This window comes from Nansenia antarctica (assembly GCF_963989245.1).
Source record: "Nansenia antarctica genome assembly, chromosome: 7".
Classification (NCBI taxonomy): domain Eukaryota; kingdom Metazoa; phylum Chordata; class Actinopteri; order Argentiniformes; family Microstomatidae; genus Nansenia; species Nansenia antarctica.
In genome coordinates this window covers 22,840,820-22,984,998 of record NC_137677.1, presented here as the reverse complement: position 1 = coordinate 22,984,998, position 144,179 = coordinate 22,840,820, and the positions used below count along the sequence as shown (strand labels likewise).

At 43.9% G+C, this 144,179-nt stretch overlaps 2 protein-coding genes across 2 annotated transcripts; both read left to right on the top strand.

The window, feature by feature from the left end:
* Window positions 1-37,833: 37,833 nt before the first annotated feature.
* LOC308162490 (leucine-rich repeat and guanylate kinase domain-containing protein-like) lies at window positions 37,834-45,410 on the top strand (the record flags this gene model as incomplete). The annotated part of the gene is made up of 7 exons (XM_080536639.1): window positions 37,834-37,902; window positions 38,006-38,092; window positions 40,905-41,011; window positions 41,285-41,404; window positions 42,396-42,492; window positions 44,903-45,016; window positions 45,201-45,410. The coding sequence occupies 7 exons, from the start codon at window positions 37,834-37,836 to the stop codon at window positions 45,408-45,410; spliced, it is 804 nt and encodes a 267-aa protein (XP_080392765.1).
* Window positions 45,411-47,984: 2,574 nt separating this feature from the next.
* On the top strand, window positions 47,985-114,074 carry LOC308162489 (leucine-rich repeat and guanylate kinase domain-containing protein-like; the record flags this gene model as incomplete). The annotated part of the gene is given in 14 exon segments (XM_080536638.1): window positions 47,985-47,999; window positions 90,353-90,438; window positions 97,813-97,921; window positions 98,208-98,289; window positions 98,608-98,732; window positions 102,508-102,606; window positions 102,610-102,651; window positions 103,507-103,587; window positions 104,600-104,686; window positions 107,525-107,631; window positions 107,905-108,024; window positions 109,018-109,114; window positions 113,740-113,848; window positions 113,851-114,074. Coding segments are annotated over 14 exon segments (1,383 nt in total).
* Window positions 114,075-144,179: the final 30,105 nt, after the last annotated feature.

Below are 144,179 nucleotides of genomic sequence, written 5' to 3'. Positions count from 1 at the left end.
GGAGAGTGTGGGAATAGGGAGAAAGCACATTGGGTTATAGGTCTGTAGAGGGGAAGAGGGCTAATGAACCAACAGAAGTAGGGGTAGCTAAGTGCACTCAGTAGACTGATGTGCCAAGAGAAGACAGCAACACTACAAACAACTGGAAGAGAAGGTACTAAGTACCCTGGCTTCCTCTCAGGCCTTCCTCGATGGACTCCCACAGATAGACTCCCACAGATAGACTCCCTTGTCTTGTTGTCACGAGTCTTAGTGTCATAGACTTGTATTAGCATATCCACTGGGAGTATAACATATGTGAGCAGAGCCCTCTCTATGACATCAGAGCCCTCTCTATGACATCAGAGAGGACTTCTGTAACCTGTATGGAACTTTTTACTTGTGATCTATTTGGACTTAAATAGCGCCTTTATCCAAAGCGCTTTACAACGGCCTCTCATTCACCCATTCACACACACATTCACACACCAATGGCGGCCTGCGGCCTCGTACCTATGACTGAATCTGTCTTGTTATTAGTAATAGAGTAAATAGCTGTCTGTTTTAAGGCTATCTAGTTAAAATTGGACTACTGATACCTGTCTGTTCATAGGGAGAGTGTGGGAATAGGGAGAAAGCACATTGGGATATAGGTCCGTAGAAGGGAAGAGGGCTAATGAACCAACAGAAGTAGGGGTAGCTAAGTGCACTCAGTAGACTGATGTGCCAAGAGAAGACAGCAACACTACAAACAACTGGAAGAGAAGGTACTAAGTACCCTGGCTTCCTCTCAGGCCTTCCTCGATGGACTCCCACAGATAGACTCCCTTGTCTTGTTGTCACGAGTCTTAGTGTCGTAGACTTGTATTAGCATATCCACTGGGAGTATAACATATGTGAGCAGAGCCCTCTCTATGACATCAGAGCCCTCTCTATGACATCAGAGAGGACTGCTGTAACCTGTATGGAACTTTTTACTTGTGATCTATTTGGACTTATATAGCGCCTTTATCCAAAGCGCTTTACAACGGCCTCTCATTCACCCATTCACACACACATTCACACACCAATGGCGGCCTGCGGCCTCGTACCTATGACTGAATCTGTCTTGTTATTAGTAATAGAGTAAATAGCTGTCTGTTTTAAGGCTATCTAGTTAAAATTTGACTACTGATACCTGTCTGTTCATAGGGAGAGTGTGGGAATAGGGAGAAAGCACATTGGGATATAGGTCCGTAGAGGGGAAGAGGGCTAATGAACCAACAGAAGTAGGGGTAGCTAAGTGCACTCAGTAGACTGATGTGCCAAGAGAAGACAGCAACACTACAAACAACTGGAAGAGAAGGTACTAAGTACCCTGGCTTCCTCTCAGGCCTTCCTCGATGGACTCCCACAGATAGACTCCCTTGTCTTGTTGTCACGAGTCTTAGTGTCATAGACTTGTATTAGCATATCCACTGGGAGTATAACATATGTGAGCAGAGCCCTCTCTATGACATCAGAGCCCTCTCTATGACATCAGAGAGGACTGCTGTAACCTGTATGGAACTTTTTACTTGTGATCTATTTGGACTTATATAGCGCCTTTATCCAAAGCGCTTTACAACGGCCTCTCATTCACCCATTCACACACCCATTCACACACCAATGGCGGCCTGCGGCCTCGTACCTATGACTGAATCTGTCTTGTTATTAGTAATAGAGTAAATAGCTGTCTGTTTTAAGGCTATCTAGTTAAAATTGGACTACTGATACCTGTCTGTTCATAGGGAGAGTGTGGGAATAGGGAGAAAGCACATTGGGATATAGGTCCGTAGAGGGGAAGAGGGCTAATGAACCAACAGAAGTAGGGGTAGCTAAGTGCACTCAGTAGACTGATGTGCCAAGAGAAGACAGCAACACTACAAACAACTGGAAGAGAAGGTACTAAGTACCCTGGCTTCCTCTCAGGCCTTCCTCGATGGACTCCCACAGATAGACTCCCTTGTCTTGTTGTCACGAGTCTTAGTGTCGTAGACTTGTATTAGCATATCCACCTGGAGTATAACATATGTGAGCAGAGCCCTCTCTATGACATCAGAGCCCTCTCTATGACATCAGAGAGGACTGCTGTAACCTGTATGGAACTTTTTACTTGTGATCTATTTGGACTTATATAGCGCCTTTATCCAAAGCGCTTTACAACGGCCTCTCATTCACCCATTCACACACACATTCACACACCAATGGCGGCCTGCGGCCTCGTACCTATGACTGAATCGGTCTTGTTATTAGTAATAGAGTAAATAGCTGTCTGTTTTAAGGCTATCTAGTTAAAATTGGACTACTGATACCTGTCTGTTCATAGGGAGAGTGTGGGAATAGGGAGAAAGCACATTGGGTTATAGGTCTGTAGAGGGGAAGAGGGCTAATGAACCAACAGAAGTAGGGGTAGCTAAGTGCACTCAGTAGACTGATGTGCCAAGAGAAGACAGCAACACTACAAACAACTGGAAGAGAAGGTACTAAGTACCCTGGCTTCCTCTCAGGCCTTCCTCGATGGACTCCCACAGATAGACTCCCTTGTCTTGTTGTCACGAGTCTTAGTGTCGTAGACTTGTATTAGCATATCCACTGGGAGTATAACATATGTGAGCAGAGCCCTCTCTATGACATCAGAGCCCTCTCTATGACATCAGAGAGGACTGCTGTAACCTGTATGGAACTTTTTACTTGTGATCTATTTGGACTTATATAGCGCCTTTATCCAAAGCGCTTTACAACGGCCTCTCATTCACCCATTCACACACACGTTCACACACCAATGGCGGCCTGCGGCCTCGTACCTATGACTGAATCTGTCTTGTTATTAGTAATAGAGTAAATAGCTGTCTGTTTTAAGGCTATCTAGTTAAAATTGGACTACTGATACCTGTCTGTTCATAGGGAGAGTGTGGGAATAGGGAGAAAGCACATTGGGATATAGGTCCGTAGAAGGGAAGAGGGCTAATGAACCAACAGAAGTAGGGGTAGCTAAGTGCACTCAGTAGACTGATGTGCCAAGAGAAGACAGCAACACTACAAACAACTGGAAGATAAGGTACTAAGTACCCTGGCTTCCTCTCAGGCCTTCCTCGATGGACTCCCACAGATAGACTCCCTTGTCTTGTTGTCACGAGTCTTAGTATCATAGACTTGTATTAGCATATCCACTGGGAGTATAACATATGTGAGCAGAGCCCTCTCTATTACATCAGAGCCCTCTCTATGACATCAGAGAGGACTGCTGTAACCTGTATGGAACTTTTTACTTGTGATCTATTTGGACTTATATAGCGCCTTTATCCAAAGCGCTTTACAACGGCCTCTCATTCACCCATTCACACACACATTCACACACCAATGGCGGCCTGCGGCCTCGTACCTATGACTGAATCTGTCTTGTTATTAGTAATAGAGTAAATAGCTGTCTGTTTTAAGGCTATCTAGTTAAAATTGGACTACTGATACCTGTCTGTTCATAGGGAGAGTGTGGGAATAGGGAGAAAGCACATTGGGATATAGGTCCGTAGAGGGGAAGAGGGCTAATGAACCAACAGAAGTAGGGGTAGCTAAGTGCACTCAGTAGACTGATGTGCCAAGAGAAGACAGCAACACTACAAACAACTGGAAGAGAAGGTACTAAGTACCCTGGCTTCCTCTCAGGCCTTCCTCGATGGACTCCCACAGATAGACTCCCTTGTCTTGTTGTCACGAGTCTTAGTGTCATAGACTTGTATTAGCATATCCACTGGGAGTATAACATATGTGAGCAGAGCCCTCTCTATGACATCAGAGAGGACTGCTGTAACCTGTATGGAACTTTTTACTTGTGATCTATTTGGACTTATATAGCGCCTTTATCCAAAGCGCTTTACAACGGCCTCTCATTCACCCATTCACACACACATTCACACACCAATGGCGGCCTGCGGCCTCGTACCTATGACTGAATCTGTCTTGTTATTAGTAATAGAGTAAATAGCTGTCTGTTTTAAGGCTATCTAGTTAAAATTGGACTACTGATACCTGTCTGTTCATAGGGAGAGTGTGGGAATAGGGAGAAAGCACATTGGGTTATAGGTCTGTAGAGGGGAAGAGGGCTAATGAACCAACAGAAGTAGGTGTAGCTAAGTGCACTCAGTAGACTGATGTGCCAAGAGAAGACAGCAACACTACAAACAACTGGAAGAGAAGGTACTAAGTACCCTGGCTTCCTCTCAGGCCTTCCTCGATGGACTCCCACAGATAGACTCCCACAGATAGACTCCCTTGTCTTGTTGTCACGAGTCTTAGTGTCATAGACTTGTATTAGCATATCCACTGGGAGTATAACATATGTGAGCAGAGCCCTCTCTATGACATCAGAGCCCTCTCTATGACATCAGAGAGGACTGCTGTAACCTGTATGGAACTTTTTACTTGTGATCTATTTGGACTTATATAGCGCCTTTATCCAAAGCGCTTTACAACGGCCTCTCATTCACCCATTCACACACACATTCACACACCAATGGCGGCCTGCGGCCTCGTACCTATGACTGAATCGGTCTTGTTATTAGTAATAGAGTAAATAGCTGTCTGTTTTAAGGCTATCTAGTTAAAATTGGACTACTGATACCTGTCTGTTCATAGGGAGAGTGTGGGAATAGGGAGAAAGCACTTTGGGATGTAGGTCCGTAGAGGGGAAGAGGGCTAATGAACCAACAGAAGTAGGGGTAGCTAAGTGCACTCAGTAGACTGATGTGCCAAGAGAAGACAGCAACACTACAAACAACTGGAAGAGAAGGTACTAAGTACCCTGGCTTCCTCTCAGGCCATCCTCGATGGACTCCCACAGATAGACTCCCTTGTCTTGTTGTCACGAGTCTTAGTGTCGTAGACTTGTATTAGCATATCCACTGGGAGTATAACATATGTGAGCAGAGCCCTCTCTATGACATCAGAGCCCTCTCTATGACATCAGAGAGGACTGCTGTAACCTGTATGGAACTTTTTACTTGTGATCTATTTGGACTTATATAGCGCCTTTATCCAAAGTGCTTTACAACAGCCTCTCATTCACCCATTCACACACCCATTCACACACCAATGGCGGCCTGCGGCCTCGTACCTATGACTGAATCTGTCTTGTTATTAGTAATAGAGTAAATAGCTGTCTGTTTTAAGGCTATCTAGTTAAAATTGGACTACTGATACCTGTCTGTTCATAGGGAGAGTGTGGGAATAGGGAGAAAGCACATTGGGATATAGGTCCGTAGAGGGGAAGAGGGCTAATGAACCAACAGAAGTAGGGGTAGCTAAGTGCACTCAGTAGACTGATGTGCCAAGAGAAGACAGCAACACTATAAACAACTGGAAGAGAAGGTACTAAGTACCCTAGCTTCCTCTCAGGCCTTCCTCGATGGACTCCCACAGATAGACTCCCTTGTCTTGTTGTCACGAGTCTTAGTGTCGTAGACTTGTATTAGCATATCCACTGGGAGTAAAACATATGTGAGCAGAGCCCTCTCTATGACATCAGAGCCCTCTCTATGACATCAGAGAGGACTGCTGTAACCTGTATGGAACTTTTTACTTGTGATCCATTTGGACTTATATAGCGCCTTTATCCAAAGCGCTTTACAACGGCCTCTCATTCACCCATTCACACACATATTCACACACCAATGGCGGCCTGCGGCCTCGTACCTATGACTGAATCTGTCTTGTTATTAGTAATAGAGTAAATAGCTGTCTGTTTTAAGGCTTTCTAGTTAAAATTGGACTACTGATACCTGTCTGTTCATAGGGAGAGTGTGGGAATAGGGAGAAAGCACATTGGGTTATAGGTCTGTAGAGGGGAAGAGGGCTAAAGAACCAACAGAAGTAGGGGTAGCTAAGTGCACTCAGTAGACTGATGTGCCAAGAGAAGACAGCAACACTACAAACAACTGGAAGAGAAGGTACTAAGTACCCTGGCTTCATCTCAGGCCTTCCTCGATGGACTCCCACAGATAGACTCCCACAGATAGACTCCCTTGTCTTGTTGTCACGAGTCTTAGTGTCATAGACTTGTATTAGCATATCCACTGGGAGTATAACATATGTGAGCAAAGCCCTCTCTATGACATCAGAGCCCTCTCTATGACATCAGAGAGGACTGCTGTAACCTGTATGGAACTTTTTACTTGTGATCTATTTGGACTTATATAGCGCCTTTATCCAAAGCGCTTTACAACGGCCTCTCATTCACCCATTCACACACACATTCACACACCAATGGCGGCCTGCGGCCTCGTACCTATGACTGAATCTGTCTTGTTATTAGTAATAGAGTAAATAGCTGTCTGTTTTAAGGCTATCTAGTTAAAATTGGACTACTGATACCTGTCTGTTCATAGGGAGAGTGTGGGAATAGGGAGAAAGCACATTGGGATATAGGTCCGTAGAGGGGAAGAGGGCTAATGAACCAACAGAAGTAGGGGTAGCTAAGTGCACTCAGTAGACTGATGTGCCAAGAGAAGACAGCAACACTACAAACAACTGGAAGAGAAGGTACTAAGTACCCTGGCTTCCTCTCAGGCCTTCCTCGATGGACTCCCACAGATAGACTCCCTTGTCTTGTTGTCACGAGTCTTAGTGTCATAGACTTGTATTAGCATATCCACTGGGAGTATAACATATGTGAGCAGAGCCCTCTATATGACATCGAGCCCTCTCTATGACATCAGAGAGGACTGCTGTAACCTGTATGGAACTTTTTACTTGTGATCTATTTGGACTTATATAGCGCCTTTATCCAAAGTGCTTTACAACAGCCTCTCATTCACCCATTCACACACACATTCACACACCAATGGCGGCCTGCGGCCTCGTACCTATGACTGAATCTGTCTTGTTATTAGTAATAGAGTAAATAGCTGTCTGTTTTAAGGCTATCTAGTTAAAATTGGACTACTGATACCTGTCTGTTCATAGGGAGAGTGTGGGAATAGGGAGAAAGCGCATTGGGATATAGGTCCGTAGAGGGGAAGAGGGCTAATGAACCAACAGAAGTAGGGGTAGCTAAGTGCACTCAGTAGACTGATGTGCCAAGAGAAGACAGCAACACTACAAACAACTGGAAGAGAAGGTACTAAGTACCCTAGCTTCCTCTCAGGCCTTCCTCGATGGACTCCCACAGATAGACTCCCTTGTCTTGTTGTCACGAGTCTTAGTGTCGTAGACTTGTATTAGCATATCCACTGGGAGTAAAACATATGTGAGCAGAGCCCTCTCTATGACATCAGAGCCCTCTCTATGACATCAGAGAGGACTGCTGTAACCTGTATGGACCTTTTTACTTGTGATCTATTTGGACTTATATAGCGCCTTTATCCAAAGCGCTTTACAACGGCCTCTCATTCACCCATTCACACACCAATGGCGGCCTGCGGCCTCGTACCTATGACTGAATCTGTCTTGTTATTAGTAATAGAGTAAATAGCTGTCTGTTTTAAGGCTATCTAGTTAAAATTGGACTACTGATACCTGTCTGTTCATAGGGAGAGTGTGGGAATAGGGAGAAAGCACATTGGGATATAGGTCCGTAGAGGGGAAGAGGGCTAATGAACCAACAGAAGTAGGGGTAGCTAAGTGCACTCAGTAGACTGATGTGCCAAGAGAAGACAGCAACACTACAAACAACTGGAAGAAAAGGTACTAAGTACCCTGGCTTCCTCTCAGGCCTTCCTCGATGGACTCCCACAGATAGACTCCCACAGATAGACTCCCTTGTCTTGTTGTCACGAGTAGTGATGCTCCGATCTGATCGGCGCTGATCGGTATCGGCCGATATGGCCTTGATCGGTTTTGATCGGAGTTCTCAAAACGGCCGATCAAACCCGACCGATCAGTTTATAAAATGGCGTCGCCAGTCTGGAAATATTACACCGTGTCGGAAAGAGACAACAAATATGCCGTTTGTAATGCCTGTTCAAAAGAAATACCTCGGGGAGGAACGCACGCAAGGTCTTTCAATACAACGAATATAATACGGCATTTGAAGGCTTGTCACACGAAGGAATATAACGAGTACGAGTAAGGAATATGGCGAGCACTAAGGCCAGAGAGAAAGAGTCGTCGAAAGAACGTTCGACACCACTCACTCAGCTTACTGTTACCGAGACATTGCAACGACAGCAACCATACGGCAACGACCACAAGAAACTAAAGGAAATAAATGCGAAAGTAATAGAATTCATATGCCTTGATCAGCAGCCCCTGTCTGTTGTGGAAGACGCCGGGTTCAAACGCCTTGTTTCCTGCCTGGATCCACGCTATACGCTGCCGGGGCGAAAATATTTCACTGATGTTTGCCTGCCGGAATTATATAACACTGTCTACACATACATCGGGAACTGACTGGCTGTCTACACATACATCGGGAACTGACTGGAAACAGTATTTATTTTATATTTGGCTATAGCCTGTTTATGTTGCACTTTAGTTTGGGTATGTTTATTGTTCCTCAGGAAATGTTTATTGTTTATTGTTCCTCAGGAAAGCTACAGTATAAGCTCCAAGTTCTCTAAGAGCCCCTAGTTCCTCTCATTCGAGTGGAATGGTGCACATTTGATGTGACAGTGTACATTTTATTTATTATGATTTTTATTTTCACATTTTATTTATTATGATTTGTATGTTCCTGAAGTAAGCTACAGGTGGTTGTGAATTCAATAAAACAGATGGTTGTCAATTCATGATACTTTCTCATCTCCTAATTTCATTTGAATACTTAATATACAATATCAATGGTGTTAAGAATAATTAAAAACATAATTAATGCTACACAATAAATAGAATAAATGAATGGTCTTTATTGTCATTGCTATAGTACAGGTACCAAACAACGAAATTTAGGAGGGGTGGCTCCCCTGGTGCTAGGAAAGAAGAAAAAAAAAAAAAAAAGCTTCAATTGCCATTTTCGACGCTGTGATCGGTGATCGGTGATATCGGATCGGCAGATCACTGGTTCCAGTGATCGGTGATCGGTGATCGGCACCAAAAACCCTGATCGGAGCATCTCTAGTCACGAGTCTTAGTGTCATAGACTTGTATTAGCATATCCACTGGGAGTATAACATATGTGAGCAGAGCCCTCTCTATGACATCAGAGCCCTCTCTATGACATCAGAGAGGACTGCTGTAACCTGTATGGAACTTTTTACTTGTGATCTATTTGGACTTATATAGCGCCTTTATCCAAAGCGCTTTACAACGGCCTCTCATTCACCCATTCACACACACATTCACACACCAATGGCGGCCTGCGGCCTCGTACCTATGACTGAATCGGTCTTGTTATTAGTAATAGAGTAAATAGCTGTCTGTTTTAAGGCTATCTAGTTAAAATTGGACTACTGATACCTGTCTGTTCATAGGGAGAGTGTGGGAATAGGGAGAAAGCACTTTGGGATGTAGGTCCGTAGAGGGGAAGAGGGCTAATGAACCAACAGAAGTAGGGGTAGCTAAGTGCACTCAGTAGACTGATGTGCCAAGAGAAGACAGCAGCACTACAAACAACTGGAAGAGAAGGTACTAAGTACCCTGGCTTCCTCTCAGGCCTTCCTCGATGGACTCCCACAGATAGACTCCCTTGTCTTGTTGTCACGAGTCTTAGTGTCGTAGACTTGTATTAGCATATCCACTGGGAGTATAACATATGTGAGCAGAGCCCTCTCTATGACATCAGAGCCCTCTCTATGACATCAGAGAGGACTGCTGTAACCTGTATGGAACTTTTTACTTGTGATCTATTTGGACTTATATAGCGCCTTTATCCAAAGTGCTTTACAACAGCCTCTCATTCACCCATTCACACACCCATTCACACACCAATGGCGGCCTGCGGCCTCGTACCTATGACTGAATCTGTCTTGTTATTAGTAATAGAGTAAATAGCTGTCTGTTTTAAGGCTATATAGTTAAAATTGGACTACTGATACCTGTCTGTTCATAGGGAGAGTGTGGGAATAGGGAGAAAGCACATTGGGATATAGGTCCGTAGAGGGGAAGAGGGCTAATGAACCAACAGAAGTAGGGGTAGCTAAGTGCACTCAGTAGACTGATGTGCCAAGAGAAGACAGCAACACTACAAACAACTGGAAGAGAAGGTACTAAGTACCCTAGCTTCCTCTCAGGCCTTCCTCGATGGACTCCCACAGATAGACTCCCTTGTCTTGTTGTCACGAGTCTTAGTGTCGTAGACTTGTATTAGCATATCCACTGGGAGTAAAACATATGTGAGCAGAGCCCTCTCTATGACATCAGAGCCCTCTCTATGACATCAGAGAGGACTGCTGTAACCTGTATGGAACTTTTTACTTGTGATCTATTTGGACTTATATAGCGCCTTTATCCAAAGCGCTTTACAACGGCCTCTCATTCACCCATTCACACACACATTCACACACCAATGGCGGCCTGCGGCCTCGTACCTATGACTGAATCGGTCTTGTTATTAGTAATAGAGTAAATAGCTGTCTGTTTTAAGGCTATCTAGTTAAAATTGGACTACTGATACCTGTCTGTTCATAGGGAGAGTGTGGGAATAGGGAGAAAGCACTTTGGGATGTAGGTCCGTAGAGGGGAAGAGGGCTAATGAACCAACAGAAGTAGGGGTAGCTAAGTGCACTCAGTAGACTGATGTGCCAAGAGAAGACAGCAACACTACAAACAACTGGAAGAGAAGGTACTAAGTACCCTGGCTTCCTCTCAGGCCTTCCTCGATGGACTCCCACAGATAGACTCCCTTGTCTTGTTGTCACGAGTCTTAGTGTCGTAGACTTGTATTAGCATATCCACTGGGAGTATAACATATGTGAGCAGAGCCCTCTCTATGACATCAGAGCCCTCTCTATGACATCAGAGAGGACTGCTGTAACCTGTATGGAACTTTTTACTTGTGATCTATTTGGACTTATATAGCGCCTTTATCCAAAGTGCTTTACAACAGCCTCTCATTCACCCATTCACACACCCATTCACACACCAATGGCGGCCTGCGGCCTCGTACCTATGACTGAATCTGTCTTGTTATTAGTAATAGAGTAAATAGCTGTCTGTTTTAAGGCTATCTAGTTAAAATTGGACTACTGATACCTGTCTGTTCATAGGGAGAGTGTGGGAATAGAGAGAAAGCACATTGGGATATAGGTCCGTAGAGGGGAAGAGGGCTAATGAACCAACAGAAGTAGGGGTAGCTAAGTGCACTCAGTAGACTGATGTGCCAAGAGAAGACAGCAACACTACAAACAACTGGAAGAGAAGGTACTAAGTACCCTAGCTTCCTCTCAGGCCTTCCTCGATGGACTCCCACAGATAGACTCCCTTGTCTTGTTGTCACGAGTCTTAGTGTCGTAGACTTGTATTAGCATATCCACTGGGAGTAAAACATATGTGAGCAGAGCCCTCTCTATGACATCAGAGCCCTCTCTATGACATCAGAGAGGACTGCTGTAACCTGTATGGAACTTTTTACTTGTGATCCATTTGGACTTATATAGCGCCTTTATCCAAAGCGCTTTACAACGGCCTCTCATTCACCCATTCACACACATATTCACACACCAATGGCGGCCTGCGGCCTCGTACCTATGACTGAATCTGTCTTGTTATTAGTAATAGAGTAAATAGCTGTCTGTTTTAAGGCTTTCTAGTTAAAATTGGACTACTGATACCTGTCTGTTCATAGGGAGAGTGTGGGAATAGGGAGAAAGCACATTGGGTTATAGGTCTGTAGAGGGGAAGAGGGCTAAAGAACCAACAGAAGTAGGGGTAGCTAAGTGCACTCAGTAGACTGATGTGCCAAGAGAAGACAGCAACACTACAAACAACTGGAAGAGAAGGTACTAAGTACCCTGGCTTCATCTCAGGCCTTCCTCGATGGACTCCCACAGATAGACTCCCACAGATAGACTCCCTTGTCTTGTTGTCACGAGTCTTAGTGTCATAGACTTGTATTAGCATATCCACTGGGAGTATAACATATGTGAGCAGAGCCCTCTCTATGACATCGAGCCCTCTCTATGACATCAGAGAGGACTGCTGTAACCTGTATGGAACTTTTTACTTGTGATCTATTTGGACTTATATAGCGCCTTTATCCAAAGTGCTTTACAACAGCCTCTCATTCACCCATTCACACACACATTCACACACCAATGGCGGCCTGCGGCCTCGTACCTATGACTGAATCTGTCTTGTTATTAGTAATAGAGTAAATAGCTGTCTGTTTTAAGGCTATCTAGGTAAAATTGGACTACTGATACCTGTCTGTTCATAGGGAGAGTGTGGGAATAGGGAGAAAGCACATTGGGATATAGGTCCGTAGAGGGGAAGAGGGCTAATGAACCAACAGAAGTAGGGGTAGCTAAGTGCACTCAGTAGACTGATGTGCCAAGAGAAGACAGCAACACTACAAACAACTGGAAGAGAAGGTACTAAGTACCCTGGCTTCCTCTCAGGCCTTCCTCGATGGACTCCCACAGATAGACTCCCTTGTCTTGTTGTCACGAGTCTTAGTGTCGTAGACTTGTATTAGCATATCCACTGGGAGTATAACATATGTGAGCAGAGCCCTCTCTATGACATCAGAGCCCTCTCTATGACATCAGAGAGGACTGCTGTAACCTGTATGGAACTTTTTACTTGTGATCTATTTGGACTTATATAGCGCCTTTATCCAAAGTGCTTTACAACAGCCTCTCATTCACCCATTCACACACCCATTCACACACCAATGGCGGCCTGCGGCCTCGTACCTATGACTGAATCTGTCTTGTTATTAGTAATAGAGTAAATAGCTGTCTGTTTTAAGGCTATCTAGTTAAAATTGGACTACTGATACCTGTCTGTTCATAGGGAGAGTGTGGGAATAGGGAGAAAGCGCATTGGGATATAGGTCCGTAGAGGGGAAGAGGGCTAATGAACCAACAGAAGTAGGGGTAGCTAAGTGCACTCAGTAGACTGATGTGCCAAGAGAAGACAGCAACACTACAAACAACTGGAAGAGAAGGTACTAAGTACCCTAGCTTCCTCTCAGGCCTTCCTCGATGGACTCCCACAGATAGACTCCCTTGTCTTGTTGTCACGAGTCTTAGTGTCGTAGACTTGTATTAGCATATCCACTGGGAGTAAAACATATGTGAGCAGAGCCCTCTCTATGACATCAGAGCCCTCTCTATGACATCAGAGAGGACTGCTGTAACCTGTATGGACCTTTTTACTTGTGATCTATTTGGACTTATATAGCGCCTTTATCCAAAGCGCTTTACAACGGCCTCTCATTCACCCATTCACACACCAATGGCGGCCTGCGGCCTCGTACCTATGACTGAATCTGTCTTGTTATTAGTAATAGAGTAAATAGCTGTCTGTTTTAAGGCTATCTAGTTAAAATTGGACTACTGATACCTGTCTGTTCATAGGGAGAGTGTGGGAATAGGGAGAAAGCACATTGGGATATAGGTCCGTAGAGGGGAAGAGGGCTAATGAACCAACAGAAGTAGGGGTAGCTAAGTGCACTCAGTAGACTGATGTGCCAAGAGAAGACAGCAACACTACAAACAACTGGAAGAGAAGGTACTAAGTACCCTGGCTTCCTCTCAGGCCTTCCTCGATGGACTCCCACAGATAGACTCCCTTGTCTTGTTGTCACGAGTCTTAGTGTCATAGACTTGTATTAGCATATCCACTGGGAGTATAACATATGTGAGCAGAGGCCTCTCTATGACATCAGAGCCCTCTCTATGACATCAGAGAGGACTGCTGTAACCTGTATGGAACTTTTTACTTGTGATCCATTTGGACTTATATAGCGCCTTTATCCAAAGCGCTTTACAACGGCCTCTCATTCACCCATTCACACACATATTCACACACCAATGGCGGCCTGCGGCCTCGTACCTATGACTGAATCTGTCTTGTTATTAGTAATAGAGTAAATAGCTGTCTGTTTTAAGGCTTTCTAGTTAAAATTGGACTACTGATACCTGTCTGTTCATAGGGAGAGTGTGGGAATAGGGAGAAAGCACATTGGGTTATAGGTCTGTAGAGGGGAAGAGGGCTAAAGAACCAACAGAAGTAGGGGTAGCTAAGTGCACTCAGTAGACTGATGTGCCAAGAGAAGACAGCAACACTACAAACAACTGGAAGAGAAGGTACTAAGTACCCTGGCTTCATCTCAGGCCTTCCTCGATGGACTCCCACAGATAGACTCCCACAGATAGACTCCCTTGTCTTGTTGTCACGAGTCTTAGTGTCATAGACTTGTATTAGCATATCCACTGGGAGTATAACATATGTGAGCAAAGCCCTCTCTATGACATCAGAGCCCTCTCTATGACATCAGAGAGGACTGCTGTAACCTGTATGGAACTTTTTACTTGTGATCTATTTGGACTTATATAGCGCCTTTATCCAAAGCGCTTTACAACGGCCTCTCATTCACCCATTCACACACACATTCACACACCAATGGCGGCCTGCGGCCTCGTACCTATGACTGAATCTGTCTTGTTATTAGTAATAGAGTAAATAGCTGTCTGTTTTAAGGCTATCTAGTTAAAATTGGACTACTGATACCTGTCTGTTCATAGGGAGAGTGTGGGAATAGGGAGAAAGCACATTGGGATATAGGTCCGTAGAGGGGAAGAGGGCTAATGAACCAACAGAAGTAGGGGTAGCTAAGTGCACTCAGTAGACTGATGTGCCAAGAGAAGACAGCAACACTACAAACAACTGGAAGAGAAGGTACTAAGTACCCTGGCTTCCTCTCAGGCCTTCCTCGATGGACTCCCACAGATAGACTCCCTTGTCTTGTTGTCACGAGTCTTAGTGTCGTAGACTTGTATTAGCATATCCACTGGGAGTAAAACATATGTGAGCAGAGCCCTCTCTATGACATCAGAGCCCTCTCTATGACATCAGAGAGGACTGCTGTAACCTGTATGGACCTTTTTACTTGTGATCTATTTGGACGTATATAGCGCCTTTATCCAAAGCGCTTTACAACGGCCTCTCATTCACCCATTCACACACCAATGGCGGCCTGCGGCCTCGTACCTATGACTGAATCTGTCTTGTTATTAGTAATAGAGTAAATAGCTGTCTGTTTTAAGGCTATCTAGTTAAAATTGGACTACTGATACCTGTCTGTTCATAGGGAGAGTGTGGGAATAGGGAGAAAGCACATTGGGATATAGGTCCGTAGAGGGGAAGAGGGCTAATGAACCAACAGAAGTAGGGGTAGCTAAGTGCACTCAGTAGACTGATGTGCCAAGAGAAGACAGCAACACTACAAACAACTGGAAGAGAAGGTACTAAGTACCCTGGCTTCCTCTCAGGCCTTCCTCGATGGACTCCCACAGATAGACTCCCTTGTCTTGTTGTCACGAGTCTTAGTGTCATAGACTTGTATTAGCATATCCACTGGGAGTATAACATATGTGAGCAGAGGCCTCTCTATGACATCAGAGCCCTCTCTATGACATCAGAGAGGACTGCTGTAACCTGTATGGAACTTTTTACTTGTGATCCATTTGGACTTATATAGCGCCTTTATCCAAAGCGCTTTACAACGGCCTCTCATTCACTCATTCACACACATATTCACACACCAATGGCGGCCTGCGGCCTCGTACCTATGACTGAATCTGTCTTGTTATTAGTAATAGAGTAAATAGCTGTCTGTTTTAAGGCTTTCTAGTTAAAATTGGACTACTGATACCTGTCTGTTCATAGGGAGAGTGTGGGAATAGGGAGAAAGCACATTGGGTTATAGGTCTGTAGAGGGGAAGAGGGCTAAAGAACCAACAGAAGTAGGGGTAGCTAAGTGCACTCAGTAGACTGATGTGCCAAGAGAAGACAGCAACACTACAAACAACTGGAAGAGAAGGTACTAAGTACCCTGGCTTCATCTCAGGCCTTCCTCGATGGACTCCCACAGATAGACTCCCACAGATAGACTCCCTTGTCTTGTTGTCACGAGTCTTAGTGTCATAGACTTGTATTAGCATATCCACTGGGAGTATAACATATGTGAGCAAAGCCCTCTCTATGACATCAGAGCCCTCTCTATGACATCAGAGAGGACTGCTGTAACCTGTATGGAACTTTTTACTTGTGATCTATTTGGACTTATATAGCGCCTTTATCCAAAGCGCTTTACAACGGCCTCTCATTCACCCATTCACACACACATTCACACACCAATGGCGGCCTGCGGCCTCGTACCTATGACTGAATCTGTCTTGTTATTAGTAATAGAGTAAATAGCTGTCTGTTTTAAGGCTATCTAGTTAAAATTGGACTACTGATACCTGTCTGTTCATAGGGAGAGTGTGGGAATAGGGAGAAAGCACATTGGGATATAGGTCCGTAGAGGGGAAGAGGGCTAATGAACCAACAGAAGTAGGGGTAGCTAAGTGCACTCAGTAGACTGATGTGCCAAGAGAAGACAGCAACACTACAAACAACTGGAAGAGAAGGTACTAAGTACCCTGGCTTCCTCTCAGGCCTTCCTCGATGGACTCCCACAGATAGACTCCCTTGTCTTGTTGTCACGAGTCTTAGTGTCGTAGACTTGTATTAGCATATCCACTGGGAGTATAACATATGTGAGCAGAGCCCTCTCTATGACATCAGAGCCCTCTCTATGACATCAGAGAGGACTGCTGTAACCTGTATGGAACTTTTTACTTGTGATCTATTTGGACTTATATAGCGCCTTTATCCAAAGTGCTTTACAACGGCCTCTCATTCACCCATTCACACACACATTCACACACCAATGGCGGCCTGCGGCCTCGTACCTATGACTGAATCTGTCTTGTTATTAGTAATAGAGTAAATAGCTGTCTGTTTTAAGGCTATCTAGTTAAAATTGGACTACTGATACCTGTCTGTTCATAGGGAGAGTGTGGGAATAGGGAGAAAGCACATTGGGAAATAGGTCCGTAGAGGGGAAGAGGGCTAATGAACCAACAGAAGTAGGGGTAGCTAAGTGCACTCAGTAGACTGATGTGCCAAGAGAAGACAGCAACACTACAAACAACTGGAAGAGAAGGTACTAAGTACCCTGGCTTCCTCTCAGGCCTTCCTCGATGGACTCCCACAGATAGACTCCCTTGTCTTGTTGTCACGAGTCTTAGTGTCGTAGACTTGTATTAGCATATCCACTGGGAGTATAACATATGTGAGCAGAGCCCTCTCTATGACATCAGAGCCCTCTCTATGACATCAGAGAGGACTGCTGTAACCTGTATGGAACTTTTTACTTGTGATCTATTTGGACTTATATAGCGCCTTTATCCAAAGCGCTTTACAACGGCCTCTCATTCACCCATTCACACACACATTCACACACCAATGGCGGCCTGCGGCCTCGTACCTATGACTGAATCTGTCTTGTTATTAGTATTAGAGTAAATAGCTGTCTGTTTTAAGGCTATCTAGTTAAAATTGGACTACTGATACCTGTCTGTTCATAGGGAGAGTGTGGGAATAGGGAAAAAGCACATTGGGATATAGGTCCGTAGAGGGGAAGAGGGCTGATGAACCAACAGAAGTAGGGGTAGCTAAGCTCAGGCCTTCCTCGATGGACTCCCACAGATAGACTCCCTTGTCTTGTTGTCACGAGTCTTAGTGTCATAGACTTGTATTAGCATATCCACTGGGAGTATAACATATGTGAGCAGAGCCCTCTCTATGACATCAGAGCCCTCTCTATGACATCAGAGAGGACTGCTGTAACCTGTATGGAACTTTTTACTTGTGATCTATTTGGACTTATATAGCGCCTTTATCCAAAGCGCTTTACAACGGCCTCTCATTCACCCATTCACACACACATTCACAAACCAATGACGGCCTGCGGCCTCGTACCTATGACTGAATCTGTCTTGTTATTAGTAATAGAGTAAATAGCTGTCTGTTTTACGGCTATCTAGTTAAAATTGGACTACTGATACCTGTCTGTTCATAGGGAGAGTGTGGGAATAGGGAGAAAGCACATTGGGATATAGGTCCGTAGAGGGGAAGAGGGCTAATGAACCAACAGAAGTAGGGGTAGCTAAGTGCACTCAGTAGACTGATGTGCCAAGAGAAGACAGCAACACTACAAACAACTGGAAGAGAAGGTACTAAGTACCCTGGCTTCCTCTCAGGCCTTCCTCGATGGACTCCCACAGATAGACTCCCTTGTCTTGTTGTCACGAGTCTTAGTGTCATAGACTTGTATTAGCATATCCACTGGGAGTATAACATATGTGAGCAGAGCCCTCTCTATGACATCAGAGCCCTCTCTATGACATCAGAGAGGACTGCTGTAACCTGTATGGAACTTTTTACTTGTGGTCTATTTGGACTTATATAGCGCCTTTATCCAAAGCGCTTTACAACGGCCTCTCATTCACCCATTCACACACACATTCACACACCAATGGCGGCCTGCGGCCTCGTACCTATGACTGAATCTGTCTTGTTATTAGTAATAGAGTAAATAGCTGTCTGTTTTAAGGCTATCTAGTTAAAATTGGACTACTGATACCTGTCTGTTCATAGGGAGAGTGTGGGAATAGGGAGAAAGCACATTGGGATATAGGTCCGTAGAGGGGAAGAGGGCTAATGAACCAACAGAAGTAGGGGTAGCTAAGTGCACTCAGTAGACTGATGTGCCAAGAGAAGACAGCAACACTACAAACAACTGGAAGAGAAGGTACTAAGTACCCTGGCTTCCTCTCAGGCCTTCCTCGATGGACTCCCACAGATAGACTCCCTTGTCTTGTTGTCACGAGTCTTAGTGTCGTAGACTTGTATTAGCATATCCACTGGGAGTATACCATATGTGAGCAGAGCCCTCTCTATGACATCAGAGCCCTCTCTATGACATCAGAGAGGACTGCTGTAACCTGTATGGAACTTTTTACTTGTGATCTATTTGGACTTATATAGCGCCTTTATCCAAAGCGCTTTACAACGGCCTCTCATTCACCCATTCACACACACATTCACACACCAATGGCGGCCTGCGGCCTCGTACCTATGACTGAATCTGTCTTGTTATTAGTAATAGAGTAAATAGCTGTCTGTTTTAAGGCTATCTAGTTAAAATTGGACTACTGATACCTGTCTGTTCATAGGGAGAGTGTGGGAATAGGGAGAAAGCACATTGGGATATAGGTCCGTAGAGGGGAAGAGGGCTAATGAACCAACAGAAGTAGGGGTAGCTAAGTGCACTCAGTAGACTGATGTGCCAAGAGAAGACAGCAACACTACAAACAACTGGAAGAGAAGGTACTAAGTACCCTGGCTTCCTCTCAGGCCTTCCTCGATGGACTCCCACAGATAGACTCCCTTGTCTTGTTGTCACGAGTCTTAGTGTCGTAGACTTGTATTAGCATATCCACTGGGAGTATAACATATGTGAGCAGAGCCCTCTCTATGACATCAGAGCCCTCTCTATGACATCAGAGAGGACTGCTGTAACCTGTATGGAACTTTTTACTTGTGATCTATTTGGACTTATATAGCGCCTTTATCCAAAGTGCTTTACAACGGCCTCTCATTCACCCATTCACACACACATTCACACACCAATGGCGGCCTGCGGCCTCGTACCTATGACTGAATCTGTCTTGTTATTAGTAATAGAGTAAATAGCTGTCTGTTTTAAGGCTATCTAGTTAAAATTGGACTACTGATACCTGTCTGTTCATAGGGAGAGTGTGGGAATAGGGAGAAAGCACATTGGGATATAGGTCCGTAGAGGGGAAGAGGGCTAATGAACCAACAGAAGTAGGGGTAGCTAAGTGCACTCAGTAGACTGATGTGCCAAGAGAAGACAGCAACACTACAAACAACTGGAAGAGAAGGTACTAAGTACCCTGGCTTCCTCTCAGGCCTTCCTCGATGGACTCCCACAGATAGACTCCCTTGTCTTGTTGTCACGAGTCTTAGTGTCATAGACTTGTATTAGCATATCCACTGGGAGTATAACATATGTGAGCAGAGCCCTCTCTATGACATCAGAGCCCTCTCTATGACATCAGAGAGGACTGCTGTAACCTGTATGGAACGTTTTACTTGTGATCTATTTGGACTTATATAGCGCCTTTATCCAAAGCGCTTTACAACGGCCTCTCATTCACCCATTCACACACACATTCACACACCAATGGCGGCCTGCGGCCTTGTACCTATGACTGAATCTGTCTTGTTATTAGTAATAGAGTAAATAGCTGTCTGTTTTAAGGCTATCTAGTTAAAATTGGACTACTGATACCTGTCTGTTCATAGGGAGAGTGTGGGAATAGGGAGAAAGCACATTGGGATATAGGTCCGTAGAGGGGAAGAGGGCTAATGAACCAACAGAAGTAGGGGTAGCTAAGTGCACTCAGTAGACTGATGTGCCAAGAGAAGACAGCAACACTACAAACAACTGGAAGAGAAGGTACTAAGTACACTGGCTTCCTCTCAGGCCTTCCTCGATGGACTCCCACAGATAGACTCCCTTGTCTTGTTGTCACGAGTCTTAGTGTCGTAGACTTGTATTAGCATATCCACTGGGAGTATACCATATGTGAGCAGAGCCCTCTCTATGACATCAGAGCCCTCTCTATGACATCAGAGAGGACTGCTGTAACCTGTATGGAACTTTTTACTTGTGATCTATTTGGACTTATATAGCGCCTTTATCCAAAGCGCTTTACAACGGCCTCTCATTCACCCATTCACACACACATTCACACACCAATGAAGGCCTGCGGCCTCGTACCTATGACTGAATCTGTCTTGTTATTAGTAATAGAGTAAATAGCTGTCTGTTTTAAGGCTATCTAGTTAAAATTGGACTACTGATACCTGTCTGTTCATAGGGAGAGTGTGGGAATAGGGAGAAAGCACATTGGGATATAGGTCCGTAGAGGGGAAGAGGGCTAATGAACCAACAGAAGTAGGGGTAGCTAAGTGCACTCAGTAGACTGATGTGCCAAGAGAAGACAGCAACACTACAAACAACTGGAAGAGAAGGTACTAAGTACCCTGGCTTCCTCTCAGGCCTTCCTCGATGGACTCCCACAGATAGACTCCCTTGTCTTGTTGTCACGAGTCTTAGTGTCATAGACTTGTATTAGCATATCCACTGGGAGTATAACATATGTGAGCAGAGCCCTCTCTATGACATCAGAGCCCTCTCTATGACATCAGAGAGGACTGCTGTAACCTGTATGGAACGTTTTACTTGTGATCTATTTGGACTTATATAGCGCCTTTATCCAAAGCGCTTTACAACGGCCTCTCATTCACCCATTCACACACACATTCACACACCAATGGCGGCCTGCGGCCTTCTACCTATGACTGAATCTGTCTTGTTATTAGTAATAGAGTAAATAGCTGTCTGTTTTAAGGCTATCTAGTTAAAATTGGACTACTGATACCTGTCTGTTCATAGGGAGAGTGTGGGAATAGGGAGAAAGCACATTGGGATATAGGTCCGTAGAGGGGAAGAGGGCTAATGAACCAACAGAAGTAGGGGTAGCTAAGTGCACTCAGTAGACTGATGTGCCAAGAGAAGACAGCAACACTACAAACAACTGGAAGAGAAGGTACTAAGTACCCTGGCTTCCTCTCAGGCCTTCCTCGATGGACTCCCACAGATAGACTCCCTTGTCTTGTTGTCACGAGTCTTAGTGTCGTAGACTTGTATTAGCATATCCACCTGGAGTATAACATATGTGAGCAGAGCCCTCTCTATGACATCAGAGCCCTCTCTATGACATCAGAGAGGACTGCTGTAACCTGTATGGAACTTTTTACTTGTGATCTATTTGGACTTATATAGCGCCTTTATCCAAAGCGCTTTACAACGGCCTCTCATTCACCCATTCACACACACATTCACACACCAATGGCGGCCTGCGGCCTCGTACCTATGACTGAATCTGTCTTGTTATTAGTAATAGAGTAAATAGCTGTCTGTTTTAAGGCTATCTAGTTAAAATTGGACTACTGATACCTGTCTGTTCATAGGGAGAGTGTGGGAATAGGGAGAAAGCACATTGGGTTATAGGTCTGTAGAGGGGAAGAGGGCTAATGAACCAACAGAAGTAGGGGTAGCTAAGTGCACTCAGTAGACTGATGTGCCAAGAGAAGACAGCAACACTACAAACAACTGGAAGAGAAGGTACTAAGTACCCTGGCTTCCTCTCAGGCCTTCCTCGATGGACTCCCACAGATAGACTCCCTTGTCTTGTTGTCACGAGTCTTAGTGTCGTAGACTTGTATTAGCATATCCACTGGGAGTATAACATATGTGAGCAGAGCCCTCTCTATGACATCAGAGCCCTCTCTATGACATCAGAGAGGACTGCTGTAACCTGTATGGAACTTTTTACTTGTGATCTATTTGGACTTATATAGCGCCTTTATCCAAAGCGCTTTACAACGGCCTCTCATTCACCCATTCACACACACGTTCACACACCAATGGCGGCCTGCGGCCTCGTACCTATGACTGAATCTGTCTTGTTATTAGTAATAGAGTAAATAGCTGTCTGTTTTAAGGCTATCTAGTTAAAATTGGACTACTGATACCTGTCTGTTCATAGGGAGAGTGTGGGAATAGGGAGAAAGCACATTGGGATATAGGTCCGTAGAGGGGAAGAGGGCTAATGAACCAACAGAAGTAGGGGTAGCTAAGTGCACTCAGTAGACTGATGTGCCAAGAGAAGACAGCAACACTACAAACAACTGGAAGAGAAGGTACTAAGTACCCTGGCTTCCTCTCAGGCCTTCCTCGATGGACTCCCACAGATAGACTCCCTTGTCTTGTTGTCACGAGTCTTAGTGTCGTAGACTTGTATTAGCATATCCACTGGGAGTAAAACATATGTGAGCAGAGCCCTCTCTATGACATCAGAGCCCTCTCTATGACATCAGAGAGGACTGCTGTAACCTGTATGGACCTTTTTACTTGTGATCTATTTGGACTTATATAGCGCCTTTATCCAAAGCGCTTTACAACGGCCTCTCATTCACCCATTCACACACCAATGGCGGCCTGCGGCCTCGTACCTATGACTGAATCTGTCTTGTTATTAGTAATAGAGTAAATAGCTGTCTGTTTTAAGGCTATCTAGTTAAAATTGGACTACTGATACCTGTCTGTTCATAGGGAGAGTGTGGGAATAGGGAGAAAGCACATTGGGATATAGGTCCGTAGAGGGGAAGAGGGCTAATGAACCAACAGAAGTAGGGGTAGCTAAGTGCACTCAGTAGACTGATGTGCCAAGAGAAGACAGCAACACTACAAACAACTGGAAGAGAAGGTACTAAGTACCCTGGCTTCCTCTCAGGCCTTCCTCGATGGACTCCCACAGATAGACTCCCTTGTCTTGTTGTCACGAGTCTTAGTGTCATAGACTTGTATTAGCATATCCACTGGGAGTATAACATATGTGAGCAGAGCCCTCTCTATGACATCAGAGCCCTCTCTATGACATCAGAGAGGACTGCTGTAACCTGTATGGAACGTTTTACTTGTGATCTATTTGGACTTATATAGCGCCTTTATCCAAAGCGCTTTACAACGGCCTCTCATTCACCCATTCACACACACATTCACACACCAATGGCGGCCTGCGGCCTTCTACCTATGACTGAATCTGTCTTGTTATTAGTAATAGAGTAAATAGCTGTCTGTTTTAAGGCTATCTAGTTAAAATTGGACTACTGATACCTGTCTGTTCATAGGGAGAGTGTGGGAATAGGGAGAAAGCACATTGGGATATAGGTCCGTAGAGGGGAAGAGGGCTAATGAACCAACAGAAGTAGGGGTAGCTAAGTGCACTCAGTAGACTGATGTGCCAAGAGAAGACAGCAACACTACAAACAACTGGAAGAGAAGGTACTAAGTACCCTGGCTTCCTCTCAGGCCTTCCTCGATGGACTCCCACAGATAGACTCGCTTGTCTTGTTGTCACGAGTCTTAGTGTCATAGACTTGTATTAGCATATCCACTGGGAGTATAACATATGTGAGCAGAGCCCTCTCTATGACATCAGAGCCCTCTCTATGACATCAGAGAGGACTGCTGTAACCTGTATGGAACGTTTTACTTGTGATCTATTTGGACTTATATAGCGCCTTTATCCAAAGCGCTTTACAACGGCCTCTCATTCACCCATTCACACACACATTCACACACCAATGGCGGCCTGCGGCCTTGTACCTATGACTGAATCTGTCTTGTTATTAGTAATAGAGTAAATAGCTGTCTGTTTTAAGGCTATCTAGTTAAAATTGGACTACTGATACCTGTCTGTTCATAGGGAGAGTGTGGGAATAGGGAGAAAGCACATTGGGATATAGGTCCGTAGAGGGGAAGAGGGCTAATGAACCAACATAAGTAGGGGTAGCTAAGTGCACTCAGTAGACTTATTCTGTTCCCACTGCGCGTAACCAGGGCGCAACTTCAACAGATAGCGAACACACACTGACACATCAATGAATCCTCAGACACTGGAGTAAAGTTCAGTTCTTTACTAAATCCTCAGAAACATGAGTGGTCGTTTGGTTATTTTTGTAAAACTGCAAATAAACACAAGAGCACAATTACTGCAATGCTCAAAACTATACTGTTACACTTTCAACATCAACAGTATGTAGCCAACATACAATATCAACACAGCAACACAAATAGTTATACTCAAACAATATAAGCCATGTATTTATAAACATATACACCATACATTGTAGTTAAACAAGAAAAGAAAAGGCAACTTACAAGCAAAGCCTTTTCCAGGGCAAGAATGTAAACAAAGAGATTCTCCGGTGCTCTTTCTCTCAGCCAGCTGCTGCCACGAGCTATCACGTCTGAACAGTGTGCTAAACGTCATGTGACTAAACAAAAACCGATATACACTGAATAAAGGCAGTAACGAATGTAATGTCATAAAATGTCCACTAGATGTCTCCAAAATGAAAACCTAAGAAACCATGACACTCCCCGTCTGGTATGGAGGAAATACCACTATGAACTAACTCAGGGATACTCAGTCCTTTGGCGACATGAGAAGCACTGTCTCAGATATTGGTCTCAAGAACGTTTTAGCCGTCCCATGTTTGGTGATCTTCACTTCGATTCTTCTGATCTTCCCGTCCTTGTCAGGGAATGTCTGGCTGACTAGTCCTACGGGTCAGTCGTTGCGCTTAGCTTGAGCATCTTTGAGAAGGACCAAATCCCCTACTTTGAGGTTCGGACGTTCCTCTTGCCACTTGCTGTGACTCTGTAGTGTCGTGAGGTATTCATGTCTCCATCGGCTCCAGAAAGTATTTGCAAGGTGCTGAACCTGTTTCCACTGCTGTCTGTGGAGGTCCGTATCACTGAAATGTCCCGGAGGAGGAAGTGGAGTGCACATCTTCTGCGTAAGAAGCATAGCTGGTGTTAGAAGAAAAGGAGAGTCTGGATCCATTGAGATGGGGGTGAGAGGTCTGGCGTTGATTATGGCTGTAACCTCTGCCATCAGGGTGGAGAGAACTTCATGAGTCAGGCGAGAAGGGCAAGCCTTGAGCAGCATGGAGTCAAGTATGCGCCTTGATATCCCTATCATCCTTTCCCAGGAGCCTCCCATGTGGGATGAATGAGGTGGGTTGAAGACCCATGAGCAGCCCTCTTCTCCCAGGTACTTTCGAATGCTAGGCATGTTGGGGTCGGTCAGCAGAATGTTCAGCTCTCGGCATGCGCCTGTGAAATTTGTTCCACAATCTGATCTAATCTGTTTGGCAGGTCCTCTTAGACTAAAGAACCTGCGTAGCGCATTGATAAAGCATGATGTGTCCATTGACTCAATCAATTCGATGTGGACAGCGCGCGTACTTAGACATGTGAAAAGAACAGCCCATCTTTTACTGTTTGCCTGTCCTCCTCTTGTGCGTCTTGTGCTTACATGCCAGGGGCCGAAGACGTCCAGTCCCACGTAGGTGAATGGGGGTTCAGTACTCAGGCGATCAACAGGTAGGTCGGCCATCCTCTGTTCCGTCACTCTGCCTCTGAGCTTCTTGCAGGTTACACAGTCGTGAAGGATGCCTTTGATCAGTCTTGCTCCCATGATCCAGTACCCTGCAGTGCGGACAGCGCCTTCGGTAAAGACTCGGCCTTGGTGCATCACCCTTTGGTGATGGTGTTCCACAAGTAGCTTTGCGATGTGTTTCCGTCCCGGAATAACAAGAGGGTGTTTTTCCTTGTAGGCGAGATCTGAATGTCTGAGCCGTCCCCCTATTCTCAGGAGGCCTTCTTCGTCGCAATAGGGATTGAGTTTCTTCAGAGGACTACTTCTTGAGATGTCCTTTCCACTTGCTATGCACGCAAGTTCGTCCTTGTAAGCCTCTCCTTGCACGCATTTGATGATGATGAGTTCAGCTTTTGTCAGTTCTTCAGCTGTGCGAGGCTGCTTGCAGTGATGCCATGAACTGCAAGTTTGATCCTGATCTTTGCTGGTAGCCTTACAGGATTCCACGATGTGGATGAGTGAACTTGTTGCTCTCACAAGTCGCTTCCATGAGGAAAAACGCTCGAATCTGTGAGATCCAAGGTGTGTTCTGTCGTTGGGCAGGTTGGTGATGTGTGCCCGCACCTCTATGTCTGAGTCCGGGTTGATGAGGTCAAAGACTTCAGGTGATGATGGTTCCTCTACTTGTAGCAGAAACGTTGGTCCTCTAAGCCAGGTTGTCTCACCTAGCATAGCTGCAGGCACAGAACGTGTGCCAAGGTCAGCTGGGTTATGGCTTGTGGAGATGTAGTGCCACTGGGTTGGTTCAGAAGACCGCCGTATACGCTGCACTCTGTTGCTCACATATACATAGAACCTTCTTGTCTGATTGCTGATGTATCCTAGGACAACTCGGCTATCTGTATAGAACTTGACAGCATCCAGAGCTATATCTAGCTCGCTTGTGACTAGCTCCGCGACTTCCACACCCAACACGGCAGCTCCCAACTCCAATCTTGGGATCGTGTGAGCCGACTGTGGAGTTAACTTAGCTTTTCCAAGGACAAATCCTACTTGACATTTTTGCTCAACATCAATTACTTGGAGATAGGCGACTGCTGCAATAGCCTTCACTGAAGCGTCTGAGAACACGTGTAGCTCCTTTCTTATGGCTGTTGAGATTGTAGAAGCAGAATAGGTTCTTGGGATCTCCAACTGCCTGAGGTCTTGAAGAGAGCTTCTCCAAGCGTTCCACTCATCTTCCCTTTCTGGAGGAAGAGGAGAGTCCCAGTCAGAGGCTTCGTTTGTGAGCTCTCGTAACAGGATCTTTCCCTGTATGGTAACTGGTGCAACGAATCCAAGTGGATCGAAGAGGCCGTTGACAGTAGCTAGAACACCCCTACGTGTGAAAGGCTTTGTGGATTCTGCTACTTGAAACGTGAAGACATCTTTCTTCAGATCCCAACTCACTCCAAGGCTCCGTTGAATAGGAGTGGAATCGACATCCAAGTTTAGGTCTTTGAGTCCCTTTGCTCGGTCCTCAGCAGAGAATGCTTCCATAACCTCCTGGCTGTTGGAAGCAACTTTGTGAAGTCGCAGGTTCGACACAGCAAGCATCTCCTGTGTCCGCTTCAGTAGGTCGATGGCTTCACGTGCTGTGGGCCTTGACAGGAGTCCGTCGTCAACGTAGAACTCTCTTTCGATGAATTGTTTGGCGTCAGACCCAAATTCTTCTTCACCATGAGCTGCAGCACGTCTGAGACCATAGATTGCCACCGCAGGAGAGGGACTGTTCCCGAATACGTGAACCTTCATGTGGTACTCACATATGTTGTTCCTAGGATCGTTGTCCTCGTACCACAGAGAGCGGAGAAAGTTCCTGTGGTCTTCTTTCACAACAAAGCTGTGAAACATTTGTTCTATGTCCACAGTGACAGCGATCGGTTCTCGTCTGAATCGCACCAGTACTCCTAAGAGGCTGTTATTTAAGTCCGGACCAGAAAGGAGAACATCGTTCAGTGACACGCCTTTCCATTTTGCACTGGAATCGAAGACGACTCGAATCTGGCCTGGCTTCTGAGGGTGATAAACCCCGAAGATAGGTAAGTACCAACATTCTTGTCCGTTCTCCAATGTAGGAGCCAGCTCAGCATGATCACGGTCGAAGATGTTCTGCATGAATGCGATGAAGTGCCTCTTCATCTCGGGCCTTTTCTCCAGTGTGTTTTGAAGAGAGGTAAGTCGTGTGAGGGCCTGGCCTCGGCTGTGAGGGAGTTGCTGACGTGGTGTTCTGAATGGCAATGGTGCCACCCAGCTGTTGCAGTCATCCATATACATTTCTTTGTCCATGACCTTTAAGAACAGTCTGTCTTCAATAGAGAGTCCAATCTTGTTGTCATCCCCGGACGTGTTGAAGATGGTGCTCCCTAAGTTGCATTCCCGGATACTGTGGGTGCCTTGCGCTGGGGCAATCTGATGTGCTGGCTTCGGAACATATTGCTCCTTCACCTGGATCCTGTTCGGACATGGGCTGAAGAATGAAGGGCGTTGGTTCTCAAGCACATTGGTGCGGTAGCTTTGGATGTCTGAAGGCTTGTGGGCTGCCTCTAGGCAGACTTCTCCTATGATGACCCATCCCAGGTCGAGTCGTTGTGCGTAGGGGGCGTCATGTGGACCGTTCCGTTGCTCCCGCACTTTATGAACTCTAAGGATGTCTCGGCCTAGCAAGAGAAGGATCTGTGCTTTAGAATCCAAAGGTGGTATACCATATGCTATGGGCTTGAGGTGGGAATGATGCAACGCTGCTTCTGGCGTAGGTATCTCAGCTCTTTTGGTGGGAATGTTGTTACACTCTATTAGTGTAGGTAGTGTCACTGTTGTAGCTCCATCCACAAGTTCCACCACAAAGCCTGTGGCTCTCCTTCCTGTCATCTGAGTTGTACCTGCACATGTACGAAGTGTGAATGCTGAATCTGACCCCTTGATGTGGAACATATCAAAGAATTCAGACCGTGCAAGCGACCTGTTGCTTTGGTCATCCAGCACAACGTATGCTCTGGTTGCTCTCTCTGGGTGTGCTTCTGGGAATATATTCACCAGGCAAATCTTCGAGCAGGATCTTCCGCTTTGACCCTCTCCACAGACTTCTGTGCAATTTGAGGTGACTGCAGATTGGTCTGATCCTCCTTCTCCCTCCCCGCCATCCTCAGATGGGGCTGAAGGCGGAGGTCCTGGATGAAGAGCCGTGGTGTGGCTGTTACTCTCACATTCCATGCACTTGATGGCTGTGGTGCAGTTCTTGGCTAGATGAGTAGTTGTGGAACAACATCTGAAGCAGACACCGTTGTCTTTGAGGAAGGCCTTGCGCTCCTCGAGGGGCTTGCTTCTGAAACCTCTGCAGCGTGTTAGGGGGTGTGGCTTCTTATGGAGAGGGCATAGTTTTTTTATGTCCACTGCTGTTCGGCCTGAACCGTCTCGTGTGTCTTTCTCGTGAGAAACATCTGTCTTATGTGCAGAGACCATGCTCTTACTTTGTCTCTTGAATGGCTGCTCTGACTTCATCTGGGCTGTGTTACTCATCGATAGCCTGAAGCTTGGGTCATTGCGAGCTCGTGCCTCTTTGGTGATGAACTCGCAGAAGAATGTGAATGGGGGAAAAACTACCTGTCGCTCAGCTTTGTATCTGGAACCCTGTGATATCCATTTCTCTTGGATGTTGTAGGGCAACTTGTCTACGATGGGCAAAATGCCGCGTGAAGTGTCCAGATAGCTCAAACCAGGCAGGTAACCTTCGAACATGGCTGCTTCCAACTCTTGGAGAAGGTCACTTAGCTCTCTCAGCTTCACATGATCTTTATTGCTGATCTTTGGGAAGTTCTCCAGTCTGTCGAAGAGGGACTTTTCAATTACCTCTGGAGACCCGAAGCACTCTTCTAAGCGTTCCCAAGCTTTGCATAGACCTTGAGATGAATGACCTACATGTACTGCTCTTATTCGTTTCACGTGCTTTGCAGATTCACTCCCTAACCACTTAATCATGAGGTCCATCTCTTCATTAGCACTGAGTAGTAGTCCGTCAATGGCGTTCTTGAAGGACGACTTCCAAGCCCAGTAATTTTCTGGGTGATCATCGAACTTGGTGAGACCGGAGGTTACGAGGTCTCTGCGTGCTAGGTACCGAGCCACATCACTGATGTCGGTTGTGTCACCGCTTCCTGTTGGTTTGTATGGTGAACCCTTGGGCCTACTGCGTGTGGGCTGCTCTGATGTGGGCTGCCCTGATGTCTTTGGCCTACTAGGTCGCAGTGATGGAGAGCTGTGCTCATGCTTCACGGTGGAGGAGTGCTGTCTCTCGTATGAAACAGTCAGACGCTGTCTGGGTGGTGAGGAGGATCTCAGCCTATGGACTATCGGTTCCAGATTGGCTATAGAGTCCTTAACATCTTCGGCAGATAGTGGTAGCTGTGACTGTTGTTCTACGTACTGGCGTGTGCGGTCAACAGTGGCATGAATGACAGCTTCGATACCGTTGTTTTCTTCCTCCGCTGCTGCTTCAAGAACATTAGCTTCAACGATGGCTTCTGCCACTTCTTTCTCATGCAGCAAGTTCTTTAATTTTGCTTCCATTTGGGCTTTTTCGATCATAATCTCTGATTCCATTTTTGCATAGCCAGCACGTGTGCGTGCTACTTCCACTTTGACACGTGCATTGACAGCTGCCCTACTGGCTGTTGATTTAAAAGACCTAGATGTGCTAGAGGCCACTGACCTTGTCTCAACATTGCTCAACTCTTCCATCATGAATATTGCTGTGTGTTTGGCGTGAGCAAGGATGATGGGGAGCAGTGCTTGCGCTGAAGATCTCTCTCCTTGAGTCGATCCGCCCGCTGAGTGGTTGCTTTTTTACTATTCTGTTCCCACTGCGCGTAACCAGGGCGCAACTTCAACAGATAGCGAACACACACTGACACATCAATGAATCCTCAGACGCTGGAGTAAAGTTCAGTTCTTTACTAAATCCTCAGAAACATGAGTGGTCGTTTGGTTATTTTTTTAAAAAGCAAAGCCTTTTCCAGGGCAAGAATGTAAACAAAGAGATTCTCCGGAGCTCTTTCTCTCAGCCAGCTGCTGCCACGAGCTATCACGTCTGAACAGTGTGCTAAACGTCATGTGACTAAACGTCATGTGACTAAACAAAAACCGATATACACTGAATAAAGGCAGTAACGAATGTAATGTCATAAAATGTCCACTAGATGTCTCCAAAATGAAAACCTAAGAAACCATGACAAGACTGATGTGCCAAGAGAAGACAGCAACACTACAAACAACTGGAAGAGAAGGTACTAAGTACCCTGGCTTCCTCTCAGGCCTTCCTCGATGGACTCCCACAGATAGACTCCCTTGTCTTGTTGTCACGAGTCTTAGTGTCATAGACTTGTATTAGCATATCCACTGGGAGTATAACATATGTGAGCAGAGCCCTCTCTATGACATCAGAGCCCTCTCTATGACATCAGAGAGGACTGCTGTAACCTGTATGGAACTTTTTACTTGTGATCTATTTGGACTTATATAGCGCCTTTATCCAAAGCGCTTTACAACGGCCTCTCATTCACCCATTCACACACACATTCACACACCAATGGCGGCCTGCGGCCTCGTACCTATGACTGAATCTGTCTTGTTATTAGTAATAGAGTAAATAGCTGTCTGTTTTAAGGCTATCTAGTTAAAATTGGACTACTGATACCTGTCTGTTCATAGGGAGAGTGTGGGAATAGGGAGAAAGCACATTGGGATATAGGTCCGTAGAGGGGAAGAGGGCTAATGAACCAACAGAAGTAGGGGTAGCTAAGTGCACTCAGTAGACTGATGTGCCAAGAGAAGACAGCAACACTACAAATAACTGGAAGAGAAGGTACTAAGTACCCTGGCTTCCTCTCAGGCCTTCATCGATGGACTCCCACAGATAGACTCCCTTGTCTTGTTGTCACGAGTCTTAGTGTCGTAGACTTGTATTAGCATATCCACTGGGAGTATAACATATGTGAGCAGAGCCCTCTCTATGACATCAGAGCCCTCTCTATGACATCAGAGAGGACTGCTGTAACCTGTATGGAACTTTTTACTTGTGATCTATTTGGACTTATATAGCGCCTTTATCCAAAGCGCTTTACAACGGCCTCTCATTCACCCATTCACACACACATTCACACACCAATGGCGGCCTGCGGCCTCGTACCTATGACTGAATCTGTCTTGTTATTAGTAATAGAGTAAATAGCTGTCTGTTTTAAGGCTATCTAGTTAAAATGGGACTACTGATACCTGTCTGTTCATAGGGAGAGTGTGGAAATAGGGAGAAAGCACATTGGGATATAGGTAGTGTCATAGACTTGTATTAGCATATCCACTGGGAGTATAACATATGTGAGCAGAGCCCTCTCTATGACATCAGAGCCCTCTCTATGACATCAGAGAGGACTGCTGTAACCTGTATGGAACTTTTTATTTGTGATCTATTTGGACTTATATAGCACCTTTATCCAAAGCGCTTTACAACGGCCTCTCATTCACCCATTCACACACACATTCACACACCAATGGCGGCCTGCAGCCTTGTACCTATGACTGAATCTGTCTTGTTATTAGTAATAGAGTAAATAGCTGTCTGTTTTAAGGCTATCTAGTTAAAATTGGACTACTGATACCTGTCTGTTCATAGGGAGAGTGTGGGAATAGGGAGAAAGCACATTGGGATATAGGTCCGTAGAGGGGAAGAGGGCTAATGAACCAACAGAAGTAGGGGTAGCTAAGTGCACTCAGTAGACTGATGTGCCAAGAGAAGACAGCAACACTACAAACAACTGGAAGAGAAGGTACTAAGTACCCTGGCTTCCTCTCAGGCCTTCCTCGATGGACTCCCACAGATAGACTCCCTTGTCTTGTTGTCACGAGTCTTAGTGTCATAGACTTGTATTAGCATATCCACTGGGAGTATAACATATGTGAGCAGAGCCCTCTCTATGACATCAGAGCACTCTCTATGACATCAGAGAGGACTGCTGTAACCTGTATGGAACTTTTTACTTGTGATCTATTTGGACTTATATAGCGCCTTTATCCAAAGCGCTTTACAACGGCATCTCATTCACACATTCACACACACATTCACACACCAATGGCGGCCTGCGGCCTCGTACCTATGACTGAATCTGTCTCGTTATTAGTAATAGAGTAAATAGCTGTCTGTTTTAAGGCTATCTAGTTAAAATTGGACTACTGATACCTGTCTGTTCATAGGGAGAGTGTGGGAATAGGGAGAAAGCACATTGGGATATAGGTCCGTAGAGGGGAAGAGGGCTAATGAACCAACAGAAGTAGGGGTAGCTAAGTGCACTCAGTAGACTGATGTGCCAAGAGAAGACAGCAACACTACAAACAACTGGAAGAGAAGGTACTAAGTACCCTGGCTTCCTCTCAGGCCTTCCTCGATGGACTCCCACAGATAGACTCCCTTGTCTTGTTGTCACGAGTCTTAGTGTCATAGACTTGTATTAGCATATCCACTGGGAGTATAACATATGTGAGCAGAGCCCTCTCTATGACATCAGAGCCCTCTCTATGACATCAGAGAGGACTGCTGTAACCTGTATGGAACTTTTTACTTGTGATCTATTTGGACTTATATAGCGCCTTTATCCAAAGCGCTTTACAACGGCCTCTCATTCACACATTCACACACACATTCACACACCAATGGCGGCCTGCGGCCTCGTACCTATGACTGAATCTGTCTCGTTATTAGTAATAGAGTAAATAGCTGTCTGTTTTAAGGCTATCTAGTTAAAATTGGACTACTGATACCTGTCTGTTCATAGGGAGAGTGTGGGAATAGGGAGAAAGCACATTGGGATATAGGTCCGTAGAGGGGAAGAGGGCTAATGAACCAACAGAAGTAGGGGTAGCTAAGTGCACTCAGTAGACTGATGTGCCAAGAGAAGACAGCAACACTACAAACAACTGGAAGAGAAGGTACTAAGTACCCTGGCTTCCTCTCAGGCCTTCCTCGATGGACTCCCACAGATAGACTCCCTTGTCTTGTTGTCACGAGTCTTAGTGTCATAGACTTGTATTAGCATATCCACTGGGAGTATAACATATGTGAGCAGAGCCCTCTCTATGACATCAGAGCCCTCTCTATGACATCAGAGAGGACTGCTGTAACCTGTATGGAACGTTTTACTTGTGATCTATTTGGACTTATATAGCGCCTTTATCCAAAGCGCTTTACAACGGCCTCTCATTCACCCATTCACACACACATTCACACACCAATGGCGGCCTGCGGCCTCGTACCTATGACTGAATCTGTCTTGTTATTAGTAATAGAGTAAATAGCTGTCTGTTTTAAGGCTATCTAGTTAAAATGGGACTACTGATACCTGTCTGTTCATAGGGAGAGTGTGGAAATAGGGAGAAAGCACATTGGGATATAGGTAGTGTCATAGACTTGTATTAGCATATCCACTGGGAGTATAACATATGTGAGCAGAGCCCTCTCTATGACATCAGAGCCCTCTCTATGACATCAGAGAGGACTGCTGTAACCTGTATGGAACTTTTTATTTGTGATCTATTTGGACTTATATAGCACCTTTATCCAAAGCGCTTTACAACGGCCTCTCATTCACCCATTCACACACACATTCACACACCAATGGCGGCCTGCGGCCTCGTACCTATGACTGAATCTGTCTTGTTATTAGTAATAGAGTAAATAGCTGTCTGTTTTAACAAAAAAAAAAGTTTGTGGGTCATTGAAACCCGAGGGTATGTCCCTACCCGCTAATACCCCTCCCGATACTAGCGGGCTGCCCCGTTTCCCGAGGTCCCTGGACAGGCACTGTAGCGGTGACCCTTGCGACCGCAACGGAAGCAGCGCCGCTCGTCCAGCCGACGCCGCCTCTCTGTGCTGGAGAGGTGTGTTGCGCCCAGCTGCATGGCCTCCTCCTCCTCCGTGGTCTCCTCCGGGAACCGCCGAGTCGCCTCCCTAGCAGGAGGAGGTTGGAACGGAGCGCCCCTCGACGAGCCCCTCTCACGTGATCGCTCTCGGCGCCGATTGTCCACACGCACCGAGAGCTCCACTACGCCGTCTAGCCGCTCTGGGAGGTCCCGGAGGGCAAGTTGGTCTTTCATCGCCTCCGAGAGCCCCTGGGTATAGAGTACGACCAGGGCATTCTCCTCCCAACCCGCCTCCCTAGCTAGAGTGCGGAACTCGATGGAATAATCCGCCACCGAGCGATCCCCCTGTCGACACGCCGTGAGCCGCCGACCGGCTTCGTGCCCCGATATCACCCGGGAGGTGTCGAATATTTTGCGTAACTCCCGGGTGAATGCTGTAGCGTCAGAGCACGCCGGCGACTGACTCTCCCACTCGGCCGTGGCCCAGGAAAGGGCACGGCCCGTCAACAGGGTGATGATGTAGGCCACTCGGGACTGCTCGGTGGGGAAGGACAGGGGCTGCAGGCTGAAGATCAATGAACACTGAGTCAGGAACTCTCTGCAGCCCTCTGGACGTCCATCATAGCGTTCGGGAGGAGGTAGTCGGGGTTCCCGCGTGGTCACCGGCGGTAGAGGAGGCATAGCTGCTGCTGCTGCTGCTGCCGCTGGTGGAGTGGGGTTGGCCTGAGCGGCCACCAGGCTATTCACGGCGATGGTCAGCTTTTCGATCTCCGCAAACATCGCCAGCTGGTTCCGCTCCTGCTGGGCTACCATAGCCCCCTGGGTATTCAGCACCGTGCGAATCTGATCTACCTCTGCTGGGTCCATAATGGTCGGTTGTTCTGTTACGATGGGGTAATGTGTTTGGACCCAGGCGCAGAGTAGAACAGAGTAGACGGAAGCAGGAGTATAATGAATAATAAAGGTACTCTTTATTTTGAGTAAACGGGACAAATAATAACCGCACAGTAAGCGAATAAACAAAAGAGGAGAAATCAAGTCTCCGATAAACGTTTTAAATAATAATAGGAACAAGGCAGAGCAATCTACTTACAACAGTCAACGATACTTATTTCCTAATCCGGCGAGGAACGATAAGGCTAAGAAGACCCGTGTACACATAACAAACGCAACATAAAGTGAACAACCGACAACCAGAGGGGAAACAGAGGGATCTAAATAGCCACAGCCAAACAATACACACCAGTTACAAATCAGTTAATTAGGACAGACAAATGCATACATAAAACACCAGAGGGCGCCAAAGGGTCGCTCCACAATAAGGTCGCTTCCCCAACCCTTACAGCTCACTTGTCGGTTAAGGTTGAGCTCGGAGTCAAAGATGACACCGAGGATCTTGACATGTGGTCTGACAAGGGTGGACAGGCTTCCCATGTTGGTGCTGAGCTGAGTGATGGCGGTGGTGTTGCCGATGAGGAGGATTTCCCCCTTGCTCTCATTCAGCTGTAGGAAGTTCTGGGCCATCCACTCCTTCACATCGTGGAGGCAGTCCATCAGGCGCATCAGATCGGCGGGGTCGTCAGTGTTGATTGATAAGTAAAGCTGGGAGTCGTCCGCATAGCAGTGGAATGAGATCTGGTAGCGTTGAGGGATTAGACAGAGGGGGAGCATGTAGAGGGAGAACAAGATGGGACCGAGGATGGAGCCCTGAGGGACCCCACAGGTGAGGTTGGCTTGTCTGGAGGAGCTGTCTGCTATGTGGACGGCGTAGGTTCTATTGCTGAGGTAAGAGTTGAACCAGGACAAGGCGGTGTCGGTGATGCCAACCTCCTGCTGGAGTCGATTAAAGAGGATGGCATGGTCTATGGTGTCAAAAGCTGCGGTGAGGTCCAGGAGGACCAGGGCAGCACATTTCCTGGAGTCTGCGATGAGGAGGAGGTCGTTCCAAACCTTTAAAAGTGCCGACTCAGTGCTGTGGCCAGGTCTGAAGCCAGACTGAAACTTCTCCAGGATGTTGTTCTGTTGGAGGTAGGGCCATAGCTGGCTGAGGACAGCCTTTTCCAGGAGCTTGGCCACGACTGGGAGCTTGGAGATGGGTCTGTAGTTACTGAGGTTGGAAGGGTCCAGGTTGGGTTTCTTAAGGAGAGGCTGTACCACTGCTTGTTTGAGGGTGGGCGGAACAATGCCAGTGGCCAGCGAGCTGTTGATTATTGAGAGGATGTGTGGCCCTACTGTGTCGAACACCTCTTTGAGGAGGGGGGTAGGGATGGGGTCCAGAGGCGATGAGGCCGGCTTCAGTACAGAGGCCATCTTGGATAGGGCTGGTAGAGTGAAGGGACAGAAGCTGGAGAACATGGATGAACATCCCAGTGTGGTGGCTAAGTCCTTGGTGGAGTGCGGGATGTTTTTTCTGATATTGGTGACTTTATCAGAAAAAAAGGATAATAATTCCTCGCACTTAGCCGGGGATGGATCCTGGATGACGGTAGGGGGGGGGTGAACAACGGTGTTGATCGTCCTGAATAACACTCTGGGGTTGTGTGAGTTAATGGAGATGAGAGTGGCAAAGTACTTAGCCCTTTCAGTCTTTACAACCTTCTGATAGGTCCTCTGCTTTTCCCTCAAAATCTCGAGTGAGATGGTCAGCCCGTCCTTTTTCCACCTGCGTTCCGCCTGTCTCCACGCTCTTCTCTGAGATCTGATGGTGTCGTTGAGCCAAGCCGTGACCCTGGGTTTGGGCTTTTTCAGGGTAAGCGGGGCTATCGAGTCGAGGATGGAGCGACAGGAGGTGTTGAACATGGAAGTGAGTTCCTCTGGGTCAGATGGTGCCTCCCCTGCCCTGGTGTTTTGGGCGACCATGAAGGCAGAGGAATACCTTGGGGCTGTCTGGGCGTTAATGCATCGAGAGAGGCGAGCAGAGGATTGGGTAGAGGGAGGGATGGACAGAGATGAGGTGAACAGAACTGCCTTATGGTCAGTAGATACTGTTCTGAATCTACATAATTTCCCCATTGTTATTTCCATGGCAGGACCAGCCTGATTATAGACTCTCTGTGGTCTTCCTCCTTCAACACCTGACTGGCCTCGACCAGAAGAAAGTCACAGCAGAGGAGAAGGTAAGTGCACTGTGTGTGTGTGTGTGTGTGTGTGTGTGTGTGTGTGTCTGTCTGTGTGTCTGTGTCTGTGTGTGTGTAAAATTGATTGTGAATGCTCACCACTCTATTTGAAACAATAGAGGCGTTTGTCGAGGTGTATGTAGCAACACATTCTAGGACATGTAGGAATACTGTGCCTTTATGAAGGAAGGTTCATGAAATTGGCCATGTCCACATTAGTATACCAGCTATAATATAGGCATACAGTTAGGTCCATATATATTTGGACACAGACTGAATTTGTGTTATTTTAACTGTTTACCAAAACATCTTCAAGTTACAGTTATATAATGAATATGGGCTTAAAGTGCAGACTCTCAGCTTTAGGGTAAGGGTATTCACATCCAAATTGAAGGAAGGGTTTAGGAATTACAGCTCTTTAATATGTAGCTCCCTCTTTTTCAAGGGACCAAAAGTAATTGGACAATTGACTCAAAAGCTGTTTCATGGGCCAGTGTGGGCTATTCCTTCATTATTTCTTTATCAATTAAGCAGGTAAAAGGTCTGAGTTGATTCCAAGTGTGGCATTTGCATTTGGAAGCTGTTGCTGTATACGCACAACATGCAGTCAACGGAGCTCTCAATGCAAGTGAAACAGGCCATCCTTAAGTCCAATGCACACGCCCCCGATTTTGTCGCACCGCCGAATTCGATTCCATTGTTTTCAATGAGCCAATGCACACGGCGTGCGATGCGATTTTATCGCACGACAACATTCGATTCTCCATTCACACCAATTGAAATAATTCAAAGAATTGGGATTCGAATGTTATCGTGCGACAAAATCGCACGCCGTGTGCATTGGCCTTTAGGCTGCAAAAAAAAGAAGAAAATCCATCAGAGAGATAGCGGGAACATTAATAGTGGCCAAATTAACTGTTTGGTACATTCTGGGGGAAAAAGAACGCACTGGTGAGCTCGGCACCACAAAAACATCTGGACGTCCTTGGAAGACAAGAGTGGTGGATGATCACAGGATCCTTTACATGGTAAAGAAAAACCCCTTCACAACATCCAGCCAAGTGAATAACAGTCTCCAGGAGGTAGGCATATCATTATCCAAGTGTACCATAAAGGGAAGACTTCACACAAACAAATACAGAGGGTTCACCACAAGGTGCAAGCCATTCATAAGCCTCAAGAATAGAAAGGCCAGATTAGACTTTGCCAAAAAACATCTAAAAAAGCCCTGTTCTGGAACAGCATTCTTTGGACAGATGAAACTAAGATCAACCTGTACCAGAATGATGGGAAGAAAAAAGTATGGAGAAGGCTTGGAACGGCTCGTGATCCGACGCATACCACATCATCTGTAAAAAAATGTGGAGGCAGTGTGATGACATGGGCATGCATGGCTTTCAATGGCACTGGGTTACTAGTGTTTATTGATGATGTGACAGAAGACAGAAGCAGACGGATGAATTCTGAAGTGTTTAGGGATATTCTGTCTGCTCAGATTCAGACAAATTCAGCAAAGTTGATTGGATGGTGCTTCACAATACAGATGGACAATGACCCAAAACATACTGCGTAAGCAACCCAGGAGTCCTAACTCCTAACCCAGGAGGCAAAGAAGTGGAATATTCTGCAATGGCCAGAGTCACCTGATTTCAACCCGATCGAGCATGCATTTCACTTGCTGAAGACAAAACTAATGGGCAAAAGACCCAGGAACAAACAACAACTGAAGACAGCTGCAGTAAAGGCCTGGCAAAGCATCACAAAGGAGGAAACCCAGCATTTGGTGATGTCCATGTGTTCCAGACTTCAGGCAGTCATTGATTCTCGACAAAGTATTAAAAATGAAAATTGTATTTATGATTATGTAAATGTGTCCAATTACTTTTGACCTCCTGAAAATATTCCTAAACATTTCATACAATATTTCTGTTCAACCCCTTGAGTTAAAGCTGAAAGTCTGCACTTCAATTACATCTCGATTGTTTCATTTCAAATCCATTGTGGTGGCATAGACAGCCAAAATTATGGAAATTGTGTCACTGTCCAAATACTTCTGGACCTAACTGTATATTTGCTATCCATTCTTAGTTGTATGCACGTGAATTGTCTAATGACAGATGGCATCAATCCTCCTCCATGTGGAACCGATCTGAAAATTAAGAAAGCATTCACAGTACTCATGAGACTCATGCGCCCTCTCATTGCTTTCTCTAGGGCTGCTACTTTTGTTACAAAACCCCAAAAAATTGATATACAGTACTTTGTTGGTTGCAGTTGTTTGAAGTCACTTTTAGAATAATTTATATGCGCGCTGTTAGGTTCGCACAGCTGCGGGTAAAGCACCCGATTCGTTCGATGCGATGCTGCCCAGCTGTCTGGCTCACTGAACAATCTATGTTAGATGTTGTGTACGTTTCCAAACTAAATAACAGCTTCAACCACCAGAGTCCTTTTTGCTAGTTTCAAGGTCATGTAAACTAAGAAATTCGCTGGAGGATGCTGACTTGGGAGTAAGTAATAGTTTTGGGCTCCTGAACTTATATGAACTTATATTAACTTATATGAAGTTAAGTGTGTTACAATGGCCTCTCATTCACCCATTCACACACCAATGGCAGCAAGCTACCATGCAAGGCGCCCCCGGCCCGCTCATGTGGAGCAATTTGGGGTTCAGTGTCTTGCCCAAGGACACCTCGACACGTGGCCAGCCGGGGTTCGAACCGCCGACCTCACGATCATTAGAGGCCGGCTCTACCTCCTGAGCCACAGCCGCACCACAGATCTCCCATCTTCTCCCTCCTGTGTTCCCCAGGTGTCAGCTGTCAACAGGTACGACCCCCCTCTGGAGGTGGTGGCAGCCCGAGACCACATGACCCACATGGTGTACCAGCTGATGCAGCCTCAGGTCATCTACGACAGGTAAACTCCGGCCACCGATTGGACCAGGCTCACCGTCCGTCCCAAGACCTCTCAGCCAATCAAAGATTGATACGACGGAAATGATGAATAAAGCATAATGTTCCAAAACAACTTTGTCCTTGGGAATCTGTGGAATGAAATAAACATTTGAAATAGGTTTATGAGCTATTTATCTTGACAGGAATTCACAGGACTGTTAATATTGTCTGGCCTTATTTCTCTCTAAATGGTATCTCCCTCATGCCATATCTCCCTCCTTGTGTTGGTCCTCAGCACCCTGCTCAGTCTGGACTCTCCCTACCCCATGCTGGTTCTGACGGGACCCCAGGCGTGCGGGAAGAGAGAGCTGGCCCACAAACTCTGCCTGGAGTTCAGTGAATTCTTCGCCTATGGGTGAGTTGGGCCGAGCCCGCCTGTGCCCATTGGAATACGGTCCTAACATAAGGACGCAACAGACACAAGAATGTGAATCCTATTAACACTGTACAGGATAGGAGTTGTCACATTAACGGTTAAGTGTCAGGTTGTTTTCACTGCAGATCAGATCTCACAACGCCTGGAAACGTCTCCAACATGTCAGGAACCCTTATCGGCATGACACAGCCATCTGTGGATCTGTCCAGGCGCTATCACTTCATAAACAACCTTGAACGTTTAAGCCTTAGGTTTTAGCCATTTAGGCGTACTAAAATCATTCCATTCCACTCCAATAAACATCAATTATTATTAGCTTTAGCGTCTCTCTAAATCAGATGTTCAGTTCCTCCCACGTAAACACATCAGAAACCAACGCGTGAGTAATGTTGAGTCAGGACTAACGTGGGCCTCTCATGGGAGAGGAGAGATGGTTACATACAGTCGATAAAGTGGAAGCCGGGCACATGCCGTAGTGCTGAAATCAAACACACTGCTAGAGATGACACTTTCCTGGCTCTCACCTCTTGACTGGCTTTAATGGAGACTCCTGTCTGCATTCCCAACCCACAGGGGATACCCCCCGTCCCCCCCTAAAGGATACGCTCAAAATAGTTTGCATGCTTACCCTTCATAAATTGAGTTGAATTATGGAGTGTGTGTGTGCGTGTGTGTGTGTATGTGTGTGTGTGTGTGTGTGTGTGTGTGTGTGTATGTGTGTGTGTGTGTGTGTGTGTGTGTGTGTGTGTGTGTGAGTGTGAGTGTGAGTGAGTGAGTGAGTGAGTGTGAGTGTGTGAGTGAGTGACAGTGTGAGTGTGAGTGAGTGAGTGAGTGAGTGAGAGTGTGAGTGTGAGTGTGAGTGTGCGTGTGCGTGTGAGTGTGAGTGTGAGTGTGAGTGTGCGTGTGCGTGTGCGCGTCTGCGTCTGCGTGTGTGTTAAATCTATGTGGTACGTTTGTCCTTTCCACACAGAGCGTGTCATACCACCAGGGGAGCCTACTTTGGGGAAGAGGACGGGAGTGACTACCATTTTGTCGCCGAGGAAGACTTTCAGAACAGGGTCCACATGGTCAGTCTGATGAGAAGGCGTACCGAACAAATGTCATCCTTACGATACCGGAGAGTTTAGATTAGTCCTATACATCCAGCTATGGTACATCTGTACTGTGCATTATTACCTCTCCGTTCACGTAAGTGGTGCTCGCAGGGTCGTTTTGTTTTGCCGCTTTTCCACTACCGTACCGTACCGAACCGTGTGAGCCTGGTTTGTTTTGCTTTCTCCACTGCCAACCGCACCGTACCAGGCCATAGTACCCGTGCTGGTTTTAGCTACCCTTTCTGACGAGGAGCGAAAGGTACTATCCGTGCTAGGCTGTGTGTGACGTGTGACGCTGCACATCATTTTTGATTGAAGTGCAGCGGGGTCAATGGAGGGTCAATGGAAATCGTCACAACATCGTCATCCCATGTTCATAGAGTTCACCGCTAACCGCCATTTTTAAATACCACAACAGATTTCGCTCTCTGAAAATGTCATTTACTTTTTCTGTAATTACTTATTAATAAACATTAGAAAAATTATGATAACCATCTTATTATCTTAGTTTAATGTCATTTCAATGCATCATAGAACTTTTCTTATCGCATTTCCCCCCCGTTGAGCTGTATGGCGATGTGCTGTGCCTATGCTAGACCGTTCCACAGTCCAGCGCGTTTCATCATCCCCCTTCTAAAACTGCCACCCCCCTTTCCATCCCTTATCAGTGAACGTGGTATTACTGCTATTTCAACATTTAGTTTTGCCGTGTCGTTCCTCTGCAACGAACGCAGAGATTGTATGAGCGCCCCGGCGTCAGTCCAATGGAAGCGTCAAGCACAGCCTTTCCTGTATATATAACGTTACATGTTTTAAGGCTGATCTGTGCATGATAGTGCTGCATTTTGACATAATTCTTATCGCATTTCCCCCCCGTTGAGCTGTAAGTGCTCTTATGACACATAACTCCTATTACTGTCCCGGCTCGCTCTGGGGTCTGTTGTGTATGATGGAGAAGCGTTTCTGAATGTACCGTACGGGTAGGATACAAATGCGTGCCGTACCGGTCTGGTCAATGGAAAAGCGCCATTTGTGAACGACACACATACAGTATCACATCTATAAGACCCTTCAAAGCATACACACATTGTGAAATTCCAAAGGTAGAGAAGTATATGGAAGTTCTAGATCTTCTACACATGGTGCCTAAGGTGCTTCAGACTCTCCCTCAGCGTGGACTTCTTTTAACTCATGGTCCGTCACTTTCCTGAAGGTGATTATGTCAGCGCTATGGGCCTTACAGAGAGTCTGGCAGGAGGGAGGAGACCCTTTGATGTGCGATCCGAACCATCTTCAGATGGTAGATAGAGAGGAAATGTCTCAGGTGAAGTCTACAGACTGCCCCTCCCCCCCCTCGTCCTGTGCCAAACCATAATATATTATCAGCTCAGACATACTCCAGATGTGCACTCTCACCCTGTAATCATAGTGCTCTCCCCACCAACTACATTCCCTTTGAAGCAATTAACCTCAATCAGTAACGCTCGTGGTTGTTTTATTGTAACTTAACTTGGCCTGCAAACAGAAGGAAGATTAGGGGGGGGGTGTTGCTTTGCAATCTAGGCTGAATGGTTTAGAACCGAACTTCCGTGAAACGGGGGGCGGAAGTCTAAACAGCTGTAGCTTCACAGTTAGTTCCTGAGGGAACGGGCTAAGTCCCTGAATATGCGGTATGCCATGTTCAGGGACTTAGAAGATACGGTATGCCGTGTTCAGGGACTTAGAATATGCGGTATGCCGTGTTCAGGGACTTAGAATAGGCGGTATGAATAATACATAACACATGTATAGGATACAGAGATACACTTAATTTCTATCTGAATATTCAGCTATGCTGCTGAATATTCAGATAGAAATTAAGTGTATCTCTGTATCCTATATTCAGCTACGCTGCAGCTTCAGCTCATACCTAGCGAGCGGCTACACAGTCCGTAGGGTCGTAGTGGAGTGTAATGGATTGTAACTGAGCCAAAGCTGTCCCAGGTGTAAGGGAGGCAGGGGGGGTCAAGGGTCAGCCGTGTGAAGTAGCAGGAAGAGTGATCTTGGCAATGACAGCGAGGTCAGGAGTTCACCTCGCGGGTAGGGACGTTGCCCCGGTGTTAAGGCTGGGTCGAAGGGTCGTGGGTCGAAGGGTTGTGTACAGTAAGGCCGTTACAGAGATGAATGTGACTCATAACTCTCTGAAATGATGCACACAGAAGGGACCGCCAAGCCAAGCCGTTATCTTCAACAATCTGCTTTCTCTATCTCTTATCTGGTCCTCTGTGGCTCAGTTGGTAGAGCATGGTATTTATTTCTCTGATCTTCCTTCTTCCTCTCTCCCCATGTCCCCCCCCCCCTCTCTCTCTCTCTCTCTCTCTCTCTCTCTCTCTCTCTCTCTCAGGGTAAGTTCATCCAGACCATGCAGTATGGAGGACACTGGTACGGGCTGTCTCGTGAGGCCATAGAGGAGGTGGCCAGGGAGGGCCTGGCCTGCTGTGTGCACATGGAGCTGGAGGTACACACACACACACACACACACACACACAAAGTGTATGTGTGGAGCCATGACCTGACCTGAAAAGGGCCGTAGCTAACACCATGTCCAAGTTGAAAAGTTCTTGTTGTATTAAACGTGCGTGTGCGTGTGTGTGTGTGTGTGTGTGTGTGTGTGTGTGTGTGTGTGTGCTGCGTCCTCTCAGGGTGTGTTCAGTCTGAAGAACAGCTACTTTGAGCCGCGCTACGTCCTCCTGATCCCCACAGACCAGGAGCAGTACGCCCAGCGCCTGCGGAGCCGGGGCCTCTACACCCAGGCCCAGATAGACAGCGTCGCGGCCCGCATAGGCCTCTACGCCAGGGTCAACAGGGAGCGCCCGGGCTTCTTCGACAACGTCATCGGCTGTGGTACGTAGGCTACTCACTTCTGGATAATCCCAAACTCAACAGCTTCTGTAGTATTTTTACCTTCTGAAAAGGATGGCTAGGACTGGTGATATCAAGCGAAAGGTTCTTTATATACAGATTCTGCAGACAGACACTTCTGATCACTTTCTTTTCTATAAAACGAGCTATTAGATGTTCACTTTCAATTCAATGTACAATTCGCATTTCTCAAAAAACAAACTGTCAACTCATATGACGTCTTGCTGCAAGACATTCTAGAACCTGTTGTTCTACCCATTCTGAGCTAATACGACAGAAATGTAGGCTACTTCTTTTTAACTATCTTAACGATAAATAATAACTCTTAACTGTCAATCAATTATGTAACATATTAATCAATCTCTTCTAACAATCATGTAACATATTAATCAATCTATTTTAACTGTCAATCATGAAACCTATAAAGTTACAACAGCTTTGGTGTCCTATGCTGTGATGTCCATGTAGGGGAGAGCACACATTATGGAACCCTAACGAATTACTAAACGGAGGGAACTAATTACTAAACGGAGGGAACGAATTACTAAACCGAGGGAACAAATTACTAAACCGAGGGAACGGATTCACACATCAAATACATTTTTTCTACCATATGACCCCAGGGGGGCTCCGTACAGATGAATAGATCAGAACAGAGGAAGAAAATCAAAACACATAAACATAAGAAAGGAGGATGATATTCCAACAGTAAGAACAAGTGAGGACTGTAGAGGCTAACGGAAGGTAAGAAATCAAAATAGCTAAAATAAAATGTGATTGGATGATGAATAATTTACATTTTGTTATTTTAGCGGAAATAACATGAAGAAATATACTACGAGTCATCAATGGAGAATGGTACAATACTAAATGACGCATCACATACATGTAGCGTGTTCAAATAAATATGCTCTCATTAATCCAACATAACATTGCTCTAAATATTGTTCCTGCTTCTCCTCCTCCTCTGGACCCCATTGGCTGACAGTTCTGCTGCTGGTGCTGGAATTATGAGTAGAACAATATATGCTATTCTTCCACTGAATAAATACTCATGTTTTATGTATTGGACATTACCTGCGTTCTCTCTCTCCAGCGCCTCCACCTTGTGGAGCAGTTCTGTCTTGGTGACACTCAGCTCCTCCTCGCTGGCCATCGCTCTGGTCGCCATGGCTGACATCATGTTTCTCAGCGCCTGTAGCTCAGCCCAGATGTCCGGGTGGTGGTGGGGTCAGAGGGGTCACCTCCGCTCTCTCCCTGAGCCCATGCCCCAGACAGGCAGAACAGCAACACCAGCAGAGTTACAGACACCCTCATTCTGAAATTATGTGGTCTTTGAGGCTCTGTCCCCCTCCTTATATACACACTGACACACACACAAACAAGCACACACACACACACACACACACACACACACACACACACACACACACACACACACTCACACGTCTTGTGAGCCACTGCATGATAATTTAACATGTGTTTCTGACAGAATAACAGAAAAACACCAAGAACATCCTTATCAAAGTGGGAGAACTGCCAGTTATGAGCTAACGGCAGGTATCTAGTGGACTAGCAGGTGAACTCAGGTGAACTGACATTTGAAACTCAGGTGAACTGTATTTGGTATACGAGTGAATCAATGAATAGACATATACATAAGTTTAAAGCATCAAAATCCTGTTTAGTTTAGCTACACAGACCAACAGATCACACAATGTACCTAACCTAATGTTACACTAACCCTCCCCACCCTCCCCTACCCACCCAAATATCCGTGGTCAAAATAATAAACAGACCAACAGTTTAACATAAAGTCACAAGTGCCATCTAAAATGGTAACAATAAACCCATTGGTCTCAGGATACCTCTAAGCCTACTACTTCTTCTGCTTCTTCTCTTTCAGCCAGTTGCTGAGACAAACTAACCTGTTTACATGTTCAGAGCTCAAGGCTGCACTATGTTGCCTGCCAGGAGAAAAGTCTCTCACAAGGGACAGAAGTGGCAGGGCTGGCCAAATACAACAACAAAAAGTGAGATTAAAATGCTTTAAAAAAGTTAATGCGTTATTTTTTCTGTAATTAATTAATCGAAATTAACGCGTTAAAGTCCCAGCCCTAATAATAACATGAAACAATAAATGAATCATATGTATATGTATAATAAAATGAAACATACAATGAATAATATGTATATATATAATAACATGAAACAATAAATGTATAATATGTATATATATATATATATAACACTAAACAATAAATGAATAATATGTATATATATATATATATAATAACATTAAACAATAAATGAATAATATGTCTATATATAATAACATGAAACAATAAATGAATAATATGTATATATATAATATACTACAATAAATGAATAATATGTATATATATAATAACATTAAACAATAAATGAATAATATGTATATACAGTATATATATAATAACATTAAACAATAAATGAATAATATGTGTATATATAATAACATGAAACAAAGACAAACATAAAAAGGAACAGAGCAAGACGTTATAACTAGAACATTCTTATCAAACATGGACCAGAGCCAGGTATGACCTAACACACATACACATGCACACGCACACCCTTGTGATCCACTGCATGAGAATTTAACATGTGTTTCTGACAGAATAACACAATATGAATATAGAGTTAGTGTATAATGTCATTTAACTGACGGTTTCATCCAAAGCATGCATGTACAGTGGGGGAAATAAGTATCGAACACATCAACATTTTGTCTAGAAAATTTCCAATGAGCCTATTTAAGTGCAATTTACACCAGACTTTGGTATTAACTCAAACAATCCAGACAAAAAATCGAAACATTTAAGTCCATATGTAAAGTTATATATGTGTAATAAAGTGGAATGAAACAGGAAAAAAGTATTGAACACACTAACTGAAATTAATTCAATACTTAGTGGAGAAGCCTTTGTTTCTAATGACAGCTTCAGCTTCCTCTACACAGATTGTCTAAATCTTGAAGTGTAACCAGGGAGTAGCTGAAAAGGACTGTATAATTTAGGAAGGGGCTGGTTATCTAACTAAGGGAGCTAAATAGGCAGTATAGGAGGATACAGGCAGGGGGCGACAGCAAACCGTTAGACTGGCAGTTAATGTCGTTAGCATTAGCAAGGGAACTAGCATTAGCATTAGCCTTCAAACAACTAGCATTAGCATTAGCGCTACAAACAACTAGCATTAGCATTAGCGCTACAAACAACTAGCATTAGCATTGAAGCTACAAACAACTAGCATTAGCATTGAAGCTACAAACAACTAACACACGGTATTACAGATGAACAACACATTTATTACAGGACGGTTGTATACATCCCCATATATACATTCCCACCCGGCCGGCCACACACACTCTCAATCACTCACTGATAGTCTCTGGCCTGAACAGGCTTATAGTCCAGTGGCGTGGTGCGCGTTGAGGCCTGGTTGAATGGCCTGTGCGTCGATGAAGTGGTCCGCGTAGAAGCTCCGCTGGAGTCTGTGTTCGCTCGTGGAGGCGACGATTAATGTCCAGCTGGCGTCCCGCTTGGTCCAACGTTGAACACAACTAAAACGGGCTACCGTGGTACACTCGATGATCGCTTTCCTGGCGTCTTCAGTTGCTGCACGGGGTGCGCGCTGCTGAATCCGCCATCTTGGATCGGCTTCTCGTTATTCTCTCTCGTACTGCTTCTCTCTCGTTCTGCTGCTCACCACACACTGACTGACTCCGCCCTTCCGTCTCTTATATACCACCACCGAACGTAGCATCCGGGTCACAGACACACCCCGGATACTACGTCATCAAACATATGCATAAAACATTACAAGAATAATACATATACTTCACGAAACGTATATAATTGTATAGAAAATAACAAAGGAAATACTAGGGGCAAAAATAGGGCTGGTTTGGGGAAACTAAAACTGGCACTAAACTGTGGGCCTTCACAACATGAAGATTAAGGGGCCCTCTTATGAATCTGGATCTTCAGATGTGGTCTGTGAGGCTCTGTCCCCCTCCTTAAAAACATACTGACACACACACACACACACACACACACGCAGCTCTTGTCCTTGTAAGAGAGTTATGAGTTAAACAACCACTTAGTAACCAAACTAGTAATGAAACAACATGGTCAGAGATGTCTCTCTCTCTATCTCTCTCTCTCTCTCTCTCTCTCTCTCTCTCTCTCTCTCTCTCTCTCTCTCTCTGTCTCTCGTGTGTGGTATAACTGGTATAAAGTCCTGATGGATATTATTATTATTATTGTTGTTATTATTGTTTTTATTGTTATTGTTATTATTATTAATAATAAGAAGAATATTGTTCATGATGTGATCATCATTCCTCTTGTCAACATTTCCCTTTCAGAGTTTCAAACTCATTGAAACACTCTGGTAGAATATTAACATGGCAGTAACGTATTTACCCTGGTAGAATATTAACATGGCATTTCCATATGTACACAAGTACATCATTGTTAGACTAACTCTGTTCTGCAGTTTCCTATGAGGTTTTTTTTCTATAGAGAACAATCCATCAGTATACAGTATGTCTGTCTGTGGTGCTGTAAATATCAGAATAAAATGAATTCTAACAACAGTATGTTTCCATCCTTGAGAGAGAGAGAGGGAGGGAGGGAGGGAGGGAGAGAGAGAGAGAGAGAGGGAGGGAGGGAGGGAGGGAGAGAGGGAGAGAGAGAGAGGGGAGGGAACCGTAACACTACCCTTGACACTGGCCTTATATGACTATGAAAACCTTAAGCACACAGCCACTTTATTACTGAACTATCTATTATTACTAGTTGCACCACTAGTGTATCCTGTCTTACCTGTAATATTGTCACCTTTATCTTGTATTATGCCTATTGCCTTATTGTTGTGCTGCAATGTCAGGAACTGAAGCCACATTGTATTCTCTTACACGTGTAATGTAGCGTAACAATAAACTTGAAACATTCATGGCTTTTCTACTGGTTAGATGACGAACTGCGCTTAGTACTTGTCAATGACACTAAGGTTGAATCTAATCTAATCTAAAAGAAAAAACATGATTTAGGATAATAAATACAAAGGAGGATATCTGTTTTAAGGGGAGTAATCACATGTAACACAACCAATTGTGTGTATATGTTAAAATTCCCATGTTATAAAATCTACATTGGTAAAAACCAACCATAGGCTACACACACACACACACACACACACACACACACACACACACACACACACACACACACACATTTAAAAGCACTGCCCACTAGCTCTCCTCATATTCATTTCACTATTGGCCTATGAGAACAACTCAGAGAAAATTCATTTTCACCTAAACATGAAAATAGGCTGAAACATCCCTTTAAAGACCATAATATCTGTGAGCACTAAACATTCTGATACTCCAAAACTTCGAAAGAAGTCTAAATATGCACAGTTTGGGAACATAGCACAAAACTATATTGGTCTGCACTACAGTGACAAGGCTCAAATTTTTACAGATGGGTGAAAAGACCCAGAGACAGGCCGAACAGGAGCTGCAGTATATCTCCCTCAGTATAAGACAGGAATTAAAAAAAGAACCACCGATCATTTATCAGTATACACAGTGGAGCTGCTAGCAATTTTGACAGCATTGGAACGGTTGGTAGATAAATAGGGTAAATAATGCATTAATTGCTTCAGACAGCCGGGCAGCATTGTCTAGTATTAGATCTTTGAAATCTTGCAGACAGGATATTATTTTCAGGATTCATCAGTTAATGTATGGAATATATAGCACAGATATGTTGGCTCTGTTTGTGTTCCTGCTCATGTAGGGGTAGAAGGAAATGAAGATGCAGATATATATTAGCTAAGCAGTCACTTAAATCACAACAATAGAAATGGATATTCCAATGTGCAAAGTTGAGGTAAAATCAATCATTAAAACACACATGCAGGAATTATGGCAAGAAGACTGGAACAGAAATGAAACAGGAAGACATTTGTATAGCATTCAGAAGAAAGTTGGAATAGGAAGTAGGATGGGTAGGAACCGGAAAGAAGAGACAGTCATTTCCTGTCTCAGGATAGGTCACACTGGATTGAATGACACAGTTCATAGAAAAGGAAAACACCCAACTGGCATTTGTGCCACTGTAATAACCAGGAATCTGCTCAGCATATGTTGCTGAAATGTGAGAAATATGAGGAACAGAGAAAGCTACTGAAATCAGCAATTCAGAAAGTTTTACTGTAGGGAATTTACTTGGAAACACATTTAAAGTATACAACCAGATAATAAAGTATTTGAAAGAAACTGGATTAATAGATCAAATGTAACACCGCCCCTCCCCAATTTTGCTTATTATTTCCATTTTCTATAATTCTTTCCCCTGTCAATCTGACGTTCCACACAGTCCGGTAGGTGGCGGTAATGCGCCTTAAGTTAGTTGCCAACTGCCAATCCCCCCAAAAAAACGAAGAAGAAGACGCGGAAACAGGAAGTTCACATGTGTTGACCACCAGATCGCTTTTAGACTGTTATGATATCAGAATGGCAGAGATACAGCAGTTGAAAGTGTTTATCTCCGAGCGATTAACAGCGGCAGCTTTTGAGATATTCGGGGCGGTGGAAAGAACGATGTTAGAGTACCAAGGAGAAGTCTCCCGTTGCCAGGAGGAGAACCACCGTCTACGGACGTTGCTAAGCATCCGTTTTCAACCGGAGATAAAGCTTCATAGAACAGGTTCGTTTTTATTACAGTACTACACTCAAGGCTGCAACTAGCTGCTACTCCGTTTTAATGTGAAGACCAAGTGATCTTGATGACTGAGGCATATGGGATGCTAGCCGGGCTGAGCACCAAAATGCGTTTTGAACATGGAAACACCATGGATATGCTAGCTAGCTAGCTCTCAATGTCAAGCTATGGAGAGTGCTAAGCAGCTAGCGAACTACGTTTTACTTTACAACTGTAAGGAGGCGTTTCAATAGCTATTTTTATATCATGCGTGGAACCTTGTATTATTATATAAAGTGAGCAACCTTGTAATGTAGCTGTAGCTAGACACGCTGACTTTAATGTAGCTGTAGCTAGATCGTAGATGGTAAGGCCCAATCCCAACACACCCCTTGCCCCTACAGTTTTGCCCTACCCCTCCATTTTGCACATTCACAAGTAGGGGTAGAGTGTCCCGATTCTTGTTGGGATGGAGGGGTAGGGTAAAGTGTTAGGGCTACATGGCCCTCCAAACAGAGTTGTTTCAGAGGCACACTCCAAACAGAGTTGTTTCAGAGGCACACTCCAAATCTAGTGTTATGACAAACCTCCCAGAATGCCTTGCGAAAGATAGTGGCGAACTCACAAGCAACCACAAAGGTCATTATGTTCTTCTTTAATACATTTGTAAAAGTGATGATAATCATCATATTATCTTAGTTTAATGTCCTTTCAATGTATTATAGACCTCTTCTTTATCACAAGCATAACAAAAAATCGCTAGTATGCTGATGTAGAATTGCAAGCCTTCATGCTTTTCTATCAAATCAAATCAAAATCAAATTTTATTTGTATAGCGCATTTCTTACAAGATGCAACTCAATGCGCTTCACACAATGAAAATGTTCAGTCAATCAGTCAATCAATCAATCAATACTGACAGAGCCGCGAGCAGGCAAAAGTAAAAAACCTGTATACTATGTAGCCAGGAAAAAATTCCCTTGCAGCCCTCTACCAATAGAGCGACTACTAGCCAGTTTGCTTACCAGTACCAGTGTTTCCTCCAGGAATTTTTACAATGGTGGCGGGTGGCCGTGATTTTTTCGCGTGCACGCGCATGAAACGCGCACGCGCGCTCAAAACAGCGTTTTTTTTTTTTTTTTTTTTTTTTTTTTCTAATCACAGCCAAAACTAGAGGATGGCCCAAAAAAATAAATAATGAATATACAGAATATAAACTTGTGACTGACAGTCACATACACACACAAAGATCATCAGCTATAATATAATACGAAGTAGGCCTACATGAGCACAAAAGCGGCTAACGTTACTGATTAACTGTTTACTGTAGTGCAGAGAGATGGTAGTCGTAGGCGGCGTATCAAATGACAAAGCTAAACGTTTAATGAAGGACATGAACGATTGTCAACAACACACTCAAGCATGCCTGGATATTTGTAAGAACTCTCGCGAGATTTATCAGACTAAACCTGGATTTTCCCTTTAGCGATGTTGATGGAATACCCCCCGGATGTCACTACGGTGGCCTGTACACAATAACAATAATACCACAGTTCACATTTAGACCAATCAGGAGCCCTTGTGTCACGTCGTCAACTGAATGTCATTAATCTGATTTTGGATCAGCGGTTAGAGAGAGATGGGCGTGGATTTAGGTGCACTTTTAGTCAACATCCATTATAGCGCTGATCTAGGATCAGATATATTTTAATCAGCTAAAATGTTTTTTTTTTTTTTTTTTTTTTGGAGAACTTTTTTTTTTTTTTTTTTTGAGAAATCTGAATGGTGGCGGAGGAAATTCCATCGTGGCGGCCCGCCACGATGAAATGCATGTAGAGGAAACACTGAGTACCCAGCGGTCCCCCAGGGGAGGCCAGGACCACCGGCACAAAGCAAGCAAGCAAGGGCAAAAACCTGTACACCATGTATCCAGGAAAACTTCCTTGCATATTATCGGCGTACACACTGTCCATAAATTTTGTGTTGTATTTGCATCGTTCTGCATCCAGTATGGTCACAGGTCCTGCCAAAAGAGAAACTTAAGCACAGTTAAGATGCAACAACACAATAGAGACAATAAAGATGACAGCAATACAACCTGATGGTGGTCCTGATACACCCTTGTACCGGTTCCAGTACTGCTCTAGGTGCTATTTGGAGCTGACAGTGCCTCATCAGCACCCGGGTCCATTTTCCTGTCAACACAAATCTCAAAAACACGAGTATGGTGTAATGGCCTAGTGATCCTAGTTCTATAATGTCCAATGTCTCCCTTAGTATCAAAAGGCGACATTGAATAAGTAGGTTTTGAGGTCACGCTTAAAAATGTCCTGAGTTTTAGACAACCTCAGGCCCTCAGGTAGGGTGTTCCACAATCTAGGAGCATATATGCTAAAAGCTGATCCTCCAAATCTCTTTGTCCTAGCCTCTGGCACTATTAACAGTTCCGTGTCACTAGACCGTAGGGGTCTAGCTAGTGTGTATCTTATGAGCATGTCCACCATGTAATTGGGTGCATCACAGTGAAGTGATTTATAAACTAGTAAAAGGATCTTAAAGTCTATTCTATGACTGACAGGGAGCCAGTGTAGTGATCTCAAGACAGGTGTTATGTGCGCTCTCCGTTTGGTCCTAGTAAGGACACGAGCAGCAGCATTTTGAACCATTTGTAGTCTATTTATCATTTTTTTGGGGAGACCTGTCAGGAGAGCATTACAGTAATCTAGCCTACTAGTAACAAACGCATGCATTAATTTTTCAGTGTCTGCCTGGGAGAGAAATGATTGTACCTTAGTGATGTTTCTTAGATGGTAGAAGGATGTTTTAATAGTGTTATTAATATGAGTTTCAAAATTTAGATCTGGGTCAATTATGACACCAAGATTCCTGGCCTGACACTTATGGCGCTTTTCCACTACGTTGCAGACCTGGTACTGACCTGGTGCTGACCTAGGTCTGCCCGCTTCGGTCCCCTTTTCCATTCGTCGGTCCGGGTCGCTTCAGTCCTAGGTCCCAGGTACCACATCCGAGCAGGGACCCAGGGTCCCAGGTCCCAGGTCCCACACCGTTGATTGGTCAATGGACAATCGTCATCCCATGTCCCATCCCATATTATTTCTTCACAACCGCCATCTTGAAAATACCACATTCACTAGGAAAATGTCACTACATTTTCTGTAATAGCTTATTAATAAAGATTCGGAAAATTATGCTGACCATCGTATTATCTTAGTTTAATGTCATTTCAATGAATCATATAACTTTTATTTACAACAAGCACAACACAAAAATCGCTATTATGCACCGTGTTTGTCCGTGAATAACACCGGCTGTGGAGGTGGTAAAAAAAACACAATACTCCTTTGCTAACTTCACCATCTGTCTACGGTCATTTTGAGCCCTTAACCACCGCGCTGACACCCCGAGAAGTTATGCTTTTAACCGTAAACTCGATGAACCGGGAGTTCGCCAGCAGCCGTCCAGCCATTTTCACCATTCACTCATGAGTCAAATGCCGGTTTTAACAGGGAATTCGCTCCGCGCTGTGTCCACGGTGATAGGAGTGGAGGATCGACTCCATTCAAAAACTTTTGAATTCCCTGGCTTCTCCTCTTTCCGGACACGTTTGAATTGTTATCCTAACCCCCGGTAAACCGAAGTTATTAACCCGCAAACGGCACCGTGTTTGTCTGTGAATAACACCGGCTGTGTCATGAGTCAAATTCCGGTAGATTCGCGTCTTGTCGGCGTTTCCCGATGATGATACTACAGTTCATAAAGCAGACAAGTGAAGGCAGTGGTTTTAAGGGTTCAAAAAACATGACTTTATTATGTGTACATAGCTTCCTCTCTCTCTTTCTCTTTCTCTCCCAAAAAATCACTGCTGTTGCTGTGTACACCCGGAAGCTTTTTGCCAGGCTGCGTGTGACGCGTAACTCCGCCTACTATCCTCTACTCCTCCTACTAGTCCGGGTCGGTTTGTGTAATGGAAACCAGAACAGATCAAAAGTGACCCGACCTGACCCGACCCGACCCGACCTGACCCGACCCGGGCCGGTCAATGGAAAAGCGCCATTAGTGTTAAGAGCTAGTGTTTTCAAGTGTGCAGATAATTTCTCTCTCCCAGTTTTCTCGCCAATGATCAATACCTCAGTTTTTTCTTGATTGAGTTGGAGAAAGTTTTGTGTCATCCAAATATTAATATCGGCAATACAGTCTATCAGGTGGTCGATCATCTTGTAGTCGTTGGGAGTTACTGAGATATAAAGCTGAGTGTCGTCAGCATAGCTGTGGTAGTTAACGCTATGCTTCTTGATAACAGAACTGAGGGGTAGCATGTATAGGCTAAAAAGCAACGGTCCTAAAATGGACCCCTGGGGAACTCCTTGGAGAAGGTCTATGATACTACTGATGACGTATCAGGGACTTGAAGGGTTATCCCATTTAATAGGGGAAGCTTTCAACCACTATCCCTTGCAACTGTTCTGAGGGGCAAGCCGAAAAGAGAGTGGCTCTCCAGAACAAGGGGTAGGGGTGAAAAAGGGAAACAGGATTTAGCTTTGGTTACGAATCCTGGGCGCATTCAAAAACATTTGATTGGTGTTAGCACGAGAGTTCACCATATTGCTTAGCCTTAGACCAGTCTATTCCTTTTAAATCCATCCAGTGTAGAGTGCACCATTCAGAGAGAGGGGTAGAGAATCAGGCCTGTCGGGTAGCAGAGGATGGTTCTAGGCTTAAATGCTATATTCTGTTCAGCTTGTTTGTAAAGCAAGCCATGCTAACCCGTCGCTAGTTCAAACAGACCGTAGTAGACTTTAAACAACAAAGAGACACGGAATCAATCATGATTATTATTTACTTGCAAGGAGGACGAATATGAGGCCTCTCCTGAGAGAGAGACGATATATTGGTACTAATCTCTTCTCCTGTAAGCCAGTTTATTTATTCTCTCAGAATGGAAAAGGGGAGACAGTTTGTGATCCTATCAGAGTCCTAGAAAAGTGGGGTGTTTGTTCAGAACGAATCATTAGCAGAAAGTGTCATGGAAATCTGATAAGCAGGGGAGAGAAGGGGCCAAGGTTCACACAATCATTAACAGAGCCCAGAGACAGGCTGTACAGAAGTTTACACAGTGATACAAGGTTCATATACAGAATTATATAAAGTATCCTGTTTTAACCTTATTTAACATTTATGAAAACCTTATTCAGCCCTATCATTCCCTGCTGTTTTTCATAATTTATCACGATACAAACATTCTTTCTTTATTCAGGTCGTTTTAACTTTCTTTCATATTTTCTAGTTTAACTGTCATTCAACATCGCCGTACAGATCACACATGAATCTCAACTTGGATTAGAGTTTCTCAAATTGGGTTAGGTACTTAGGTTCCAAATATTAATCATTTGATGTCAAGCATCACACATGTTCCTCCTGCCACTGCAGTCGATAGGTCAAGAGTCATTCAGTTCGTAAGGGATGCGTTTACAAATGTCTCTGATTGATAGTTCAAGGTTTCTTGTCATCTGGGACATTACTGCCCCAGACTGGGTCGTGTGCCTGGACGGGCGTCTCGTTTGGGTCGTCGGGAGGATTTGGTCCCCTCATTCTAAGAGGTAGTGGATCTGAAGAATTCTTCACCGGGTTTGAGACGTAATTCACTAACTGAATAACCCCTTTGTAGCCCGGGCTTCCACCACCACCCGTCGTTCGAGGGGAACAATGTCACTTCTTTCAATGGCTCTGTGTATCCACGTATCTCGTTCTGCGATCTTGACAGCAGTTGAGATGCTCAGCAGCACCCCAAATGGCTCAACCCACCGCGGGCTGCGCCAGTGTTCTCCTTCCATCTCGTCGATGAGGATCTGGTCATCAGGTTGTAGTCTTGGATCCTGTAGGGAACAGAAGGGACTGGCAGATCATTTGTTCTGGCTATTTCCTATTTCCTAATTAGCCATCCACCAGTGTGTTTTCTGTTTCTGCCAAATCTGCTGTCTTTACATATAACGATGAATTGAGTATCAAGGACCCCAATTGAAATATGTACTTTCATGTCACTTGCTTCTGCAAATCTTCTAATAAAGTTTTCAATCAATCAATACTTCCCTATTGTCGTCTACTATGGGTAGTCTAATCTCCCATTTACTATTTCAAATTCATTAATTTCATTTATTTCATTCATTTCATTCATTCATTCATATCAAACCCATAGGTCTCAATTTTATTGTCATGTGTGTTTCCATTAGAGAAACACACTCTTCAATGTCCAGGTGTTTGGACACTGTGTTTGATCAATTCGTTCACGAAATGTGCGCCATTATCACTATATATTTATTTTTTTTTTTTATTTTTTTTTTGTGTGTAATTATATACGTGAAAATGTGCATTAATCCCTGTCAATCACCTTCCCTGCTTTTTGATACATGTCATTAAAAAGACCATGTATCAAATTAGCTGCTGTTTGTAGAGGCTTTGTGGTAATACAATTTTCCCATCTATTCTATAAACTTTGTCATTCGTCCAAATTCGTATTACTCCCCTGGTCTCTGTTCTGTGGATCAGGAGGGGGTCACACTAAAAATAGCAGTTTGTCCTCTGTCTCCCTCCTCTCTCTCTCTCTCTCTCTCTCTCTCTCTCTCTCTCTCTCTCTCTCTCTCTCTCTCTCTCTCTCTCTCTCTCTCTCTCTCTCTCTCTTTCTCTCTCTCTCTCTCTTTCTCTCTTTCTCTCTGTCTGTCTGTGTCTGTCTGTCTCTCCCTCTCTCTCTCTCTCTCTGTCTGTCTGTCTCTCTGTCTGTCTGTCTGTCTCCTGTCTGTCTGTCTATTCCTCTCTTTCTGTCTGTCTGTCTCAGTTTGTCCTCCGTCTATTCCTCGTCTTTCTGTCTGTCTGTCTCCTGTCTGTCTGTCTATTCCTCGTCTCCTCTCCTCGTCTCCTAGTCTCCTCTACTCCTCTACTAGTCTCCTAGTCTCCTCTCCTCGTCTCCTCTTCTCGTCTCCTAGTCTCCTCTACTCGTCTCCTAGTCTCCTAGTCTCCTCTACTCCTCTACTATTCTCCTAGTCTCCTCGTCTCCTCTCCTTGTCTCCTAGTCTCCTCTCCTCGTCTCCTCTACTCGTTTCCTAGTCTCCTCGTCTCCTCTCCTAGTCTCCTAGTCTCCTCTCCTCGTCTCCTCTACTCGTCTCCTAGTCTCCTAGTCTCCTCTACTCCTCTACTAGTCTCCTAGTCTCCTCTCCTCGTCTCCTCTACTCGTCTCCTAGTCTCCTAGTCTCCTCTACTCCTCTACTAGTCTCCTAGTCTCCTCTCCTCGTCTCCTCTACTCGTCTCCTAGTCTCCTCTCCTCGTCTCCTCTACTCTCACACTCTCTCACACACTCTCTCTTATCTCTTACACACACACATACACTCGCTCTCTCTGTCACACACACTCTCTCTTATCTCTTACTCAAACACACATTCCCTCTCTCTGTCTTAAACACACACACTCTCTCTTATCTCTTTCTGCTGTTCCATGCTCCCTGTTTCCTGTTCTGTGTCCACTCTGACACATAGCCCCCACCTTGTGTGCTTCTCCTCTGCTCTCTCTCTGTCACTGAACATACAGTATCCTTAATCTTGCACTAATTCTAACACATGCACTTTCTAATTCTACACTTTTCTAATTCTCACTTTCAGTCATAGTTTCAGTTCCATTCTTAGTCTGCTGTTTACCTAACACGAAAGGATATACACTTATCTTTCAAAGTGGATTCCCTTCGTATTGTCAAACTCCACAGTCTAATTTCCATTAGTCTACTGTTTACATATAAAAAGATATACATCTGTCTTTTAAAGTGGATTCTTTTTGCATGTTAAACAACTCCTATTTTGTACAATTTAGGATAGATAGACTATTCATTTCGATTGCAATCTTTCTTTTTCTATTATAATTCACTTTCATTCATAGTTTCTATTATATTTACCGGTCTTTGTTGCTTATGTCTTGGTCTGGATCTCGTCAGCCGTCCTTTTGGAGGAGAAAGGTTCGACATCTAACGTCACCGGCCTGGAGCGAATTTGACGTTCCAGGACTTTCTCCGGGTTCGCTCGATCCCGGGCTGTTGCAACAGACTTCGGTGTGTCGAATCTTCTTCCCCCATCAGACGACCTTGAGATCCGGCTCGAAGGACCAAATGTCGGGTAGCAGAGGATGGTTCTAGGCTTAAATGCTATATTCTGTTCAGCTTGTTTGTAAAGCAAGCCATGCTAACCCGTCGCTAGTTCAAACAGACCGTAGTAGACTTTAAACAACAAAGAGACACGGAATCAATCATGATTATTATTTACTTGCAAGGAGGACGAATATGAGGCCTCTCCTGAGAGAGAGACGCTATATTGGTACTAATCTCTTCTCCTGTAAGCCAGTTTATTTATTCTCTCAGAATGGAAAAGGGGAGACAGTTTGTGATCCTATCAGAGTCCTAGAAAAGTGGGGTGTTTGTTCAGAACGAATCATTAGCAGAAAGTGTCATGGAAATCTGATAAGCAGGGGAGAGAAGGGGCCAAGGTTCACACAATCATTAACAGAGCCCAGAGACAGGCTGTACAGAAGTTTACACAGTGATACAAGGTTCATATACAGAATTATATAAAGTATCCTGTTTTAACCTTATTTAACATTTATGAAAACCTTATTCAGCCCTATCAGGCCGCAGCCCCGTCAATGTGGAAGACGCTTTAGCACAACAATTCATAGTAGTGCCTAACCTCTGTTAGGTTTTTGGTAATCCGTATGTTTGTGAAATTAACTCTCCACTATATGTGCCTCTTCCTTTGTTTACTCTACACAGCTCCACCTCACAGCCCAGCTACCATGTCTGAACACAAGTCCACAGAGTCCCTGGGTTCTGGCTGTGGTTCTCCAGCCCAGACAACCACAGAGCGGGGTCCAGAGATGGTGGCAGTAAAGCTGGAGGACTGCAGTCAAACACTGGAACTCAATGTGGTAGTGAAAGAGGGGGAGGAGGAAGTGATGGTGACAGAAGAGGAAGGAGGAGAAGAAGTGGTGGAGAAAGACATGATGGTGAAAGAGGAGGAAAGAGTAGAGGATGTGGAGGAGATAGATGGCGAGTTGGATGGTAAGTTAATGTTATTAAGTTGTCTAATGTTAGGATGAGTGGAAAGTGATATTTAGATAGTTCTCTCCATTTCCTTCCTTTCCTTTACATTTCATATGGTCTGGTTTTTATTGAGAAATATTGGTGTGAATCACTGTTGATAAATGTGTGTGAACGAGTGCGCACATTTTGGTTCTGTTACCGGACCAACCAACCAAAAACCACAAACCTGAACAAACTATCATATAGACCACCGCCAGGTCACGCCACTCAAGGGAGCTCAGATGGAGCTGGCCAGGCAGTGATAGTGTTAGGGTCAGAATGACCCAGACAGTGATAGGGTCAGGGTTAGATGGAGCTGGCCCAGGCAGTTATAGGGTTAGGATTAGGGCTGCACGATTAATCGATTTTAAATCGAAATCGCGATTTGAAATGACGCGATTAGCTAATCGCAAAGCCTGCGATTTGCCTGCGTTTTTTTTTTTTTGCCATTTAGCAGACGCTTTTTTAATCCAAAGCGATTTACAATTACGAATTACAGGGACATTCCCCCTGGAGTAACTGAGGGCTAAGTGCCTTACTCAAGGGCACACTAGTAGTGGTGTGGTTTCAGGCGGGATTTGAACTCACAACCTTCCGATCACAAGTCCAACTCACTATGTGTTTCTCAACCCTCTCCTCGGGGCGCCCCAGCCGCTCCACATATTTGATCTGTTCCACCACCAGCACACCTGATTCAACTAATCAAGTCCAAATCATAATTGCTTTGGACTTGATTAGTTGAATCAGGTGTGCTGGTGGTGGAACAGATCAAATATGTGGAGCGGCTGGGGCGCCCCGAGGAGAGGGTTGAGAAACACCACTACCCGTATGGGATACGTCATACAGCGCGTCGGATTCAACGTCAATGAACGTCAACGTCAATGAACGTAAAAAAAAAAGACACTTGTTGAGAGAAACAAAATGGTGTTGCTGTTTAAAAAACCCATAAATAAATATGTTGTCCCAATTCATATCTTTTAAGTTCTCATCCTTGCATTAGAATTAGAGCAGTTAATAGTTTGATGGTATCATGTGGTAATGCTCTCTGAAAATAGGTGATAGATAGATTCATCCAATCACCTGCCAAGTATTTTTTGAAAGTACCTGCCCTTTTCCAAACAGCTTCCAATTAAGCTTTCCTAGAATGTGTGAAACAAACCACCTGAGTCAGGTTAGTAATGCTCCATCACATGTTTTAATCTGAAACTTGATTTTAAAGCAACCCAACTTTAAAGCAACCCAATGTAAGTTTAGTTCTTTCACTCGTAGCTCGGGCTGTGGGGGTGCTAGAGGAGGGAGCCTCTAAGTCCCCTGAAGACGTACAAACAAACTGCACGTTGATACGACCTTCCTTGCCGGAGATATGGCCACACTTTACAAAAATTCCCTTTTTTTTTTTTTTTTTTTTTTTTGCTATTTTAAAAAAAAATAATCGCAAATTAATCGCAATCGCGATATCTGTCCAAATAATCGCAATTCGATTTTTTCCCCAAATCGTGCAGCCCTAGTTAGGATCAGACTGAACCAGGCAGTGATAGCGTTAGGGTCAGACTGACCCAGGCAGTAATAGGGTTAGGGTCAGATGGAGCTGACCCAGGCAGTGATAGGGTTAGGGTCAGATGGAGCTGACACAGGCAGTGATAGAGTTATGGTCAGACTGACCCAGGCAGTGATAGGGTTAGGGTCAGACTGACCCAGGCAGTGATAGGGTTAGTTTCAGATGGAGCTGGCCCAGGCACTGATCGTAAGGTGTATGTACCCGTTTGGTAAGCTAACCCCATACTTTTATTTATCATTCTTCTTAGAAAACCAGACCACCTTTTCTGTTCTTCTGTTCAGTCAATGTGGAAGACGCTTTACTACAGCATCTCATAGGGGTGTAACGGATCACGGAAATTCCGTGATCCGTTCGGATCGCCCTCCACGGTTCGGAACGCATGTGTACCGCGGATCAATTGCAAAATGTTAACAAGTAATAATATTACTTAATATCTTACTTAATATCTCTTGTAAATCACAATGTAGAGTTGCCATGAAAAGATAGACGCGACAGTTGCGGGCTTTGTTTCACTCTAAAGCGCAATGATAGGTTGATAATGCGAAAGAAAAAGAATCTGTTGTTTGCTCGCTACACGTGAAGCTGGGAATCCACAACAACAATGGAATGGAATGGAATCGACTTTATTTGTCATTGCTACAGTACAGGTACCAAACAACGAAATTTAGGAGGGGTGGCTCCCCTGGTGTTAGGAAAGGAAAAAAAAAACATTTTAGAAAAAGCATAAAAGCATAAAATCACAAGAAGGTAAGGAGCTGGTTTACATCAATAAAGGCTATGTCCACAATCCACTGTACTATACTGCACAGATAGTCAACTAGGGTTGTCATATTGCACAAAAGTATTTTTTCACATTATTTTAAAGTGTCACAGTTTGCAGGCTTGAAAATGTACATGTTTGTGCCTCAGCACTAGCTGCCATACAATCCGTCCGGACTGTCCTGGGCCCAGAACTTAGGCCTTTTCTGTGTTCAGGGCCTTGACGGCCCTGTGGTAGAAGCAGTCCTTCAGTCTGTTTGTCTTTGCGGCCGGGGTCCTGTACCTCCTGTTCGAGGGCAGCTTGACAAAGTGTACGTGCCCAGGGTGGGTCGGGTCCCTGGAGATCTTGGAGGCCCTCCTGAGACAGCGTGTGTTGTACAGCTCCTCCAGAGAGGGTAGGGGGGCGCCAGTGATCTTCTGTGCTGTTCTCACGACTCTCTGTAGCGCGGCTGCGTTAACAAGGCTGCGTTCGTAAATCCGCTCTGGAATCTGATCAGCGTTCAAGGAACGCCTCTTGTCCAATCAAATTACTTGGTCCCTTTATGACGTCGGACCCAGTGTGCGCTCCGGCGCTCTCAAAGCAAATTTACGAACGCGGCCCAAGTGTATCATGTTACGTTGTTCGGCGGAGAAGAACTCAATGCCTCCCTCGTCATTTAAATCCCATGTATGGGAGCACTTTGGCTTCTCTGTCAACTATGACGGGAGGCACGAAAAAGGTAGCTCGACAACTTCTGATAATGTAGGCATTTTTTTCATACCATGTTCAAAATAAGGGTTCACTTTATTATTTAGTTAAAAGTGGCATAAAACATGTTTATTCATCTGCTTTAAAGAGCCCAGTGATTCACTGCTGCAACCAGGCGCCTCCTCCCTCTCTCCTATCATTTAAATTGAGTGTATTTCAGTATAATTATGTAATGTTTGAGTGTAGAATATGTTATATATATATTATATATATATGTATATATATGTATGTGTATATATATATATATTACCAGTTTTGACATCTTGAATGTTGTTGGTTTTTGTCACATAGTAAAAGTGGTGTTTTTACAGAATTCAAGGAAAAAGCAGTTTTTATCAAAACAAAAATGTTTTGTGTTGATCCGAAAAATGATCCGATCCGTGACTCAAAAACCGTGACACGATCCGATCCGTGAGTTAGGTGATCCGTTACACCCCTAGCATCTCATAGTAGTGCATATCTTCTGTTAGGTTTCTGGTCATTTGTATGTTTGTGAAATTAACTCTCCACTATGTGTGCCTCTTCCTTTGTTTACTACACAGATCCACCTCACAGCCCAGCTACCATGTCTGAACACAAGTCCACAGACTCCCTGGGTTCGGACTGTGGTTCTCCAGCCCAGACAAGCACACAGCGGGGTCCAGAGATGGTGGCAGTGAACCTGGAGGACTGCAGTCAAACACTGGAACATAATGTGGTAGTGGAAGAGGAGGAGGGAGAAGTGATGGTGAAAGAAGAGGAGGAAGGAGGAGAAGTGGTGCAGAAAGATGTGATAGGAGAGGAAATAGAGGACACACATTTGGGTGGTAAGTTCATGTGATGAATTTGCTAATGTTAAAATGGTATTCATTGGACAACTCCTAGTCAGTGCTCTATGGTGTTAATTGTGTACTACTGTAACAGTCAATACTTAGTTTGACAGTGCCTCTTTAGTCTCTTCTATTGTGGCATTGAAGTCTCTCTTGAACTCTGTGTTCAGTCATTATATTCTACAGACCCCAGAGATGTTGTCACTTCTGCCCCGATACTGTTTTTTGCCACCGATACCGATCACAGATAATCTATGAGAAATATCGGCCGATATACTGCCGATACCTATCAAATAATAGCCTAATACTAATAGGATAATAAAAAAAAGAACATTTGTGTGGATGAGACAATTGACATTTAGAGCATCCGATAAAGCGAGGCCTAGGCCTAAATGTTTTAAAAGTCTTTTAAAAAATCTCCACAAACCTTTTGCTAGGCTGGCCGAGTTGTGTCTGTACACTTTCTCTGCCTTTTTCTTCTCCTTCTCTGCGGTCAGCTTTTCAAACTCGCCATGCTCTGCTACAGTAAGGCCCGATCCCAATTCACCCCTATGACTCTGTTTCACCCCTCCTGCTCCGTTTCATGTTTTCATCGGGGGCTAGGGGGGGAGGGGGAGGGCTATCCACGGCTCAGTTTGGAGATTTTTTGGGACCACGTTAGATTTCTGAGCCATAACCCTACCTCCCAGGATGCATTGCGAATCATCTACAGAAATCTGATTCCGCTCTAGGCAATGCGGAAGACAACCACACATGTCATTACTTTTTACTCTGTGATTACTTGGTAATAAAGATTTGAAAAATTATGAAAATTATCTCATTATCTTAGTTTAATGTCATTTAATGCATTGTAGACCTTTTTTTATAACAAGCATAACCAAAAATATATAACTAAAAATAACCAATATATGCCGATGTGCTGTGCCTATGCTTAACATAGAAATACACCGTTCCAAAGTCCAGCGTGCTTCAGCCAAGTTTAAGATCTGAGGGTTTTGGTGCTCAGCAGTAGAGGACAATAATAGCTAAACTATAACCTGGGCACTTCCATTAGACTACCAAAAGCAAGACAATGGAGCACTCATATCTGTGCGTTTGTCACCCTGTTCCTCTGCAACAAACGCAGAGATTGTATGAGCGCCCCGGCGCGCCCCTGTCCAATAGAAGCGCCAGGCACAGCCTCCCCATAGAAATACACCATGTCATCGGAGCGCGATTCACATTTCTCAGATGTACAATCCTGTTTAAAAAAAATAATAATAATAATCTTACATGTGTCGTTTGACAGCGGGTGATGGATTTGATGTAAAGTTATCTATCAAACATTAGGCTGATTTGTGAATGATAGTCACGCGTTAGGACCTATTTCATGTCGCATTTCTCCTCTTTGATGGCATATGACGCTATAACTATGGCACTTATTAAACCAAAACACGCAATCTAATCCAAGCAGTTGTTATTATGTAATATTATTGATGGGTTATATCATGTTCTGACTAACAGCGGCTGTTTCTCCAGCGTTCCTGTCACATCGAATTTCGGAACGCCATGAAAATAAATCTGCCCTCCGTGTCTAATGTTATCTATCTAACGTTACATGTTTTAAGGCTGATCTGTGCATGATACTGGTGCATTTTGACATACTTCATGTTGCATTCCCCCCTTTGATGGCAGATGATGCCTGAAATTTACCTTAAGTTCACAGTGTTTCCTCCAGGAATTTTTACATTGGTGGCGGACAGCCCTCGCAGCGCGTGCAATATTTTTTCGCGTGCACGCGCATGAAACGCGCGCGCACGCGTTTTTTTTCTTCAAAACAACGACCTCATTTCAGCCAAAACTAGAGGATGGCCAAAAAAATTATAATGAATATACAGAATATAAACTTGTGACTGACAGTCACATACACACACACAAAGATCATCAGCTATAATATAATACGAAGTAGGCCTACATGAGCACAAAAGCGGCTAACGTTACTGATTAACTGTTTACTGTAGTGCAGAGAGATGGTAGTCGTAGGCGGTGTATCAAATGACAAAGCTAAACGTTTAATGAAGGACATGAACGATTGTCAACAACACACTCAAGCAGTAAATAGAACAGTCTAAACAACTTGGGTACTACGCACTCAACTGCGGACGGAACAATACTCTCAACCTATAGTTCCGTGCGTGAATTATGTCAACCCACCACATTACAGAAGTAAAATCACAGTCAGATGGAGCATTCGGTAAACAGCTGAGTATCAGCTGAGTTAAAAAACAAACTCTTACCTTTGATAGGGATGCTCCGATTTATCGGCCACCGATTTCACTCCAAATGACTCGATCGGCGATCGGCAAAAATGGCCGATCGCAAAAACCGTTTTTTTTTTTTTTTTTTTTCCCCCCCCCTGGGGAAGACAGATAACTGAACAGAAAACATAGGAGGACGTAACAGTATGTAAACCATGAAGGCCACGTTTATGATGTCTTTTATACAGCCATATCGACTGACTTGGGCTTCAGGCCCTAACTGGGTGATAGGCCAGACTTTTACTATGCCATAAAAATGGGTCTGCGTTTGCTTGGTGCCTAATGGATCAACACTTTTGTCTAAAAAGCAAAAAATATGTAGGCTTTCCAGTCAGTAGGCCTACAGTTATGTATTTTTAAAAAAATCGGTATCGGTATCGGTATCGGTTGAGCTTGAGGAAAAAAATCGGTGATCGGTATCGGCCCCAAAAATCCAGATCGGAGCATCCCTAACCTTTGATGACACCCACATCAGCCCTGTTTTCCCGTACTTCTCCCGTGTGTCTCTGAAGGTCCAAATGTTCCCTGAATTTTAGCTGCATGTTTTTCCAGCATGTAATTACGTTGTCAATAAAAAAATCGTCTCCCCTTCTTTTCCCCTTGACAATCCTGTGTCGTTGCTAAAGTGACGGCACATAAGAATAGTTTTTTGACTTGCTAATGTCTGCTGATACACCAACACAGCTAGCCGATGCTGATGGCTCTCCCGCTGTAGTTGTAGTTGTAGCTGGTGGTGGTGGTACCCCGCCAAAAACGCTGTTAGCTGATCCACCACCTAGCTTCTTTGGTCCTGCCAGCCATGCAGTTTCGGGTCGCTCATAGCCACTGCTAGCTTCAGCAATGTTTGAAGTGTCTGGGACATCTTTTTTCTTGAAAAATCCATCCATCTGTCGCTGTTTTCGTTTAATTTTTCGAAGAAGCTCTCTGGACTGCAGCTGCTCCCGCGTTAGCATTAGCATCCATTTTTTCTTCTCCCTTCTCACCGTCACGAGCTCAAATGACACTTGTCGGCCGATCTAACTCTTAACACTCACTTACAGGACTTCTGACACCATGTCGTGTTATTCTATTAAACATACACGTGAGTCCTTCTGTATTTCAATGTAAGTGTCTTTATTTTAACTCGCTCTGTAAGCTCTACAATACCGGTCTCTTGTTGTCTCGTCGTAACCTGCCCACCTGACCTGGGGGGTATTCCATCAACGTCGCTAAAGGAAAATCCTGGCTTATTTTTGATAACTCTCACGAGACCTATCAGAATATGCCTGGATATTTTTAAGAACTCTCGCGAGATTTATCAGACTAAACCTGGATTTTCTCTTTAGCGATGTTGATGGAATACCCCCCTGATGTCACTACGGTGGCCTGTACACAATAACAATAATACCACAGTTCACATTTAGACCAATCAGGAGCCCTTGTGTCACGTCGTCAACTGAATGTCATTAATCTGATTTTGGATCAGCGGTTAGAGAGAGATGGGCGTGGATTTAGGTGCACTTTTAGTCAACATCCATTATAGCGCTGATCTAGGATCAGATATATTTTAATCAGCTAAAATGTTCAGATATTTTATTTTATTTTATTTTTTGAGAATTTTTTTTTTTTTTGGTGTGGACTGAATCAATTCGCGGCCCGCCACCAATAAATTCATGTAGAGGAAACACTGGTTCAGCCGCGAAGTTCTTGCATGGTTTTCCTATCTCAGTGCATACTGGCAGGGTAGGAGCACAGGATGATAGCCTACAGATCACCTATTCTGCCATGGTCTGATAATGAAGCATTGTTCTTTTTTGTTTGATGACTTTGATCCGTTAATAGTGTAAAACCGAGCGTCAATGCTTTTCTATGACACTACTGATGACGTATCAGGGTCTTGAAGGGTTGTCCCATTTCATAGGGAAAGATTTCAACCACTATGGCTTGTGGCTCTGTTCAGAGGCCTTGGCTCCAAAGCAAGTGGCACTCCAACACAGATAACATTTGCGTATCTGCAACTTCTGCACATGCTTCTGGTTAGGGGTGTAACGGATCGCCCCCCACGGTTCGGCACGCATGTGTACCGCGGATCAATTGCAAAATGTAACCAAGTAATAATATTACTTAATATTAGTTAATATCCCTTGTAAATCACAATGTAGAGTTGCCATGAAAAGATAGACGCGACAGTTGCGTGCTTTCTTTTACTCTAAAGCGCAATGATAGGTTGATAATGGGGGAAAAAATCCAGAACAACAAGGCTGCGTTCGTAAATTCGCTCTGGAATCTGATCAGCATTCATGGAACGCCTCTTGTCCAATCAAATTACTTGGTCCCTTTATGACGGCGGACCCAGTGTGCTCTCCGGCGCTCTCAGAGCAAATTTACGAACGCAGCCCAAGTGTTTCATGGCGAGTGCTGCTAATGTTGGCGACAGAGAAGAACTCGAAATGCCTCCCTCGTCATTTAAATCCCATGTATGGGAACACTTTGGCTTCTCTGTCAATTATAACAATGACGGACAGTGTCATTGGAAGTGTGGTTGATAAAAAAGTTACGGTGTTTAAGCGTTGTGCAACGAGAAAGTCGTACGAGCATGGCCACACATTTGACGGGAGTGTTGACGGGAGGCACGAAAAAGGCAGCTTGATAACTTCTGATAATGTAGCCAATTTTTTCATACCATGTTTAAAGTAAGGTTTCACTTTATTATATAGTTAAAAGTGGCAGAAAATATGTTTATTTGTCTGCTTTAAAGAGCCCAGTGATTCACTGCTGCAACCAGGTGCCTCCTCCCTCTCTCCTACTGCATCATTAAGTTGAATGAATGAATTAATTAATTAATGAATGGTCTTTATTGTCATTGATATAGTACAGGTACCATACAACGAAATTTGTGAGGGGGGGCTCCCCTGGTGCTAGGAAAAAAATACTAAAAACAAGAAGGGAAAAGAGCTGGTTTACATAAATAAAGGCTATATACACTATCCACTATACTATACTATACAAATAAAACACTGTGCTGTACTCTATGCTATGCTATAAATATCCTAACATTTCCTATCTCTGAACCTTATGTGCACGAGGGTTGTCATATTGCACATAGTATTATTGCACATTCACACATTGAATGTGTGTTTCTGTTTAATATGTAGCCTAATGTTTGAGTGTAGAATATGTTATGTATGTATATATACATGTATGTATATACACACACATATATATATACCGTATTTTCCGGACTATAAGTCGCGGTTTTTTTCATACTTTGGCTGGTCCTGCGACTTATAGTCAGGTGCGACTTATATATCAATAATTCATAATCTCTGACTGACATGAACTGACATACGGTAATCTCTGACTGACATGAACCAAGGAGTAACTTCCGCTAGCGCCTCATACACGATAGAATAGCCATTATACTTGACAATGTGGACATTAAACACGACAATGTGGACATTAAACATGATGTTATGGACCTTATACACAATGTTATGGACGTTATAAACGATATTAAAGTCATTTATTCCTTCCAGAGACTGTTCTATGTTGCTAAGTTACCCCCGCGAGGCTATTTTGCTACTTCCGCTAGCGCCACATACGCGATAGAATAGCCATTATACTCGACAATGTGGACATTAAACACGACAATGTGGACATTAAACATGATATTATGGACCTTATACACGATATTATGAACGTTATACACGATATTAAAGTCATTTATTACCTTTCAGAGGCTGTTCAATGTTGCATTGTTTGTAGGCCGCCCTTCATCCTAACTACTTCCGTTTTTCACCAAGCTATCTTTGTCATGGCCTTATACACGATAAATAGTCGTTACACTCGACAATGTGGACATTAAGCACTATATTATGAACGTTATACACGCTATTATGAACGTTATACACGATATTAAAGTCATTTATTACCTTTCAGAGGCTGTTCCATCCTGTTTGCGTGCTCCCGCGACGCCATTTTGCTAACCTTCGTTAGCAACGCGCTAGCTAGCCCTGGCTTTACACTCGATAATTTAAGTATTTCTAACCTTTCAGAAGAAGTTTTAACGTGAATTATGTCCTTCCTGGGCTTACAAATCCTCTCATGTCTCTTCACAGTGCCAGACTAGAGTCAAGCTCAACAGGGTCTTCTTTCCCCGCTGATTCCGCCAAGCCCGTTCCCTTGAACCATGCGACTTATAGTCCAGTGCGACTTATGTGGTTTTTTCCTCTTCATGACCCATTTTTGGCCTGCTGCGACTTATACTCGGGTGCGACTTATAGTCCGGAAAATACGGTGTATATATATATATACCAGTTTTGACATCTTGAATGTTGTTGGGTTTTACACAGTAAAAGTGGTGTTTTTACAGAATTCGAGGAAAAAGCTTTTTATTTGTATTTGTATGTTTTGTGTTGATCCGAAAAATGATCCGATCCGTGACTCAAAAACCGTGACACGATACGATCCGTGACTTAGGTGATCCGTTACACCCCTACTTCTGGTGCATACTGGGAACTGGAGTCCTAAGGTTATAAACACATATCACCAGACACACTGCTGACATATTTTAGTTTAACAAGCATGAGAGAGTGGCTCGTTTAGGTTAATGAGCATGTGACAATGAATTGGCTCAAGTTGTTTGCGTCATTGATAGGGCTGTCCCTAACGACTATTTTTCTAACGATTAATCTAGCGATTATTTTTTCGGTTAGTCGATTACTCTAGCGACTAATTTAACAATTAGTCTAACAATATATTTTTTTACTGTTCGATTAATGTATCACTTAATTTTCCTCAAAATAATGGCTGTATTGTCTCTCTCTGTTTAACAGTGTCTATATAAAGCACTCTGGGTAATAGCTGCTGCTCTTATAAAACAAAGCAGCGTATGACATGCACATTACTCAGACGGCCACCCCTTTAAATGATCAGCTGATGTATGGGGGCTGTCTGTGGGCCCGCAATTAAACACAGACACCTTTAATTCGGCGAACTGCTACTACTACTACTGTAACTGCCTCTGTCAAACAGCCCCAGACACAGGGCAGACTCACTGCTATGTTTAGCCAACTTGAATGCCAACATGGCCATCAGGGTTTTTCCTGGCTCAAAATGAGGCGGAGGTGGTACCAGTGGTGTTTGACATCGGGGGGGACCCATGAAGCAGGGCTGTCTGGGGGTCCTTAAACATCAAACACTTAATTTCTTGCTTTCTGGTGAATTAATATGCACCAATTTGTGCCCTTTCTGCATCAATTTATGGTGGAATTATTTATGTAAAGGAAAACACAATATTCAGGCACCAGATGACCATTCAAAATATAATGTAATATAATGCAATATAAGGCCCTTAGGCATTCTGTACTTTCAAATATGTATTCTCCTTGAGCAGTCAACATACTATCAGCTATTTTGCTAGCAGAAACGAAAGCTAACTTATTTGCGAAACAGCGCCCCCGCCACCATGTCGGCGCAGTGCAGCAATTGCAGTTAGAAATGACAGAAATCCACCGAGTGCAACGCTTGTAGAAAATACGACCGTCAGTTTGTCGAGAGCTGGAGGCGGCTAGAAATATGACGGAGGCGGCCGCCTCATAATTCTCTATGCAGGAAAAACCCTGGCCATTTAGAAGTCTGTCCATCACCACAACACATAGCTAGCTAGTAGCTACATGGCTAGCTAACGTTACTCTCGCTGCTATGTTATGATTAGCTAAATTGATGCTAACGTAGCATGCGAGCTACGAGCTAGATAACGTAGGTGCGAGCACCACAATGACAATAGGCTACCGTAGCTAGCCAGCTACATAGCTAACGTTACTAACACCAGAAGACAAGACATACAAACTGTATAGAAGATTGATACATTGAAAAAGGCATGAATATTTTCTGTTTTTCTCCCTCCCCTCCACCCACCCCTCCCTCTCAAACATGTCTGCATGCATATATACATATAGATTTGCCCATCTACACACACACAAATATAAACAAGTTTACGACTAGCAGATCTTCTAGTAGGCACCCACTTCTTTACATATTTCATAGGGTTCCAACACTCAAGAGGAGGTCCAACTAGTTAAATAAAGATAAGAGCTGAGGTGTTTTCAATTCTCAGTTGTGTGCGCAAAGGTGTGACAACATTATTCATTTCTGAAAAACCTCTTTCCCAATCTGCACTACTCACAGGAATGGTATCAATTGCATGTCTGAGTTTAAGAAGGGCTTTCTGCATGGTGATCTGTGTATGGTCTATTATGTTTGGCAATATAATATGCTATATTGAAGACATTCTTAGTGGAGGCTAGACACTCCTCTTGTGTTTTCAGAAAGTTTGACTCCAAAGTGTTTTCACCCTGTTTTTTGTTTTGTTTGTTTTTCTACTATTTCTTCTGCTAGCTTGTGGCTCTGTGAGACACTGTGTTCTTGTATCTTCTTTCTCAAAGATGTCATTTGTTTCTCCCTGGTTCTGCCATATTGGCCAATGGAGTCCACCTGGAGTCCTTATCAAACTCTACCTAGCTACAGTATGACAGATTCAGTTAATCCATTAATCAGATACCCAAAGCTAAATATATAAGCTGCAATAAATTATTTTAGAAACACTCCAGAGATGTGGTGTTACTTCTGGCACTGCTGAGTCTATGGAAGCAGCACTTGTTCTCATGTTGTTTCTAATCCTGTATATGTTCCTATTCTTACAGGAGAGAGCTCCAACCCAGACTCAGACATGGAGCCCAGCTCCACCGCATCAGGAAGCCATAAACAACACAGACGGAGGAGGAGGAGCTCAAGACAGAAGAATCACCACTGTTTAGATTGCAGTGAGAGTTTCATTTGTCCAACTCACCTTAAATCACAACCACAGACTCAAGGAGGACAGAAGACTCACTCTTGTCTTCAGTGTGTCTTCAGTGTGGAAAGAGATTTGAGCCAACTAAAGAGACACCAGAGAATACACACAGGAGAGAAGCCATTCTGCTGCTCCCAGTGTGGGAAGAGTTTCAGTGTGGCAGGTGACCTAAAGACACACCAGAGAATACACACAGGAGAGAAGCCATTCTGCTGCTCCCAGTGTGGGAAGGGTTTCAGTCAGGCAGGACACCTAAAGAGACACCAGATAACACACACAGGAGAGAAGCCATTCTGCTGCTCCCAGTGTGGGAAGAGTTTCAGTCTGGCAGGACACCTAAAGACACACCAGAGAATACACACAGGAGAGAAGCCATTCTGCTGCTCCCAGTGTGGGAAGGGTTTCAGTGATGCAGGAAACCTAAAGAGACACCAGAGAACACACACAGGAGAGAAGCCATTCTGCTGCTCCCAGTGTGGGAAGGGTTTCAGTCACGCAGGAGACCTAAAGAGACACCAGAGAATACACACAGGAGAGAAGCCATTCTACTGCTCCCAGTGTGGGAAGAGTTTCAGTCAGGCAGACGCTCTAAAGAGGCATCAGAGAATACACACAGGAGAGAAGCCATTCTGTCCTGTGTGGACACATTGACATTGTTTAATGATGGGGGGGGGGTTTAAATGTGATTTTCTTATTTTTGATGTTATGAAAGTTTAAAGGTTGAAGAGCCTCAATGTAACAAACTACAGTTTTAAGATCACTTTCTTATACTTATAGTTTGTTGTCTCAGTGTTATGTTTGTATTTCTGTTCAGTTCAGTTGTGTACGTGTTTTTGTAGTCCACTAAATCTAGGACTACAATTCCCCAGATGTCTAGCCATTAGGTGAAATATTTGACACGTGTGTTGTGCATTGGCTAATAAAGTGATGCTGTTTGAACCCTTTATACTCCTGCATTCACTTGTCACTGCTTTATGCCTGAAGAAGGTCTATGACCGAAAGCTTGCAATAAAATAATGATTTTTGCACAGATTTCAGTGTGCGGATGCTGCTTTATTCACTCTAAAACAATTCATAATCAAAGAGTGTAAAAGCTGTACAGTAATAATAATAATAACTTTTATTTGTATAGCGCTTTTCCTGCAAGCGTTGCAGCTCAAAGTGCTCCAATCGTTATATAATCATAATATAATTATGCTGTGTGTAGTTGACTAGCGAGTGTGTCACATTGATTTTCAACGAAGTTGAAATGTATTTAAATTTTCTAAATAAAGTTCCCAACATTGGACAACAGCTTCCACCCCATAGATGTAAATGTGTGTTTGTGTCGATAGACCAATGAGAAGTGAGAACATCTTGTCCTCCTTGTTGTTGTATTATTAGTATAAGTGTTACGGCTGTGTTGTGTTGTGTGCAGCCCTAGTGTGTTTGTGTGTTGTTTCTCCCAGGTGATTGTCCTTCCTCCTGCCTGCTGCCATGGCGACAGCTTGATTGACAGGTGTGCTGACTCACTCACCTAAGGGTGGAGGGAGGATGAAAGGCTGGGAGAGACGTGGTGCCAGTGGGCCAGACGACAACTCCCCAGTTGTTTCTGTGTTGGTTTTGTGTGATACAGCTGTAGTATGGTGTCTTAGTTTTGTAGGTTGTGTTTGTTAGTCTTATGTTTGTAGCAATTTAGCCTTAGTTGCATTTGATCTGTTAGTTAGGGTTAGAGGGTTACCACTTGGTCAGTTAATTAAATTACTTAATCATTCATTTATACATTAGATTCATTTCGCTCTTCTTTGATAGAGTAGTTTTCAGTTCATGTGTTTCTAGGAAACCTGTTTGTGTTACTATTTTACAATAAATCTTGTTTTATTTATATTCTCCCATCTCCTCTAGTTCTTTATCTTATTGTTACATCCCATATCCGTAGATCTTATATGGGGTCGTAACAATAAGGCTGATCTGTTCATCACATCATGTGTACCCTAACGGTACCCTTAGGGGTCAATTCTTGTGAGCCTAGCCCACTCACGTGTGTCTTTATTAGTGGTTAATTAGTAGAATGTACATGACAAGACACAGCTGTGTGTCACCCCTCATGGCTGAAACTCACTTGATCCATATTCTACAAGTGTTGCTGAGTACAGTGGTAGTGATCATGTTTATAGCCTTGGAAATATGTTTGTGTGTACAGTCCATTATGGGTTCCCTATGTAATCTAGAGGTGGCACTTTTAACTGTTGGGACGCAGGAAAGGACCAAGAATACTTTGTATCACACCCCTCAAGGTTGAAACTCACTTGATTCATATCCACTTGATTCATATTGACTTGATTCATATCCACTTGATTCATATTGACTTGATTCATATTGACTTGATTCATATTGACTTGATTCTTATCCACTTGATTCATATTGACTTTATTCATATCCACTTGATTCATATTCACTTGATTATTATTACTCAGTACTCAGAAACACCTCTAGAATGAGTCAAGTGATTTTCAAACTTGAGGGGTGTCATACGAAGTATTCTAACACATATTCTAACATGATTACTACAAACATGTTTAGGCTTGGAAGATTATTTGTTTACAATCCATTATATGTCCCCTATGCAGTGCAGCAGTCTTTCATCATGGTCATTAGGATATTAGGATTCTTAATAGGACTGGTTGTTAAAATCCCTAAATATTCAGCACAACAATTGAGTGGAGTTGGAGATGTCCTCTTGGGTGGAGTGGAATTTGGCAATGATCACGTGGTGCCACCAGTACGACACATCTTCAGTTGTGGTCCCCGACCTCATTGGGTGTTTCGGCCAGTTATCACAAGACACCCTCTGCCGAGGTTGGCCCACCACAGGCTGATCAGGCCTGGGTGTGTGTCGCACGGTGGCACCACGTGGTCATTTGGGAGCCCATGTTGGGTCCCTACGTTTCAGCCACAGCCAGTGACTGCTCCGTTCTGCTGCAGTGGACAGTTCTCTGATTGCCTTCCGTTGGGCCTGTCCTCTGATCCCTACTGCCCTCAGGAGCCTAGTGGTGGAGCTGGCTACAAAGCCTCTGCAGCCCACCTCCACTGGCCACACCTTCACGTTCCAGCCCCGCCCCTCTGCTTCGACTGCTAAGTTGGCATACCGCAGCCTCTTCCGTTCGAATGCCTCATCGATGGCCTCCTCCCATGGGACCGTCAGTTCTACGATGAAGACACGCCGGCAGGACTTGGACCAGAGGACTAGGTCTGGGCGCAGGTTGGTCGCTGCAATTTCGGGCGGGAAGGTGAGCCTCTGGCTGAGGTCTACCCGCATTTCCCAATCCCGGGCTGCGTTCAGGGGGCCTGAGTCTGGAGGTGATGGCTTGGTCCTCTGTTTCTCCCCTTCCCGGATGAAGGTTGTTTTCCGTGGAAAGGTAGTCTGGGCATTTAGAGGCATGGCGTTGGTGGTTACCCTCTTGTGCTCAAGTTCGGCAGCCAAGCACTTTAGCACTTGGTTGTGGCGCCAGGTGTATCTTCCTTGAGTTAGACTGGTCTTGCAACCCACCAAGATGTGTTTGAGGGTTGCTGGGGCTGCACACTGGAGACAGGCTGGGTCCTCTCCGTACCAGAGATGTAGGTTGGTAGGAGAGGGCAGGACATCATATGTGGCTCTGATGATGAAACTTAGCCTATTAGACTCCATGCTCCACAGCTCGTTCCACGTGATTTTCCTCCTCTCCACGCTCTCCCACTTCATCCAGCGGCCTTGCTGGGCTTGGGAGACTGCCTTGGCGCACCTGGCTGCTTCCTCCTGGTGGCGCACCTCCTCAACCACCATCTTCCGCCGTTCGGTTGGAGTAGCCTTTTGCCATGTGGGTGTTGTTGTTTCCAAGCCAAGGCCCCCTCTGCCATGTTGGACATGCCCTACTATATCCCGGTGTCTGAGGGCGGTCTTTGCCACCGCAACTGCTGCAGATGGCTTCCATTTCCTCCCCGTTGCTAGGATTGGAGCAGCACCTCTGACGAATGGATCCCGGGATTCTGTGAGAGTCATTTCCAGCCTTGATTTGGCACATTTGTACTCCTCCACCAGGCTTGAGATTGGTAGGGAGAGGGCTCCGTTGCCATACAGGCCTATGCTGCTAAGGCCTCTCGGCAGTCCAAGCCACTTCCTCACTTGTGCATTCACCAGTCTCTCCAGCCGGTTGGCATGGGATAGTGTGACCTCGTAGATGGAAATTGGCCACATGAGACGGGGCAGCAGTCCAAACTGAAAGCACCACAGCTTCAGCTTCCCAGGGAGAGCAGTGTTGTTGATCTGCTTGAGGCCACTGATTGTATCCTGCTTGAGTTGTTCCACCTGCTTCGAGTCTTTGAGTTCTGCGCTATACCAGCGGCCAAGGCTATAATTGTAAAGTATTAGGCAACAAGAATGAATCAGAAATGCCGCAATTTGCTTCTATCCTTTATCCTATCTTTTGCTTCTATCCTTTACTGTATCTTTTATCCTTTTTTTTTCAGTATCTTTGCAGAAAGTAAGTTACGGTACATTTACTCCAAAGTACACTACATTTACTTGTGTAAAATTAAAAGTGAAAAATAAAGTGGAAGATGCAAAGTTCAAACAAAAAAGAAAAACTGAAATTCCAGGGCTACAATACAATAGCAATCACACCAAAAATGTCTCACTCCTGAGGGTTTTGGTCTGGTCTGCATCTGGTCACATCTAATGTCTTCCCAGGCAATGCATCTAGTCTATTTCATTTCATTGTATATATTTTGCTACTGTAATATTTTCTAGACATTTCAATATGATTACTGCAAATAGTGAAAATACCACCGCTCATCCGTTATCAGACTTTGCTGAGGTGCTGGAACTGAAGAGTATCAATAGAGTGCAAAATAACAGCATCTGCACACTCAAACACTGTGCAAAAAAACAGTTTATTGCGAGCTTTCTGTCATATATGACAGGAATATGATTACTGCAAAATTGCACCAAATAATTCCGTTTTGAACGTGTTCTTCACAGTTTTGAACACAGTGGTTTAACAATGAAAAAATGTGTTGCAAATACATAGTATTTTGCAAGTGGGAGAGTTTGAATGAGAGAAGTGTTATGGCATTTGGAGAACGTAGTCATTGAATGCATTCTGTATGAAAGCAATGCACAAATCACAGAGAAAGAGTCACAGTTTTGTTCACATGGGTTTCTGCTCTGCTGACTGTATGAAGAGTTGTGAAACTGTGGTTTCAGTATTGAACATGGTGACTTAGCGACCGTAAAAAACTGTAATACAAGTATGTGGTCATAGCTTAGCGAACTGGTGCTTTCTTCCATCAATTGTTCCTGCCCGTTTCTAAACCCAGCCACAGGTTCTCGTTAAACCATCTCTTCTGAAAACACAACATCCTGGATGACAGGGATTGAGATGCTATACTCTTTACATTTGGCTGGTTAGGGATGTCTCCAACCTCCTTTTGGATATGTCAAAAAGAAAGATAGTCCTTCGTCCAATGTGTCGCTGGGTTTATGAAAATCATGTTACATTTCATGTTTATTTAATGTGGATGCTGAAATTAACTCATGTAACTCATACAACTCACATTCTGTTGATGAGTACCTGTATCCATCCCTCGATGCTGTCAACTGCACAGGACTCAACAACTGGACTTGCCCCTCGGTATCATTCGGTGGTTGGATATTGGGTGGCCCTCCTGTCATAAATGCCAATGCTCGAAATTCAGATCCAAACAAAAACATCCTCCCTGATAATAATTATAACCCTCCGAAATGAACTTGCAGTGTTGGACACTCGCTGTAGTGTTTCTGCATGCGCCAGAAGAGGCAGAAAGGTGTCCACTCCCCTATAACTCCCCTGACCAGTAACTTTTTATATACAAACCAAGTGTTGACCCCAGACATTCCATTTTAGAAGATGCTTTTTGGGACCAAAACAGTGTAAATTAAATAGCATAAAATGTAATATTCTCTGACTGCTACCCATTAAACATTGTCATTCCAACCATTAGAAAGCTTTTAGCTTTTATGCTACATATTGCACCGTTAAGTCACTGTAAGTGTATTTTGATACAATAGGCATGTTATAGGCTTTTTGTCAGTCACTCATCCTTCAGCTAACTAGATCTGTTAGGTTTCAGGTTTTGTTTTAAAGTCTTTGAGCAGTCAGTATGCATGAGCAGACACACAAACACAAAGACAGGGTCAACTCTCACTGTGTGTGTGTGTGTGTGTGTGTGTGTGTGTGTGTGTGTGTGTGTGTGTGTGTGTGTGTGTGTGTGTGTGTGTGTGTGTGTGTGTGTGTGTGTGTGTGTGTGTGTGTGTGTGTGTGTGCGTGCGTGCGTGCGTGCGTGCGTGCGTGCGTGTGTGTGTCTGTGAGAAAGAGAGATATCAACTGACTGCATGAATAATGTATCTCCCTAATTATAGCAATATGCATATCATGGTTTCAGTAAACCTGCCTGTCGTGTGTGCATGCACCATCCTCACATCTGCTGCCTCTTCTCTCCACACAATAATCAGTATGACCTTAGTATGACCTTAGTCAAACAGTCCTGTCCTATCCACAGAAATACACTTGTCATTCATTTACATTTAAAGGGATAGTTCACTCTAAAATCAAATGTTTGTGATCAACCACGTCTTTACTCCAGTCGATACACCAAAACACTTTATTATCTCCTTATCCCATGTGAATGATGGAATGTTGAAGGTAATGGTCAGTGGTCCTCTGTGGCACAGTTGGTAGAGCATGGCGCTTCGGTTGTGGGTTCGTTTCCCGCTGGGACTGATATGTTCAATAACGGAGACTGAACTCAGAGCTTCAAGTCGGAGCTTGTACTCCATTTATTCAACATCGTGTTACCCAACTAACGTAAGTCGTCCTAACACATAACATAACACGGCACTGTAGTAAAGTCCAAACTGTCGTAAAACTACAGACGTAACAGGGACAATATATACTGAAATGTATGCAACAATGTAAGTCACTTTGGATAAAAGCGTCAGCTAAATGTTATTATTATATATTATATTATTTATATATTATATTGTAATGCATTTGACGTTTTACATTTTGATAATTGATTGTAAAATGTCAGAATGAAGACATGAATGGGAGTTCCCTTAAGTTTCCTGTTTTCAGATGTCTAGTGCTCGGATGGCAAGATGAGTCGCCAACTAACCAAAACCCATCACTGTAAACCCTGATGTCCATCCTCCTTACAGAGGAGGAGATGAGGTGTGGGTCGATAGATCCAAGTGGATCTCTTCCTGGACATAAATAATTTTCTGGCTAAGATCCTGTCCAGGATTTAATTCCTGAACCTTTATTAGGTTCCTGCATCTTTCTAAGATTTCACTAGGATCCTTTTTTAACATTTTACTAGGATGCTTTTTTAAAGATTTCAATAGGATCCTTTGCAAGATGTTACTGCAGTAGGCTCCTCAATCTGAACCAGATATTGGAGAGAAGATCTTACATAATGCTAGATGTCTACAATGGATACAAATGCTATTTGAGCCAAGAAACTTTTGAAGCATTTTGTCATGCATATCAGTCACAGCTGATCACCATTGTTGTGCGCTGTTTGTGGAGTTGCACAACACTTCTTAGTATAGAGGCTGCTGTATAGGAGTCAACTGAACGGAACTGTGGAAAACAGTTTCAAGTTTCAAGTTTCAAGTTTCCAGTTGGGTGATCCTTGGGTTCAGTTGGGTGATCCTGGTGTAACTCTTAACACAGCAGCATCTCCCTCTCTCTGCCTCCTCCCATTGTCTTTCCATAATTTCCCCCATTTTACACATACTCACACACCGCTCTTTTGCTAACTTAAATGTGTTATGTTCTCCCCACTCCTCACCCTTTCTTCTCTGTCTCACATTATCTAGTAGTGGTGGTCTAGTGGATAGTGAGTTGGACTTGGGATCGGAAGGTTGTGAGTTCAAATCCCGCCTGAAGCCACACCACTACTAGTGTGCCCTTGGGTAAGGCACTTAGCCCTCAGTTACTCCAGGGGGAATGTCCCTGTAATTCGTAATTGTAAGTCGCTTTGGATAAAAGCGTCTGCTAAATGACAAAATTAATTTAAAAATTAAATCTCTCCCTCGTCTCCCGTCCCTCTCTTTCACTCAGTAGCAGTAATTACCCATTCTTGTTGGGAGTCTAGCCGCTGTAGAAAAATCGTCCCCTATTATTGACATGAATATTTCATAAGTAATTTTGACCGAGCAGTGCAGTCAACTGGACCTTATATCAATACTGTCAGTGTTTTAACACACACACACACACACACACACACACACACACACACACACACACACACACACACACACACACAGGGTTGTTTACATCCTCATCAACACATTATGACTAACTAGTTGAGTCATCAGGAAGTGGCTTCACACATCCAAGGACACTCCCTATGTCTGTAATGAGGCATACACACACTCCGTAGATCTATGCAAATTATGTGGCTGATTAATAACAGAGTGAGAAAGGTGATGAAAACAGCCCTAAATCAGAGGGTTAGCTACACTGATATTAAACGCATATTAAAATCCCAATGTGAATACTTTCGGCTTGAACCCGAAAGTAAGTTCAACTATATTCTGACAGCATGCCTCGGATGGTAGTGCTGTGGTTACAAAGAAGACTGTGCAGTCACATCAAACTACACTAACAAGCAAAGCATAAATAAAAGGTCTAGTCAAAAGAAATGGTTTTCAAATGTCAACAGAACATGGAATAGGAGAAGAGGGGAGGGCAGGGATACAACTGGGCAATTAAATATTGACTAGAAAGTACAAAAGCCTTTAGCTGCTTGCTATTCCTGCAGCTTTTCATGCAGTCTCTTCACCAAAGAGTGTCCATAAAGGAAAGCTTAATTTAAATGCATGTGTTATCTCAATCTGTATATTAATTCCTGAACTTAATTTAATTCCTGGTTAACCATTACCATATTAAATTAACTAATTGTTCTGTGCAAACCTAAAGATACTATCTATCTGCCACAGAGTCTCAATGGCCTAGCTTGACTTTGACAACTGAACAAATATTTAAGTTGAATTTCAGTTGTGACCCTAAAAACATGTATTGGCCTAAAAATGTAATCTCAAACTAAACAACCTGTGGCAACTGTTCAACTGTTGTGTACAGTATAATGACATATAGTAATATTAATATTACTGTTGATATTGAATAATGATATATAGTGTGTGATCCGAGTTCTTTAACAACATTAGCATGGATTTGTGACTCAATATTGCCATCTATTGACTGTTTTTGATCAATCATTTGGGGAAGGAGGATATAATGGAATGGAATGGAATGGACTGTATTTGTCATTGCTACAGTACAGGTACCAAACAACGAAATTTAGGACCTTTTTTAATCAGATAGCATTTACAGTTTTTTACGGTCGCTAAGTCACAGTGTTCAATACTGAAGCCACAGTTTCACAACTCTTCATACAGTCTGCATTCGTAACACTCATGTTGGCCAATGACTTCATTCATGTCTCAAAAGAAGCTCGTTCAACCACACACTGTCAACTATGTTCACTCAGAAGCATACACTGTCATTCATAACATTCTGACTTACAAAATACTAACAACAGGGAGCATTACATAGTTTGAATGATTTTCACAAGAATGAATATTTCATTATAAAAATGGTTTGATTTAGAGTAATCATAGACGGAATAGTTGACTGTACAATTGTAAAGTATTAGGCAACGAGAATGAATCAGAAATGCCGCAATTTGCTTCTATCCTTTATCCTATCTTTTGCTTCTATCCTTTACTGTATCTTTTATCCTTTTTTCCCCAGTATCTTTGCAGAAAGTAAGTTACGGTACATTTACTTCAAAGTACACTACATTTACTTGTGTAAAATGAAAAGTGAAAAATAAAGTGGAAGATGCAAAGTTCAAACAAAAAAGAAAAACTGAAATTCCAGGGCTACAATACAATAGCAATCACACCAAAAATGTCTCACTCCTGAGGGTTTTGGTCTGGTCTGCATCTGGTCACATCTAATGTCTTCCCAGGCAATGCATCTAGTCTATTTCATTTCATTGTATATATTTTGCTACTGTAATATTTTCTAGACATTTCAATATGATTACTGCAAATAGTGAAAATACCACCGCTCATCCGTTATCAGACTTTGCTGAGGTTCTGGAACTGAAGAGTATCAATAGAGTGCAAAATAACAGCATCTGCACACTCAAACACTGTGCAAAAAAACAGTTTATTGCGAGCTTTCTGTCATATATGATAGGAATATGATTACTGCAAAATTGCACCAAATAATTACGTTTTGAACGTGTTCTTCACAGTTTTGAACACAGTGGTTTAACAATGAACAAATGTGTTGCAAATACATAGTATTTTGCAAGTGGGGGAGTTTGAATGAGAGAAGTGTTATGGCATTTGGAGAACGTAGTCATTGAATGCATTCTGTATGAAAGCAATGCACAAATCACAGAGAAAGAGTCACAGTTTTGTTCACATGGGTTTCTGCTCTGCTGACTGTATGAAGAGTTGTGAAACTGTGGTTTCAGTATTGAACATGGTGACTTAGCGACCGTACAAAACTGTAATGCATTATTTACCCTGTTTATCTACCAACCGTTCCAATGCTGTCAAAATTGCTAGCAGCTCCACTGTGTATACTGATAAATGATCGGTGGTTCTTTTTTAAATTCCTGTCTTATACTGAGGGAGATATACTGCAGCTCCTGTTTGGCCTGTCTCTGGGTCTTTTCACCCATCTGTAAAAATTAGAGCCTTGTCACTGTAGTGCAGACCAATATAGTTTTGTGCTATGTTCCCAAACTGTGCATATTTAGACTTCTTTCGAAGTTCTTGTTGTATACCTAAATCTACCAGTGGATTTACAAATAACCAAGGTGGAGTCATTGAATGTGGAACTACTGGACTATACTGTACTTTATCTAAGTCACATCGTTTAGCTATTGTATTCCCTATCCATACAAAACTCATATAGTCAGTCTTATTATGCTCCCAACAGTCTTGTATGATTGGTTTAGTAGGATGTGAATTGTTCTGACCTTGTAAATTAACCCAGTATGCTAACGTAAGTTTAATTCTTCGTATCCACAGTGGCTGTTCCCCAACTTCAACTTGTATTGCAGCTACTGGAGATGTTTTAAATGCTCCACTACATATCCTAAGACCTTGAGTTTGCTGCACGTCCAACTTTTTAAGATGACTTACTGCTGCTGACATATATGCTAAACATCCATAATCTAAAGCAGCCCTCATCAATGCCTGATACACATTAAACAATGATGCTCTATTAGCTCCCCAATCTCTCCGTGCCAGGCATCTTAACACATTATTGACCTTTTTACATTTATCTTTTACTTTCTCAGTATGCTGTTTCCAATTCAACTTTTCGTCAAATAAAACACCAAGGAATCTAATTACACTAACCTGTTGTAATGTATGCCCATATAACTTCAAAGATATTTCTTTTGATCGTTTACAAAAACAAATAACCTGAGTTTTAGGTATTGATAATTTAAACCCCCATTGTTCCACCTTCTCAATTGCCGTCTGCATTTTCTTCTGTATATATTTGAATGAATGAATGAATGAATGAATGAATGAATGAATGAATGAATGAATGAATGGTCTTTATTGTCATTGCTATAGTACAGGTACCAAACAACGACATTTGGGAGGGGTGGCTCCCCTGGTGCTAGGAAAGAGGAGAAAAAGAAAAAAAAAGGAAGGGAAAGAAGGGAAAGGAGCTGGTTTACACAAATAAAGGCTATGTACACTATCCACTATACTATACTGTTCAGGTAAGACGACTAGGGTTGTCATATTGCACATAGTGTAAGATCAGATCCGCCCCCATATCCATAAGGTCCCATCATCTGCATACAGAGATTTCCCTATTCCTTTTTCTATTTGTTCAAAAATGTAATTAATCATGATAATACTGGACTACAAACACTACCCTGTGGAGTCCCATTCTCAACCCTGTATTCCTTTGAATGTTCTGTCTATAACCTGTATTATCCTGCCAAAAAGAAAATCTAATACCCAATTATATAACCTACCGTCTACCCCCAATTTATTTAATTTGATGAGCAGTCCTTCCTTCCACAACATATCATAGGCTTTTTCAACATCAACAAAGACAGCTAACACCATTTCTTTGTTAGTTTGAGCAATCCTAATGTCTGATTCTAGACAGAATGGAATCCATAGTATTTCTTCCTCTACGAAACCCACTTTGAAAAGGGGAGAACAAATCTTTACTTTCTAAAGCCCAATTTATACTTCTGCGTCGAATTTACGCGCGGCTACGCCGTAGCCTACGCAAGGGCTCTCCCAATTTATACTTCTGCGTCGGTGTACACCAGTGGAGGCTGGTGACTTCCAGAATTGAGGAGGCCTATTTTTTTTCCGCTTGCTCGATTCACTCGCGATGGAATGTTCCCTGTTCTTCTTATCTGTCTTTGTTAAAAAAATATTAATTTGTGTTTGGCGGTACTGAAGGGATTGGGACACTCTCAGGATGGTGGATGAAGCAGCTTTTATTGCCTGCACAATGGGTCATCAAATAAACAAAACAATTGGCATGAATCTCTGGTCCGCCTGCAGCAGCTATTGTCCCTTCTGCTCAGGCTCACAATGTTCACCACAACATACTACATACAATCAATGACATGTCAAAAGCACTCAAACACTATGTCAATCAGACACACAACATACAATTCAGAACAATACTTCATCCATTTCTAATATTTATCCTGCAGAACAGCACTCATACGCGTGTGGCGGAAAAAGGTTCTACACGGAGGCCAGGCCTCCTGTTCCCACCCATTTTCAGTGATTTGGCCAATCACATATTGCCATGAAAAAAATTGCATTACATTGACTTCTATGAGAAACCACTTTCCGACAGGAGGCCTGGCCTCCGTGTAGTACCTTTTCCCGCCACACGCGTGTATGAGTGCTGTTCTGCAGGATAAATATTAGAAATGGATGAAGTATTGTTCTGAATTGTATGTTGTGTGTCTGATAAAAAATATAATTATTGCTTTTTAAAATCTCTCTCTCTTCTCTCAAATTATTGGGGAGGCCAGGCCTCCTCCACCTCTATGGAGGAGCCTCCACTGGTGTACACATAGCGGTATAATATCGCTTTTTTGTTATGCTTGTTGTAAAGAAAATGTCTATAATGCATTGAAATGACATTAAACTAAGATAATACGATGGTTATCATAATTTCTCAAAACTTTATTAATAAGTAATTACAGTAAAAGTAAATGACATTTCTGTCATGGCTTCCGCATTTACGAGAGAGTCGGAATGTGACGCTACCAAGCGGACCAATCACAGTTCTTATAGATAACTTTAAATATGTCTATCATAAATATAATTTAAACCCAACAAACAGCCATGGGGCTCCCTGTAACTAATCATTTATTTCTAAACAGGATTGTACATCTCGTAAATGTGAACCGCGCTCCTTATAGGAAGGCTGTGCCTGACACTTCCATAGAGCGCTCCGTTGGAACGGTGTACTCACAGCGGCATAATAGCCTTTTTAATATAAAAAGTAAATGACATTTCTGTCATGGCTTCCGCATTTTGGCCTACGAGAGAGTCGGAATCATATCGGAATCATGTGCTACCAAGCGGACCAATCACAGTGCTTACAGCTGCATAGGCACCGCCGCGTAGTTACATTTTTGGAGAGGTATGCGTCAACCTACGCTGTAGCCCAGGCCTATTCAATTAGCGGCCCGGGGGCCGCATGCGGCCCAGACGTGACCCCCGATTGGCCCAGCCATAAAAGCAGAGAAAAACATATTTCGCAAGTGTTCAGAAATTAATGCAGAAATGTCTACTATAGTAGCCTACAGAACGTGAATATAACACTCTAAACAAACTAAGCGGGGAGCTTAAAATAACAATGGACAACGTGATGGCTACAATTAATTTTATTCGCTCCACTTCGAGCCTCCAACATTATTATTATTATTAACTTATTCCGCAAGCTGCTGTCAGAAATGTCTGCTGAGCACCACGATCTGCTTTTGCATAACGACGTCAGGTGGCTGTCCAAAGGCAAGGCACTGGAGCGTTTCTGTGATCTCAGAGAGGAGATTACAACTTTCCTCCGCAGCAGCAAGCAAACGAAGGCAGAAACACACTTGAATCGCATACTGGACGACAACTTCATGGCTGATGTCTGCTTTCTGAGCGACATATTCAAACAACACCTGAATGACCTAAATGTGGGGCTACAAGGCAGAGACAAAACTGTGATTTATCTTGTGGAGCAGACGCGCGCGTTTCAAATCAAACTGGACCTTTTCGCGGCCGACTTCTGCACCGGCAGAATGCTGCATTTTCCGACGCTCCGCAAATGCGTCTCATCCCCGGCACACATCACAGATGTGATGACTGATTTCATTGCAAGGTTGAAAGAGAACTTTGCTGGTCGACTGGATGGACTTGCTCTGCCCGCAGAGGTGATGGGCTTTGCCAGAGACCCGTTCACTGCTGCAATAGAAGGGGACTTATCCACCAGAGGAAAGGGAGTGGTGCCTTCCATCGACGAGGGGAAATTCATACTCGAACTTGTTGACATGCAGTCATCCGTAACCATGGCACAGGAGCTTCGCACTAATTGACCTGCGAAGTTTTGGAGTGATGTCAACGTGCACCAGTTCCCTAACGTTAAGAAAGTAGCAATCCATGTGCTCAGTATGTTTGGATCAACATACACCTGTGAATCAAGCTTTTCACACATGAACACAATAAAAAGCAGCTCTCGTTGTTCCCTGACTGACAGTACTCTTCACCAATGCCTTCGGATTGCATTGACATCTTATGAGCCAAATGTCACTGCTCTTGTTCAGAATAAAACATGTCACTTCTCACACTAAGAAAGTCAGCAGGGTAAGATTAGATTAGATTAGATTCAATTTTATTGTTTAACTGTAATTGTAACTTGTTAAATTGTGCACTCAAGGCGTTGATGGTTATTTTCATTCAGTTAAAAGCACTTTGTGATGTGCCTGGGTCAGCTATGACCAACATTTATATTTTACAAAAGGATTTTTTTTTATTGGTATACTACTGTACACTTTTTAAATGCACTTTGAGATGACTTTTGACGTGCCTGTGTCAGATGTTACCTAATTTAAAAGGAAAACTATAAATAAACTGCTTGTATTTCATTAGGCCTACATTCATTTGTGTTGGTTTGAAATGTGTCATTACCTGGTGCCTAGGCTACTGGTCGCTGAAAATGTCTGGCCCAGCAACATTTCTTGGTTTTCAAATCTGGCCCAACTGAATTTGTAATTGAATACCCCTGCTGTAGCCTATGGCGTAGGCTGCGGGCCTACGCAAGCTACGGCATAGGCTACGCCGTCAATTTTACGCAGAAGTATAAATTGGGCTTAAATAATATGTTAGCCTTTCTGTTATCAATCGCTCCATAGTTAACTGTTAACCCTAACTGTGATGTAAGTGCAATTGGTCTATAGCTTGATGGATCTGATGGGTCTTTACCAGGTTTTAGAATAGGTACAATGACTGACTGTTTCCATTCATTCGGAAACTTTATTAAACAATTTTAATACTACACATAATGTATAATCATTCATATGGGCTAACATACTATAACAAATACCATCTTTCCCTGGTGATGATTGCCTACACACATTTACAGCCCTTTTTAATTCAAACATGGTAAATGGTAGATCTAAACTGTCACTTGTTGCACTCCTCTTCATATTAACACCGATATTCTGAGCAAGAGTTGTATCCCTACTTTGTCTAGCGTTAACTGATATATTTCCTGTCTCGTAAGAGGCATAACTATTTGACATGAGATAGAAATATTTCATTTTCTAAAAGAAGCATCCATCCATCTGTATATCAGTTTAACTTTCCCGAATCAGTTTAGGCCCACTTCCAAATTGTGGTGCATTTATTTCCTTCCGATTTAATTTCACTTCAGGTGAAACTCAATTTCCGAATTGTTTGGCTTTCTCCAGGGTCGAAATCTAAATGATGTATCCATCCTTTGCAACTACATCCATCTTCAAAAGCTACAACTTCCATACAACAGAATAAAAGGTATGTGAATCATGTCTAATGTTTAAAGAATAGTCTTCAAGTCGTGGTATGCTTATTGATTCATTTAGTAAGTCATGAATAACGTGTCGCCTGTGTCCTTCAGAACCTATTACAGTATGGGAACTAACATGTTGTGTATCCTTGCCATCTCGCCCTCTGCTCGGCCAACTCTCCTAACGATTGTTGACTGGTAGATTTATCCTGCGTGAGCCACATGCCCTACCTCAGGGGTCTCCAACCTTTTTTCATCCGAGAGCTACTTTGAAAAAATTTAAGTGGCCGAGAGCTACTCATATCTTATTACTTACATTCATTCACATAACGTATCAAAACACTCTGAAATTCTTCACTAGCATGCTCTGTTTCAAATGTCAATGTGTAAGCTCACTATAGTAGTAGCAGTATATTCTGTATCCATATATCAATGTATCACATCACCTCCATTCACATATCAAAAGCTTATAATTGTATGGTCCACATGTGTGTAATAAGTGCATTCACCTTTTCTAGTTTTTTCAGTCAGAAAACATTAGTATTTTTTTCTTCTTTTGTCTCTTTCAAAAAATGTGTGCATGTGTGTAATAATGCATTCACTCATTCCTACATTTGAGATGAATGTCACTGCATGGAGTCTACAAGAGTTATGTATGCTGGAGTGTATCCACTTAAGTTCACTCAGAAGTAGTAGTAGTATTTCATTACATTCATATCAGAAAAATCTGATTCTCAAAGGTATGTAGAGCCAAATAAAACAAATACTTTCAGGGCTGCTTGGTGAATATTCTTCTAGTTTTCTGGGTCTACCAGGCTCCAGAAATGTTGTGAATGTTGTTGCGATTGTAGCTGGACATTATTCTGGAGCTTTATAACCTCCATCTCCATTTCTCCAGGCTTGACACTGAACAGTTCAGCTATCTGCTCTCAGTGTTTCCCCTAGGTTTGCTGCCTTGGGGAGGGGGTGGCATGGACTGTGGCATACAGTATGTGGTCTTGACTACCTGTCCACTTTCTCACCTGGTTCTTGCTCTCTCTCTTTGGTGTGCCGACACCATCCTGCTCTCTCTCCTTCTCTCCTTCTCTATCCTCCTCTTTTGCTGTCAACCAAAAGGCAAACATAACAACGATAGTTATGGAGATAGAGTCCAGTTCTATGAGTGGAGCGGAGCCCCATAGGGGAGCTCTGCTCCTATTGGTTTACCCGCTACCTAAAGTAGCCAATGACTGAATTTTTCAATGCCTGCGCCCGCCTGGGGTGCTATATAAAGGGGCGTACTTCGCTCCATCATTCTCCCAACATACAAAACAGCCGGGTTTGAACGAGTCGAAGTGGGCCAGCAGCCCTATGGGGCTCCGCTCCACTCATAGAACTGGAGTCTATCTCCATAACTATCGTTCTATATCGTGGAGCTCCGCCCCATAGGGGAGCTCTGCTCCTATTGGTTTAGGCGGAGCGAGAGAGGCCAAATGTACCCCCACTGAGACTATTAATCCGAAAACAATCTCAGCGGCACCCGGAGCTGACCACTGATGTTGGTTCAAGACAACCTTAAAAAGTTGGCCCAACCCACACCGAGTCTGCTCCACTGATCTAGCCCTTACGTGAGCATGCAGGGTTGTAGATCTAACGGAACATGTCCTGGAGGAGGGTCCCCTCCCCAGGCACATCCGTAATCATCCTGACAGCACTTGAATAGCATCCCCAACCAGGGTAATCCAAGTGCCATCCCCACTACATCAGTCCTCAGCAAACTGAGGACAGAATGAGAAAAGGATGAGGAAGAAATATCACTTACCTAACCCTTACGTTGGGTTGTTGATCTAACAGAACATGTCCTGGAGGAGGGTCCCCTCCCCAGGCACATCCGTATTCATCCTGACAGCACTTGAATAGAATCCCCATGACCAGGGTAATCCAAGTGCCCTTCCCACAACATCAGTCATCAGCAAAACTGAGGACAGAATGAGAAAGGATTGAGGAAGAATATCACTGACCTAACCCTTACGTGAGCACGTAGGGTTGTTGATCTAACGGAACATGTCCTGGAGGAGGGTCCCTTCCCCAGGCACATCCGTATTCATCCTGACAGCACTTGAATAGAATCCCCATGACCAGGGTAATCCAAGTGCCTTCCCCACTACATCAGTCATCAGCAAAACTGAGGACAGAATGAGAAAAGGATGAGGAAGAAATATCTTTCAAGTAATACCGTATAAAAAGTGATGGCGATGACCAAGACGCCGCCACACATATCTCCTCCACTCCCACTCCCCTGAGAATGGCCACTGATGTGGCCATGCCCCTGGTGGAATGAGCCCGAATGCCAGTCGGCACGGGCTAATAGCCTCGCAAATCCAAAGGGACAGCCTCTGCTTCGAGAGTGGTGTCCCGGCTTTCTGTCCGCCATAGCAGATCAGAAGCCGGGGAGAAGATCTCAGTCCTGCCGTGCGCTTCACATATTGTGCCAACGCGCGCACCGGACAATACAATGTAAAACGCCTCTCCCTCTCTCCGTCGTGAGGAGGAGGAAAAAAAGGCGCTTAGAGCACAGCTCTGAACCCTAAAAACCACGATTAACCGTAGGGATAAAAGCCGGGTTAGGGCGTAATACAGCTTTTGTTTCGTCATCAGATATGATCAAACAATCTGCCCGTGACGAGAGAGCGCACAAATCACTCACTCGCTCAGCCGTAGTCAAGGCGAGGAGTAGACTCGTCTTGAGAGACAATAAAACGCAACGACACAGTGACAATGGGTTCGAATGGGGGCACGCACAGCGCCTCTAACACAATCGACAGGTCCCATTTTGGCATTAGAGTCCTATGAGGGCGTCTAAGCCTACACACTCCAGTCAAAAAACGCTTAACCAGCGAATGACTGAAAAACCAGTGTCGTTGTCGCAAAACCCTCATGACAAGCTGAGATGGCAGCCGCGTAAACTTTAATAGTTCCCGCCGCCAATCCCTTGTCAACAGCGACTATAAGAAGCACAAGAACGTTTCGACCCGACAACAGACAGGGTCAACGTCCTGTCCCTCACACCACTGTGTAAACTCGCCAGCGCGCCGCATATCCCTTTGCAGTGGATTGCGCGCGCGCACTCTGAATGGTCTGAATGACCGCGTCTGTCAGACCCCTGCGTTCTAACAATCCCTCTCAGTAACCAGGCCATGAGGGGCCCCCCCTCATAGGCGGCCCCTTCACCAAGCCTCCGGCTTGAGAGAGTGCATCTTGTCGATGAGGTATGGGCCATGGGCCCTCTACCAACATCTCCATCAGTTCCGGAAACCACGGGGCTCCGGGACGGTCCGGGGCTACAAGAATTAACTCTAGCCTCTCTGACCTCACTCGTGCCAACAGTGGGAGGATAGATGTCAGGGGTGGGAACGCGTATAACAGGACCCTCGGCCATGGGTGGTGTGCGAATGTATCGACTCCCAATGGCGGGTTGTCCTGTTCGCGCAGGGAGAACCAAAGGTGACACTGCGCATTCGTCCATGACGCAAACAGAACCACTTCTGCTTGCCCGAACCGTGCCCAAATCAGCGACACAATGGAGGGTGCTAACCTCCAGTCGTCGTCCCTCGGGCCTCCCCGTGATAACAGATCTGCTCCTTCGTTGAGCAGACCTGGAATGTGGAGAGCTTTCAGCGAACTCAGGCGACTCCGCGCGCGATGACGCGCGGGTCTCTCCAGTAGCTCAGGTCGGTTTTGACCGATCTCTGTATTACAATCAACTTGCGACGGCGTCTCACTGGAACCAGTCGCAGTCGTGCGAACCGCCTCTGCAGTCTGCGCATGTGCAACAGGCCTTAGGGGACCACTACATGGGCTGCAGACATCAGTCCTAGTAAGGACATCCTTGACAGAACGGTGATTGTATTTGTCACTCGACACACCCGGAGAGCTGACGTCAGTGTCGCTCTCCGTGGTGCCGATAAACTGGCCCTCATCTCGGCAGTATCCAACTGAATGCCTAGATAGGAAAACTATTGAGCCGGCCACGGAGCACTCTCTGTCCAGTTTACAACTAACCCCAGCTGAGTGAGGTGCTGCACCAGTGAGGTTGCGTCCCGAATGGCTCGATTTGGGCATTGGGCCAAGACCAGTAGGTCGTCGAGATATGCTAATATGCGTATCTCGTTTCGCCTCAGTGGTTCGAGTGCTGTCTGCACGCATTTGGAGAAAAAACGAGGAGCAAGCGCGTACCCGAAGGGCAGGCGCGTGTACTCGTAAACCTTCCCTTGGAAAGCAAAACGTAGGAATTTCCTGTGCCACTCTGTGATTGGCACACGAAATACGCGACCCTCAGGTATCTACGAAAGGGGCGTTTCGCCACTCTCTCGTTGAGGACCCTGAAATCTAGTATGGGTCTCATGTCTCCCGAATTCTTTGGGACAAGGAAATACGGGGAGTACCATCTCATGTCCCACTGGTCCCTCGGAACCAATGTCACTGCGCCCTTTGTTAGGAGATTCGTAATCTCCTCCTGGAGCGCACGTGTCTTTATCGGGCAGGACAAAAAACAGTCTCTCTCACGCCCCTGAAGGGCGGAGGAGGCTGAATGAACTGTAGTGCATATCCCCTCCTCAATGTCCTGTCTAGCCAGCCCGACAGAATACCTGTCCCTTCTAGTCATTCTGCATAACGCAACGACAGCGGCTGGACCGTCTGTTGTGGTGCAGTCGACAGAAAAAACTTGAATTTCTGTATGACCCCAGCCGCCACTGCCCACCGAGGAGGTGGCACAGCCCAAGGTGGGGTCATTTCGAAAAGGATGGGCTGCCGTCTGTAAAGAGTGTTTGTTATGTGTAACAATGCTCTTTATTGACGCAGGTTTATTATGCCTGATAATCAAAGAACCGGCCGCACGCTCATGAGCTGGGCCAGGTCTTGATAGACATGGAGGGGTTTTTGATGTAAATAACGGTCCCTCTATACGGCTACATACAGGGGTGTTTAACCCGCTACGTGTCGTGATAGTGGTAAGTCCGTTAGGCAGAGAGCTGGCCACACGCCGGTAAGCTGGGCCAGTCTCCGGTTTGTTTCTAACCGGTAGCGAGTCGACCACACTCTGACAAGGCAGGTCGATCTCCGCTCTGGTAGATAACGGTCCCTCTATACGGCTACAGACAGGGGTGTTTAACCCGCCTCGTGTCGTGATAGGGGTAAGTCCGCTAGGCAGAGAGCTGGCCACACGCCGGTAAGCTGGGCCAGTCTCCGCCTTGTTTCTAACCGGTAGCGATTCGACCACACTCTGACAAGGCAGGTGGGTCTCCGCTCTGGTAGATACCATGGAAAATCCTCCTTAGGGATGGTTTGCCGTCTGTAAAGAGTGTTTGTTTTGAGTAACAATGCCCTTTATCGACGTAGGTTTATTATGCCTGATAACCCAAAAAACGGCCGCACGCTCATGAGCTGGGCCAGGTCTTGATAGACATGGAGGAGTTTTTGATGTAAATAACGGTCCCTCCATACGGCTACAGACAGGGGTGTTTAACCCCCTTTGTGTCGTGATAGGGGTTAGTCCGCTAGGCAGAGAGCTGGCCACACGCTGGTAAGCTGGGCTAGTCTCCGCTTTGTTTCTAACCGGTAGCGATTGGACCACGCCCTGACAAGGCAGGCGGGTCTCCGCTCTGGTAGATAACATGGGAAAATCACCTTTACTGAAAAAGTAAGGTGGGGATTTTCCTTCCTTTGCCTCTTTATGAGGTAGCAGCCATGAAGAGGAAACCGGTGGTGGGGTCATTACCGACCCCTCCGCCAGTGAAAACCGGGTCACGCTGCCGTGGGGGGCCGTAGCGGGCCCTCCCAGTGGTCAGCGGCGGGGGCTGGGGATGCCGAGTGGGGCATGGCTCCGTCGGTAGAGGTGGAGCCAGTGCCGCATCACGCCGAAAACTCAGTTTCGCAGCCGTTGACGGCCTAGTCGTCACCACGGCGGAAGAAGAAGAGGTGGACCAGGTACATCGTCGCGGCACTGAGCTTGCTCAGAAGCTCCTCCTCCGCTGCAGACAGACCGTTGGGTCGGTCTGTGGTGATCTTTCGCAATGGCGGCGTTAAACACGGCGATGTTATTCGCCGCCGCCGCCGCCTGCGCACCGAGCTCATCAGAGCTTTCTGATTCTGACACCGGCACAGACCACTCAGCTGGGTGAGGGCGGCGTGATGTCAGGGCCGGCTGAGCGGGCGGGACCATCCCTACTTGGGGAGGTGCCTGCCCAGAACGCCGTTCTTGCTTGTCCTCCGCTGCTAGAAAATCGCAGCGGCAGGTGTCCCGGAGGAACTTCTTCGTGGTCGGCGGCGGACGATCCATCGCTGAAGGGAAAAGTCTCCTCCGCTGAAAAGTGTCCTCCGCTGCTTGGAAGTCGCAGCGGCAGGCGTCCCGGAGGAACTTCTCCATAGGCGGCGGACGATCCATCTTGAAGGGAAAAGTCTGGCGGGTCCTCCAGTCTTAGTAGTCGTCCTTCTCAGTCTTCAGATATAAACCCGTGCTGAACTTTTTGGGAGAATGATGGAGCGAAGTACGCCCCTTTATATAGCACCCCAGGCGGGCGCAGGCATTGAAAAATTCAGTCATTGGCTACTTTAGGTAGCGGGTAAACTAATAGGAGCAGAGCTCCCCTATGGGGCGGAGCTCCACGATATAGAACCAGAGTATTTATAATTTAATAAATTGATCCATATCAATTCATAACATAATTCGAATTGAATATTGGGTTGCTGAAAAATAAATTGTATATCCATCTATAGAAAACAGACATTTCCAATGAGTGAGGGTTGTGCCAATGCTTCAATCCACTGTCCATGTACTGTAAATATACCATTATGGTGTTACCATGAAGCCCATTTCTAGCAGAATAAGAAAGATTGTTTATCTACTTTAAGTAAAATAATAAAGTGCCTCCAGTTAGCTCTTTAGCTGGCAAGTGTGCAGCAGACTAGCTCATCTCATCACCTCTGAGCTAGCTAGCTAGCTAGTTCTTTGACACCATGGAACTATAATCAGACACTAGTCACAATAATAACAACTTTTCTCTGTCAGAACACTCAGCAAGCATATTTGCTAACATTTTAACTTGCTTACTTTCATCTGCAGACATCTCACCCTGCAAAAACTCTTGCGTCTCGCGTGCACACACTTTTTTTTTTATTGACAGCTGATATAATTTGTTTGTGTTGGAGGGGGTGGGACATTAGTAAGGGATTGAAATTGGAAAAGGTTTCCAGGGTGATTTTTTGGGGGGAAGGCTGCATCTTTTTTACCGGTAGCTCGCGAGCGACGTGTTGGAGACCCGTGTTTTAAAGGGACCTTCATGGTAAATAGTGCTACTTTTAGAACTTGCCCTACGGGCGACTCGCGGGGTCTCTGCGGGCGACCAGGTGCCCGCGGGCACCGTGTTGGCTACTCCTGCCCTACCTCATCATCCTCGACGCCTCGCACAACGAACTCTCCAACTTCTTTGGATTCCAGCCGCCCAAGAATCTCAAGGTGGGACCTTCAGCAGACAGGATAAGGCAAAGCTTTGATGAGTGGCTTGGGGTTTCCCGTCCCAGAAGATAGACCTAGCCTAGCCGCAGATTTCCATAGGCCATCTGTGGTGTCAGCAGTATGCTAACTCAGTATTGCCTGATCTTGAATGAGGATGAACGTATGGTACTTCACAGCAATTAGGTTAAATACTTTACGTAGAGTGTGTGATATGATGCCACTTTGGCAGGTGGTGCTGCTGTGATAGGAGGTCATAGGTCATGGTTCAGGCATTGTGTTTCTGCAGGAGGTCAACTTCTCTCACAACCGGCTGTCAGTGATGAAGGATTTGGCAGCCTATTCGTCTTTGAGTAAACTGAAGCTGGACTGTATCCTTTTAAAAAGCATTGGAATACACACACACACACACACACACACACACACACGCACACACATGTACACACGCGCACACACACACACACACACGCACACACACACGCACACACACACACATATACACTTGCACGCACACACACACACACACACACACACACACACACACGCAAACACACACGCAAACACACATAAACACAGTGCACACTTAATTCAATTCCCTTATCATTGAAAGCGAACCTCCCATTGTGGAGTGGTTATCTCTCAGGACACTTCCCTGTTGGATGGTTCTTAACGTGTGGCCTTGCTGGCAGACAACTATTTCAGCAAGATCAGCGGTCTGGAGCAGTGTGGCAGCCTCACCCATCTCAGCCTGGCGCACAACAAGATCTCCCGCATCAACGGCCTGGACAACCTGCCACTCAAACACCTCTGTCTGGTACGTCCTCCTGACTCTACTGTACTGTATCTGCCTCTTCGTGAGCTTAGAATTATAAGGTTCTATTTCCGTTTAGGGCAGTTCAGAGATATTGAGCGTCAAAGTTTTTACATTCCATTATGTTTTGTGAGATGGAACCTTTGTATTTTATTAATTACTAACTCAAAAATGTCAACATTTTAAAAAATAACACCACACAGGCATTAATAAACACCTAATGGATCAGATTATGTAAAAAACTAAATTCTGACCCAAAATTGAGATAGAACCTTATAATTCTAACATCACGTCTTGACTGTTGGGATATGAGATACAGTTGGCAAGAGTGGGCAATGTGTCACCTAAACAATTTACCTTTTAAACAATTGTGTTCCCATCGTGTGCAATGATATTGATTCAATATGTGACACGGTCTGGTGAAAAGGGCCGCATGTCAGTAATTCTCAAGTCTCGCAAATGAGAAATCTTGTTTTTTATTTTGTTTTTTTATTTAAATGTGTTTTCCATGTGTTTTTTGCATATTGTGAAAATTGAAGTGTTGAAGAGCCCACTTGATATAACAAACAACAGTTTTAGGATCACTAAATACTTAGTTATAATTTGTGAATTGGATTCACTGTCTCGTCTGCTATAGGCTACTGGGTAAGTGATACATAGCTTGCAAACAAACGTACGTTTTAAGACGTGTTCAAAACAAGGACTGTCTAATTATGTGTAGTTAATTAAGTGTTTTTAGCATGTTGATCTTCTATCAGCATTTTGTGATGTGCTAAACATGCAGTTAGATCGCGCTAGCCTACTAGCAGCTGTTTTGCGTTTGTTCTGATTCAGAGCGCGCTTCTCTGCTATTTGGTTTGAGGTGTACCAATATTCAAATAAGCATGTCTTTTTTATTTATTTTGTTATTTTTAATTTTCAGATTTCAATGTATGCCACATCAACAACTCTTTTTAGGCATAGTCCCCCTTTTCAGGGTACCCAAAAGTGATGATACAGATTGATCAAAATGTCTAAATGAAGCAGTAATTTTGAGTATTTGGTTGACAATCATCCCTGCATGGAGTCTGTGACTGATTGAACCTAGCAGATGCTCCTCTGGTGATGCTCTGCCAGGCCTGTACTGCAGCCACCTTCAGTTGCTGTTAGTATTGAAGACGTTTTGCCTCAAATCTCCTCTTCACCAAATGAAACATGAAACTACATGTTCAATAGGATTTAAATCTGGAGACTGACTTGACCCGTCAACAACTCCCCCCCACCCCCCATGGTTTAGTTCCTTTTAATTATGTTCCAAACTGCTGGTTTTGGTAGGTTTAAGGTTTTATTAAGGTATTTTTTTAAATGTCTACCCTTTACCTAATCGTATGGTTTGATTTAATAATTAATTAATAATAATTTTGCCATTTAGCAGACGCTTTTAATCCAAAGCGATTTACAATTACGAATTACAGGGACATTCCCCCTGGAGTAACTGAGGGCTAAGTGCCTTACTCAAGGGCACACTAGTAGTGGTGTGGTTTCAGGCAGGATTTGAACTCACAACCGTCCGATCACAAGTCCAACTCACTATCCACTAGACCACCACATTTAAAATCCAAATCTTTGGAATGTAGAGTCAAAAGAAGAAACAACGCATTACGGTGACATCACTTACACAGGGGACTGTATAACCAGCAGACACATCTAGCTTCCATGTATTTTCCTGTCAACGTTTTGTTTTCCAAGGCTATTTACATTGGTGTATTCCCTCCAACACCTGGCGTCCATGTCATCACTTTTTTAGGAGCTTATTTCCCTCAATATATTTTCGGCTATCCGTTCGCACAATAATTTCAGCATGTTTTTCTTCGTTAGGGGGATTTCTGCAGGGGGGTTTTCTCCCCCCTCCCCCCCCTCTCTCTCTCCAGGTTCACATTTAATCCGTAGTTCAGCTTCCAGTTTTTTTTTTTTAAGACCTTAAGGGTCTTAAACATGAACATGTGTGGGAGCCACCATATGGCCCACCAGTGGGCCTCCGGACCCTCCTCTCCCCTCTCTCTCTCTCTCCCCCCACTCTCTCTCTCTCTCTCTCTCTCTCTGACGGCTGGTAGAGTTGTCCTTTATCAAAGTGATTCCTCATTGTCAGCGCGGCCCCGCGTCCTCCGTCCTCCCTGTCTGTCCACTCCCACCCCTCTGGGACCAGCTGCCAGCGTGAGTGAGGCTGGACCCTGTTCAAGCCGCATACGCACACACACACGCACACGCACACAAACACACGCACACACACACACACACACGCACACGTACACGCACACGCACACGCACACGCACGCACACGCGCACACACACATACGCACACACACATGCATGCACATACATCATCTCTCCATCGCCTCCCTGTCAGACGACCCCTCTCCCCCTCTCTCCCCCTCTCTCCCCCTCTCTCCCCTCTCTCCCCCTCTCTCCCCTCTCTCCCCCCGTCTCCCCCCCAGTCTCCCCCCCTACCAGCGTGCTCCTGTCAGCGGCGCCTCTCTCAGCCCGTCACACCCGGGACCCCGTAGCGTCCAGGTGCCCACAGCGCGGTCACCGCTCCCCGCTGATGGTAGCCCTCTGCTAGGCAGGCCGCCGGGGGGGGGAGGGCAGGGTGAGAGGGCCGGGGGGCCGGGGGCCTGGATGGATGACAGCCTGCGTAGGGGGGAGGCTGGATGTGTACACACGGAGAAGGAGAGGGGGATAGATGAGATGCCTGGGTCTGGTGAGAGAGGCTGGTTCTGCTCTTTAGCGCGTCGGCGCGCCGTGCCATGCTGTGCCCACGTCTCGCCAGCTGTTCACCTGTCACTCCTCACCTGTCAGACGTACCTGAGAGGTGCCAGCCTGCCAATCACATCACAGCGTCTGAGGGAAAGTTTAGAGTCTCTCCAGATGGGGAGGGGAAATACGCTGTAAACTTTGATTATCCAGGCGGTGCCTCTATCAATCAATCAATCAACCAATCAATCAATGAAACTTGGAATGAAGGAATAAAACAAGAAGTAGGAGATAAGAAATAAGAATAAAAGTGCAAGTTGAGATAAACACTAGATAAAAGCCAGGCCTAAAAATATGTTTTAAGCTTTCTTTTTCTTTTTTTCTTTCTTTTTTTTAATGATATCCACACTCTCTGCCACCCTCAAGTCATGTGTGTGCGTGTGCGTATGTGTTTAAACACCATATGGACAAAAGTATTGGGACACCCGAACATCACACCCATATGTGCTTGTTGAACTTATCATTCCAAAACCATGGGCATTAATATGGAGTTGATCCCACCTTTGCTGCTATAACAGCTTCCACTGTTCTGGGAAGACTTTCTACTAGATTTTAGAATATGGTTGCGTATTGGTAGAATATTGGTTTGCTCCGAGGTCGGGCACTGATGTTGGGCGAGAAGGACTGGCTCGCAGTCGGCTTTCCAATTTATCCCAAAGGTGTTTGATGGGGTTGAGGTCAGAACTCTGTGTGCAGGCCAGTCAAGTTCTCCCAGACCAAACTCGGCAAACCATGTCATTAGGGACCTCACTTTGGGGGGCATTGTCATGCTGAAACTGGAAAGGGCCTTCCCCAAACTGTTGCCACAAAGTTGGAAGCATACAATTCTCTAGAACCGCATTGTATGCTGTAGCATTACGATTTCCCTTCACTGGAACTAAGGGGCCTAGCTCAAACCATGAAAACAGCCCCAGACGATAATTGTGTCCACATACTTTTGTGCATATAGTGTAGATACACGTATTATTTTCATATCTTCATATTTCAGATGGGGAATCAGATTGAGAAGATTGAGAACCTAGAGACCCTCAGGACCCTGCAGGTTCTGGATCTGTCCCTGAACCGGATCCAGAGTCTCTCAGGCCTTTAGGACCTCCATCTTCTGGGATCCATCAACCTGGAGAGCAACGCGGTAAATCACAGCCCAGGGTTCAGGGTGGACATTCCACCGCCTCTGTCAGGATCACTGAACACAGCTGGACACCAGGAGTGGCATGCCTTATGATGCTACTGTAGACAGATCCCATCTGTTCATTCTGTGAATGAATCCAGTATATTTTTGCATGAACGGTGGGTTTAGTAAGAAGTAATGTTGTATTTCACGATGACGTTTCTTCTCTATACCCAATCCACCTGGAGGCAGCTCTCGGCCGGTAGAAACACCATCAACGACGTCCCCCTCCCCCACCCGGCGACGACCCCCCCTCCCCCCTCCCTCCCCCACCCGGCGACGACCCCCCCTCCCCCCTCCCTCCCCCACCCGGCGACGACCCCCCCTCCCTCCCCCACCCGGCGACGACCCCCCCTCCCCCACCACCCGGAGACTCTCTACCGAAACCGTGGAACAATGGGCAACCCCCCCCATCCCCCAATCCTCAACTTGACGATGACCTGAATGGAGACTACTGACACTGTACATACTTTGTGTTTTGTCCCCCGCCCCCACCTGTGGTGTATGTCCCCACCTGTCCTACCCGCTGTACATACCTTATGTTTTGTTGTATTGTTCTTCCCATGTTGGATGTATGTTTATCTTGTAGATAGTACTAGTTATTTGTCTGTATTATCTTGTAGATAGTACTAGTTTTTTGTCTGTCTTACATGTAACGATGAATTGAGTATCAAGGACCCCAATTGAAATAAGCCAGTGGCTTTCTTGGGTTTTTATCCTGTTAGTTGACCTTGTATGTAATATGTACTTTCATGTACCTACTTCTGCAAATCTTCTAATAAAGTTCTCAATCAATAAAAAAAAAAACGGTTTCAGATCAGTGAGATCAAGGAGGCCAAACACATCCATGACCTGGTCCTACTACGAGAGCTCAATCTGCAGAGAAACCTGGTGCAGGTATGGTACAGCAACGTAACACACCCACGCATTGGTGTCACTCAGTACAACACACAACAGCACGATACCAGCAATATACTGTACTGGATCTACATAATGCTTTCAATATACTGTTATAGATCTACATAATGCTTTCAATATACTGTTCTAGATCTACATAATGCTTTCAATATACTGTTCTAGATCTACATAATGCTTTCAATATACTGTTCTAGATCTACATAATGCTTTTCAATATACTGTTCTGAATCTACATAATGCTTTCAATATACTGTTCTAGATCTACATAATGCTTTTCAATATACTGTTCTAGATCTACATAATGCTTTCAATAAACTGTTCTGAATCTACATAATGCTTTCAATATACTGTTGTGGATCTACATAATGCTTTTCAATATACTGTTCTGAATCTACATAATGCTTTCAACATACTGTACTAGATCTACATAATGCTTTTCTGTATACTGTACTGAATCTACATAATGCTTTCAATATACTGTACTAGATCTACATAATGCTTTCAATATACTGTACTAGATCTACATAATGCTTTCAATATACTGTACTAGATCTACATACGGTAATGCTTTCAATATACTGTACTGGTTCTACATAATGCTTTTCAATATACTGTTCTGAATCTACATAATGCTTTTCAATATACTGTTCTGGATCTACATAATGCTTTCAATATACATAATGCTACATAATGCTTTCAATATACTATACTGGATCTACATATTGAAAAGCATTATGTAGATCCAGAACAGTATATTGAAAGCATTATGTAGATTCAGAACAGTATATTGAAAGCATTATGTAGATCCAGAACAGTATATTGAAAGCATTATGTAGATTCAGAACAGTATATTGAAAGCATGATGTAGATTCAGAACAGTATATTGAAAAGCATTATACTGTATTATCCAGCATTATACTGGATCTACATAATGCTTTTAAATATACTGTTCTGAATCTACATAATTTCCCCATTGTTATTTCCATGGCAGGACCAGCCTGATTATAGACTCTCTGTGGTCTTCCTCCTTCAACACCTGACTGGCCTCGACCAGAAGAAAGTCACAGCAGAGGAGAAGGTAAGTGCACTGTGTGTGTGTGTGTGTGTGTGTGTGTGTGTGTGTGTGTGTGTGTCTGTCTGTCTGTCTGTCTGTCTGTGTGTCTGTGTCTGTGTCTGTGTGTAAAATTGATTGTGAATGCTCACCACTCTATTTGAAACAATAGAGGCGTTTGTCGAGGTGTATGTAGCAACACATTCTAGGACATGTAGGAATACTGTGCCTTTATGAAGGAAGGTTCATGAAATTGGCCATGTCCACATTAGTATACCAGCTATAATATAGGCATACAGTTAGGTCCATATATATTTGGACACAGACTGAATTTGTGTTATTTTAACTGTTTACCAAAACATCTTCAAGTTACAGTTATATAATGAATATGGGCTTAAAGTGCAGACTCTCAGCTTTAGGGTAAGGGTATTCACATCCAAATTGAAGGAAGGGTTTAGGAATTACAGCTCTTTAATATGTAGCTCCCTCTTTTTCAAGGGACCAAAAGTAATTGGACAATTGACTCAAAAGCTGTTTCATGGGCCAGTGTGGGCTATTCCTTCATTATTTCTTTATCAATTAAGCAGGTAAAAGGTCTGAGTTGATTCCAAGTGTGGCATTTGCATTTGGAAGCTGTTGCTGTATACGCACAACATGCAGTCAATGGAGCTCTCAATGCAAGTGAAACAGGCCATCCTTAAGTCCAATGCACACGCCCCCGATTTTGTCGCACCGCCGAATTCGATTCCATTGTTTTCAATGAGCCAATGCACACGGCGTTCGATGCGATTTTATCGCACGACAACATTCGATTCTCCATTCACACCAATTGAAATAATTCAAAGAATTGGGATTCAAATGTTATCGTGCGACAAAATCGCACGCCGTGTGCATTGGCCTTTAGGCTGCAAAAAAAAGAAGAAAATCCATCAGAGAGATAGCGGGAACATTAATAGTGGCCAAATTAACTGTTTGGTACATTCTGGGGGAAAAAGAACACACTGGTGAGCTCGGCACCACAAAAACATCTGGACGTCCTTGGAAGACAAGAGTGGTGGAGGATCACAGGATCCTTTACATGGTAAAGAAAAACCCCTTCACAACATCCAGCCAAGTGAATAACAGTCTCCAGGAGGTAGGCATATCATTATCCATGTGTACCATAAAAGAAAGACTTCACACAAACAAATACAGAGGGTTCACCACAAGGTGCAAGCCATTCATAAGCCTCAAGAATAGAAAGGCCAGATTAGACTTTGCCAAAAAACATCTAAAAAAGCCCTGTTCTGGAACAGCATTCTTTGGACAGATGAAACTAAGATCAACCTGTACCAGAATGATGGGAAGAAAAAAGTATGGAGAAGGCTTGGAACGACTCGTGATCCGACGCATACCACATCATCTGTAAAAAAATGTGGAGGCAGTGTGATGACATGGGCATGCATGGCTTTCAATGGCACTGGGTCACTAGTGTTTATTGATGATGTGACAGAAGACAGAAGCAGACAGATGAATTCTGAAGTGTTTAGGGATATTCTGTCTGCTCAGATTCAGACAAATTCAGCAAAGTTGATTGGATGGTGCTTCACAATACAGATGGACAATGACCCAAAACATACTGCGTAAGCAACCCAGGAGTCCTAACTCCTAACCCAGGAGGCAAAGAAGTGGAATATTCTGCAATGGCCAGAGTCACCTGATTTCAACCCAATCAAGCATGCATTTCACTTGCTGAAGACAAAACTAATGGGCAAAAGACCCACGAACAAACAACAACTGAAGACAGCTGCAGTAAAGGCCTGGCAAAGCATCACAAAGGAGGAAACCCAGCATTTGGTGATGTCCATGGGTTCCAGACTTCAGGCAGTCATTGATTCTCGACAAAGTATTAAAAATGAAAATGTTATTTATGATTATGTAAATTTGTCCAATTACTTTTGACCTCCTGAAAATATTCCTAAACATTTCATACAATATTTTTGTTCAACCCCTTGCGTTAAAGCTGAAAGTCTGCACTTCAATTACATCTCGATTGTTTCATTTCAAATCCTTTGTGGTGGCATAGACAGCCAAAATTATGGAAATTGTGTCACTGTCCAAATACTTCTGGACCTAACTGTATATTTGCTATCCATTCTTAGTTGTATGCACGTGAATTGTCTAATGACAGATGGCATCAATCCTCCTCCATGTGGAACCGATCTGAAAATTAAGAAAGCATTCACAGTACTCATGAGACTCATGCGCCCTCTCATTGCTTTCTATAGGGCTGCTACTTTTGTTACAAAACCCCCCAAAATGTATATACAGTACTTTGTTGGTTGCAGTTGTTTGAAGTCACTTTTAGAATCATTTATATGCGCGCTGTTAGGTTCGCACAGCTGCGGGTAAAGCACCCGATTCGTTCGATGCGATGCTGCCCAGCTGTCTGGCTCACTGAACAATCTATGTTAGATGTTGTGTACGTTTCCAAACCAAATAACAGCTTCAACCACCAGAGTCCTTTTTGCTAGTTTCAAGGTCATGTAAACTAAGAAATTTGCTGGAGGATGCTGACTTGGGAGTAAGTAATAGTTTTGGGCTCCTGAACTTATATGAACTTATATTAACTTATATGAAGTTAAGTGTGTTACAATGGCCTCTCATTCACCCATTCACACACCAATGGCAGCAAGCTACCATGCAAGGCGCCCCCGGCCCGCTCATGTGGAGCAATTTGGGGTTCAGTGTCTTGCCCAAGGACACCTCGACACGTGGCCAGCCGGGGTTCGAACCGCCGACCTCACGATCATTAGAGGCCGGCTCTACCTCCTGAGCCACAGCCGCACCACAGATCTCCCATCTTCTCCCTCCTGTGTTCCCCAGGTGTCAGCTGTCAACAGGTACGACCCCCCTCTGGAGGTGGTGGCAGCCCGAGACCACATGACCCACATGGTGTACCAGCTGATGCAGCCTCAGGTCATCTACGACAGGTAAACTCCGGCCACCGATTGGACCAGGCTCACCGTCCGTCCCAAGACCTCTCAGCCAATCAAAGATTGATACGATGGAAATGATGAATAAAGCATAATGTTCCAAAACAACTTTGTCCTTGGGAGTCTGTGGAATGAAATAAACATTTGAAATAGGTTTGTGAGTTATTTATCTTGACAGGAATTCACAGGACTGTTAATATTGTCTGGCCTTATTTCTCTCTAAATGGTATCTCCCTCATGCCTTATCTCCCTCCTTGTGTTGGTCCTCAGCACCCTGCTCAGTCTGGACTCTCCCTACCCCATGCTGGTTCTGACGGGACCCCAGGCGTGCGGGAAGAGAGAGCTGGCCCACAAACTCTGCCTGGAGTTCAGTGAATTCTTCGCCTATGGGTGAGTTGGGCCGAGCCCGCCTGTGCCCATTGGAATACGGTCCTAACATAAGGACGCAACAGACACAAGAATGTGAATCCTATTAACACTGTACAGGATAGGAGTTGTCACATTAACGGTTAAGTGTCAGGTTGTTTTCACTGCAGATCAGATCTCACAACGCCTGGAAACGTCTCCAACATGTCAGGAACCCTTATCGGCATGACACAGCCATCTGTGGATCTGTCCAGGCGCTATCACTTCATAAACAACCTTGAACGTTTAAGCCTTAGGTTTTAGCTGTTTAGGCGTACTAAAATCATTCCATTCCACTCCAATAAACATCAATTATTATTAGCTTTAGCGTCTCTCTAAATCAGATGTTCAGTTCCTCCCACGTAAACACATCAGAAACCAACGCGTGAGTAATGTTGAGTCAGGACTAACGTGGGCCTCTCATGGGAGAGGAGAGATGGATACATACAGTCGATAAAGTGGAAGCCGGGCACATGCCGTAGTGCTGAAATCAAACACACTGCTAGAGATGACACTTTCCTGGCTCTCACCTCTTGACTGGCTTTAATGGAGACCCCTGTCTGCATTCCCAACCCACAGGGGATACCCCCCGTCCCCCCCTAAAGGATACGCTCAAAATAGTTTGCATGCTTACCCTTCATAAATTGAGTTGAATTATGGAGTGTGTGTGTGCGTGTGTGTGTGTGTGTGTGTGTGTGTATGTGTGTGTGTATGTGTGTGTGTGTGTGTGTGAGTGTGAGTGTGAGTGTGAGTGTGAGTGTGAGTGTGAGTGTGAGTGTGAGTGTGAGTGAGTGAGTGAGTGAGTGAGTGAGTGTGAGTGTGTGAGTGAGTGACAGTGTGAGTGTGAGTGAGTGAGTGAGAGTGTGAGTGTGAGTGTGAGTGTGAGTGTGAGTGTGAGTGTGCGTGTGCGTGTGCGTGTGCGCGTCTGCGTCTGCGTGTGTGTTAAATCTATGTGGTACGTTTGTCCTTTCCACACAGAGCGTGTCATACCACCAGGGGAGCCTACTTTGGGGAAGAGGACGGGAGTGACTACCATTTTGTCGCCGAGGAAGACTTTCAGAACAGGGTCCACATGGTCAGTCTGATGAGAAGGCGTACCGAACAAATGTCATCCTTACGATACCGGAGAGTTTAGATTAGTCCTATACATCCAGCTATGGTACATCTGTACTGTGCATTATTACCTCTCCGTTCACGTAAGTGGTGCTCGCAGGGTCGTTTTGTTTTGCCGCTTTTCCACTACCGTACCGTACCGAACCGTGTGAGCCTGGTTTGTTTTGCTTTCTCCACTGCCAACCACGCCGTACCAGGCCATAGTACCCGTGCTGGTTTTAGCTACCCTTTCTAACGAGGAGCGAAAGGTACTATCCGTGCTAGGCTGTGTGTGACGTGTGACGCTGCACATCATTTTTGATTGAAGTGCAGCGGGGTCAATGGAGGGTCAATGGAAATCGTCACAACATCGTCATCCCATGTTCATAGAGTTCACCGCTAACCGCCATTTTTAAATACCACAACAGATTTCGCTCTCTGAAAATGTCATTTACTTTTTCTGTAATTACTTATTAATAAACATTAGAAAAATTATGATAACCATCTTATTATCTTAGTTTAATGTCATTTCAATGCATCATAGAACTTTTCTTATCGTATTTCCCCCCCGTTGAGCTGTATGGCGATGTGCTGTGCCTATGCTAGACCGTTCCACAGTCCAGCGCGTTTCATCATCCCCCTTCTAAAACTGCCACCCCCCTTACCATCCCTTATCAGTGAACGTGGTATTACTGCTATTTCAACATTTAGTTTTGCCGTGTCGTTCCTCTGCAACGAACGCAGAGATTGTATGAGCGCCCCGGCGTCAGTCCAATGGAAGCGTCAAGCACAGCCTTTCCTGTATATATAACGTTACATGTTTTAAGGCTGATCTGTGCATGATATTGCTGCATTTTGACATAATTCTTATCGCATTTCCCCCCTGTTGAGCTGTAAGTGCTCTTATGACACATAACTCCTATTACTGTCCCGGCTCACTCTGGGGTCTGTTGTGTATGATGGAGAAGCGTTTCTGAATGTACCGTACGGGTAGGATACAAATGCTACCGTACCGGTCTGGTCAATGGAAAAGCGCCATTTGTGAACGACACACATATCACATCTATAAGACCCTTCAAAGCATACACACATTGTGAAATTCCAAAGGTAGAGAATTATATGGAAGTTCTAGATCTTCTACACATGGTGCCTAAGGTGCTCCAGACTCTCCCTCAGCGTGGACTTCTTTTAACTCATGGTCCGTCACTTTCCTGAAGGTGATTATGTCAGCGCTATGGGCCTTACAGAGAGTCTGGCAGGAGGGAGGAGACCCTTTGATGTGCGATCCGAACCATCTTCAGATGGTAGATAGAGAGGAAATGTCTCAGGTTTACAGACTGCCCCTCCCCCCCCTCGTCCTGTGCCAAACCATAATATATTATCAGCTCAGACATACTCCAGATGTGCACTCTCACCCTGTAATCATAGTGCTCTACCCACCAACTACATTCCCTTTGAAGCAATTATCCTCAATCAGTAACGCTCGTGGTTGTTTTATTGTGACTTAACTTGGCCTGCAAACAGAAGGAAGATTAGGGGGGGGGTGTTGCTTTGCAATCTAGGCTGAATGGTTTAGAACCGAACTGCCGTGAAACGGGGGGCGGAAGTCTAAACAGCTGTAGCTTCACAGTTAGTTCCTGAGGGAACGGGCTAAGTCCCTGAATATGCGGTATGCCATGTTCAGGGACTTAGAAGATACGGTATGCCGTGTTCAGGGACTTAGAATATGCGGTATGCCGTGTTCAGGGACTTAGAATAGGCGGTATGCATAATACATAACACATGTATAGGATACAGAGATACACTTAATTTCTATCTGAATATTCAGCTATGCTATTCAGCTATGCTGCTGAATATTCAGATAGAAATTAAGTGTATCTCTGTATCCTATATTCAGCTACGCTGCAGCTTCAGCTCATACCTAGCGAGCGGCTACACAGTCCGTAGGGTCGTAGTGGAGTGTAATGGATTGTAACTGAGCCAAAGCTGTCCCAGGTGTAAGGGAGGCAGGGGGGGTCAAGGGTCAGTCGTGTGAAGTAGCAGGAAGAGTGATCTTGGCAATGACAGCGAGGTCAGGAGTTCACCTCGCGGGTAGGGACGTTGCCCCGGTGTTAAGGCTGGGTCGAAGGGTCGTGGGTCGAAGGGTCGTGTACAGTAAGGCCGTTACAGAGATGAATGTGACTCATAACTCTCTGAAATTATGCACACAGAAGGGACCGCCAAGCCAAGCCGTTATCTTCAACAATCTGCTTTCTCTATCTCTTATCTGGTCCTCTGTGGCTCAGTTGGTAGAGCATGGTGTGTTGTTATTATAGTACATAACATTGGTTCCGCCCTATGTTGTTGTACCCGGACCGGGGGACCGGGGTTAGAGCGACAGAGTGTCTGGAAGACGGATGTGCAACGTGTGATTAAAAGCCAGTTAAGAAACCCCTGCCTGTTTATTCCTAGTTAGGAATACTGGAAACAACAAACATAACATGGTGTCAGATAATGGGACTGGCAACGCGGAGTTCATCGACTTAAAGGAACGAAAAGGAATGTGCTGGATTCCGAAAGCACACATCTGCGGACTGCTAGCAAGAGGAGCGTCACGCGAGCATGTCTAGCGAGAGTGGAAGTGACAGTGATCAAGCTACCGTGAGTGAAAACGATTCGAACAATCAACAAGGAGACCAAGAAAATCCTGCACCCGTAGTGTTCCCCATCATGGATAAACTCAGTCCTCCCACACCCATGCAGTTCAGTGGCAATCTTGCTGATAATTGGAAGAGATTCAAGCAGAGATTTAATATTTACTTGGCCGCGAGCGGGGCGGGGGGAGGAGATGAAAAGCTAAAAGCGTCTATATTTTTGCATGTAATAGGAGAAGATGCATTGGACATTTACAACACCTTTCAAATAGATGAGGAAGCAGGTTTGTCATCCCGTCATCCATGCGCAAGGAAATGCTGCAGAAAGTGCATGAGGGACATTTGGGTGAGGAAAAATGTAAACGTAGAGCGCGTGAAGTAATGTACTGGCCAAGGCTCAACCAAGACATCAGCCACACCACAGCTGCATGTGAAATATGTCTCACCTACAGGTCCAAACAACAAGCAGAGCCGCTCATGCCCCACCCTGTACCCGATCGCCCGTACCAGAAGGTCGGAGTGGATTTGTTTGACTGTAACGGTAAAAGCAACATTGTAGTCACAGATTACTTCTCCAACTACCCGGAAGTTGCAACACTGCAGTCAACATCCAGCAGAACAGTCATAGCCTACCTTAAAACAGTCTTTGCGAGACATGGAGTTCCCTGTGAGGTGTTTTCAGATAACGGGCCACAGTTTTCCAGCAGCGAGTTTGCTGGTTTTGCAGAGGACTGGGGTTTTCACCATGCCACCTCAAGCCCTAACTACCCGAGATCCAATGGGCTCGCAGAGAGTTCAGTCAAGGTTGTCAAGGCTCTCATGAAGAAGGCTCAAGATGGACAGGAGGAGTTCCAGAGGAGTCTGATGGTATACAGGAGTGCCCCTTTGGAAAATGGTTTGTCCCCAGCCCAGATGCTGATGGGAATGCGCTTACGCACTAACCTTCCTATCCATGAGAACCTGTTGACACCTGTAGGAGCGCACACAATGAGGACAAGGAAACAAGAACAAAAAGAGAAACACAAGTTGCAACATGACAAGAAGGCAAAACGCTTACCAAGCCTCAAGCCAGGCGATACAATCCGTATCCTGGATCACACCAAAGGCACATGGAGGCAAGGAGGATGCGTGCAAAGAGAAGTTGCACCACGCTCATACCTGATCCGGACAGACCATGGTGCAGCTCTGAGACGAAATCGTGTGGATCTAAGACCACAGGTAACGGTCCCAGAGACAGATTCTCAACAACAAAGCACTGCAGAAGTGTTAGATGCTCCCAGGAGTGAGCAGTTTGGTCAGAGTTCTCCGGACCGCAGTGACTCCGTCATGCCAAAGGGGGGCAGCACACCCTCTGAGACCTGTTGCAGGCCTAAAAGGACTGTTAAACCTCCTGAGAGACTTATTGCACAGTGCTAAAAACCATGTGGACTGTGGGCATGAGACAGAGTAAAGAAAAGAGGACACTTATTGTTGAGAGTTAAATGTAAATGAAAATGTTTGTGAAAAAAAAAAAAAAAGTTTGTAAAGAGATATGTGATACATATGCTTATTATTTGAATGCATAGGTTCATGTTTGAAATGCAGGTTTATTATTGGAATGCACAGATTTAAGAACAGTCAGAAACTAATGTTTTGTTATATGACTACAAGAAAAGAACAAGTTGTTTTGTTTTGAAAGAAGGGAAGATGTGTTGTTATTATAGTACATAACATTGGTTCCGCCCTATGTTGTTGTACCCGGACCGGGGGACCGGGGTTAGAGCGACAGAGTGTCTGGAAGACGGATGTGCAACGTGTGATTAAAAGCCAGTTAAGAAACCCCTGCCTGTTTATTCCTAGTTAGGAATACTGGAAACAACAAACATAACACATGGTATTTATTTCTCTGATCTTCCTTCTTCCTCTCTCCCCATGTCCCCCCCCCCTCTCTCTCTCTCTCTCTCTCTCTCTCTCTCTCTCTCTCTCTCTCTCTCAGGGTAAGTTCATCCAGACCATGCAGTATGGAGGACACTGGTACGGGCTGTCTCGTGAGGCCATAGAGGAGGTGGCCAGGGAGGGCCTGGCCTGCTGTGTGCACATGGAGCTGGAGGTACACACCTCCATGTGTTCAGTCTGAAGAACAGCTACTTTGAGCCGTGCTACGTCCTCCTGATCCCCACAGACCAGGAGCAGTACGCCCAGCGCCTGCGGAGCCGGGGCCTCTACACCCAGGCCCAGATAGACAGCGTCGCGGCCCGCATAGGCCTCTACGCCAGGGTCAACAGGGAGCGCCCGGGCTTCTTCGACAACGTCATCGGCTGTGGTACGTAGGCTACTCACTTCTGGATAATCCCAAACTCAACAGCTTCTGTAGTATTTTTACCTTCTGAAAAGGATGGCTAGGACTGGTGATATCAAGCGAAAGGTTCTTTATATACAGATTCTGCAGACAGACACTTCTGATCACTTTCTTTTCTATAAAACAAGCTATTAGATGTTCACTTTCAATTCAATGTACAATTCGCATTTCTCAAAAAACAAACTGTCAACTCATATGACGTCTTGCTGCAAGACATTCTAGAACCTGTTGTTCTACCCATTCTGAGCTAATACAACAGAAATGTAGGCTACTTCTTTTTAACTATCTTAACGATAAATAATAACTCTTAACTGTCAATCAATTATGTAACATATTAATCAATCTATTTTAACTGTCAATCATGAAACCTATAAAGTTACAACAGCTTTGGTGTCCTATGCTGTGATGTCCATGTAGGGGAGAGCACACGTTATGGAACCCTAACGAATTACTAAACGGAGGGAACTAATTACTAAACGGAGGGAACAAATTACTAAACCGAGGGAACAAATTACTAAACCGAGGGAACGGATTCACACATCAAATAATTTTTTTCTACCATATGACCCCAGGGGGGCTCCGTACAGATGAATAGATCAGAACAGAGGAAGAAAATCAAAACACATAAACATAAGAAAGGAGGATGATATTCCAACAGTAAGAACAAGTGAGGACTGTAGAGGCTAACGGAAGGTAAGAAATAAAAATAGCTAAAATAAAATGTGATTGGATGATGAATAATTTACATTTTGTTATTTTAGCGGAAATAACATGAAGAAATATACTACGAGTCATCAATGGAGAATGGTACAATACTAAATGACGCATAACATACATGTAGCGTGTTCAAATAAGTATGCTCTCATTAATCCAACATAACATTGCTCTAAATATTGTTCCTGCTTCTCCTCCTCCTCTGGACCCCATTGGCTGACAGTTCTGCTGCTGGTGCTGGAATTATGACTAGAACAATATATGCTATTCTTCCACTGAATAAATACTCATGTTTTATGTATTGGACATTACCTGCGTTCTCTCTCTCCAGCGCCTCCACCTTGTGGAGCAGTTCTGTCTTGGTGACGCTCAGCTCCTCCTCGCTGGCCATCGCTCTGGTCGCCATGGCTGGCATCATGTTTCTCAGCGCCTGTAGCTCAGCCCAGATGTCCAGGTGGTGGTGGGGTCAGAGGGGTCACCTCCGCTCTCTCCCTGAGGCCATGCCCCAGACAGGCAGAACAGCAACACCAGCAGAGCCACAGACACCCTCATTCTGAAATTATGTGGTCTTTGAGGCTCTGTCCCCCTCCTTATATACACACTGACACACACACAAACAAGCACACACACACACACACACACACACACACACACACACACACTCACACGTCTTGTGAGCCACTGCATGATAATTTAACATGTGTTTCTGACAGAATAACAGAAAAACACCAAGAACATCCTTATCAAAGTGGGAGCACTGCCAGTTATGAGCTAACGGCAGGTATCTAGTGGACTAGCAGGTGAACTCAGGTGAACTGAAATTTGAAACTCAGGTGAACTGTATTTGGTATACGAGTGAATCAATGAATTAGACATATACATAAGTTTAAAGCATCAAAATCCTGTTTATTTTAGCTACACAGACCAACAGATCACACAATGTACCTAACCTAATGTTACACTAACCCTCCCCACCCTCCCCTACCCACCCAAATATCCGTGGTCAAAATAATAAACAGACCAACAGTTTAACATAAAGTCACAAGTGCCATCTAAAATGGTAACAATAAACCCATTGGTCTCAGGATACCTCTAAGCCTACTACTTCTTCTGCTTCTTCTCTTTCAGCCAGTTGCTGAGACAAACTAACCTGTTTACATTTTCAGAGCTCAAGGCTGCACTATGTTGCCTGCCAGGAGAAAAGTCTCTCACAAGGGACAGAAGTGGCAGGGCTGGCCAAATACAACAACAACAAGTGAGATTAAAATGCTTTAAAAAAGTTAATGCGTTCTTTTTTCTGTAATTAATTAATCGAAATTAACGCGTTAAAGTCCCAGCCCTAATAATAACATGAAACAATAAATGAATCATATGTATATGTATAATAAAATGAAACATACAATGAATAATATGTATATATATAATAACATGAAACAATAAATGTATAATATGTATATATATATATATATAACACTAAACAATAAATGAATAATATGTATATATATAATAACATGAAACAATAAATGAATAATATGTCTATATATAATAACATGAAACAATAAATGAATAATATGTATATATAATATACTACAATAAATGAATAATATGTATATATATATAATAACATTAAACAATAAATGAATAATATGTATATACAGTATATATATATAATAACATTAAACAATAAATGAATAATATGTGTATATATAATAACATGAAACAAAGACAAACATAAAAAGGAACAGAGCAAGACGTTATAACTAGAACATTCTTATCAAACATGGACCAGAGCCAGGTATGACCTAACACACATACACATGCACGCACATGCACACGCACACCCTTGTGATCCACTGCATGAGCATTTAACATGTGTTTCTGACAGAATAACACAATATGAATATAGAGTTAGTGTATAATGTCATTTAACTGACGGTTTCATCCAAAGCATGCATGTACAGTGGGGGAAATAAGTATCGAACACATCAACATTTTGTCTAGAAAATTTCCAATGAGCCTATTTAAGTGCAATTTACACCAGACTTTGGTATTAACTCAAACAATCCAGACAAAAAATCGAAACATTTAAGTCCATATGTAAAGTTATATATGTGTAATAAAGTGGAATGAAACAGGAAAAAAGTATTGAACACAACACACTAACTGAAATTAATTCAATACTTAGTGGAGAAGCCTTTGTTTCTAATGACAGCTTCAGCTTCCTCTACACAGATTGTCTAAATCTTGAAGATTAAGGGGCCCTCTTATGAATCTGGATCTTCAGATGTGGTCTGTGAGGCTCTGTCCCCCTCCTTAAAAACATACTGACACACACACACACACACACACACACACACACACACACACACACACGCAGCTCTTGTCCTTGTAAGAGAGTTATGAGTTAAACAACCACTTAGTAACCAAACTAGTAATGAAACAACATGGTCAGAGATGTCTCTCTCTCTATCTCTCTCTCTCTCTCTCTCTCTCTCTCTCTCTCTCTCTCTCTCTCTCTCTTTCTCTCTCTCTCTCTCTCTCTCTCTCTCCTCTCTCTGTCTCTCGTGTGTGGTATAACTGGTATAAAGTCCTGATGGATATTATTATTATTATTGTTGTTATTATTGTTTTTATTGTTATTGTTATTATTATTAATAATAAGAAGAATATTGTTCATGATGTGATCATCATTCCTCTTGTCAACATTTCCCTTTCAGAGTTTCAAACTCATTGAAACACTCTGGTAGAATATTAACATGGCAGTAACGTATTTACCCTGGTAGAATATTAACATGGCATTTCCATATGTACACAAGTACATCATTGTTAGACTAACTCTGTTCTGCAGTTTCCTATGAGTTTTTTTTTCTATAGAGAACAATCCATCAGTATACAGTATGTCTGTCTGTGGTGCTGTAAATATCAGAATAAAATGAATTCTAACAACAGTATGTTTCCATCCTTGAGAGAGAGAGAGGGAGGGAGGGAGGGAGAGAGAGAGAGAGAGAGAGAGAGAGGGAGGGAGGGAGGGAGGGAGGGAGAGAGGGAGAGAGAGAGAGAGGGGAGGGAACCGTAACACTACCCTTGACACTGGCCTTATATGACTATGAAAACCTTAAGCACACAGCCACTTTATTACTGAACTATCTATTATTACTAGTTGCACCACTAGTGTATCCTGTCTTACCTGTAATATTGTCACCTTTATCTTGTATTATGCCTATTGCCTTATTGTTGTGCTGCAATGTCAGGAACTGAAGCCACATTGTATTCTCTTACACGTGTAATGTAGCGTAACAATAAACTTGAAACATTCATGGCTTTTCTACTGGTTAGATGACGAACTGCGCTTAGTACTTGTCAATGACACTAAGGTTGAATCTAATCTAATCTAAAAGAAAAAACATGATTTAGGATAATAAATACAAAGGAAGATATCTGTTTTAAGGGGAGTAATCACATGTAACACAACCAATTGTGTGTATATGTTAAAATTCCCATGTTATAAAATCTACATTGGTAAAACCAACCACAAACCACCAGGCTACACACACACACACACACACACACACACACACACACACACACACACACACACACACACACACACACACACACACACACACACACACACACATTTAAAAGCACTGCCAACTAGCTCTCCTCATATTCATTTCACTATTGGCCTATGAGAACAACTCAGAGTAAAATTCATTTTCACCTAAACATGAAAATAGGCTGAAACATCCCTTTAAAGACCATAATATCTGTGAGCACTAAACATTCTGATACTCCAAAACTTCGAAAGAAGTCTAAATATGCACAGTTTGGGAACATAGCACAAAACTATATTGGTCTGCACTACAGTGACAAGGCTCTAATTTTTACAGATGGGTGAAAAGACCCAGAGACAGGCCGAACAGGAGCTGCAGTATATCTCCCTCAGTATAAGACAGGAATTAAAAAAAGAACCACCGATCATTTATCAGTATACACAGTGGAGCTGCTAGCAATTTTGACAGCATTGGAACGGTTGGTAGATAAATAGGGTAAATAATGCATTAATTGCTTCAGACAGCCGGGCAGCATTGTCTAGTATTAGATCTTTGAAATCTTGCAGACAGGATATTATTTTCAGGATTCATCAGTTAATGTATGGAATATATAGCACAGATATGTTGGCTCTGTTTGTGTTCCTGCTCATGTAGGGGTAGAAGGAAATGAAGATGCAGATATATATTAGCTAAGCAGTCACTTAAATCACAACAATAGAAATGGATATTCCACTGTGCAAAGTTGAGGTAAAATCAATCATTAAAACACACATGCAGGAATTATGGCAAGAAGACTGGAACAGAAATGAAACAGGAAGACATTTGTATAGCATTCAGAAGAAAGTTGGAATAGGAAGTAGGATGGGTAGGAACCGGAAAGAAGAGACAGTCATTTCCTGTCTCAGGATAGGTCACACTGGATTGAATGACACAGTTCATAGAAAAGGAAAACACCCAACTGGCATTTGTGCCACTGTAATAACCAGGAATCTGCTCAGCATATGTTGCTGAAATGTGAGAAATATGAGGAACAGAGAAAGCTACTGAAATCAGCAATTCAGAAAGTTTTACTGTAGGGAATTTACTTGGAAACACATTTAAAGTATACAACCAGATAATAAAGTATTTGAAAGAAACTGGATTAATAGATCAAATGTAACACCGCCCCTCCCCAATTTTGCTTATTATTTCCATTTTCTATAATTCTTTCCCCTGTCAATCTGACGTTCCACACAGTCCGGTAGGTGGCGGTAATGCGCCTTAAGTTAGTTGCCAACTGCCAATCCCCCCAAAAAAACGAAGAAGAAGACGCGGAAACAGGAAGTTCACATGTGTTGACCACCAGATCGCTTTTAGACTGTTATGATATCAGAATGGCAGAGATACAGCAGTTGAAAGTGTTTATCTCCGAGCGATTAACAGCGGCAGCTTTTGAGATATTCGGGGCGGTGGAAAGAACGATGTCAGAGTACCAAGGAGAAGTCTCCCGTTGCAAGGAGGAGAACCACCGTCTACGGACGTTGCTAAGCATCCGTTTTCAACCGGAGATAAAGCTTCATAGAACAGGTTCGTTTTTATTACAGTACTACACTCAAGGCTGCAACTAGCTGCTACTCCGTTTTAATGTGAAGACCAAGTGATCTTGATGACTGAGGCATATGGGATGCTAGCCGGGCTGAGCACCAAAATGCGTTTTGAACATGGAAACACCATGGATATGCTAGCTAGCTAGCTCTCAATGTCAAGCTATGGAGAGTGCTAAGCAGCTAGCGAACTACGTTTTACTTTACAACTGTAAGGAGGCGTTTCAATAGCTATTATTATATCATGTGAGCAACCTTGTAAACCTTGTATTATTATATAAAGTGAGCAACCTTGTAATGTAGCTGTAACTAGACACGCTGACTTTAATGTAGCTGTAGCTAGATCGTAGATGGTAAGGCCCAATCCCAACACACCCCTTGCCCCTACAGTTTTGCCCTACCCCTCCATTTTGCACATTCACAAGTAGGGGTAGAGTGTCCCGATTCTTGTTGGGATGGAGGGGTAGGGTAAAGTGTTAGGGCTACATGGCCCTCCAAACAGAGTTGTTTCAGAGGCACACTCCAAACAGAGTTGTTTCAGAGGCACACTCCAAATCTAGTGTTATGACAAACCTCCCAGAATGCCTTGCGAAAGATAGTGGCGAACTCACAAGCAACCACAAAGGTCATTATGTTCTTCTTTAATACATTTGTAAAAGTGATGATAATCATCATATTATCTTAGTTTAATGTCCTTTCAATGTATTATAGACCTCTTCTTTATCACAAGCATAACAAAAAATCGCTAGTATGCTGATGTAGAATTGCAGGCGTTCATGCTTTTCTATGATACTACTGATGACGTATCAGGGACTTGAAGGGTTATCCCATTTAATAGGGGAAGCTTTCAACCACTATCCCTTGCAACTGTTCTGAGGGGAAAGCCGAAAAGAGAGTGGCTCTCCAGAACAAGGGGTAGGGGTGAAAAAGGGAAACAGGATTTAGCTTTGGTTACGAATCCTGGGCGCATTCAAAAACATTTGATTGGTGTTAGCACGAGAGTTCACCATATTGCTTAGCCTTAGACCAGTCTATTCCTTTTAAATCCATCCAGAGTGCACCATTCAGAGAGAGGGGTAGAGAATCAGGCCGCAGCCCCGTCAATGTGGAAGAAGCTTTAGCACAACAATTCATAGTAGTGCCTAACCTCTGTTAGGTTTTTGGTAATCCGTATGTTTGTGAAATTAACTCTCCACTATATGTGCCTCTTCCTTTGTTTACTCTACACAGATCCACCTCACAGCCCAGCTACCATGTCTGAACAAAAGTCCACAGAGTCCCTGGGTTCTGGCTGTGGTTCTCCAGCCCAGACAAGCACAGAGCGGGGTCCAGAGATGGTGGCAGTAAAGCTGGAGGACTGCAGTCAAACACTGGAACTCAATGTGGTAGTGAAAGAGGGGGAGGAGGAAGTGATGGTGACAGAAGAGGAAGGAGGAGAAGAAGTGGTGGAGAAAGACATGATGGTGAAAGAGGAGGAAACAGTAGAGGATGTGGAGGAGATAGATGGCGAGTTGGATGGTAAGTTAATGTTATTAAGTTGTCTAATGTTAGGATGAGTGGAAAGTGATATTTAGATAGTTCTCTCCATTTCCTTCCTTTCCTTTACATTTCATATGGTCTGGTTTTTATTGAGAAATATTGGTGTGAATCACTGTTGATAAATGTGTGTGAACGAGTGCGCACATTTTGGTTCTGTTACCGGACCAACCAACCAAAAACCACAAACCTGAACAAACTATCATATAGACCACCGCCAGGTCACGCCACTCAAGGGAGCTCAGATGGAGCTGGCCAGGCAGTGATAGTGTTAGGGTCAGAATGACCCAGACAGTGATAGGGTCAGGGTTAGATGGAGCTGGCCCAGGCAGTTTTAGGGTTAGGATCAGACTGAACCAGGCAGTGATAGCGTTAGGGTCAGACTGACCCAGGCAGTAATAGGGTTAGGGTCAGATGGAGCTGACCCAGGCAGTGATAGGGTTAGGGTCAGATGGAGCTGACACAGGCAGTGATAGAGTTATGGTCAGACTGACCCAGGCAGTGATAGGGTTAGGGTCAGACTGACCCAGGCAGTGATAGGGTTAGTTTCAGATGGAGCTGGCCCAGGCACTGATCGTAAGGTGTATGTACCCGTTTGGTAAGCTAACCCCATACTTTTATTTATCATTCTTCTTAGAAAACCAGACCACCTTTTCTGTTCTTCTGTTCAGTCAATGTGGAAGACGCTTTACTACAGCATCTCATAGGGGTGTAACGGATCACGGAAATTCCGTGATCCGTTCGGATCGCCCTCCACGGTTCGGAACGCATGTGTACCGCGGATCAATTGCAAAATGTTAACAAGTAATAATATTACTTAATATCTTACTTAATATCTCTTGTAAATCACAATGTAGAGTTGCCATGAAAAGATAGACGCGACAGTTGCGGGCTTTGTTTCACTCTAAAGCGCAATGATAGGTTGATAATGCGAAAGAAAAAGAATCTGTTGTTTGCTCGCTACACGTGAAGCTGGGAATCCACAACAACAATGGAATGGAATGGAATCGACTTTATTTGTCATTGCTACAGTACAGGTACCAAACAACGACATTTAGGAGGGGTGGCTCCCCTGGTGTTAGGAAAGGAAAAAAAAAAACATTTTAGAAAAAGCATAAAAGCATAAAATCACAAGAAGGTAAGGAGCTGGTTTACATCAATAAAGGCTATGTCCACAATCCACTGTACTATACTGCACAGATAGTCAACTAGGGTTGTCATATTGCACAAAAGTATTTTTTCACATTATTTTAAAGTGTCACAGTTTGCAGGCTTGAAAATGTACATGTTTGTGCCTCAGCACTAGCTGCCATACAATCCGTCCGGACTGTCCTGGGCCCAGAACTTAGGCCTTTTCTGTGTTCAGGGCCTTGACGGCCCTGTGGTAGAAGCAGTCCTTCAGTCTGTTTGTCTTAGCGGCCGGGGTCCTGTACCTCCTGTTCGAGGGCAGCTTGACAAAGTGTACGTGCCCAGGGTGGGTCGGGTCCCTGGAGATCTTGGAGGCCCTCCTGAGACAGCGTGTGTTGTACAGCTCCTCCAGAGAGGGTAGGGGGGCGCCGGTGATCTTCTGTGCTGTTCTCACGACTCTCTGTAGCGCGGCTGCGTTAACAAGGCTGCGTTCGTAAATCCGCTCTGGAATCTGATCAGCGTTCAAGGAACGCCTCTTGTCCAATCAAATTACTTGGTCCCTTTATGACGTCGGACCCAGTGTGCGCTCCGGCGCTCTCAAAGCAAATTTACGAACGCGGCCCAAGTGTATCATGTTACGTTGTTCGGCGGAGAAGAACTCAATGCCTCCCTCGTCATTTAAATCCCATGTATGGGACCACTTTGGCTTCTCTGTCAACTATGACGGGAGGCACGAAAAAGGTAGCTCGACAACTTCTGATAATGTAGGCATTTTTTTCATACCATGTTCAAAATAAGGGTTCACTTTATTATTTAGTTAAAAGTGGCATAAAACATGTTTATTCATCTGCTTTAAAGAGCCCAGTGATTCACTGCTGCAACCAGGCGCCTCCTCCCTCTCTCCTATCATTTAAATTGAGTGTATTTCAGTATAATTATGTAATGTTTGAGTGTAGAATATGTTATATATATATTATATATATATATGTATATATATATGTATGTGTATATCAGGGTTTCCGTTAGAAAAATTTGCCGTCGGACATCGTGTCCGGGAAGAATTCGATTTACCGGACAAACGTGATATATTCCGGTCATCATATTAAAATATATTTTTTATTTTTTTTTCAAAATCATATTTTTTTTCTTCCAAATCTAATATAGCTGTTTGTCGCGGTGATTACTGTTGTGTAGCGGCCTATATATGCCATTTAATGTCTATTTCTCATCCGATACGATTAGATGCGAGCTATATAATATATAATAATATAACATGATTTGACGCATGCGCGCTATGCCATGCGTCAAATCCAGCGCTGAACGGGTCCAGCGCTGAACGGGTCCAGCGCTGAACGGGCGCCTCACTGGGAACTGAACAGACAGCATCGATCAATGAACGGACTCCACATTACGTTAACTGAAGTTTGTTAAATTGTTTGGGATTAATGTGAGTTTTCTATTTTCTCTTTCCAGTTTTACCCTTTTTTTAAAATCAATAAAACAACGTCATTTCTATAACCAGGTCTCGCTGGTTGGGAAGGCATTTCGTTTAGCTCGGGAGTATGACAATGGGGAGAACATAACTGTTTATTGAGAAACAATTGATAGGCAGTCTGGGATACGTATATAAAGAAATACCACAATGTCTAGATGTATAACATTTTATTGAACAGTAACAGTGCAAGCATGTAGGCTTCTGGCGTGACACGGCTAGCCTAATTTCCGTTCATATGCCTTTTATCAGATAAAATAAAATAGAATAAAACTCTTTGAAAATAAATAGGCTTTAAATTAACTTGCAATGCGTATGTATAGGCTAATTTCCGTTCGATGTTACAGCCTAGGCCTATCGCCTATGCCTTTTCTCAGATAGATAGGGGATAGCCTTAAATAAAATAGCCTAGAGTAAAAACTCTGAAAATAACAATGGCTGCTCATATAATTCAACTACTTATTAGGCCTACGTCGCTTTTTGGCAGCATTGAAGCGTGCAGCTGCGGACTTGAAATCAAAGCTGCAAAGTGTCTCTCCGCAACTTGCAATGCGCATTAGCCGTGTGACCTTGCCCCTCCCCAAGGCGACTTCGGTCCGCAGTTTTAATTCGGTTCTGCAGAGAGAATCCTCTCTCTGCAGGCACACTGGAGACGGGAATCAAGCAGGCTATCTTGGCCAACGTCTTCAGAGTCAGACTTCTCCTCAGGCTCAGACTCATTGTTGCTTGGCTTCATGAAATAATTGCTAAGCTTACTTTGTTTTGCCATCTTTCCATTAATTTAATCGCTCGCTATGGTGCACTTTGAGCTGCAACGTTTGCGTATTACTATGGTGGACGGGTTGGCAGGGTTGCCAGATAGGCATGGGTTACCGCCGAAGCTGTAATCCCATCTGGCATCAATCCCATGTGGCACCTGTGCGCTGTTTCGCATAGGCCGGCCTATACATTAGGAGTCATCATCATGCCGGTGTCAAATCATATCATAATAAAAGAAATACATAGCCTATATATTCGTCTTTTTTAAAATAGAAGGAATCAGAATGTGAACTTTAGCGAATTGTATTCAAAGGGAATTATTTTCACCGGACAATATGTCCGACGACTTTTCAATTTGTCGGACTTCAACAACTTTTACCGGACAAAGACCGGTAATTATCGGTTAACGGAAACCCAGGTGTATATATATATATATATTACCAGTTTTGACATCTTGAATGTTGTTGGTTTTTGTCACATAGTAAAAGTGGTGTTTTTACAGAATTCAAGGAAAAAGCAGTTTTTATCAAAACAAAAATGTTTTGTGTTGATCCGAAAAATGATCCGATCCGTGACTCAAAAACCGTGACACGATCCGATCCGTGAGTTAGGTGATCCGTTACACCCCTAGCATCTCATAGTAGTGCATATCTTCTGTTAGGTTTCTGGTCATTTGTATGTTTGTGAAATTAACTCTCCACTATGTGTGCCTCTTCCTTTGTTTACTACACAGATCCACCTCACAGCCCAGCTACCATGTCTGAACACAAGTCCACAGACTCCCTGGGTTCGGACTGTGGTTCTCCAGCCCAGACAAGCACACAGCGGGGTCCAGAGATGGTGGCAGTGAACCTGGAGGACTGCAGTCAAACACTGGAACATAATGTGGTAGTGGAAGAGGAGGAGGGAGAAGTGATGGTGAAAGAAGAGGAGGAAGGAGGAGAAGTGGTGCAGAAAGATGTGATAGGAGAGGAAATAGAGGACACACATTTGGGTGGTAAGTTCATGTGATGAATTTGCTAATGTTAAAATGGTATTCATTGGACAACTCCTAGTCAGTGCTCTATGGTGTTAATTGTGTACTACTGTAACAGTCAATACTTAGTTTGACAGTGCCTCTTTAGTCTCTTCTATTGTGGCATTGATAAGTGATATAATGATCTTTCTGGGTCAGGTGGCCGGAAATGATATATTGATGACTCAGAGAGAAGGTTGAATCGTAATCATTGTATTAGGCAGATCTGGGTTGCATTCCCATGTACAGATGTTTCCAAGGCAGCATGCTCTGTTAAGTCCAAGCTTCAATCATGGCTACGACATGGCTGGTGCCGAGCCTGGCTGTGGCATAAAGAGATGCCAAGCAAAGTACTGATGTTTGTTACAGCTTATATACAGTTCTCAGAGAGGAAATAGCTTTTACCTCGTAACTTACAATAGTGACATTAGTTCCCATACATGGCTATTCTGTGTTCATGCTGTTCTGTCTTGCTGACCACTGCAGTGAGGCTCCTATGTCCTTAGAGTTAAACTGGTCTCACTGTTACTTGACCTGGTATATGCATGCTCCTAAAAATGTTGTTTACTACTGAGAGTGGGCACACATAAAATATGTTTAAGGTTAAACAATGAGTATTGCAATATTTGATAGGCACACAACAATTGCATATAGTTACACAAAAGCGCATCATATCAATAAGTCTCTCTTGAACTCTGTGTTCAGTCATTATATTCTACAGACCCCAGAGATGTTGTCACTTCTGCCCCGATACTGTTTTTTGCCACCGATACCGATCACAGATAATCTATGAGAAATATTGGCCGATATACTGCCGATACCTATCAAATAATAGCCTAATACTAATAGGATAATAAAAAAAAGAAAATTTGTGTGGATGAGACAATTGACATTTAGAGCATCCGATAAAGCGAGGCCTAGGCCTAAATGTTTTAAAAGTCTTTTCAAAAATCTCCACAAACCTTTTGCTAGGCTGGCCGAGTTGTGTCTGTACACTTTCTCTGCCTTTTTCTTCTCCTTCTCTGCGGTCAGCTTTTCAAACTCGCCATGCTCTGCTACAGTAAGGCCCGATCCCAATTCACCCCTATGACTCTGTTTCACCCCTCCTGCTCCGTTTCATGTTTTCATCGGGGGCTAGGGGGGGAGGGGGAGGGCTATCCACGGCTCAGTTTGGAGATTTTTTGGGACCACGTTAGATTTCTGAGCCATAACCCTACCTCCCAGGATGCATTGCGAATCATCTACAGAAATCTGATTCCGCTCTAGGCAATGCGGAAGACAACCACACATGTCATTACTTTTTACTCTGTGATTACTTGGTAATAAAGATTTGAAAAATTATGAAAATTATCTCATTATCTTAGTTTAATGTCATTCAATGCATTGTAGACCTTTTTTTATAACAAGCATAACCAAAAATATATAACTAAAAATAACCAATATATGCTGATGTGCTGTGCCTATGCTTAACATAGAAATACACCGTTCCAAAGTCCAGCGTGCTTCAGCCAAGTTTAAGATCTGAGGGTTTTGGTGCTCAGCAGTAGAGGACAATAATAGCTAAACTATAACCTGGGCACTTCCATTAGACTACCAAAAGCAAGACAATGGAGCACTCATATCTGTGCGTTTGTCACCCTGTTCCTCTGCAACAAACGCAGAGATTGTATGAGCGCCCTGGCGCGCCCCTGTCCAATAGAAGCGCCAGGCACAGCCTCCCCATAGAAATACACCATGTCATCGGAGCGCGATTCACATTTCTCAGATGTACAATCCTGTTTAAAAAATAATAATAATAATAATCTTACATGTGTCGTTTGACAGCGGGTGATGGATTTGATGTAAAGTTATCTATCAAACATTAGGCTGATTTGTGAATGATAGTCACGCGTTAGGACCTATTTCATGTCGCATTTCTCCTCTTTGATGGCATATGACGCTATAACTATGGCACTTATTAAACCAAAACACGCAATCTAATCCAAGCAGTTGTTATTATGTAATATTATTGATGGGTTATATCATGTTCTGACTAACAGCGGCTGTTTCTCCAGCGTTCCTGTCACATCGAATTTCGGAACGCCATGAAAATAAATCTGCCCTCCGTGTCTAATGTTATCTATCTAACGTTACATGTTTTAAGGCTGATCTGTGCATGATACTGGTGCATTTTGACATACTTCATGTTGCATTCCCCCCTTTGATGGCAGATGATGCCTGAAATTTACCTTAAGTTCACAGTGTTTCCTCCAGGAATTTTTACATTGGTGGCGGACAGCCCTCGCAGCGCGCGCAATATTTTTTCGCGTGCACGCTAGGGATGTCCCGATCCCACTTTTTCACTACCGATACCGATACCTGGGCTTCGGGTATCGGCGATACCGATACCGATCCGATATTTGTATAATTTTTTTGACCCCTGAATATTTTTTTTTTTTTTTTTTTTTTTTTTCCTAACACCAGGGGAGCCACCCCTCCTACATTTCGTTGTTTGGTACCTGTACTGTAGCAATGACAATAAAGACCATTCATTCATTCATTCATTCATTCAAATACCTCCCCAGTATATAGTCCACACCAACAACAGTTAAATTAAAGACTGCCAGCCTTTATTAAAGCAACAAATGCGACGTGTTGTGGATTGGAACTACGGATCATAAGCTTTCAAATGATGTGTCATACATTGAAATCCGAAAAAATATGAAGTTAGAGTCATTTGAATGTTGTTAGACGTCAGGCACATATAGGGTTAACCTCTTTGTAATGAAACCGGAAGCACACAGCGCAGCGCTATGCGCATTTTAAGCGCATATAGGACTCGCGTGAAGCGCTATGCGCATTTTAAGCGCATATAGGACTCGCGTGAAGCATTTCTGCGACACGCGTTTTTGTTCACTGTTTTTATTCACTCATCGCTTATACACATAAGTTTGACTGCGGATGACAGTAGGATCGGATCGGAGCCTTTTTTTTCTTCTGGTCCGATCTCCGATCCAGCATTCAGGACCAATATCGGGTCGATATCCGATCTCAGTATCGGATCGGGACATCCCTAGTGCACGCGCATGAAACGCGCGCGCACGCGTTTTTTTTCTTCAAAACAACGACCTCATTTCAGCCAAAACTAGAGGATGGCCAAAAAAATTATAATGAATATACAGAATATAAACTTGTGACTGACAGTCACATACACACACACAAAGATCATCAGCTATAATATAATACGAAGTAGGCCTACATGAGCACAAAAGCGGCTAACGTTACTGATTAACTGTTTACTGTAGTGCAGAGAGATGGTAGTCGTAGGCGGTGTATCAAATGACAAAGCTAAACGTTTAATGAAGGACATGAACGATTGTCAACAACACACTCAAGCAGTAAATAGAACAGTCTAAACAACTTGGGTACTACGCACTCAACTGCGGACGGAACAATACTCTCAACCTATAGTTCCGTGCGTGAATTATGTCAACCCACCACATTACAGAAGTAAAATCACAGTCAGATGGAGCATTCGGTAAACAGCTGAGTATCAGCTGAGTTAAAAAACAAACTCTTTGATGACACCCACATCAGCCCTGTTTTCCCGTACTTCTCCCGTGTGTCTCTGAAGGTCCAAATGTTCCCTGAATTTTAGCTGCATGTTTTTCCAGCATGTAATTCCGTTGTCAATAAAAAAATCGTCTCCCCTTCTTTTCCCCTTGACAATCCTGTGTCTTTGCTAAAGTGACGGCACATAAGAATAGTTTTTTGACTTGCTAATGTCTGCTGATACACCAACACAGCTAGCCGATGCTGATGGCTCTCCCGCTGTAGTTGTAGTTGTAGCTGGTGGTGGTGGTACCCCGCCAAAAACGCTGTTAGCTGATCCACCACCTAGCTTCTTTGGTCCTGCCAGCCATGCAGTTTCGGGTCGCTCATAGCCACTGCTAGCTTCAGCAATGTTTGAAGTGTCTGGGACATCTTTTTTCTTGAAAAATCCATCCATCTGTCGCTGTTTTCGTTTAATTTTTCGAAGAAGCTCTCTGGACTGCAGCTGCTCCCGCGTTAGCATTAGCATCCATTTTTTCTTCTCCCTTCTCACCGTCACGAGCTCAAATGACACTTGTCGGCCGATCTAACTCTTAACACTCACTTACAGGACTTCTGACACCATGTCGTGTTATTCTATTAAACATACACGTGAGTCCTTCTGTATTTCAATGTAAGTGTCTTTATTTTAACTCGCTCTGTAAGCTCTACAATACCGGTCTCTTGTTGTCTCGTCGTAACCTGCCCACCTGACCTGGGGGGTATTCCATCAACGTCGCTAAAGGAAAATCCTGGCTTATTTTTGATAACTCTCGCGAGACCTATCAGAATATGCCTGGATATTTTTAAGAACTCTCGCGAGATTTATCAGACTAAACCTGGATTTTCTCTTTAGCGATGTTGATGGAATACCCCCCTGATGTCACTACGGTGGCCTGTACACAATAACAATAATACCACAGTTCACATTTAGACCAATCACGAGCCCTTGTGTCACGTCGTCAACTGAATGTCATTAATCTGATTTTGGATCAGCGGTTAGAGAGAGATGGGCGTGGATTTAGGTGCACTTTTAGTCAACATCCATTATAGCGCTGATCTAGGATCAGATATATTTTAATCAGCTAAAATGTTCAGATATTTTATTTTATTTTATTTTTTGAGAACTTTTTTTTTTTTTTTGGTGTGGACTGAATCAATTCGCGGCCCGCCACCAATAAATGCATGTAGAGGAAACACTGGTTCAGCCGCGAAGTTCTTGCATGGTTTTCCTATCTCAGTGCATACTGGCAGGGTAGGAGCACAGGATGATAGCCTACAGATCACCTATTCTGCCATGGTCTGATAATGAAGCATTGTTCTTTTTTGTTTGATGACTTTGATCTGTTAATAGTGTAAAACCGAGCGTCAATGCTTTTCTATGACACTACTGATGACGTATCAGGGTCTTGAAGGGTTGTCCCATTTCATAGGGAAAGATTTCAACCACTATGGCTTGTGGCTCTGTTCAGAGGCCTTGGCTCCAAAGCAAGTGGCACTCCAACACAGATAACATTTGCGTATCTGCAACTTCTGCACATGCTTCTGGTTAGGGGTGTAACGGATCGCCCCCCACGGTTCGGCACGCATGTGTATACCGCGGATCAATTGCAAAATGTAACCAAGTAATAATATTACTTAATATTAGTTAATATCCCTTGTAAATCACAATGTAGAGTTGCCATGAAAAGATAGACGCGACAGTTGCGTGCTTTCTTTTACTCTAAAGCGCAATGATAGGTTGATAATGGGGGAAAAAATCCAGAACAACAAGGCTGCGTTCGTAAATTCGCTCTGGAATCTGATCAGCATTCATGGAACGCCTCTTGTCCAATCAAATTACTTGGTCCCTTTATGACGGCGGACCCAGTGTGCTCTCCGGCGCTCTCAGAGCAAATTTACGAACGCAGCCCAAGTGTTTCATGGCGAGTGCTGCTAATGTTGGCGACAGAGAAGAACTCGAAATGCCTCCCTTGTCATTTAAATCCCATGTATGGGAACACTTTGGCTTCTCTGTCAATTATAACAATGACGGACAGTGTCATTGGAAGTGTGGTTGATAAAAAAGTTACGGTGTTTAAGCGTTGTGCAACGAGAAAGTCGTACGAGCATGGCCACACATTTGACGGGAGTGTTGACGGGAGGCACGAAAAAGGCAGCTTGATAACTTCTGATAATGTAGCCAATTTTTTCATACCATGTTTAAAGTAAGGTTTCACTTTATTATATAGTTAAAAGTGGCAGAAAACATGTTTATTTGTCTGCTTTAAAGAGCCCAGTGATTCACTGCTGCAACCAGGTGCCTCCTCCCTCTCTCCTACTGCATCATTAAGTTGAATTAATTAATTAATGAATGAATGAATGGTCTTTATTGTCATTGATATAGTACAGGTACCATACAACGAAATTTGTGAGGGGGGGCTCCCCTGGTGCTAGGAAAAAAATACTAAAAACAAGAAGGGAAAAGAGCTGGTTTACATAAATAAAGGCTATATACACTATCCACTATACTATACTATACAAATAAAACACTGTGCTGTACTCTATGCTATGCTATAAATATCCTAACATTTCCTATCTCTGAACCTTATGTGCACGAGGGTTGTCATATTGCACATAGTATTATTGCACATTCACACATTGAATGTGTGTTTCTGTTTAATATGTATTGTATGTTTGAGTGTAGAATATGTTATGTATGTATATATATATATACATGTATGTATATTAGGGGTGCAACGGTTCTCGGTTTTTTTACGGACGGTACGGTTTGCGTTCCACGGCTCAATTCACTAGTGAACCGTGACGGTTTTCGGTTTATGCTGCGATTTGGCTGCGTTCGTAAATTAGCTCTGAGAGCGCCGCAACAGTTTGAGGAAGCCCCGGATTCCTACAAGTCTGCGGTGTGGGGTCATTTCGCTTTTCCCGTTGAATACGACAATAAGGGGGGGGAAACAGTGGACAGAAATATTACTGTCTGCAAGCTCTGCTTAAAGCGTGTGCCATATGCAAATGGTTGCACCTCTAACATGAACCAGCATATTCGCCGCTACCACTCAACGATAACACTGACTGGGAGCAGGAAAGCCAGTCAGGCAGCGTCAGTGAGCAGACAGCAGTCTCTCTCTGATGCGTTCGGACAGACGTACACTACCACTTCAGAGAAACACAAAAAAATAACCAATGCAGTGGGGATGTTCATTGCAAAGGATTTGCAGCCCTTTTCGGTGGTTGGAGATTTGGGTTTTCGAAATCTGATAAAAACTCTCGAGCCCCGTTACAGTGTCCCCTCCCGTACATCATTCAGCACCAAAATAATCCCCAGCTGTCAAGGCTAAAGTGCACTTTTACTTTCGAAAGTGTTTATTTATTTTTGGACATTTGAAAGTGTTTTTTGTTTATATACAATTATATATACATTATATACATAACATATACATGTGTATGTTAAAGTTCCATATTATGTATAAGCAAAATAAAGTAAAGTAACAGTTTGTAAATAAATAGTAGCATTTGTTTCTGAACCGAACCGTACCGAAAACCGTGACCCAAAATACCGAACCGTACCGAACCGTGGGCCAACTGAACCGTTGCACCCCTAATGTATATACACACACACATATATATATATATATATATATATATATATACCAGTTTTGACATCTTGAATGTTGTTGGGTTTTTTTACACAGTAAAAGTGGTGTTTTTACAGAATTCGAGGAAAAAGCTTTTTATTTGTATTTGTATGTTTTGTGTTGATCCGAAAAATGATCCGATCCGTGACTCAAAAACCGTGACACGATACGATCCGTGACTTAGGTGATCCGTTACACCCCTACTTCTGGTGCATACTGGGAACTGGAGTCCTAAGGTTATAAACACATATCACCAGACACACTGCTGACATATTTTAGTTTAACAAGCATGAGAGAGTGGCTCGTTTAGGTTAATGAGCATGTGACAATGAATTGGCTCAAGTTGTTTGCGTCATTGATAGGGCTGTCCCTAACGACTATTTTTCTAACGATTAATCTAGCGATTATTTTTTCGGTTAGTCGGTTAGTCGGTTACTCTAGCGACTAATTTAACAATTAGTCTAACAATATATTTTTTTACTGTTCGATTAATGTATCACTTAATTTTCCTCAAAATAATGGCTGTATTGTCTCTCTCTGTTTAACAGTGTCTATATAAAGCACTCTGGGTAATAGCTGCTGCTCTTATAAAACAAAGCAGCGTATGACATGCACATTACTCAGACGGCCACCCCTTTAAATGATCAGCTGATGTATGGGGGCTGTCTGTGGGCCCGCAATTAAACACAGACACCTTTAATTCGGCGAACTGCTACTACTACTACTGTAACTGCCTCTGTCAAACAGCCCCAGACACAGGGCAGACTCACTGCTATGTTTAGCCAACTTGAATGCCAACATGGCCATCAGGGTTTTTCCTGGCTCAAAATGAGGCGGAGGTGGTACCAGTGGTGTTTGACATCGGGGGGGACCCATGAAGCAGGGCTGTCTGGGGGTCCTTAAACATCAAACACTTAATTTCTTGCTTTCTGGTGAATTAATATGCACCAATTTGTGCCCTTTCTGCATCAATTTATGGTGGAATTATTTATGTAAAGGAAAACACAATATTCAGGCACCAGATGACCATTCAAAATATAATGTAATATAATGCAATATAAGGCTCTTAGGCATTCTGTACTTTCAAATATGTATTCTCCTTGAGCAGTCAACATACTATCAGCTATTTTGCTAGCAGAAACGAAAGCTAACTTATTTGCGAAACAGCGCCCCCGCCACCATGTCGGCGCAGTGCAGCAATTGCAGTTAGAAATGACAGAAATCCACCGAGTGCAACGCTTGTAGAAAATACGACCGTCAGTTTGTCGAGAGCTGGAGGCGGCTAGAAATATGACGGAGGCGGCCGCCTCATAATTCTCTATGCAGGAAAAACCCTGGCCATTTAGAAGTCTGTCCATCACCACAACACATAGCTAGCTAGTAGCTACATGGCTAGCTAACGTTACTCTCGCTGCTATGTTATGATTAGCTAAATTGATGCTAACGTAGCATGCGAGCTACGAGCTAGATAACATAGGTGCGAGCACCACAATGACAATAGGCTACCGTAGCTAGCCAGCTACATAGCTAACGTTACTAACACCAGAAGACAAGACATACAAACTGTATAGAAGATTGATACATTGAAAAAGGCATGAATATTTTCTGTTTTTCTCCCTCCCCTCCACCCACCCCTCCCTCTCAAACATGTCTGCATGCATATATACATATAGATTTGCCCATCTACACACACACAAATATAAACAAGTTTACGACTAGCAGATCTTCTAGTAGGCACCCACTTCTTTACATATTTCATGGGGTTCCAACACTCAAGTGGAGGTCCAACTAGTTAAATAAAGATAAGAGCTGAGGTGTTTTCAATTCTCAGTTGTGTGCGCAAAGGTGTGACAACATTATTCATTTCTGAAAAACCTCTTTCCCAATCTGCACTACTCACAGGAATGGTATCAATTGCATGTCTGAGTTTAAGAAGGGCTTTCTGCATGGTGATCTGTGTATGGTCTATTATGTTTGGCAATATAATATGCTATATTGAAGACATTCTTAGTGGAGGCTAGACACTCCTCTTGTGTTTTCAGAAAGTTTGACTCCAAAGTGTTTTCACCCTGTTTTTTGTTTTGTTTGTTTTTCTACTATTTCTTCTGCTAGCTTGTGGCTCTGTGAGACACTGTGTTCTTGTATCTTCTTTCTCAAAGATGTCATTTGTTTCTCCCTGGTTCTGCCATATTGGCCAATGGAGTCCACCTGGAGTCCTTATCAAACTCTACCTAGCTACAGTATGACAGATTCAGTTAATCCATTAATCAGATACCCAAAGCTAAATATATAAGCTGCAATAAATTATTTTAGAAACACTCCAGAGATGTGGTGTTACTTCTGGCACTGCTGAGTCTATGGAAGCAGCACTTGTTCTCATGTTGTTTCTAATCCTGTATATGTTCCTATTCTTACAGGAGAGAGCTCCAACCCAGACTCAGACATGGAGCCCAGCTCCACCGCATCAGGAAGCCATAAACAACACAGACGGAGGAGGAGGAGCTCAAGACAGAAGAATCACCACTGTTTAGATTGCAGTGAGAGTTTCATTTGTCCAACTCACCTTAAATCACAACCACAGACTCAAGGAGGACAGAAGACTCACTCTTGTCTTCAGTGTGGAAAGAGATTTGGTTACCGTATTTTCCGGACTATAAGTCGCGGTTTTTTTCATACTTTGGCTGGTCCTGCGACTTATAGTCAGGTGCGACTTATATATCAATAATTCATAATCTCTGACTGACATGAACTGACATACGGTAATCTCTGACTGACATGAACCAAGGAGTAACTTCCGCTAGCGCCTCATACACGATAGAATAGCCATTATACTTGACAATGTGGACATTAAACACGACAATGTGGACATTAAACATGATGTTATGGACCTTATACACAATGTTATGGACGTTATAAACGATATTAAAGTCATTTATTCCTTCCAGAGACTGTTCTATGTTGCTAAGTTACCCCCGCGAGGCTATTTTGCTACTTCCGCTAGCGCCACATACGCGATAGAATAGCCATTATACTCGACAATGTGGACATTACACACGACAATGTGGACATTAAACATGATATTATGGACCTTATACACGATATTATGAACGTTATACACGATATTAAAGTCATTTATTACCTTTCAGAGGCTGTTCAATGTTGCATTGTTTGTAGGCCGCCCTTCATCCTAACTACTTCCGTTTTTCACCAAGCTATCTTTGTCATGGCCTTATACACGATAAATAGTCGTTACACTCGACAATGTGGACATTAAGCACTATATTATGAACGTTATACACGCTATTATGAACGTTATACACGATATTAAAGTCATTTATTACCTTTCAGAGGCTGTTCCATCCTGTTTGCTTGCTCCCGCGACGCCATTTTGCTAACCTTCGTTAGCAACGCGCTAGCTAGCCCTGGCTTTACACTCGATAATTTAAGTATTTCTAACCTTTCAGAAGAAGTTTTAACGTGAATTATGTCCTTCCTGGGCTTACAAATCCTCTCATGTCTCTTCACAGTGCCAGACTAGAGTCAAGCTCAACAGGGTCTTCTTTCCCCGCTGATTCCGCCAAGCCCGTTCCCTTGAACCATGCGACTTATAGTCCAGTGCGACTTATATGTGGTTTTTTCCTCTTCATGACCCATTTTTGGCCTGCTGCGACTTATACTCGGGTGCGACTTATAGTCCGGAAAATACGGTATATGAGCCAACTAAAGAGACACCAGAGAATACACACAGGAGAGAAGCCATTCTGCTGCTCCCAGTGTGGGAAGAGTTTCAGTGTGGCAGGAGACCTAAAGAGACACCAGATAACACACACAGGAGAGAAGCCATTCTGCTGCTCCCGGTGTGGGAAGAGTTTCAGTCTGGCAGGACACCTAAAGACACACCAGAGAATACACACAGGAGAGAAGCCATTCTGCTGCTCCCAGTGTGGGAAGGGTTTCAGTGATGCAGGAAACCTAAAGAGACACCAGAGAACACACACAGGAGAGAAGCCATTCTGCTGCTCCCAGTGTGGGAAGGGTTTCAGTCACGCAGGAGACCTAAAGAGACACCAGAGAACACACACAGGAGAGAAGCCATTCTACTGCTCCCAGTGTGGGAAGAGTTTCAGTCACGCAGACGCTCTAAAGAGGCATCAGAGAATACACACAGGAGAGAAGCCATTCTGTCCTGTGTGGACACATTGACATTGTTTAATGATGGGGGGGGGGGGGTTTAAATGTGATTTTCTTATTTTTGATGTTATGAAAGTTTAAAGGTTGAAGAGCCTCAATGTAACAAACTACAGTTTTAAGATCACTTTCTTATACTTATAGTTTGTTGTCTCAGTGTTATGTTTGTATTTCTGTTCAGTTCAGTTGTGTACGTGTTTTTGTAGTCCACTAAATCTAGGACTACAATTCCCCAGATGTCTAGCCATTAGGTGAAATATTTGACACGTGTGTTGTGCATTGGCTAATAAAGTGATGCTGTTTGAACCCTTTATACTCCTGCATTCACTTGTCACTGCTTTATGCCTGAAGAAGGTCTATGACCGAAAGCTTGCAATAAAATAATGATTTTTGCACAGATTTCAGTGTGCGGATGCTGCTTTATTCACTCTAAAACAATTCATAATCAAAGAGTGTAAAAGCTGTACAGTAATAATAATAATAACTTTTATTTGTATAGCGCTTTTCCTGCAAGCGTTGCAGCTCAAAGTGCTCCAATCGTTATATAATCATAATATAATTATGCTGTGTGTAGTTGACTAGCGAGTGTGTCACATTGATTTTCAACAAAGTTGAAATGTATTTAAATTTTCAAAATAAAGTTCCCAACATTGGACAACAGCTTCCACCCCATAGATGTAAATGTGTGTTTGTGTCGATAGACCAATGAGAAGTGAGAACATCTTGTCCTCCTTGTTGTTGTATTATTAGTATAAGTGTTACGGCTGTGTTGTGTTGTGTGCAGCCCTAGTGTGTTTGTGTGTTGTTTCTCCCAGGTGATTGTCCTTCCTCCTGCCTGCTGCCATGGCAACAGCTTGATTGACAGGTGTGCTGACTCACTCACCTAAGGGTGGAGGGAGGATGAAAGGCTGGGAGAGACGTGGTGCCAGTGGGCCAGACGACAACTCCCCAGTTGTTTCTGTGTTGGTTTTGTGTGATACAGCTGTAGTATGGTGTCTTAGTTTTGTAGGTTGTGTTTGTTAGTCTTATGTTTGTAGCAATTTAGCCTTAGTTGCATTTGATCTGTTAGTTAGGGTTAGAGGGTTACCACTTGGTCAGTTAATTAAATTACTTAATCATTCATTTATACATTAGATTCATTTCGCTCTTCTTTGATAGAGTAGTTTTCAGTTCATGTGTTTCTAGGAAACCTGTTTGTGTTACTATTTTACAATAAATCTTGTTTTATTTATATTCTCCCATCTCCTCTAGTTCTTTATCTTATTGTTACATCCCATATCCGTAGATCTTATATGGGGTCGTAACAATAAGGCTGATCTGTTCATCACATCATGTGTACCCTAACGGTACCCTTAGGGGTCAATTCTTGTGAGCCTAGCCCACTCACGTGTGTCTTTATTAGTGGTTAATTAGTAGAATGTACATGACAAGACAGCTGTGTGTCACCCCTCATGGCTGAAACTCACTTGATCCATATTCTACAAGTGTTGCTGAGTACAGTGGTAGTGATCATGTTTATAGCCTTGGAAATATGTTTGTGTGTACAGTCCATTATGGGTTCCCTATGTAATCTAGAGGTGGCACTTTTAACTGTTGGGACGCAGGAAAGGACCAAGAATACTTTGTATCACACCCCTCAAGGTTGAAACTCACTTGATTCATATCCACTTGATTCATATCCACTTGATTCATATTGACTTGATTCATATTGACTTGATTCTTATCCACTTGATTCATATTGACTTTATTCATATCCACTTGATTCATATTCACTTGATTATTATTACTCAGTACTCAGAAACACTTCTAGAATGAGTCAAGTGATTTTCAAACTTGAGGGGTGTCATACGAAGTATTCTAACACATATTCTAACATGATTACTACAAACATGTTTAGCCTTGGAAGATTATTTGTTTACAATCCATTATATGTCCCCTATGCAGTGCAGCAGTCTTTCATCATGGTCATTAGGATATTAGGATTCTTAATAGGACTGGTTGTTAAAATCCCTAAATATTCAGCACAACAATTGAGTGGAGTTGGAGATGTCCTCTTGGGTGGAGTGGAATTTGGCAATGATCACGTGGTGCCACCAGTACGACACATCTTCAGTTGTGGTCCCCGACCTCATTGGGTGTTTCGGCCAGTTATCACAAGACACCCTCTGCCGAGGTTGGCCCACCACAGGCTGATCAGGCCTGGGTGTGTGTCGCACGGTGGCACCACGTGGTCATTTGGGAGCCCATGTTGGGTCCCTACGTTTCAGCCACAGCCAGTGACTGCTCCGTTCTGCTGCAGTGGACAGTTCTCTGATTGCCTTCCGTTGGGCCTGTCCTCTGATCCCTACTGCCCTCAGGAGCCTAGTGGTGGAGCTGGCTACAAAGCCTCTGCAGCCCACCTCCACTGGCCACACCTTCACGTTCCAGCCCCGCCCCTCTGCTTCGACTGCTAAGTTGGCATACCGCAGCCTCTTCCGTTCGAATGCCTCATCGATGGCCTCCTCCCATGGGACCGTCAGTTCTACGATGAAGACACGCCGGCAGGACTTGGACCAGAGGACTAGGTCTGGGCGCAGGTTGGTCGCTGCAATTTCGGCGGGAAGGTGAGCCTCTGGCTGAGGTCTACCCGCATTTCCCAATCCCGGGCTGCGTTCAGGGGGCCTGAGTCTGGAGGTGATGGCTTGGTCCTCTGTTTCTCCCCTTCCCGGATGAAGGTTGTTTTCCGTGGAAAGGTAGTCTGGGCATTTAGAGGCATGATGTTGGTGGTTACCCTCTTGTGCTCAAGTTCGGCAGCCAAGCACTTTAGCACTTGGTTGTGGCGTCAGGTGTATCTTCCTTGAGTTAGACTGGTCTTGCAACCCACCAAGATGTGTTTGAGGGTTGCTGGGGCTGCACACTGGAGACAGGCTGGGTCCTCTCCGTACCAGAGATGTAGGTTGGTAGGAGAGGGCAGGACATCATATGTGGCTCTGATGATGAAACTTAGCCTATTAGACTCCATGCTCCACAGCTCGTTCCACGTGATTTTCCTCCTCTCCACGCTCTCCCACTTCATCCAGCGGCCTTGCTGGGCTTGGGAGACTGCCTTGGCGCACCTGGCTGCTTCCTCCTGGTGGCGCACCTCCTCAACCACCATCTTCCGCCATTCGGTTGGAGTAGCCTTTTGCCATGTGGGTGTTGTTGTTTCCAAGCCAAGGCCCCCTCTGCCATGTTGGACATGCCCCACTATATCCCGGTGTCTGAGGGCGGTCTTTGCCACCGCAACTGCTGCAGATGGCTTCCATTTCCTCCCCGTTGCTAGGATTGGAGCAGCACCTCTGACGAATGGATCCCGGGATTCTGTGAGAGTCATTTCCAGCCTTGATTTGGCACATTTGTACTCCTCCACCAGGCTTGAGATTGGTAGGGAGAGGGCTCCGTTGCCATACAGGCCTATGCTGCTAAGGCCTCTCGGCAGTCCAAGCCACTTCCTCACTTGTGCATTCACCAGTCTCTCCAGCCGGTTGGCATGGGATAGTGTGACCTCGTAGATGGAAATTGGCCACATGAGACGGGGCAGCAGTCCAAACTGAAAGCACCACAGCTTCAGCTTCCCAGGGAGAGCAGTGTTGTTGATCTGCTTGAGGCCACTGATTGTATCCTGCTTGAGTTGTTCCACCTGCTTCGAGTCTTTGAGTTCTGCGCTATACCAGCGGCCAAGGCTATAATTGTAAAGTATTAGGCAACAAGAATCAATCAGAAATGCCGCAATTTGCTTCTATCCTTTATCCTATCTTTTGCTTCTATCCTTTACTGTATCTTTTATCCTTTTTTTTTTCAGTATCTTTGCAGAAAGTAAGTTACGGTACATTTACTCCAAAGTACACTACATTTACTTGTGTAAAATTAAAAGTGAAAAATAAAGTGGAAGATGCAAAGTTCAAACAAAAAAGAAAAACTGAAATTCCAGGGCTACAATACAATAGCAATCACACCAAAAATGTCTCACTCCTGAGGGTTTTGGTCTGGTCTGCATCTGGTCACATCTAATGTCTTCCCAGGCAATGCATCTAGTCTATTTCATTTCATTGTATATATTTTGCTACTGTAATATTTTCTAGACATTTCAATATGATTACTGCAAATAGTGAAAATACCACCGCTCATCCGTTATCAGACTTTGCTGAGGTGCTGGAACTGAAGAGTATCAATAGAGTGCAAAATAACAGCATCTGCACACTCAAACACTGTGCAAAAAAACAGTTTATTGCGAGCTTTCTGTCATATATGACAGGAATATGATTACTGCAAAATTGCACAAAATAATTCCGTTTTGAACGTGTTCTTCACAGTTTTGAACACAGTGGTTTAACAATGAAAAAATGTGTTGCAAATACATAGTATTTTGCAAGTGGGAGAGTTTGAATGAGAGAAGTGTTATGGCATTTGGAGAACGTAGTCATTGAATGCATTCTGTATGAAAGCAATGCACAAATCACAGAGAAAGAGTCACAGTTTTGTTCACATGGGTTTCTGCTCTGCTGACTGTATGAAGAGTTGTGAAACTGTGGTTTCAGTATTGAACATGGTGACTTAGCGACCGTAAAAAACTGTAATACAAGTATGTGGTCATAGCTTAGCGAACTGGTGCTTTCTTCCATCAATTGTTCCTGCCCGTTTCTAAACCCAGCCACAGGTTCTCGTTAAACCATCTCTTCTGAAAACACAACATCCTGGATGACAGGGATTGAGATGCTATACTCTTTACATTTGGCTGGTTAGGGATGTCTCCAACCTCCTTTTGGATATGTCAAAAAGAAAGATAGTCCTTCGTCCAATGTGTCGCTGGGTTTATGAAAATCATGTTACATTTCATGTTTATTTAATGTGGATGCTGAAATTAACTCATGTAACTCATACAACTCACATTCTGTTGATGAGTACCTGTATCCATCCCTCGATGCTGTCAACTGCACAGGACTCAACAACTGGACTTGCCCCTCGGTATCATTCGGTGGTTGGATATTGGGTGGCCCTCCTGTCATAAATGCCAATGCTCGAAATTCAGATCCAAACAAAAACATCCTCCCTGATAATAATTATAACCCTCCGAAATGAACTTGCAGTGTTGGACACTCGCTGTTGTGTTTCTGCATGCGCCAGAAGAGGCAGAAAGGTGTCCACTCCCCTAGAACTCCCCTGACCAGTAACTTTTTATATACAAACCAAGTGTTGACCCCAGACATTCCATTTTAGAAGATGCTTTTTGGGACCAAAACAGTGTAAATTAAATAGCATAAAATTAAATATTCTCTGACTGCTACCCATTAAACATTGTCATTCCAACCATTAGAAAGCTTTTAGCTTTTATGCTACATATTGCACCGTTAAGTCACTGTAAGTGTATTTTGATACAATAGGCATGTTATAGGCTTTTTGTCAGTCACTCATCCTTCAGCTAACTAGATCTGTTAGGTTTCAGGTTTTGTTTTAAAGTCTTTGAGCAGTCAGTATGCATGAGCAGACACACAAACACAAAGACAGGGTCAACTCTCACTGTGTGTGTGTGTGTGTGTGTGTGTGTGTGTGTGTGTGTGTGTGTGCGTGTGTGTGTGTGTGTGTCTGTGTGTGTGTGCGTGTGTGCGTGCGTGCGTGCGTGTGTGTGTGTGTCTGTGAGAAAGAGAGATATCAACTGACTGCATGAATAATGTATCTCCCTAATTATAGCAATATGCATATCATGGTTTCAGTAAACCTGCCTGTCGTGTGTGCATGCACCATCCTCACATCTGCTGCCTCTTCTCTCCACACAATAATCAGTATGACCTTAGTATGACCTTAGTCAAACAGTCCTGTCCTATCCACAGAAATACACTTGTCATTCATTTACATTTAAAGGGATAGTTCACTCTAAAATCAAATGTTTGTGATCAACCACGTCTTTACTCCAGTCGATACACCAAAACACTTTATTATCTCCTTATCCCATGTGAATGATGGAATGTTGAAGGTAATGGTCAGTGGTCCTCTGTGGCACAGTTGGTAGAGCATGGCGCTTAGGTTGTGGGTTCGTTTCCCGCTGGGACTGATATGTTCAATAACGGAGACTGAACTCAGAGCTTCAAGTCGGAGCTTGTACTCCATTTATTCAACATCGTGTTACCCAACTAACGTAAGTCGTCCTAACACATAACATAACACGGCACTGTAGTAAAGTCCAAACTGTCGTAAAACTACAGACGTAACAGGGACCATATATACTGAAATGTATGCAACAATGTAAGTCACTTTGGATAAAAGCGTCAGCTAAATGTTATTATTATATATTATATTATTTATATATTATATTGTAATGCATTTGACATTTGACATTTTGATAATTTATTGTAAAATGTCAGAATGAAGACATGAATGGGAGTTCCCTTAAGTTTCCTGTTTTCAGATGTCTAGTGCTCGGATGGCAAGATGAGTCGCCAACTAACCAAAACCCATCACTGTAAACCCTGATGTCCATCCTCCTTACAGAGGAGGAGATGAGGTGTGGGTCGATAGATCCAAGTGGATCTCTTCCTGGACATAAATAATTTTCTGGCTAAGATCCTGTCCAGGATTTAATTCCTGAACCTTTATTAGGTTCCTGCATCTTTCTAAGATTTCACTAGGATCCTTTTTTAACATTTTACTAGGATGCTTTTTTAAAGATTTCAATAGGATCCTTTGCAAGATGTTACTGCAGTAGGCTCCTCAATCTGAACCAGATATTGGAGAGAAGATCTTACATAATGCTAGATGTCTACAATGGATACAAATGCTATTTGAGCCAAGAAACTTTTGAAGCATTTTGTCATGCAGATCAGTCACAGCTGATCACCATTGTTGTGCGCTGTTTGTGGAGTTGCACAACACTTCTTAGTATAGAGGCTG